The 144,179-nt window shown below is 44.0% G+C and overlaps 1 protein-coding gene and 1 non-coding gene across 2 annotated transcripts; both read right to left on the bottom strand.

The window, feature by feature from the left end:
* Positions 1-795: 795 nt before the first annotated feature.
* On the bottom strand, positions 796-867 carry trnae-uuc (transfer RNA glutamic acid (anticodon UUC)). Its single transcript has one exon. It is a non-coding gene; the product is annotated as a tRNA-Glu (tRNA).
* A 74,911-nt stretch (positions 868-75,778) lies between these two features.
* LOC137300274 (probable G-protein coupled receptor 139) lies at positions 75,779-138,292 on the bottom strand. Its single transcript, XM_067969398.1, has 6 exons — positions 138,208-138,292; positions 114,806-114,900; positions 107,739-107,860; positions 102,448-102,494; positions 101,428-101,592; positions 75,779-76,689 (listed from the first exon to the last, which is right to left on the bottom strand). Exons 1-6 carry the CDS (start codon positions 138,290-138,292, stop codon positions 75,779-75,781), a joined length of 1,425 nt encoding a protein of 474 aa, XP_067825499.1.
* Positions 138,293-144,179: the final 5,887 nt, after the last annotated feature.

Below are 144,179 nucleotides of genomic sequence, written 5' to 3'. Positions count from 1 at the left end.
TTCGATCCAAAAAAAAGCTGCTCGCCCAAAATGGCATTTTCTTTTAGTACATCGGAACATAGAAGATTCACGGCACAGAGGGAAGCCATTCGGCCCATCGTGTTTGTGACAGTCATCGAACAACATAAAACACTGGTTCAGACAATGACAGCACCAAGTTCGGGTAGGCATGCACACAAAATGGATGAAAGATGATGGACTTTGAGAGACGATGGGTTTTGCAGATGCCAGGATAAATAAACTGAAAGAGCTCATCAGCCTGCTTCTTTCAGATACTGAATGTCTTTATGCTCAAGAGATGTTCTCACTGCCTCAGGCCCATTATCTCCAGTCGCACACTCCTTCCAATCTTGCACACCTCCCTTCGCTTTGAAACCGTGCATTTTTTTTTACACTGGGCCTCATTTTGAAGAAAGCGGTGCTGTGATCAGCTGGTGTTGTTAAGGAGATGTAGTGGCAGAAGAGACATAAAAGTCTTATATAACAGAGACTGTTCTGACACTGTGAGCTATAGTTAAAGGTTGGCGACAATTAGAGTGTCAGGCAGCAGATCTTTTCCAAATCTGTTAGAAATGGCAACAAAAACCTTCCCACAAACTTTGATCAGCATCACGACTCTTTTAAAATAAATACTGGCATTTTACAGAAGGCAAGAAAGTACATTGTGTGTCACTCTAATGGGTTGTGAGATAAAGGAATGATGGGCAGCCCCTTGTTGCAACCACAGCAGTGTAAAACTGATAGCGATCAGGAGCAATCACTGGCATCAGAACGAACATCACTTCGCAAATAACTTTCCCTGACCGGGAATCGAACCCGGGCCGCGGCGGTGAAAGCGCCGAATCCTAACCACTAAACCACCAGGGAAGCGCATGGCACCATGTTGCAGGCCATCGGTCCAAGCCTCTTTTTCCTATTTGTCTCTGCAATTCACGTCCCTTTCTCCCCAGACAAGCTGCTCGGCCAAAATGGCATTTTCCTTTAGTACATCGAAACACAGAAAATGGGAACAACACCACCTGCATATTCCCCTCCAATTGACACACCATCCCGACTTGGAAATATATCGCCGTTCCTTCATCATCGCTGGGTCAAAATCCTGGAACTCCCTACCTAACAGCATTGTGGGAGAACCTTCACCAATGGACTGCAGCGGTGCAAGAAGGCGACTCACCACCACCTTCTCAAAGGCAATGAGAGATGGGCAGTAAATGCTGGACTCGCCAGCGACGCCCACATCCCATGAAGGAATAAAAAAAATTCCTGGTGTTATAAGCCCTGTACGTTTTTAACCAAGTCCTAAAATACCGTCTGAAAAATGAGAACGGATGTCAATTTAACACAAGCGAAACGTGTTCAAGTTTTGACAGTCACTCGTTAACTATTTCCTTCAGTCTGGAACAGAAAGTTCTCGATTGATTGATATTAGAGCAATTATTGATCCTTTTCACAGAGGTTAATGAGTTTTGCGTCATTAATGCAGTAATTAATTCGCCAAGCAGGAATCAAACCGAACCCGTCTCCCGCGCTGAAAGCCTTTGAAGGCCGTCAAATGCCATCTCTTCTGAATTGTTCCTATTACATTTTACAGAGTAGAGTTTCCGGAGTGTGTTGGTCATCACATTCGCCCAACACGTGCACAGTCCCCGGATGTAAATTGGGCGGAAGCATTATCATAGGGAATCTTGTGATACTGGGGATGCTAACTGCTCCCATAGGGAGGAAAGATGGGACATTCAAAGCTAGAGCTCCCTGCATGTCAAAGGTAATAGAGGTTATAATAAAACAGGAAAAGGAGGTTTATGACATATGTTAGGTAAAGATACCAGTCGAAAACCAGGCAGAATGCAGAGAGAGTGCAGGGGGAAATTAAAAAAGGATAAAGGAAGGGCCAGTAGAGAGTATGAGAAAATATCAGCGGGTAACACAATAGGGAACCCAAAAATCTTTTAGAAACATAAGAAAGTAAAAGGAAGGTTAAAGGAATGGTGGGGCCGATTAGGGGCAAAAAATGCAATCTTCTTGTGGAGGCAGAGGGCATGACTGGGGTACGGAATGAATACATTGCAGCTGTCTTCACAAAAGAAGACGTGATGTTAATGTCACAGCAAAAGAGGGGAGAGTTGAAATATTGGATTGATAAAAACAGGTAGAAAGGAGGTGCTAAATAGGTTGGCATCATTCAAAGTTAACAAGTCACCCAGTCCAGATCAGATGAATTCTAGATTGCTGAGAGCAACTAGGGTGCTGATAGCAGAAGCTCTGACCACAATCTTTCAATCCTCCTTGGATAGGGTGGTGGGGCCAGAGGACTGGAGGATTGCAAATGTTGCCCCCCTGTTCAAAAAAGGGGAGTGGAACAAACCTGCTAACTACAGGCCAGTTAGTCTGACGTCAGTGTTGGGAAAACTACGAGAGAACATTGTCAAGGACAAAATTAATTCTCACTTGGAGAAGCATGGGTTAATAAGGGACAGCCAGCAAGGACTTATTAAAGGCAAATCGTGTCTGACTAACCTGATTGAGTTATTTGAAGAAGTAACGGAGAGGGTCGATGAAGGTAGCGCAGTACATCTCCTTCAGATAAATATAGGGAAGACACAAGTCATTGTCTTTGGTCCCTGCCACAAACTCCCTTCCCGAGCGACTGACTCCATCCGTCTCCCTGGCCACATTCTGAGACTGAGTCAGACCAATCGCAACCTTTTCATCCTACTTAAGTCAGAGATGAGCTTCCGACCACATATCCGCTACGTCACCAAGACCGCCTACTTCCACCCCTGTAACATCGCCTATCTCCACCCCTGCCTCACCTCATCTGCTGCGGAAATCCTCAAGCATGCCTTTGATAGCTGTAGACTGGAGAATGTAGAGGGAGCTTTAATCTGTATCTAACCCATGCCGTACCTGCCATGGGAGTGTTTGGCGGGACAGTGTAGAGAGAGCTTTACTTGGATTCTAACCCGTAGTTGACTTGCCCTGGGAGTGTTTGTTGGGACAGTGTAGAGGGAGCTTTACTCTGTATCTAACCCGTGCTGTACCTGCCCTGGGAGTGTTTGATGGGACAGTGTAGAGGGAGCTTTACTCTGTATCTAACCCGTGCTGTACCTGCCCTGGGAGTGTTTGATGGGACAGTGTAGAGGGAGCTTTACTCTGTATCTAACCCTGTACCTGCCCTGGGAGTGTTTGATGGGACAGTGTAGTGAGAGCTTTACTCTGTATCTAACCCGTGCTGTACCTACCCTGGGAGTGTTTGATGGGACAGTGTGGAGAGAGCTTTACTCTGTAATTAACCCGTGCTGTACCTACCCTGGGAGTGTTTGATGGGACAGTGTAGTGAGAGCTTTACTCTGTAATTAACCCTTGCTTTACCTGCCTTGGGAGTGTTTGATGAGACAGTGTAGAGGGAGCTTTACTCTGTATCTAACCCGTGCTGTACCTGCCCTGGGAGTGTTTGATGGGACAGTGTAGAGAGAGCTTTACTCTGTATCTAACCCGTGCTGTACCTGCCCTGGGAGTGTTTGACGGGACAGTGTAGGTGGATCTTTACTCTGTATTTAACCCATGATGTACCTTCCCTGGGAGTATTTGATGAGACAGTGTAGAGAGAGCTTTACTCTGTATCTAACCCGTGCTTCACCTGTCCTGGGAGTGTTTGATGTGAGAGGTCTACTCTGTATGTAACCCATGCTGTCCCTCAGCGACATCATCCAAAAACACAACGTCAGGTTCCACATGTACGCTGATGACACCCAGCGCTACCTCACCACCACCTTTCTTGACCCCTCCACTCTGAACAATTTATCACACTGCTTGTCAGACATCCAATATTGCATGTGCAGAAATTTCCTCCAAATAAATATTGGGAAGACTGATGCCATTTTCTTCGGTCCCCGCCACAAACCCCGTTTCCCAGCCAGCGACTCCATCCCTCTCCTTGGCCACTATCATTCGATGTTTGTCATGAAATATACACATGTGAAGTACATCTCCCTGTATTGTGTGTGTGTAAGATGTTTTCTACGAAAATCCGTTCATGTGGCTAACACTGTGTCGCCATAGCTACACCTGCGGCTAGTCAGCGATTCCTAATGGACAATACTGACAACGAGCATGGCCGAGTGGTTTCAGCCCGGCCATTGATGCTCCAGGATTGTCAGATTGCAATTCAATTTTTATCGCTAACAAGCTTTCCATAGTCACGGAGTGATTGGTGGCAGCTCTTGCATAAATATCACAGCCAAGCAAAGGCAATCACACTTTGTATATACACACTTGACGTTACGCAATATTAGGGGTCACTAGTTAAGGGCTTTATTTGAGAAGCACTAGCTGGGGTTCGATGATAGAGTTGGAGCACTAATTACCCTTGTGTGTTGGTGAGGTGGGGAATTTAGAAAAGGCAGCATCGGATTCCTGATGTCAGAAGCCCTGAAAATTTTCAACCAAGTTCTAAAATTCTGTCTGGAAAATGAGAACGGATGACAATTCAACACAAGCAAAACACAAGAAACTTCTTAAAGTTTTGACTGTCACTCGGTAACCATATTGAGATTTCCTTCAGTCTGAAACAGAAAGTTATCGGTTGATTAATGGCAATTGGAACAATTATTCATCCTTTTTATAGAGTTTAGTGAGTTTTGCGTAATTAATACAATAAACAGTATAATAAAAGTTAATTGGCTAAAGGGGAATCGAACCTTTTTCCTGCGCTGAAAGCCTTTGTGGGCCTCAGCGAGTTGCTGCAGTGCATCCTGTGGATGATCCACACTGCAGCCACTGTGCGCTGGTGATGAAGGGAATGAACGTTTAGGGTGGTGAATGGAGTGCCAATCAAGCGGGTGCTTTGTCCTGGAGCTTTTTGAGTGTTGCTGGAGCTGCACTCATCCAGGCAAGTAGAGAGTATTCCATCACACTCCTGGCGTGTGCTTTGTAGATGGTGGAAAGGCTTTGGGGAGTCAGGAAGTGAGTCACTAGTCGCAGAATACCCAGCCTCTGACCTGCTCTTGTAGCCACAGTATTTATGTGGCTGGTTCAGTTTAAGTTTCTGGTCAATGGTGACTCCCAGGATGTTGATGGTGGGGGATTCGGCGATGGTAATGCCGTTGAATGTCAAGGAGAGATGGTTAGACTCTCTCTTTTTGGAGATGGTTATTGCCTGGCATGTGAGCGCGCGAATGTTACTTGCCAGTTATCAGCCCAAGCCTGGATGTTGTCCAGGACTTGCTGCATGTGAGCACGGACTGCTTCTAACCTGTCGTTTACAGGGAGCATTTGATGGACTGTTTAGAGGGAGCTCTAACCTTTGTCTGACCGGTGCTGCATCTGTCCTGGGGGTTTTTGATATGAAACGTGCACTCGATATCTCGCCCATGCTGCCCCTCGGCGACATCATCCGAAAAAACGTCAGGTTCCACATGTACGCTGATGAAAACCAGCTCTACCTCACCACCACCTTTCTTTAAGCCTCCATTGTGTCCAATTTGTCATACGGATTGTTGGACATCCAGTATGGGATGTGCAGAAATGTCCTCCAAATAAATATTGGAAGGATTGATGCCATTTTCCTCGGTCTCCACCAAAAACTCCATTTCCCAGCCAGGACTCCATCCCTCTGATTGGCCACTGTTGTTAGATGTGTTATGAAATACAAAGTTGTGAATTAGATCTCCCTGTATTGTGTGTCTGTAAAATGTTTTCTACTAAAGTTCGGCCATGTGGCTGAAACAGTGTCGCCATAGCTACACCTGCGGCTAGTCAGCAATTTCTATTGAGCAACACTGGCGTAGAGCATGGTCGAGTGGGCTGAGTCCCGACACTAATGCTCCCGTATTGTTAGTGCGCAATTCGATTTTCGTCGCTAATAAGCTTTTCATGGACACGGAGTGATTGGCAGCTACTGTTGCATAAACATTACAGTCAAACAAACGCAATCACACTTTCCAGAGACACGCTTGAGGTTGTACAATAGTGAAGGGGGGTGGGGGCGGGCACTAATTAAGTTTCTTTAATTGAGGCGGCATTAGTTGGTGTTGTATGATTGAGTGGAGCAGTAGTTGCCCTTGTGTGTTAGTGATTGGGGAATTTAACAAAGGCTGCGCCAGAGTTCAGGTATCATAAGCCCTGAAGAATTTTTGACCAAGTCCTAATATACCGTCCGTAAAATGAGAACGGATGACAATTCAACACAAGCACAACACAAAAAACCTATTACGGTTTTGACTGTCACTCGGTAACTATGTCAGGATATCCTTCAGTCTGAACAAAAAGTTATCTGTTGATTAATGGCGATTAGAAAAACCATTCATCTTTTTACAGAGTGTAATGAGTTTATTGTAATTAATAGAGTGAACTGTTTTGTAAACGTTAATTCGCTGAATGGGAATTAAACCTTTCTCCTGCTTTTATGGACTGCAAATGCGGTCTGTTCAGATTTGTTCCGATAAGAGCTGGCCGAGTCGAGTCTTTGCAGTGTCCTGGTTATCATATGCACCTCACACGCGAAAGGACCCCAATTTGAAACTGGATGGGAATATTTTCTTGGGGAACTTTGCGATACGGGGGATCCAACTGGATCTTTTCTCTTAACAAGCAATTATGATATTAAGACAAACGTTCCGGAGACAGACTCGATTTCAGCGGGGTGACACTGCCGGGAATTCAGAGTAGGATTCGCCCGTCAAAGCAGCATAGAACTTTCCGATACGGAGGAAAGTCTAGAGCTCCCGGCATGAGTTTGGTAAGTGTGGGATTTCCGTGAAGTGGGGGAAGGAGGTGCTGTTTTGCCTTGATTTTCCTAACTTTTCCTGCAGAGCGGCAGTGGACCTGAACAGCAGAAGACTGAGATTGGGGAATAAAAGCAGCAGCAGACCTGCAACAAGAGACAAATACTGTGCGACGTCACAGGTGAGGCAGGAGAGTCCGAGAGGTGAGCACAGTATAACAGGAGATGATGTGGAGATGCCGGTGATGGACTGGGGTTGACAATTGTAAACAATTTTACAACACCAAGTTATATATATATTTCCGCATCGTTCACCTGAGGAAGGAGGTAGCCTCCGAAAGCTTGTGAATTTAAAATAAAATTGCTGGACTATAACTTGGTGTTGTAAAATTGTTTATAACAGGAGAGACCGAGAGCGGGAGGAGAGTCTGAGAGTCTAAGGCAAGGCATGGAAGCAGAGCTTGCACCCGTGATATGCTCCTCCTGCACTATGTGGGAAGTCATGGACACTACCAGTGTCCCTGGCGACCATGTGTGCAGGAAGTGTGTCCAGCTACAGCTACTGGCTAACCGTATTTCGGAGCTGGAGCTGCGGGTGGATTCACCGTGGTACATCCGCGATGCTGAGACTATCGTGGATAGCACGTTCAGTGAGGTGGTCGCACCGCAGGTAAAGATTACACAGGCAGAAAGGAAATGGGTGACCGCCAGGCAAAGTAAAAGGACTAGGCAGGTAGAGCAGGAGTCCCCTGGGGCCATCTCCCTCTCAAACAGACATTCTGCTTTGGATACTGTTGAGATGTGGAGATGCCAGTGATGGACTGGGGTTGACAATTGCAAACAATTTTACAACACCAAGTTATAGTCCAGCAATTTTATTTTAAATTCACAAGCTTTCGGAGGCTTCCTCCTTCGTCAGGTGAACGATGTGAAAATGAAATCCTCGAAATGAAATCGCATTTATAATTCACAGAACAATGCTTGGTGAGTACAGACAGTTTTTTCAACTGCCCGTTGCCAAGGCAATCAGTGTGCAGACAGACAGGTGTTACCTGCCAGGTCTCACAGAATATACAAATCACCAAAAAAAAACAACAAACAAAAAAAAACAGAGATAGAGAGGTAGAAACATAGAAAAGACAGCAACTGACCCGTTATATTAAAAACAGATAACATTTGTTCGCTGGTGGAGTAACGTGTAGCGTGACATGAACCCAAGATCCCAGTTGAGGCCGTCCTCATGGGTGCGGAACTTGGCTATCAATTTCTGCTCGACGATTTTGCGTTGTCGTGTGTCTCGAAGGCCGCCTTGGAGTACGCTTACCCGAAGGTCGGTGGATGAATGTCCATGACTGCTGAAGTGTTCCCCGACTGGGAGGGAACCCTCCTGTTTGGCGATTGTTGTGCGGTGTCCGTTCATCCGTTGTCGCAGCGTCTGCAGGAAAGGATGCCCCAGAGCATGGTACATTGGCGAGACCATGCAGACGCTGCGACAACGGATGAACGGACACCGCGCAACAATCGCCAAACAGGAGGGTTCCCTCCCAGTCGGGGAACACTTCAGCAGTCATGGACATTCATCCACCGACCTTCGGGTAAGCGTACTCCAAGGCGGCCTTCGAGACACACGACAACGCAAAATCGTTGAGCAGAAATTGATAGCCAAGTTCCGCACCCATGAGGACGGCCTCAACCGGGATCTTGGGTTCATGTCACGCGACACGTTACCCCACCAGCGAACAAATGTTATCTGTTTTTAATATAACGGGTCAGTTGCTGTCTTTTCTATGTTTCTACCTCTCTATCTCTGTTTTTTTTTGTTTGTTGTTTTTTTTTTGGTGATTTGTATATTCTGTGAGACCTGGCAGGTAACACCTGTCTGTCTGCACACTGATTGCCTTGGCAACGGGCAGTTGAAAAAACTGTCTGTACTCACCAAGCATTGTTCTGTGAATTATAAATGCGATTTCATTTCGAGGATTTCATTTTCACATCGTTCACCTGACGAAGGAGGAAGCCTCCGAAAGCTTGTGAATTTAAAATAAAATTGCTGGACTATAACTTGGTGTTGTAAAATTGTTTACAATTGGATACTGTTGGGGGCGATGGCTTATCAGGGGAAAGCAGCAAGAGCCAAGTTTGGGGCACCACGGGTGGCTCTGCTGCACAGGAGGGGACAAAAAATAGTGGCAGGGCTATAGTGATGGAGGATTCAATTGTAAGGGGAACAGATAGGCATTTCTGTGGCCGCAAACGTGACTCCAGGATGGTATGTTGCCTCCCTGGTGCTAGGGTCAAGGATGTCACGGAGCGGCTGCAGGGCATTCTGGAGGGGGAGGGTGAACAGCCAGTAGTCGTGGCCCATATTGGTATCAACAACATAGGTAAAAAAAAGGGATGAGTTCCTGCAAGGTGAATTCAAGGAGTCAGGAGATAAATTAAAAAAGCAGGACTTCAAAGGTAGTGATCTCAGAATTACTACCGGTGCCACGTGCTAGTGAGTATAGGAACAGGAGAATAGACAGGATGAATGCGTGGCTGCAGGGATGGTGTAGGAGGGAGGAATTTAGATTCCTGGGATATTGGGACCGGTTCTGGGGAAGGTGGGACCTGTACAAGCGGGACGGGTTACACCCGAGCAGGGCCGGGACCAATGTCCTCGCGGGGGTGTTTGCTAGTGCTGTTGGGGAAGGTTTAAACTGGAATGGCAGGGGGTTGGGAGCCTGAGCGGGGAGTCAGAAGGGAGTGAAGTTGAGAGCAGCAAGAGAGGGGAAGACCCAGGGGAAATTTACAATACAAATAGTAGGAACAGTTGCTCAAGAACAAGTGAAAGGGAAAAGCGTAGAGCAGCGGAAAGAAAGTGTACTTTAGGCACGACAGATAAAGTAAAAACTAGAAGGCGTAAGGCAATTAATCCAGCCTCCAAGCTGAAGGTCAGGCTAGGGTGTGTGGCCCAACTAAGAGTTCTATATGCAAATGCACGGAGTATAAGGAATAAATTAAATGAACTACACGTTCAAATTCAAATTGGAGGGTATGACATGATAGCTATTACGGAGACATGGCTGCAGGATGGTCAGGATTGGGAACTAAATATACCGGGTTATAAGGTCTACGGGAGAGAAAGGGAAAATGGAAGAGGGGGAGGAGTAGCTTTAATGATTAGAGATGAAATCACTTCAATGATAAAGTGGAATATAACGAGAGGTATGCAACCAACAGAGACCTTATGGGTTGAATTGAGAAATAGGAAAGGATCTAAGACTATAGTGGGAGTTGTGTATCGGAGCCCTGGCAGCAGCTCTGAAGTGCTAGATTGTATAAATGCAGAGATTAGACAAACATGTAGCAAAGGCATAGTGGTCTTAATGGGAGACTTTAAGCTTCACATAGATTGGGAAAAGGAGACTAGCAACTTTTAAAAAATTCGTTAACGGGATGTGGGCGTCGCTGGCAAGGCCAGCATTTATTGCCCATTCCTAATTGCCCTTGAGAAGGTCGTGGTGAGCCGCCTTCTTGAACCGCTGCAGTCCGTGTGGTGACGGTTCTCCCACAGTGCTGTTAGGAAGGGAGTTCCAGGATTTTGACCCAGCGACGATGAAGGAACGGCGATATATTTCCAAGTCGGGATGGTGTGTGACTTGGACGGGAACGTGCAGGTGGTGTTGTTCCCATGTGCCTGCTGCTCTTGTCCTTCTAGGTGGTAGAGGTCGTGGGTTTGGGAGGTGCTGTCGAAGAAGCCTTGGCGAGTTGCTGCAGTGCATCCTGTGGATGGTACACACTGCAGCCACAGTGCGCCGGTGGTGAAGGGAGTGAATGTTTAGTGTGGTGGCTGGGGTGCCAATCAAGCGGGCTGCTTTATCTTGGATGGTGTGGAGCTTCTTGAGTTTTGTTGGAGCTGCACTCATCCAAGCAAGTGGAGAGTATTCCATCACACTCCTGACTTGTGCCTTGTAGATGGTGGAAAGGCTTTGGGGAGTCAGGAGGTGAGTCACTCGCCGCAGAATACCCAGCCTCTGACCTGCTCTCATAGCCACAGTATTTATATGGCTGGTCCAGTTAAGTTTCTGGTCAATGGTGACCCCCAGGATGTTGACGGTGGGGGATTCGGTGATGGTAATGTCGTTGAATGTCAGGGGGAGGTGGTTAGACTCTCTCTTGTTGGAGATGTTCATTGCCTGGCACTTGTCTGGCGTGAATGTTACTTGCCACTTATGAGCCCAAGCCTGGATGTTGTCCAGGTCTTGCTGCATGCGGGCTCGGACTGCTTCATTATTTGAGGGGTTGCGAATGGAACTGAACACTGTGCAGTCATCAGCGAACATCCCCATTTCTGACCTTATGATGGAGGGAAGGTCATAGATGAAGCAGCTGAAGATGGTTGGGCCTAGGACACTGCCCTGAGGGACTCCTGCAGCAATGTCCTGGGGCTGAGATGATTGGCCTCCAACAACCACTACCATCTTCCTTTGTGCCAGGTATGACTCCAGCCACTGGAGAGTTTTCCCCCTGATTCCCATTGACTTCAATTTTACTCGGGCTCCTTGGTGCCACACTCGGTAAAATGCTGCCTTGATGTCAAGGGCAGTCACTCTCACCTCACCTCTGGAATTCAGCTCTTTTGTCCATGTTTGGACCAATGCTGTAATGAGGTCTGGAGCCGAGTGGTCCTGGCGGAACCCAAACTGAGCATCGGTGAGCAGGTTATTGGTGAGTAAGTGCCGCTTGATAGCACTGCTGATGATTGAGAGTAGACTGATGGGGCGGTAATTGGCCGGATTGGATTTGTCCTGCTTTTTGTGGACAGGACATACCTGGGCAATTTTCCACATTGTCGGGTAAATGCCAGTGTTGTAGCTGTACTGGAACAGCTTGGCTGGAGGCGCATCTAGTTCTGGAGCACAAGTCTTCAGCACTACAGCTGGGATGTTGTCGGGGCCCATAGCCTTTGCTGTATCCAGTGCACTCAGCCGTTTCTTGATATCACGTGGAGTGAATCGAATTGGCCGAAGACTGGCTTCTGTGATGGTGGGGATATCGGGAGGAGGCCGAGATGGATCATCCACTCGGCACTTCTGGCTGAAGATGGTTGCAAACGCTTCAGCCTTGTCTTTTGCACTCACGTGCTGGACTCCGCCATCATTGAGCATGGGGATGTTTGCAGAGCCTCCTCCTCCCGTTCGTTGTTTAATTGTCCACCACCATTCACGACTGGATGTGGCAGGACTGCAGAGCTTTGATCTGATCCGTTGGTTGTGGAATCACTTAGCTCTGCCTATAGCATGTTGCTTCCGCTGTTTAGCATGCATATAGTCCTGAGTTGTAGCTTCACCAGGTTGGCACCTCATTTTCAGGTACGCCTGGTGCTGCTCCTGGCATGCTCTTCTGCACTCCTCATTGAACCAGGGTTGATCCCCTGGCTTGTTGGTAATGGTAGAGTGAGGAATATGCCGGGCCATGAGGTTACAGATTGTGCTGGAATACAATTCTGCTGCTGCTGATGGCCCACAGCGCCTCATGGATGCCCAGTTTTGAGCTGCTAGATCTGTTCTGAATCTATCCCATTTAGCACGGTGATAGTGCCACACAACACGTTGGATGGTGTCCTCAGTGCGAAGACGGGACTTCATCTCCACGAGGACTGTGCGGTGGTCACTCCTACCAATACTGTCATGGACAGATGCATTTGCGACAGGTAGATTGGTGAGGATGAGTTCAAGTAAGTTTTTCCCTCGTGTTGGTTCGCTCACCACCTGCCGCAGGCCCAGTCTAGCAGCTATGTCCTTCAGGACTCGGCCAGCTCGGTCAGTAGTGGTGCTACCGAGCCACTCTTGGTGATGGACATTAAAGTCCCCCACCCAGAGTACATTCTGTGCCCTTGCTACCCTCAGTGCTTCCTCCAAGTGGTGCTCAACATGGAGGAGGACTGATTCATCAGCTGAGCGAGGACGGTAGGTAGTAATCAGCAGGAGGTTTCCTTGCCCATGTTTGACCTGATGCCATGAGATTTCATGAGGTCCAGAGTCAATGTTGAGGACTCCCAGGGCTACTCCCTCCTGACTGTATATCAATGTACCGCCACCTCTGGTGGGTCTGTCCTGCCGGTGGGACAGGACATACCCAGTGATGGTGATGGAAGAGTCTGGGACGTTGGCTGAAAGGTATGATTCAGTGAGTATGACTATGTCAGGCTGTTGCTTGACTATTCTGTGGGACAGCTCTCCCAATTTTGGCACAAGTCCCCAGATGTTAGTAAGGAGGACCTTGCAGGGTCGACTGGGCTTGGTGTTTTGCCGTTGTCGTGTCCGGTGCCTAGTGGTCCGATGCCGGGTGGTCCGTCCGGTTTTATTCTTATTATGACTTTTTGTAGCGAGATTTTACAACTGAGTGGCTTGCTCGGCCATTTCAGAGGGCAATTAAGAATCAACCACATTGCTGTGGGTCTGGAGTAACATATAGGCCAGACGGGGTAAGGACGGCAGGTTTCCTTCCCTGAAGGACATTAGTGAACCAGATGGGTTTTTACAACAATCCGGTAGTTTCATGGCCATCATTACTGATACTAGTATTTTAATTCCAGATTTTTATTTAATTAATTGAATTTAATTAATTAATTGAATTTAAATTCACCAGCTGCCGTGGCGGGATGTCAGAAAGGTAGCGAATTTCTTGAGTGTGTCTGGGATAGTTTTCGACAGCAGTATGTCCGAGAGGCAACAAGGGAGCAAGCCATACAGATTTAGTTTTGAGTGATGAACCAGTTTTAGTTAATGGCTTAAATGTGCGTGAACATCTATCCAATAGTGATCATAACATGATCGAGTTCAATGTAGTGTTTGAAAGGGATAAAAGTGAATCAGCTGCTCAGATTCTGGACTTGGGCAAGGCCGACTTCAATGGGATGAGACAGAGACTGTCCACAGTAAACTGGGCAAATCTGTTAATGGGTAAAACGACTGATGATCAGTTGGAAATGTTTAAAGAAATATTGAACGAGATACAGAATCGGTTTATACTTGCCCAAAAAACAGCCATGGACAACTAAAGAGGTAAGGTACAGTATAAGTCATAAGGAAAGGGCATACAAAAAGGCAAAAAAAATGGCACAGATCCTGGCGAATGGGAAAGATACAAAGATCAACAAAGGGTCACAAAAGAGATAGTAAGAGCTACAAAAAGAGAGTATGAAAAGAAACTCGCAAGGGATATCAAAACCAATACGAAGAACTTTTATAGTTATATTAGGAAAAAGAGGGTGGTCAGGAGCAGTGTTGGCCCCTTAAAAACTGAAAGTGGGGATATTGCCATTGACAATGGGGAAATGGCGGACATGTTGAACAATTACTTTGCGTCAGTATTTACAGTCGAAAAAGAGGACAGCATGCCGGAAATCACAAGAAAACTTATATTGAATCGGGGACAGGGACTCGATAAAATTAACATAGGTAAAGCAACAGTAATGAAGAAAATAATAGCACTAAAGAGGGACAAATCCCAGGACCAGATGGTTTCCATCCCAGGGTTTTAAAGAAAGTAGGTGAGCACATTGCAGATGCCCTAACTATAATCTTTCGAAGTTCTCTAGATTCAGGAACTGTCCCTCTAGATTGGAAAATTGCACATGTCACTCCGCTTTTTAAGAAAGGAGAGAAAGGGAAACTGGGGAATTATAGACCAGTTAGCCTATCATCTGTTGTGGGGAAAATGCTGGAATCTATCATTAAGGATAGGGTGACTGAACACCTCGAGAATTTTCAGTTAATCAGAGAGAGCCAGCATGGATTTGTGAAAGGTAGGTCGTGCCTGACAAACCTGATTACATTTTTCGAAGAGGTGACTAAAGTAGTGGAGAGGGGAATATCAATGGATGTTATTTATATTGGCTTCCAGAAGGCATTTGATAAGGTCCCACATAAGAGACTGTTAGCTAAGATAGGAGCCCATGGAATCGAGGGGAAAGTACGGACTTGGTTAGGATGTTGGCTGAGCGAAAGGCGACAGAGAGCAGGGATAATGGGTAGGTACTCACATTGGCAGGATGTGACTAGTGGAGTCCCGCAGGAATCGGTCTTGGGGCCTCAATTATTCATAGTATTTATTAACGACTTAGATGAAGGCATAGAAAGTGTCATATCTAAGTTTGCCGATGACACAAAGATTGGTGGCATTGTAAGCAGTGTAGATGAAAACATAAAATTACAAAGCGATATTGATAGATTAGGTGAATGGGCAAAACGGTGGCAAATGGAATTCAATGTAGACAAATGTGAGGTCATCCACTTTGGATCAAGAAAGGATAGAACAGTGTACTTTCTAAATGGTAAAAAATTAAAAACAGTGGATGTCCAAAGGGACTTCGGGGTTCACTTACATAGATAATTGAAGTGTCATGAACAGGTGCAGAACATAATCAAGAAGGCTGATGGAATGCTGGCCTTTATATCTAGAGGACTAGAGTACAAGGGAGCAGAAGCTATGCTGTAGCCATACAAAACCCTGGTTAGACCGAATCTCGAGTAATGTGAGCAGTTCTGGGCACCGCACCTTCGGAAGGACATATTGGCCTTGGAGGGAGTGCAGCATAGGTTTACTAGAATGATACCCGGACTTCAAGGGTTAAGTTACGAGGAGAGATTACACAAATTGGGGTTGTATTCTCTGGAGTTTAGAAGGTTAAGGGGTGATCTGATCGAAGTTTAGAAGATATTGAGGGGAACAGATAGGGTGGATAGAGAGAAACTATTTCCGCTGGTTGGGGATTTTAGGAGTAGGGGGCACAGTCTAAAAATTAGAGCCAGAACTTTCAGGAGCGAGATTAAAACACATTTCTACACGCAAAGTGTTGTAGAAGTTTGGAACTCACTTCCGCAAACGGCAATTGGTACTAGCTCAATTGCTAAATTTAAATCTGAGATAGATAGCTTTTTGGCAACCAAAGGTATCAAGGGATATGGGCCTAAGGCAGGTATATGGAGTTAGATCACAGATCAGCCATGATCTTATCAAATGGCGTAGCAGGCACGAGGGGCTGAATGGCCTACTCCTGTTCCTATGTTCCTATGTCAAAAGAAATAGAGTTTATAGTAAAACAGAAAAAAGATGTTTATGACAACTGTTAGGTAAAGATAACAGTCGAAAACCAGGCAGAATACAGAGAGTGTCGGGGGAAATTGGAAAAGGATATATCCAGGGCCCGGAGAGAGTATTAGAAAATATTAGCAGGTAACAAACGGGAACCCAAAAATCGTTCATAAACCTAAACATGTAAGTGGAAGATTAAAGGAATGGTGGGGCCGATTCGGGACCAAAAAGGCAATCTTCTTGTGGAGGCAGAGGGCAAGATTGGGGTACTAAATGAACACTTTGTCGCTGTCTTCACAGAAAGAGGTGATATTAATGACACAGTAGAGTAGGGGGTGTAGAGATATTGGATAGGATAAAAGCAGATAGAAAGGATGTACTAAATAAGCTGTCATTACTCAAAGTTAACAAGTCGCCCGGTCCACATCGGTGAAAGTCTAGGTTGCTGAGGGAAGCTAGTGTGCTGATAGCAGAAGCTCTGACCACAATCTTTCAATCCTCCTTGGATATGGGAGTGGTGCCAGAGGACTAGAGGATTGCAAATGTTGCCCCCCTGTTCAAAAAAGGGGAGAGGAACAAACCTGGTAACTACAGGCCAATCAGTCTATCGTCATTGGTGGGAAAGCTACTGGAGACCATTATCAGGGACAACATTAATTCTCACTTAGAGAAACCTGCGTTAATAAGGGACAGCCAGTACGGATTGTTAAAGGTAAATCATGTCTAACTAATCTGATTGAGTTATTTGACGAAGTAACAGAAAGGGTCGATGTTGGTAGTGCAGTGGATCTGTTCCAATTAATATTGGGAAGACCGAAGTCATTGTCTTTGGTCCTGCCACAAACTCCGTTACCGAGCCACTGATTCGATCCTTCTCCCTGGCCACTGTTTGAGGCTGATCCAGACCGATCGCAACCTTAGTGTCTTATTTGACCCTGAGATGAGCTTCTGATCACATATCCATTCCAACATAACTCTGTAACATAGCACATTCTCTAATTATCAATCTTTAATTACCCAGCGTTTCTTATTCCACACTATCTGATCTCATTACCTGATGTTTGATTCTCTAAATCCTCAGCTTTTCTTATTCCCCACCGTCTGATTCATCATTACCTGATTTTTCATTCTCTAATTACCCAACTTTCTTATTCCCTACGGTCTGATTCCTGATTTCTATTTTCTAATTACCTTGTTTTTCTTATTCCCCAATTTCTGATTCCTAAATTACATGATTTTTCATTCCCTAATTACCCAACTTTCTTCTTCCCTACGGTCTGATTCCTGATTTCTATTTTCTAATTACCTTGTTTTTCTTATTCCCCAATTTCTGATTCCTAAATTACATGATTTTTTAATTCTCTAATTACCCAGCTTTTCTTATTCCCCACTCTCTGATTCCCCACTGATTTTTCAATCTCTGGTCACTCATCTTTTCTTAATCCCCACTTTCTCATTCCTCGTTACCTTATTTTTCTCCTCTAATTACCCAGCTTTTCTTATTACCCACCGTGTGAATCCTCATTACAGCTACAGGTGAGGTGCCTGAAGATTGGAGGGTAGCAAATGTTGTGCCTTTGTTTAAGAAGGGCGGCAGGGAAAAGCCTGGGAACTACAGACCGGTGAGCCTGACATCTGTAGTGGGTAAGTTGTGAGAGGGTATTCTGAGAGACAGGATCTACAGGCATTTGGAGAGGCCGGGACTGATTAGGAACAGTCAGCATGGTTTTGTGAGAGGAAAATCATGTCTCACGAATTTGATTGAGTTTTTTGAAGTGGTAACCAAGAAGATAGATGAGGGCTGCGCAGTCGACGTGGTCTACATGGAATTTAGCAAAGCCTTTGACAAGGTACCGCATGGTAGGTTGTTACGTAAGGTTAAATCTCACGGGATCCAAGGTGAGGTAGCCAATTGGATACAAAATTGGCTTGAAGATAGAGGGTGGTTGTAGAGGGTTGTTTTTCAGACTGGAGGCCTGTGACCAGCGGTGTGCCTCAGGGATCGGTGCTGGGTCTGCTGTTATTTGTTATTTATATTAGGAGGAATGGTTAGTAAGTTTGCAGATGACACCAAGATTGGTGGCATTGTGGACAGTGAAGAAGGTTATCTAGGACTGCAACGGGATCTTGATAAATTGGGCCAGTGGGCCGATGAATGGCAGATGGAGTTTAATTTAGATAAATGTGAGGTGATGCATTTTGGTAGATCGAATCGGGCCAGGACCTATTCCGTTAATGGTAGGGCGTTGGGGAGAGTTATAGAACAAAGAGATCCAGGAGTACAGGTTCATAGCTCCTTGAAAGTGGAGTCACAGGTGGATAGGGTGGTGAAGAAGGCATTCAGCATGCTTGGTTTCATTGGTCAGAACATTGAATACAGGAGTTGGGATGTTTTGTTGAAGTTGTACAAGACATTAGTAAGGCCACACTTGGAATACTGTGTACAGTTCTGGTCAGCCTATTATAGAAAGGATATTATTAAACTAGAAAGAGTGCAGAAAAGATTTACTAGGATGCTACCGGGACTTGATGGTTTGACTGAAAGGGAGAGGTTGGATAGACTGGGACTTTTTTCCCTGGAGAGTAGGAGGTTTTGGGGTGATCTTATTGAAGTCTATAAAATAATGAGGGGCATAGATAAGGTCGATAGTCAAAATCTTTTCCCAAAGGTAGGGGAGCCTATAACGAGGGGGCATAGATTTAAGGTGAGAGGGGAGAGATACAAAAGGGTCCAGAGGGGCAATTTTTTCACTCAAAGGGTGGTGAGTGTCTGGAACGAGCTGCCAGAGGCAGTAGTGGAGGCGGGTACAATTTTGTCTTTTAAAAAGCATTTGGACAGTTACATGGGTAAGATGGGTATAGAGGGATATGGGCCAAGTGCAGGCAATTGGGACTAGCTTAGTGGTATAAACTGGGCGACATGGACATGTTGGGCCGAAGGGCCTGTTTCCATGTTGTAAACTTCTATGATTCTATGATTACATGATTTTTATTCTCTAATTACCCACCTCATCATATTCCCCAAGGTCTGATTTTTATCACCAATTGATAACCTAAGTACCCAGCTTTTTTTAATCCCCACCCTCTGATTCCTAAATACCTGATTACCCACAGTCTGATTCGTCCTTACCCGACTTTTATTCTCGAATCCTCCAGTTTTTCTTATTCCCCACTAACTGATGCCTCATTAACTAATATCTAGTTGCTAATTGACCAGTTTTTTAAAATCCCCACTGTCTGATTCCTCATTACCTGATTTTGTCTCTAATTAACCAGCTTTTATTAAACCACACCCTTTGATTCCTCATTATCTCATTGTCCATTTTCTTTGTTTTTATTACCCATTTATTTTTATTACCCACTCTCTGATACCTCAATAACTGATTTTTAATTCTCTAATTACCCAGCTCTACTTCATCTCCACTCTGATTCCTAAATACATAATTTTTCTGCTCTAATTCCCCAGCTTTTCTTATTTCCCACTGTCTAATTCCTCGTTACCTGATTTTCAGTAACTAGTGTGGTGCCGCAAGGATCGGTGCTTGGGCCTCAGATATTTACAATCTATAATAACGACTTAGATGAAAGGACCGAGTGTAATGTATCCAAGTTTGCTGACGATACAAAGCTAGGTGGCAAAGCAAGCTGTGAGGAGGGCACAGAAAGTCTGCAAAGGGATATAGACAGGTTAAGTGAGTGGGCAGGAAGGTGGCAGATGGAGTGTAATGTGGGGAAATGTGAAGTTATTCACTTTGGTAAGAAGAATAGAAAAACAGTATATTGTTTAAATGGTGAGAAACTATTAAATGTTGGTGTTCAGAGAGACTTGGGTGTCCTCGTACAGGATGCACACAATTTAGTATTCTGGTACAGCAGGCAATTAGGAAAGCAAATGGCATTTTGGCCTTTATTGCAAGGGGGTTGGAGTACAAGAGTAACAAATTCTTACTACAGTTGTACAGGGCTTTAGTGAGACCTCACCTGGAGTACTGTGTACAGTTTTGGTCTCCTTATCTAAGGAAGGATATGCTTGCCTTGGAGACGGTGCAGCGAAGGTTTACTAGATTAATTCCTGGGACGAGAGGGTTTTGCTACGAAGATAGGTTGAGTAGAATGGGCCTATACTCTCTGGAGTTTAGAAAAATATAAGATTATGAGGGGGCTTGACAGGGTAGATGCTGAGAGATTGTTTCCCCTGGCTAGAGAGTCTGGAACTAGGGGGCATAATGGCAGGATAAGTGGTCCGCCATTTAAGACTGAGATGAGGAGGATTTTTTTCACTCAGAGGGTTGTGAATCTTTGGAACTCTCTATCCCAGAGGGCTGTGGATGTTCAGTCATTGAATATGTTCAAGGCTGAGATTGACAATGATCTGATTGAATGGCGGAGCAGGCTCGAGGGGCTGTAAGGCCTACTCCTGCTCCTATTTTTTATGTTCTTATTTTTCATTCTCTAATTACCCAGCTTTTCTTCATCTCCACCGACTGATTCCTAATTACCTGATTATTATTCTCAAATTCCCCAGCTTTTCATATTCTCCACTGTCTGATTCCTCATTACCTGATTTTCAATCTGATTATCCATTTTTCTGAATAGTCACAGTCTGTTTCCACATTACCGATTCCTATGCCCTAAATCCCCAGCTTTTCTTCATCCCCACTGCCTGATTCCTCATTAGCTGGTTTTAATCCTCTAATTCCCCATCTTTTCTTAATCCCCACTGCCTGATTCCTCATTTTCTGATATTTATCTCTAATTCCCCATCTTTTCTTATTCCCCACTGTCTAATTCCTCCTAAACTAACATTTCATTTTCTAACCATCCCGAGTTTTTATTCCCTAAATTCTTATTCCACATGACCTGATTTTTATTCTCTAATTACCCAGTTGTTCTCAATCCCTACCCTCTGATACCTCAATACCATATTTTTATTCTGTAACTCTTTTCATTTTCTAACCATCCATAGTATTTATTTCCCACATTCTTATTCCACATGGCCTGATTTTTCGTTCTCTAATTACCCAGTTTTTCTTATTCCCTGCTGTCTGATTCCTTATTACCTAATTTTTCATTCTCTGCTTTCCCAACTTTTATTATTTCCCACCCTCTGATTCCTCATCACCTGAATTTAATTCTCTAATTACCCAGCTTTTCTTACTCCCCAGTGTCTGATTCCTCCTTACCTGGTTTTCCATCCTCGAATTATCCAGTTTTTCTTAATCCCCATTGTTTGATGCGTCATTAGCTAACATTTATTCTCTAATTCACCAGCTTTTCTATTCCCCACTGTATGATTCCTCATTAACTGACTTTTAATTTTCTAACCATTCAGAGTTTTTATTCCCCACGCTCTGATTCCACATGAACTGATTTTTATTCTTTAATTATACAGCTTTTCTTTGTCCCACGTTCTGATTCCTTCTTAACTGATTTTTCGTTCGCTAATTGCCCAGCCGTTCTTATTCCCCACAGTGTGATTTCTAATTACCTGATTTTTATTCTCTGATTACCCAGCTTTTCTTATTCCCCACAGTGTGACTCCTAATTACATGATTTTTATTCTCTGATTACACAGCTTTTCTTACTCCCCACGGTGTGAATCCTCAGTGCCTGATTTTTAGAATCATAGAATTATAGAATCATTGAAAGGTTACAGCACGAAAGGTGGCCATTTGGCCCTTCCAGAGCACACCTGCTCTATGCAAGAGCAATCCAGCTGGCCCATTCTCCCGCCCGATCCCCATAGCCCTGCATTTTTTTTCCATTCAAGTACTTATCCGTTTCCCTTTTGAAGGCCGTGATTGAATCTGCCTCCACCATCCCCTCGGGCGATGCATTCCAGGTCCTAACCACTCGCTGTGTAAAATAGATTTTCCTCATGTCGCCTTTGGTTCTTTTGCCAATCACCTTAAATCTATGTCGTCTGGCTCTTGACCCTTCCGCCAATGGGAACAGTTTCTCTCTATCTACTCTGTCTAGACCCTTCATGATATTGAATACCTCTATCAAATCTCCTCGCAACTGTCTCTGTTCCAAGGAGAACTGCCCCAGATTTTCCCGTCTATCCAAGTAGCTAAAGTCCTTCATCCCTGGAATCATTCTAGTAAATTTCTTCTGTACCCTCTCTAAGGCCTTCACATCTTTCCTAAAGTGCAGTACCCAGAACTGGACACAATACTCCAGTTGTGGCAGAACCAGTGTTTTATAAAGGTTCATCATGACTTCCATAATTTTGTACTCTATGCCTCTTTTTATAAAGCCCAGGATCCCTAATGCTTTTTTAACCGCTTTCTCAACCTGCCCTGCCACCTTGATCGATTTGTGCACATATACCCCCAGATTTCTCTGTTCCTGTACCCCTTTTAGAGTTGGCCCCTTCATTTTATATTGATTCCCCTCGTTCTTCCTACCAAAATGAATCACTTTGCATTTTTCTGTGTTCAATTTCATCTGCCACGTGTCTTGAAGACTATCACTATCCTCCTCTCTGTTTACCACCCTTCCAAGTTTTGTGTTATCAGCAAATTTTGAAATTGTGCCCTGTACACTCAAATCCAAGTCATCAATATATATCAAGAAAAGCAGTGGTCCCAGCACTGACCCCTGGGGAACACCGCTGTACACCTCCTCCAGTCTGAAAAACAACCGTTAGCCTCTACTCTCTGTTTCTTGTCCCTCAGCCAATTCTGTATCCAAGTTACTACTTCCCCCTTTATTCCATGGGCCGCAACTTTGTTGATAAGCCTGCCATATGGCACTTTATCAAACGACGTTCGAAAGTCCATATACACCACATCAACTGCATTGCCCTTATCTACCCTCTCTATTACCTCATCAAAAAACTCTATCAGGTTAGCTAAACACGATTTGCCTTTATCAAATCCGTTCTGGCTTTCCCTAATCAATCCATACTCGTCCAAGTGACTGTTAATTCTGCCCTAGACTATCGTTTCTAAAAGTTTCCGAACCACTGAGGTTAAAGTAACTGGCCGATAGTTGTTGGGTTTATCTTTACATCCTTTTATGAACAAAGGTGTAACTTTTCAATTCTCCAGTTCGCTGGCACCACACCCGTAGTTAAAGATGTTTGGAAGAATAAGGCCAGTACCTCCATGATTTCCATCCTTACTTCCCTCAGCAACCGAGGATGCATTCCATCCAGACCGGGTGACTGATCTAGTTTAAGTACAGCGAACCTTTCTGGTGCCACTTCTTTATCAATTTTTAGCCCATCCAGTATCTCAACTATACCTTCCTTTACTGAGACTCTGGCAGCATCTTCTTCCTTGGTAAAGACAGATGCAAAGTCCTCATTCAGTACCTCGGCCATCCCCTCTCCCTCCATTAGTAGATCTCCTTTATGATCCCTATTGAGCCCCACCTCCCCATTAACTACTCGTGTACTGTTTAAATGCCTATAGAATTCTTTGATTGCCCAGCTTTCCTTATTCCCCACTGTCTGATTCCTCATTACCTGATTTTTCATTCTCTAATTATCCTGGTTTACTTTTTGCCCAAGGTCTGATTCCTCTTTAATTGGTTTTATTCTCTAATTATCAGGCTTTTCTTAATCACCACCCTTTGATTCCTCAATACCTGATTGTTCATTCTCTAATTACCCAGCTTTTCTTAATCCCCACTGTTTGTTTCCTCATTAACTGACTTTTCATTTTCTGATCATTCAGAATTTTTATTCCCCACATTCAGATTCCACATGACCTGATTTTTATTCTCTAATTATGCAGCTTTTCTTAATCCTCAACTTCTGAATCCTTGTTACCTGATATTTATTCTCTAATTACCAAGATTTTCTTAATCCCCACCCTCTGATTCCTCCTTACCTGATTTTTCATTTGCTAATTACCCAGCTTTTCTTATTACCCACTGTCTGATTCCTCATTACCTGATTTATCTTCTCTAATTCCCCAACCATTTTTATTCCCAACTGTCTGATTTCTCAGAACCAGAATTTTCCATCTCTAATTACCCTCCTTTTCTTATTCCCCAAGTTATAATTGCTCATTACCTGATTTTAATCTCTAAGTACTAGTCTTTTCTTAATCACCACCCTTTGATTCACCTCATTACTTGATTTTTTTTCTCTAATTCCCCAACTTTTCTTATTCCCCACTACCTGACTTTTCATTTTCTAACCATCCAGAGTTTTTATTGCCCATGTTCTGATTCCACCTGATTTGATTTTTATTCTCTAATTACGCAGCTTTTCTCAATCCCCACATTCTGATTCCTCCTTACCTGATTTTTCATTCGCTAATTTCCCACCTTTTCTTATTCCCCACTGTCTAATTTCTCATAACCTGATTTGTCATTCTCTAATTACGCAGCTTTTCTTATTCAGCACTCTCTGATTCCTCATTACCTGATTTTATTCTCGAATTTCCCAGCATTTCTTTATCCTCACCGTCTGATTCCTCATTACCCTACTTTAAAGCCTCTACTTACCCAGCTTTTATTATTCCCCACTGTCTGATTCCTCATTACCTGATTTTTATTCTCTAATTACCCAGATTTTCTTATTCGCCACTGTTTGATTCTTCATTACTTTGTTTTCATTCATTAATTCCCCTGTTTTGCTCAATCATCGCTGCCTGATTCCTCATTACCAGGCTTCCATTTTACAATCCCCCCGCAGTTCTTAATCCCCACTCTCTGATACCTCATTACCTTGCTTTCATTTTCTTCAGTTTTCCTTACTCCCCACGGTCTCGGTCCTCATTGCCTAAATTTTATTCTCTAATTCCCCTCCTTTTCCAATTCCGCAAAGTCTGATTCCTCATAAACTGATTGTTAATCTTTAATTCCCGTGATTTCTTCTTCCCCACTGCTGATTCCTCATTACCTGATTTTTATTCTCTAATTCCCCAACTTTTCTTCATCTCCACTGTCTGATTCCATGTTGCCTATTTTTTATTCTCTGAAACTCCAGTTTTCCTTAATCCCCAACCTCTGATGTCTCAATACGTGATTTTTCATTCTCTAATTTCCCAGCTTTTCTTAATCAGCACTCTCTGATTCCTCATTACCTGACTTTCATTTTCTAATTAACCAACTTTTATTATTCCCCACTGCCTGACTCCTCATTAATTAACTTTTCGTTCCCTAACGATCAAGAGTTTATATTCCTCACATTGATTCCTCCTTACCTGATTTACAATCTCTAATTACCCAGCTTTTCTTATTGCTCACTGCGTGATTCCTCAAAACCTGATCTATAACCCCTAATTATCCAGCTTTTCTTATTCCCCGAGGTCTGATTCCTCATTACCTTTTCTAATTTCCCACCAATCTCAATCCCCACCCTGGGATTCCCCATTACCTTGTTTTCATTCTCTAATTATCCAGTTTTTCTTAATCCCCACGTTCTCATTCCTCATTACACAAGTTTTAGTCTCTAATTCCCCAGCTTTTCTTTCTCCCCACTCTCTGATTCATCATTATCTGATTTTTATTCTCTAATTATCCTGTTATTCTTAATCCTCACAGTCTGATTCCTCATTATCTGATTTTTTTTCTCTAATTCCCCAAATTCTCTTTAACTCCACTGTCTGCTTCCTCATTACCTATTTTTTATTCTCTAATACACCAGCTTTTCTTATTAACCACTGTCTGATTCCTCATCAGCTGATTTTTATTCCCTAATTCCCCAGCTTTTCTTATTCCCCACTGTCTGATTCCTGACTACCTAATTTTTCATTCTCTAATTACCCAGTTTTTTCTTATTCTCAACTCTCTGATTCCTCTTTATCTGATTTTAATTCTCAAATTACCCATCTTTTCTTAATCCCCACTGACTGATTCTCATTTCCTGATTTTCAATTCTCTAATTAATCAGCTTCTCTTATTCCCCACAGTCTGAGTCTTCGTTACCTGATTTTTATTCTATAATTACCCAGTTTTTCTTATTCTTTCGCTCTCGTACCTCAATAACTGATTTTTAATTTTCTAATTACCCAGCTGTTCTTTTTCCCCACTGTCTCATTCCGCCTAACCTGATTTTCATTCACTAATTATCCAGTTTTTTTTATTCCCACTGCCTAACTCCTCATTAACTGATTTTATTCTCTAATGCCCCAGCATTTCTTATTCCCTTTTATCTGATTGCTCATTACCTGATTTTTTATTCTCGAATTACCCACCTTTCGTTAATACCCAACCTCTGATGCCTCAGTATCTGATTTTCATTCTCTAATTAACCAGCTTTTCTTATTCCCCACTCTGATACCTCAATTCCTAATTTTTTATTCTCTAATTATGCAACTTTTCTTAATCCCCACCCTCTGATGCCACAATATCTGATTTTTCATTCTCTGATTACCCAGTTTTTCCTAGGGCCCACTGTGATTCCTCATTACCTAACTTTCATTTTCTAATTCCCCCGCTGTTCTTAATCCCCACTGCCTGATACCTCATTACCTTGTTTGCATTCTCTAATTATCCAGTTTTTCCTGATCCCCACGTTCTCGTTCCTCATTACCAAATTTTTATTCTCTAATTCTTCAGCTTTTCTTGCTCCCCACTCTCTGCTTCCTCATTAACTGATATTTATTCTCTAATTGCTCAGGTTCTCTTCTTCCGTACTGCCTGATTCGTCAATACGTGATTTTTATTCGCTAATTCCCCAGGTTTTCTTATTTCCCACCGTCTGATTCCTCGTTACCTGATTTTCATTCTCTAATTCCCCAAATTTTCTTCATCCCCATTATCTGATTCCTCATTACCTACTTATTATTCTCTAATACACCAGCTTTTATTATATCTCACTGTCTGATTTCTCAGTACCTGATTTTTTTCCCTAATTACCCCCTTTTCTTAATCCCCAAGGTCTGATTGCTCATTACCTGATTTTTATTGTCTAATTCCCAAGCTTTTCTCGCTCCCCACCCTCTGATTCCTCATTAACTGATATTTAGTCTCTAATTCCCCAGCTCTTCTTCTTCCCAACTAACTGATTCCTGATTACCTGATTTTTCATTCTCTAATTACCCAGCAATTCGTATTCCCCACTGTCTGATTCCTCATTAACTGATTTATATTCTCTAATCCCCAACTTTTCTTATTCCTCACTGTCTGATTCCTCACGAAACAATTTTATTCTGATTACCCAGCAATTCGTATTCCCCACTGTCTGATTCCTCATTAACTGATTTTTCATTCAATTGCCGAGCTTTTCTTTTTCTCCACTGCCTGATTCTTCGTAAACTGATTTTCATTTTCTAACTATCCAGAGTTTTAAGAACATAAGAACATAAGAAATAGGAGCAGGAGTAGGCCAATCGGCCCCTCGAGCCTGCTCCGCCATTCAATAAGATCATGGCTGATCTGATCCGAACCTCAAATCTAAATTCATGTCCAATTTCCTGCCTGCTCCCCGTAACCCCTAATTCCCTTGACTGCTAGGAAACTGTCTATTTCTGTTTTAAATTTATTTAATGATGTAGCTTCCACAGCTTCCCGGGGCAGCAAATTCCACAGACCTACTACCCTCTGAGTGAAGAGGTTTCTCCTTATCTCAGTTTTGAAAGAGCAGCCCCTTATTCTAAGATTATGCCCCCTCGTTCTAGTTTCACCCATCCTTTGGAACATCCTTACCACATCCACCCGATCAAGCCCCTTCACAATCTTATAAGTTTCAATAAGATCGCCTCTCATTCTTCTGAACTCCAATGAGTAGAGTCCCAATCTACTCAACCTCTCCTCATATGTCCACCCCCTCATCCCCGAGAGTAACCGAGTGAACCTTCTTTGTACTGCCTCGAGAGCAAGTATGTCTTTTCTTAAGTATGGACACCAAAACTGTATGCAGTATTCCAGGTGTGGTATCACCAATACCTTATATAACTGCAGCAATACCTCCCTGTTTTTATATTCTAACCCCCTAGCAATAAAAGCCAGCATTCCGTTGGCCTTCTTGATCACCTGCTGCACCTGCATACTAACTTTTTGATTTTCTTGCACAAGGACCCCCAGATCCCTTTGTGCTGCAGTACTTTCCAGTTTCTCGCCATGAAGGTAATAACTTGCTCTCTGATTTTTCCTGCCAAAGTGCATAACCTCACATTTTCCAATATTGTATTGCATCTGCCAAATTTCCACCCACTCACCCAGCCTGTCTATATCCCCTTGTAGGTTTGTTATGTCCTCCTCACTCTCTACTTTCCCTCCCACCTTTGTATCATCTGCAAACTTTGATATGTTACACTCGGTCCCCTCCTCCAAATCGTTAATATAGATTGTAAAGAGTTGGGGACCCAGCACCGACCCCTGCGGAACACCACTGGCCACTGGTTGCCAGTCCGAGAATGAACCATTTATCCCAACTCTCTGCTCCCTGTTAGATAACCAATCCTCCACCCATGCCAGGATATTACCCCCAATCCAGTGATTCTTTATCTTGAGCAATAATATTTTATGTGGCACCTTGTCGAATGCCTTCTGGAAGTCTAAATACACTATGTCCACTGGTTCCCCTTTATCCACCCTGTACGTTATGTCCTCAAAGAACTCAAGCAAATTTGTCAGACATGACTTCCCCTTCATAAAGCCATGCTGACTTTGTCCTATTAAATTATGTTTATCCAAATGTTCCGCTGCTGTCTCCTTAATAATAGACTCCAAAATTTTACCCACCACAGATGTTAGGCTAACTGGTCTATAATTTCCAGCCTTCTGCCTACTACCCTTTTTAAATCAGGGTGTTACATTAGCAGTTTTCCAGTCTGCCAGGACCTTTGCCGAGTCCAGAGAATTTTGTAAAATTATTACCAAAGCATCCACAATCCCGACTGCCACTTCCCTCAAGACCCTGGGATGTAAGCCATCAGGTCCAGGTGATTTTTCTGCCTTGAGTCCCATTAATTTACTGAGTACCAATTCCTTAGTGATTTTAATCGTATTTAGCTCCTCCCCACTAGAGCCCCCTGTTTGTCCAGTGTTGGGATATTCTTAGTGTCCTCTACCGTAAAGACTGAAAAAAATATTTGTTCAGCATTTTTGCCATCTCCATTTTTCCCACCATTAATTTCCCGGTCTCATCCTCTAAGGAACCTACGTTTGCCTTAGTCACCATTTTTCTTTTTATATAACTATAGAAACTCCTGCTACCTGTTTTTATATTTTTTACTAATTTATTTTCATAATCTAACTTCCCTTTCTTAATCAATCCTTTCGTTACTTTTTGCTGTCTTTTGAAGACTTCCCAATCTTCTATCCTCCCACTAAGTTTGGCTACCTGAAATGTCCTTGTTTTTAGTCGGATACTATCCTTAATTTCTTTACTTAGCCACGGATGGCTGTCATTTCTTTTACATACTTTTATCCTCAGTGGAATATATATTTTTTGAAAGTTGTAAAATAACTCCTTAAATGAACACCACTGCTCATGTACCGTCTTAAACTTTAATCTATTTTCCCAGTCCACTTTAATCAATTCCGCTCTCATACCATCATAGTCTCCTTTATTCAAGATCAGTACGCTTGTTTGAGAACCAACCTTCTCACCCTCGAATTGGATATGGAATTTAACCATGTTATGGTCACTCATTCCAAGGGGATCTTTAACTAGGACATTATTAATTAATCCTGGCTCATTACACAGGACCAGGTCCAAGGTTGCCTGCCCCCTTGTAGGATCAGTTATATACTGCTCAAGAAATCCATCCCTAATACACTCAATAAACTCTTCCTCAAGGCTGCCCTGCCCAATTTGATTTGTCCAGTTAATATGATAGTTAAAATCCCCCATAATTCTAGCTGTTCCCTTATTACATGCCCCGACTATTTCCTGATTAATACTTCTTCCAGCAGAGTTGCAACTATTAGGAGGCCTATATACTACGCCCACTAGTGTTTTTCCCCCTTATTATTCCTTATTTCTATCCAAAAGGTTTCATTATCCTGATCCTTTGTCCCAATATCATTTCTCAGTATTACAGTGATTCCTTCCTTTATTAACATAGCCACCCCACCTCCCCTTCCTTCCTGCCTGTCCTTCCTGATTGTTAAATACCCTGGCATATTTAATTCCCAGTCGTTGTCACCCTGCAGCCATGTTTCTGTAATGGCCACCAGATCATGCCCATACGTAGTTATTTGTGTCGTTAACTCGTCCATTTTGTTACGAATGCTACGTGCATTCAGATGAAGAACTTTTAAATATGTTTTGTGACACTTAGTTCCTGCTTTTTCCTTTTTTAACACTTTACCTTTTACTCCATACCTTCTGTCCCTTCCTGACACGCTTTCTTCTGTCTCCCTGCTCAGGTTCCCAACCCCCTGCCACAGCTTTGATGCTGGGTTAATCGCCTTACACCTTCTAGTTTTTTATTTTATCTGTCGTGCCTAAAGAACACTTTCTTTCCGCTGCTCTACGCTTTTCCCTTTCACCTGTTCTTGAACAACTGTTTGTAATATTTGTATTGTTGATTTCCCCTGGGTCTTCCCCGCTCTTGCTGCTCTCAATTTTATTCCCTTCTGAATCCCCGCTCAGGTTCCCAACCCCCGCTCAGGTTCCCACTTTCTGATTCCACAAGACCTGATTTTTATTTTCCAATTACCCAGCATTTCTTGAACCGATCATTCAGATTCCTCATTCCCTGATTTTTCAGTCTCTAATTTCCCATCTTTTCTCAGTCCCCACTGTCTGATTCCTCATTACCTGATTTTTTCATTCTCTAATTATGCAGCTTTTCTTATTCCCCACTCTGATACTTTATGACCTGATTTTTCATTCTCTAATTCCCCAGCTTTTCTTACTCCTCACTATCTGATTCCTCATTAACTGATGTTTTTTATTATCTAATTACCCATCTTTTCTTACTCCCCAAGGTTTGATTCCTCACTACCTGATCATTATTGTCTAATTACTCAGCTTTTCTTGCTCCCCGCCCTCTGATTCCTCATTCAGAATTTCCATTCTCTAATCACTCAGCTTTTCTTATTCCCCACTGTCTGATTCCGCATTACCTGATTTTTAATTCTCTAATTATCCGCTTTTCTTATTTCCCAATGTCTGATTCCACATTACCTGATTTTGCTTTCTCTAATTACGCAGCTATTCTTATTCCCCATAATCTGATTCCTCATTACCTGAATTTTATTCTCTAATTGCCCAGTTTTTCTTTTTCCCCACCGGCTGATTCCTCATTCCCTCAATTTTATTCTCTAATTCCGCAGCTTTTCTTATTTCCCACTGCCTGATTCCTTATTAACTGATTTTTCATTTTCATTTTATTTTATTTTTATTCCTCACGTTCTGATACAACACGACCTGATTTTTATTCCTAATTACTCAGCTTTTCTTAATACCCACTCTCTCATTCCTCATGACCTTATTTTTTCAATTTCTAAGCTATTCGTATTACCTACAGTCAGATTCGTCATTACCTGCATTTTATTCTCTAATTATCCAGTTTTTCGTAATCTCCGCTCGAATTCCTCATTACCAGAATTTGATTCTCCAATTACCCAGCTTTTCTTTTTCCCCACTCTGATACTTCATTAGGTGATTTTTGTCTAATTGTCCTGATTTTCTTATCCCGCCATCTGCCTGATTCCTCATTACCTAATTTTTCAGTCTCTAATTACCCAACTTAACTTATTCCCCAGTCTCTGTTTCCTCATGACCTGATTTTCCATTTACTAATTCTGCTGATTTCCTTTTCCCCCACTACCTGATTCCTAATTACTTGCTTATCATTCTCTAATCATCCAGGTTTTTTTAAATCCCACTGTCTGATTCCTTATTGCCTGATTTTTATTCTCTAATCCCCCAGTTTTTCTTAATCTCGACTGTCTGATTCCTGAATATCTGATTTTTGGTTCTCTAAGTACCCAGCTTTCCTTATTCCCCACTGTCTGATTCCTCATTACCTGATTTTTATTCTCCAGTTACCCACCTTTTCTTATTCCGCCTTCTGACTGATTCCTCATTAACTGACTTTTCATTTTCTAATCTTCCAGGGTTTTTATTTCCCACTTTCTGATTCCTCATTCCCCGATTTTTCCGTCTCTAAATACCTAGCTTTTCATAACATCCCACTGTCTGATTCCTCATTACCAGGTTTTTATTCTCTAATTACCTAGCTTCCATTTTCTCCGCTGTCCGATTCCTCATTACCTGACTTTTAATTTTCTACTTATCCAGCTTTTCTTAATTTCCTTGTGTGATTCCTTTTTACCTGATTTTTCAAACTCTAATTATCCAGTGTTTCTTATTCCCCACTCTCTTTCCTCATTACCTGAATTTTCATTCTGTAATTATACAGCTTTTCTTATTCCTCTTGTCTGATTCCTCATTACCTGATTTTTCATTCTCTAATTACTCAGCTTTGCTTATTCCCCACTGTCTGATTCCCCATTAACTGACTTTTCATTTTCTAACCATCCAAAGTTTTTATTCTCGACGTTCTGATTCCACATGGCCTGATTTTTATTTTCCAGTTACTAACTTTTTATTCCCGATTTTCTCAATCCTCATTGCCTGATTGCTATTCTCTAATAACCATCTTTTTCTTATTCCCCCTTTCTGATTCCTCATTATCTGGTTTTAATTATCTAATTAGACAGCGTTCCTCATTCCCCGCTGTCTGATTTCTCATTACCTGATTTGTCATTTTCTAATTACCCAGCTATTCTTATTCCCTCCTGACAGATTCGTCATTACCTGAATTTTATTCTCCAATTACCCAGCTTTCTTATTCCCCACTGACTGATTCCTCATTAACTGACTTTTCATTTTCTAACCATCCAGAGTTTATATTTCCCACGTCCTTTCCACATGTCCTGATTTTTATTCTCCAATTACCCAGCTTTTCTTATTCCCCACTCTCTTATTCCTCATTATCTGATTATTATTCTATATTGTACCAACTTTTCTTATTCCCCGCTGTTTGATTTTTCATTACCTGATTTTTCATTGTCTTTAACCCAGCTTTTATTATTCCCCACTCTCTGATTCCTCACTAACTGACTTTTCATTTTCTAACCATCCAGAATTTTTATTGCCCAGATTCAGATTCTACACGACCTGATATTTATTCTCCTATTACTCAGATTCTCTTAATCCCCACATTCGGATTCCTCATTACCTGATTTTCCATTTTCTAATTACTCAGCTTTTCTTATTCCCCACTCTCTGATTCGTCATTACCCGATATTTCATTCTCTACTTATCCAGTATTTCTTATTCCCCACTGCCTCTTTCCTCATTGCCTAATTTTTATTCTATAATCACCCAGTTTTTCTTATTCCCCACTGTCTGATTCCTCATAAACTGATTTTTATTCTCTATAGGATCAACTTTTCCTATTCTCCACTGTTTGATTCTTCATTACCCGATTTTTATTCTCTAATTACCCAGTTTTTCTTATTCTCCACTGTCCGTTTCCTCATTGCCTGATTTTCCATTCTCTAATTACCCAGTTTTTCTTAATCCCCACTCTCTATTTCCTCATTACCTGATTTTTCATTCTCCAATTCCCGAGTTTCTCTTATTCCCCTCTGTCTGATTCCTCATTACCTGAATTTTATTCTCTAGTTCCCCAGCTTCTCGTATTCTCCAATGGCTGATTCCTCATGTCGTGATATTTATTCCCTAATTCCCCAACTTTTCTTATTCCACCATCTGCATAATTCCTCATTACCGAATTTATCATTCTCTAATTACCCAACTTTTCTTATTCCCGACTCTAATGTCCCTCATGACCTGATTTTTATTCTCTTATTACCCTGCTTCTCTTAATCCCCATGTTCTGATTCCTCATTATCTGATTTTTCATTCTCTAATCACGCAGCTTTTCTTATTCCCCAATGCCTCCATCCTCATTCCCTGATTTTTCATTCCCTAATTATGCACCTTTTCTTATTCCCACTGGCTGATTCCTCATTACAATATTTTATTCTCTATTTAGCTACCTTTACTTATTCCCTACTCTCTGATTCCTCATTACTTGATTTTTTCATTCTCTAATTACCCAGCATTACTTCTCAACACACACTGATTCCTCATTACCTGATTTCTCGTTCTCTAATTACCCAGTTTTTCTTATTCCCATTCTATGATTCCACATTCCCTGATTTTTATTCACTATTTCTGCAGCTTTACTTATTCCCCACTGTGTGATTCCTCATTACATGATTGCTATTCTCTATTTTAGCAACTTTTCTCACTCCCCAGGATCTGATTGCCGACTCTGTTTCCGCATTGCCCGATTTTTCATGAAGTAATTAGCCAGATTTTTGATTGATTCATCATTAAGTGATTTGTCATTCTCTACTTACCCAGCTTGTCTTTATCCCTACTCTCTTATTCCTCATTACCAGATTTTTATTCTCTATTGTCCCAACTTTTCTTATTCCTCACTGTCTGATTCCTCATTACCTGATGTTTATTATCTGATGGACCAAATTTTCTTATTCCCCACTGCTTGATCCTTCATTACTGATTTTTATTCTCTAATTACCCTGCTTGTCTTACTCCCAAGGTCTGATTCCTCATTACCTGATTTTTCATTCTCACCCTGCTTTTCTTATTCCCCACTGCCTGATTCCTCATTACCTGACTTTTCGTTTTCTAACCATCCAGAGTTTATATTTCCCACATTCTGATCCACACGATCTGATATTTATTCTCCTATTACCCTGGTTTTCTTAATCCCTACGTTCGGATTCCCCATGACCTGATTTTCCATTCTCTAATTACCCAGCTTTTCTTAATCCTGACTGTTTGGTACCTCATTCCTTATTTTTCATTCTCTAATTACTAAGCCTTCCTTATTCCTCACTGCCTGATTCCTCATTCCCTGATTTTTCATTCTCTAATTACCCTGCTTATATTATTCACACTGTCAGACTTCACATTACCTGATCTTTCATTCCCTTATTATGCACCTATTCTTATTCACCACTCTCTAAATCCTAATTACCTTATTTGACATTGTCTAATTACCCAGTTTTTCTTAGTCCCCACTGTCTGATTCTACATTACCTGATTTTTCATCTCGTAATCATCCAGTTTTTCTTATTCCCCATTGTTTGATTCCTCATTAACTGATTTTTATTTTCCAATCCCCCAGTTTTTCTTGTTCCCCACTATCTGATTCCTCATTACTTGGTTTTTATTGTCTAATTCCCCAGCTTCACTTAATCCCCACCCTCTGATTTCTCATTACCTGATATTTCAATCTCGAATTACCCAACTTTTCTCATTCCACACTGTCTGATTCCTCATTAACTGATTTGTATTCTCTAATTACACAGCTTTTCTTATTCGCCAAAGGTTTGATTTCTCATTACCTCATTTTTTATTCCCTAATTAGCCAGTTTTATTTTTCCCCAAGGCCTAATTCCTCATTACTTGATCTTTATTGTCAAAATAACCAGCATTTCTTATTCCCCACTGCCTGATTACTCATTACCTGAAATTCCATTTTCCAAATACCCAGCTTTTCTAATTCCCCCTGCTCCGAGCCCTCGTTCCCTGATTATTCATTCTCTAATTACACTGCTTTTCTTAATCCCCACCCATTGATTCCTCATTACCTGATTATTCATTCACGAATTACCCAGATTTTATTAACTCCCATGCTCTGATTCGTCCTGACCTGATTTCCATTCTCCAGTTCTGTTGCTTTTCTTACTCCCCGTTTTCTGATTCGTCATTACCTAATTTTTGTTCTGTAATTCTCCAGATTTCTTACTCCCGACTCCCTGATTCCTCATTAACCGATATCTATTCTCTACTTACCCAGCTTCACTATACCCCACTGTCTGATTCCTCATTACCGGATTTTTGTTCTCAAATTCCCCAGCATTTCTTATTTCCCACTATCTGATTCCTCATTACCTGATTATTATTGTCGAATTCTCCAGTTTTCTTACACCTCACTCTCTAATTCATAATTACCCGACTTTTATTCTTTAATTATCAAGCTTTTCTTAATGCCCACCCTCTGATTCCTCATTACTTGACTTTTCATTGCCCACCTAGCACATACCTAACACAAAAGAAGATTATAGTGGTTGTTGGAGGCCAATCATCTCAGCCCCAGGACATTGCTGCAGGAGTTCCTCAGGGCAGTGTCCTCGGCCCAACCATCTTCAGCTGCTTCATCAATGACCTTCCCTCCATCATAAGGTCAGAAATGGGGATGTTCGCTGATGATTGCACAGTGTTCAGTTCCATTCGCAACCCCTCAAATAATGAAGCAATCCGGGCCCGCATGCAACAAGACCTGGACAACATCCAGGCTTGGGCTCATAAGTGGCAAGTAACATTCGCACCACATAAGTGCCAGGCAATGACCATCTCCAACAAGAGAGAGTTTAACCACCTCCCCTTGACATTCAACGGCATTATCATCGCCGAATCCCCCACCATCAACATCCTGGGGGTCACCATTGACCAGAAACTTAACTGGACCAGCCATATAAATACTGTGGCTACAAGAGCAGGTCAGAGGCTGGGTATTCTGCGGTGAGTGACTCACCTCCTCACTCCCCAAAGCCTTTCCACCATCTAGAAAGCACAAGTCAGGAGTGTGATGGAATACTCTCCACTTGCCTGGATGACTGCAGCTCCAACAACACTCAAGAAGCTCGACACCATCCGGGACAAAACAGCCCGCTTGATTGGCACTCCATCCACCACCCTAAACATTCACTCCCTTCACCACCAGTGCACCGTGGCTGCAGTGTGTACCATCTACAGGATGCACTGCAGCAACTCGCCAAGACTTCTTCGACAGCCCCTCCAAAACCTGCGACCTCTAACACCAAGAAGGATAAAGGCATCAGGCACATGGGAACAACACCACCTGCACGTTCCCCTCCAAGTCACACACCATCCCGACTTGGAAATATATCGCCATTCCTTCATTGTCGCTGGGTCAAAATCCTGGAACTCCCTTCCTAACAGCACTGTGGGAGAACATTCACCACACGGACTGCAGCGGTTCAAGAAGGCGGCTCACCACCACCTCCTCAAGGGCAATTAGGGATGGGCAATAAATGCAGGCCTTGCCAGCGATGCCCACATCCCACGAACGATTAATACAAAAAGCTTACACAACTTTTCTTGGTCCCTACTCTCTGATTTCTCATTAACTTGTTTATCATTCTCTAAATACGCAGCTTTTCTTATTCCTCACTGTCTGATTCCTAATTACCCGACGTCTATTTTCTTATTACCCAGCTTTTCTTAATATTCACCCTCTGATTCCTCATTACCTGATTTTTCTTACTCTAATTACCCAGATTTTATTAATCCCCATGTTCTGATTCGTAATTACCTAATTTCCATTCTCTAATTTTGATGCTTTTCTTATTCCCCACTATCTGATTGATCATTACTTGATTCTCCATTCTGCAATTTCCCAACTTTTCTCATTTCCCACTGTTTGCTTCTTCATTACCTGATTTTTTTTCTCTAATTACCTAGATTTTATTAATCCCCATACCCTGATTCGTCATTACCTGGTTTTCATTCTCTAGTTCTGTTGCTTTTCTTATTCCCCACTCTCTGATTCCTCATTATCTGATATTTATTCTCAACTATCCAGCTTTACTTATTCCCCACTGATTTTATATTCTCTTATTAGCCAGTTTTTCTTATTCCCCTATTCGCCTGTACGCTTCATCATTCCCTGTTTCTTCATTCTCTAATTGCCCAGCTTTTCTTAATCCCCAAGCTCTGATTCGTCATCATCTGATTTTTTTCATTCTCTAATTACCAAGCTTTTCTTATTTCCCCTGACTGATTGTTCATTACCTCATTGTTATTCTTTAATTCCGCAGCTTTTATTATTCCCCATTGTCTGATTCCTCATTACCTGATTTTTGTTTTCTAATTCCGCATCTTTTCTTAATCTCCACTGTCTGATTCCCCATTCCCTGATTTTCATTCTCCAATTACCCAGCTTTCCTTTTTGCTCGCTGTTTGATTCCTCACTACCTGATTCTTCATTCTCTAATTCACTGTTTTTCAAACTTTTTTTCTTTTGACCCTGGGAAAGAAATACATTTCCCCAGGGACACAAAAGAAAGATCTCTTCATAAAATCAAAATAAAGGGCATACATACTATAATCATTTCACTTTACTTCAAGTAATAACTAAAATTACACATCGATGTTACTTTAAAACATTTTAAATACAGTATAAATACACTCAAAAGATCAGATTGTGTTTTGTTTCCTTAATATGACGGGTGGCCCTGTCTGTTGTTCAGGATCTGGTTCCAATCTGGATCGCATGATGAAAGCGCTCCACGGATATCAGGTGTGCTGTTGAGTTTACATCTATCTCTTGTTTTTAACCTCGTCAAAGTGGAAAATCCCAGTTCACACATGTTGGTTGTTGTGAACGGCAGCAATAACAGAACACTAATATTACTTAACAGTGGATGTTCTTTGAAAGCACTGATCCAAAAAGATGACAAAGTGGATGCCTTGAGGCGTGTTTTCAGTCTGCTATCACAGGTGAGTTGCACCAGCTCGTTTTATTGCTCAGGCATCAAGTTTAGCCTCATTATTGATTCAGGATTTTCAAAAGCAAAAGGATCTCTCACCCAACGCTTTTCCTTCAAATTTTCAAACCCCTCTGCAGGGAAGTAGCGACTAAAATTATCAGACAGAGGAGCGAGATGTAACTGTATGACACATTTCATTTCATTCACTTTGGCTTCATTGATGCTGTTCTCCTCAATGTGTTGTAACAGTGTTGGGAACATGGAATAGTTCAGGCCATTACTTTTCAGTCATGCTTGCCACAGTTGTAATGACTTTTGGAATGCTTGTATCTGTTCACAATGTCGAAACAAATCATTGCCTCTTCCCTCATTGCTTAAAATTGAGAAAATATCAGCTGGATATGACAACATCATTATCCAACTGTCATCGTGAAATAAATTAGCCAAGTTAGACTGTTCCTCTACTATCAGAAAAAAATGTATATCTCTTTGTTGAAGTCGTACACCCTTGTAAACACCCTGCCCCGTGGACAGTCATCGTACTTCAGTGTGAAACAGTCAATCAGTATGCTCTGCTCCCATTTCTGAACATAACACTTCAAAAAGCCTAGAGTTCAGTGAGCTTCCTTTAATAAAATTAACAATTTTCACTACTTCCTTCAGTACTGCCATAAGATCAGGAGGAATACCAATGGACGCAAAAGCTTCCTGGTGAATGAAACAGTGATTCCAAACAAAATCATTACCAACTGCCTCAGATATTCTTCTCAAAACCCCGTTATTTCTACCTGTCATATTTGCTGTGCCATCACTTGGAATTCCTTTGCAATTAGCCCAGTCCAATTTGTATTTTCCAACTATGCAGTTGAGAATCCCTACGTGGTCAGTTTTCAGTAAAATATTAAAATGCCTACGTGGCAAAGAAGCAGAATGCAAAATGGTTAGAAAGGGTTAATTAGTTAGTAACTGAGATTGGTACAGGTGGCCTGGCCTCCTGCTGGGCCATATGTTTGCTTAGTCAGCAGGCCTGCATTGTCTTATCAATGATAGGTCTTTGATGTGAGTCAAGGACTGGTCTGAATGTCTCCATGTTTATGGCAGATCAATATAGGTAACGAGCTTAGCCAAAGTTGAAAGACATTCCAGTTTGGGAGATAAGGAACAGAAGGTACAGGGAAGAACATTCCAAGTTGGAAGGTGAGGAAGTATCCCCTTTGATGTCTAACAGCAGCATGATCAGCACATGGACGATTTATGATTGGCCGGAAATAATGTAACCTCGCATGGCAACCTGTGCCCGGCTTATGATTGGTGTTGACCCTCGTTAAGTATGTTCCAACCCTATTGATTTGTATAAAAACGTGTGGATTTCTGTATGTTTCTTGTTCTTGCTCTGCCAGCATAGAGGGACTCTATCAGGAGTCCAAATCAATGCTGCAGACTAAGAACCCTGCTATTAAAGATGTGTTGAACTTTAAAATGTATTCGACTTCAGTTTTTACTGAACCAGACTGAGGGGAAAGAATCCGGATAGTCACAGTCATGCTCCTGTATTTGTTGGTAAAGTTAGACAACACAGCAAATCTTCCATAAAGCCATCTTGCCCGACATATCTCACAGAAACTAACAGTGTTGCACAATTTGAAATATCAGTACTCTCGTCAAGTTGGATAGCAAAATCCACGGCTGATTGTAACCGAGCAACAAGCTTGGCTTCTAAATGCTCTGTAACAGAACATATTCACCGAGACATTGTGTTATCACTGAGAGGAATGCTTCTCAATTTTTCATCAGACTTTTTGTTGAAGATTGTCCGCACCATATCCAGAGATGCTGGAAGAATAAGTTTTTAACAACTGTATGGGCCATTTCCTCTTTTGTCAGTCAGTAGGCATCCAAATATGATGGCGGTTGTGCCTTATCATTCCGAGTAGTTGGCTTTCATCTTAATAGGTGGTTCAGACCAGATCGACATGGCAGAAGTTTGTCCGTCATTACTTGAACTTTCTGTTGCAGATGACGTATATGCACATGTTTTATTTTTCATTTTGATGTCGACAGTTGTGATAACTGTGTTTCAGAACCTTTTCTTATTACAAAATGATCAATTTTTGAGGATTAAAGTTTGATGAGTAAGCGATCCCTGATTTAACTCTGCATTTAACACATGCTGTACGTGCCCTGGGAGCGTTTGATCATAGAATCATAGAATGTTAACAACACGGAAGGAGGCCATTCGGACCCTCGAGTCTCTGCAAGTGCAATCCAGCTAGTCCCACACACCCGCCCTATCACCATAATCCTGCAATTCTTTTCCCTTCAAGTACTTATCCAATTCACTTATAAAAGCCACGATTGAATCTACCTCCACCACCACCACAGGCAGGGCATTCTAGATCATAGCCACTCATTGTGTAAAAAAGTTTTTCCTCATGTCGCCTTTGGTTCTTTTGCCAATCACCTTAAATCTATGTCCTCTTTCTTAACCCTTCCACAATGGGAAGAGTTTCTCTCTACCTACACTGTGTAGACCCTTCATGATTTTGAATACCTCTATCAAATCTCCGCTTAACCTTTTCTGCTTTAAGGAGAACAGCCCCAGCTTCTCCAGTCTACCCACACAACTAAAGTTCCTCATCCCTGGAATCATTCTAGTAAATCTTTTCTGCTCTCTCTCAACGGCCTTCACATCCTTCCGAAAGTGTGGTAACCAGAACTGGACCCAATACTCCAGTTGTGGTCGAACCAGTGTTTTATATTAATAATATTTCATCACAACTTCCTTGCATTTGTACTCTATGCCTCTATTTATAAAGCCCAGGATCCTGTATGCTTTCTCACACGGCCCTGCCACCTCCAACTATTTGCACACATATGTCACCAGACTCCTCTGTTCCTGCAGCCCTTTTAGAATTGTACCCTTTATTTCTGATTGTCTCTCATCGTTCTTCCTTCCGAAGAGTATCAGTTCACATTTTTCTGCGTTAAATTTCATCTGCCACATGTCCACCCATTCTACCAGCCTGATTATGTCCTCTTGAAGTCTATCACTATCCTCCTCACTGTTCAAAACGCTTCCAAGTTTTGTATCATCTGCAAATGGGAGTGTAGAGGGAGCTTTATTCTGCATCTAACCCGTGCCGTTCCTGCCCTGGAATTGTTTATGGAACAGTGCTGAGGGAGATGTATTATATATCTAAGCGGTGATGTACTTGGCTCTGAGTGCTTGATGGGGCAGTGTAGAGGAAGCATTACACTGTGCTTAAACCTTGTTGTACCAACATTCAGTACCTCTCCTTTATCAATTTTTAGCCCATTCAGCATCTCAACTACCTCTTCACTTTCTGTGACTTTGGCAGTATCTTATTCCTTGGTAAAGACAGATGCAAAGTACTCATTTGGTACCTCAGCCATGCCCTCTGCCTCCGTGCGTAGGTCTCCTTTTTGGACCCTAATCGGTCCCACCCCTCCTCTCACTACATGTTTACAGTTTACATGCCACAGAAGACTTCTAGATTCCCTTTTATGTTAGCTACCAGTCTATTCTTATACTCTCTTTGCTCCTCTTATTCCCTTTTTAGCTTCCCCTCTGAACTTTCTATATGTTGGTTCTCACTTGTATTATTAACCTGACATCTGTCATATGCCCCTTTTTTTCTGCTTCATCTTGCTCTCTACCTCTTTTGTCATCCAGGGAGCTCTGGTTTTAGTTCCCCTATCGTGGGAATGCACCTAGACTGTACCGGAACCATCTCCTCTTTAAAGGCCGCTCATTCTTCAATTACAGTTTTGCCTGCCAATCTTTCATTCCAATTTACCCAGGCCACGTCTATTCTCATCCCATTGACATTGGCCCTCCTCCCATTGAATATTTTTACTTTAGAGTGGTTGTGTCCTTTTCCATAGCTATTCAAGACCTTATTATACTATGATCCCTGTTCCCTAAAATTCCCCCAATGACACTTGCTCCACTTGGCCCACCTCATTTCCCAGAGCCAGATCCAGCAATGCCTCCTTCCTTGTTAGGCCAGAAACTTACTGGTCAAGAAATTTATCCTGAACACACTTCAAAAATTCCTCCCCCTTTTAAAAACAGAAATTGCTGGAAATACTCAGCAAGTCAGGCAGCATCTGTGGAGAAAGAAACTGAGGGCGCTAAATTGAGCCCTGTCTCGCCCATTGTTTGGGCGCTGCACGGCCTCTCCCACATCCAAGATGGTGTCTTGGATGCGCACGCACGTTTTCTGCATGACGTGAACCAGACGCCATCTGGATATAGGAGTTTGCGCAGGTGCAGATAACGAACGCTGGAATCATGTAAAGTAGGCAGAAAATGGCTTCAATCAGCGTGCAACGCTAATTTAGAGTGATAGACACCATTTTGGGACCTAATGCTCAACTCAATGCACAGTCTTAACCCCGACCATCTGAACATGTCTTAGAGTGCCTGGAGGACCCCCCACCCCCCACCCCCACACCTTCAACAGTGCTATTTAAAGGGACCATACAGGATTTACAGATTAGTGGCTGGATTATTGCCTCTCGGTGCCGAGACATTTGTAACTGTTTTTGGAGGTCTCCTAGACTTCAATACTAGGACACGGGGACATAGCCCAACATTTAGAGCCAGGACGTGCAGGAGTAAAGTTAGGAAATGCTTCTACATGCAAACTGTGGGCGACATTGAGACCTCTCTTCTACAGACGGCAGTTGTTGCTAGCTCACTTGTGAATGTTAAATCTGAGATTGATAGATTTATGTGAACCAAGGGTATTAAGGGATATAGGGCTAAGGTGGGTATATGGAGTTAGGTCACAGGTCCACCCTGATCTCACTGAATGGTGGAACAGGCTCGTGGGGCTGCTTCTTGATATGCACCACCTTCTCCTGCAAGAAAGCGAGGCATGTGCCTGAGTGATGTGCCTGTCAAGTATGAATAGCTGTCAGTATATGTGGCCTGTGAGTTGTGGGTGGGCGGCTTGAATCAGTGGTAATGTGTAAAGACGAGAGGAAGCATCTGGTTGGAAGAGTTGAGCACTGATGGAAAGAGTTTGTTGGTATGTGGGGGATGGGAAGTGTAGTGCTTGGTGCAGTTGGTAGGAGACGCCACTTGACAGTTGACCTTAGTCACCTTGACCACTCATGTCAAAGCATTGAACTTCTTCCTGCACTGCATCCATGTTCATGATGCTGTATGCCTGACATTGACTTCGTCCCCCACTGCCTCCCACTGTCTTTTGAATATAAGTCTGGAGGGCCCTCCATCTGCCCACTTCTTGCACTCAAGGTCTCTAGTGCATCAGCAGAGAACCTTGGTGAATGCGGTCTCAGATCGTACCAACTCAGACCGGCAGATCGGTGAGGTCTGGTGAGCAGATTGGAGGATGTGGGATTTAGTTATGAGCAACCTTTATTCAATGTTTTAACATAAGTGATCTCTGTGTAAACATAGCGATGGGATCTGTATCTGTGTTTTACGTGTGCAATGTTTGATCTCTGTTCAGACTCCGTGCAGACAGTAGACTAATATTTTCAGCAAATAATAGAAACATCCTCCATTCAAGAGATGGTGCTCCCTCTGGTGGTGGAAAATGCAAATTGCATTGATTCCAGGTGCAAGGCCTGGAAAGGAACGCCGATTGCAGGTGAGTGCTGCCTTGGGTCCAAACTTGCGTTTTGCCTGCCCAGGGTCCGTCGAGCACGGGGTGTTCGCGCATCGCGCTAACACCGCCCAGAACGGACCTTTAACCAATTTTCCCCCTGAGTTAACGTTTCAGGTTGATGACCCTTTATCAGACCTTCATTGGCCTGAAACGTTATCTCTGCTTCTTTCTCCACAGATGTTGCCTGACTTGCTGAGTATTTCTATTTTTATTTCAGATTTCCAGCATCCACAGTATTTTTGATTTTGACGAGTTTCTGGTACTGGTTCTGCTGTTACCATTAACACTCCTCTGGACCCATCTTTTGTTTCTTTCTTTGTCCCATTACCACCCTCCTGGCCTCGCACCATCATTCCTTTTGTCATTTAATCACTAATGCCCTCCACCCTATCACAGACTTTCCCTTTTGTTCTTTCCTCCTCCCTCTTTCCCTGGCTCTGTAGTTCTTTCAACTGTTAAATCTCTAACTTCTAGTTTTCATGAAAGGTCATCGACCTGAAACATTAACTCTTTCTCTCTCCACAGATGCTGCCTGACCTGCGGAGTGTTTCCAGCATTTTCTGTTTTTATTTCACCCTTCTATTGCCCAATTTTTGCCATTATTTACATCCTGATGAAGTGAAATGACACTTGGAACGAACCCTGGGAGTGTCCTGATCCTTATCTGGATTCTTTCATCACTATTATTTTTGAAAATATGTTTCCCAGCGAATGAGCGGACTTGGCTTTTCTCAAGTAATTAAAAATCTGCTCTGAAGTGCTGGCCACGTTCATCTAAGATAGTCTCAAATAAGGGAATCCTTACAAGGTGCTTCACACAGATTGATTAAAATTATGTTGATGGAGTTACTTTGAGAATTAAAGGTAAAAAAGATGGTGTATTTGACCATAAAATGAGAGAGAGAAAGCAGAGAGAAGAAAGATAGAAGGTTTCTGAGGACAAGAACAGTTACAGGAGTTCAAAGACACTTATGAACTCTATTATCCAGTGATTGGTAAATAATTCAGCGCCTCACTTGTATGCAAGAGATAAGTTCCTGATAACAGAATCAAGGTAAGTGCAATAAAGGGCGAACAGACATCGGGAGAAGATCGAACTATTATGCTAGCTCTATCTATTCGATGTGATTTTTCTACACTTTATTCACATGCGTGACCCAGCGAGGACAGCACTGCTTTGGGTCATGTTTGTTCCAGAGGTTCACTATCTGAGGCCAATAAGAACCTAGGCAGAGAAACAGAACGTGTCAATCGTAAGGGACTATACAACCCCGGGAGGGTAATATAATCAGGGATAGCCAATGGGAAGGGGAGAAAGTACTAACAATCTCACTGAGACAAGCAGGAATCATTTCTTGACACGACCACCGAAGAAGCCACTATAGCAGAATCTCTATTGGATTTAGAATTCAGCAGAACTAGATTCACACTGATAATCCTGAGTCCACAGTACAGGAGGTGCTGAGCTCCAATAGTGATAACCCTGAATCCACAGCACATTATATGCTAAGCACCGTCAACTATAATCCTGAGTCCACAGTTTAGGAGGTTTTGAGCATAGAAACCGATAAACCTCAGTCCCCAACTACCGGAGTTGCTGAGCACCGTCACTGACAAACCTGTCTCCAAGGTACAGAATCTGCAGAGCTCCATCACTGAAAACCATGAGTCCACAGAGCATGAGATGTTGAGCTCCATCACTGATAAGCTTGATTCCACAGTACCAGGAGTGCTGAGCACCATCACTGATAGCCTGAGTCCACATTACTGGAGGTGCTGTGCACTGTCATTGATAACTCTGTATCTACAGTACAGGAGGTGCTGAGCATGTCACTGGTAACCCCGAGTCTACAGTACAGGGGGAACTGAGCACCGTCACTGATAACCCAGTATCTACAGTACTGGAGGTGTTGATCACCATCACCGATAAACATGAGGCCACAGTACAGGAGATGCTGTGCACGATCACTGATAACAATGAGTGCACAGTGCAGGAGGTGTTGAGCAGCATCACAGATAACACTGAGGCACAGTACAGGAGGTCCTGAACACCATCACTAATAACCGTTAGTACACAGTACAAGAGCTGCTGAGCTCCATCACTGATAACCATGAGGCCACAATACAGTAGATGCTGAGCATGATCACTGATAACAACGAGTGCACAGTACAGGAGGCCCTGAACACAATCACTGATATCCCCGAGTAGAGTAGAGGAGGTGCTGAAATGTTTCACTGATAACGCTGAGTTCAGTCTGAAGGAGGTGCTGAGCACCATCATTGACAACTCAGAGTCCACAGTACAAGACGTTCTGATCACCATCGCTGAAAACCATGAGTCCACAGTACAATAGGTTCTGAGCACATTCATTAATAACCCTGAGTCCACAGTACAGGAGGCACAGAGCACCATTACTGATAACCCTGAGTTCACTGTACAGGATGTGCTGAGCTCCATCACTGATTGCCATGAATCCACAGTACAGGAGATGCTGAACAGCATCACAGATAACACTGAGGCACAGTACAGGAGGTCCTGAACATCATCACCAATAACCCTTAGCCCAGAGTACAGGAGGTGCTGAGCAGCATCACTGACATCCCTGAATCCACAGGACAGGAGGTGCTGAACTCCATCACAGAAAACCCTGAGTCCACAGTACAGGAGGCACAGAGCACCATTACTGATAACCCTGAGTCCAGAAACAGGAAGTGCTGAGCACCATCAATAATAACCCTAAGTGCATAGTACAGGTGGTGCTGAGTTCGATCACTGCTAATCCTCAGTCCACAATAGACACCGAGCAGATCACCATCACCGATAACCCTGAGTCCACTCTACAGAATGTGCGGAGAAACATCACTGATAACCCTGAGTCCACTCTACAGAATGTGCGGAGAAACATCGCTGATAACCCTGAGTCCACAGCACAGGATGTGCTGAGAACCGTCACTGATTAACCTGAGTTCACAGTACAGTAGATGCTGAGAACCGTCACTGACAACCTTGTGCCACAGTACAGTAGGTGCTGAGCATTAGCACTGAAAATGCTGTGTCCATCACTGATATAACTGAGTCCACAGTAAAGGAGGTGCTGAGCATCATCATCGATAATCCAGAGTCCACAGTACAGGAGGTGCTGAGCATCAACACGGGTTACCCTGAGTCCACAGTACATGTGGTGCTGAGAACCATCATTGATAATCCTGCGAACACATTACAGGTGGTGCTGAGCACATTCTTTGATCACCTCAGTCCAGAGTACAGGAGGTTCTGAGCACCATTAGAGATAATCCTGAGCGCACAGTACAGAACATGCTGAGAACCATAAATGATAACCCTGAGTGCACAATACTGGAGGAGCTGAACATCATCATTGATAACGCTGAGCCCACTGTGCAGGAGGTGCTGAGAAATATCACCGATAACCCGCAGTCCACTGTGCAGTCCTCAGATAATGAAGAAGTCCGAGCCCGCATGCAGCAAGACCTGAACAACATCCAGACTTGGGCTGATAAGTTGCAAGTACAATTCGCGTCAGACAAGTGCCAGGCAATGATCATTTCTAACAAGAGAGAGTCTAACCACCTCCCCTTGACATTCAACGGCATTACCATCGCTGAATCCCCCACCATCAACATCCTGGGGGTCACCATTGATCAGAAAATTAACTGGACCAGACACATAAATACTGTGGCTACAAGAGCAGGTCAGAGGCTGGGTATTCTGCTGCGAGTGACTCACCTCCTGACTCCCCAAAGCCTTTCCACCATCTACAAGGCACAAGTCAAGATTGTGATGGAATACTCTCCACTTGCCTGGATGAGTGCAGCTCCAACAACACTCAAGAAGCTCGACACCATCCAGGACAAAGCAGCTCGCTTGATTGGCACCCCATCCACCACCCTAAACATTCACTCCCTTTACCTGCGGCGCACCGTGGCTGCAGTGTGCACCATCCACAGGATGCACTGCAGCAACTCACCAAGGCTTCTTCGACAGCACCTCCCAAACCCGCGACCTCTACCACCTAGAAGATCAAGGGCAGCAGGCAAATGGGAACAACACCACCTGCACGTTCCCCTCCAAATCACACACCATCCCGACTTGGAAATATATCGCCGTTCCTTCGTCGTTGCTGTGTCAAAATCCTGGAACTCCCTACGTAAGAGCACTGTGGGAGAACCTTCACAACATTGACTGCAGCGGTTCAAGAAGGCGGCTCACCACCACCTTCTCAAGGGCAATTAGGGATGGGCAATAAATGCAGGCCTTGCCAGCGTCGCCCACATCACATGAACGAATAACAAAAAGAGGTGATGAGCACTGTCACTGAAAACCCTGATTCCACAGTACAGGAGGTGCTGAGCATCGTCACGGAAAACCCTGAGTCCCAACCATAGGAGGTGCTGCGCACGGTCACTGATAACCTCAGTTCAGAATACAGGATGTACTGAGCACCATCACAGACAAACCTGAGCCCACAGTACAGAAAGTGCTGAGAACCATCGCTATTAATCCGGAGTCCACCGTACAGGAGGTTCTGAGCATCGTCACCGACAGCCCTAAGTCCAAAGTACAGGAGGTGCTGAGCGCCATCACTGATAACCCTGAGTCCACAGTACAGGAGGTGCTGAGAACCATCGCTATTAATCCTGAGTCCACCGTACAGGAGGTTCCGAGCATCGTCACAGATAGCCCTAAGTCCACAGCATAGGAGGTGCTGAGCGCCATCACTGATAATCCTGTGTCCACAGTACAGGAGTTGCTGAGCACTACCACTGATAACACGGAGTCTACAGTACAGGAGGTGCTCTGAACTATGATTGATAAGCCTGAGAGCAATTGCACGAGGTGCTGAGCACGTTTTCTGATTACCTCAGTCCAGAGTACAGTAGGTTCTGAGCACCATCACTGCTAACCCAGAGCCCAGAGTACAGGACGTGCTGAGAACGATCACTGATAACCCTGAGTGCATAGTAGAGGAGGTGCTGAGCACCATCACTGATAACTATGAGTCCACAGTATGTGAGGTGCTGAACACCATCACTGATAACACTGTTTCCAGAGCACAGGACGCGCTGGGCACCAACACTGATAACCCTGAGTGCACAGTACAGGATGTGCTGAGCACCATCACTGATAATCCTGATTATACAGTACAGTAGCTGCTGAGCACCGTCACGAATAATCCTGAGTCCACTGTGCAGGAGGTGTTGAGCACCATCACTGATGAATATGAATCCACAGCACAGGAGGTGGTGAGCACGATCACCGATAATCCCGAGTCCACGTTCGAGGAGGTGCTGAGAACCATCGCTGATAACCGTGAGTCCACAGCACAGGATGTGCTGAGAACCGTCACTGATTAACCTGAGTTCACAGTACAGTAGATGCTGAGAACCGTCACTGACAACCTTGTGCCACAGTACAGTAGGTGCTGAGCATTAGCACTGAAAATGCTGTGTCCATCACTGATATAACTGAGTCCACAGTAAAGGAGGTGCTGAGCATCATCATCGATAATCCAGAGTCCACAGTACAGGAGGTGCTGAGCATCAACACGGGTTACCCTGAGTCCACAGTACATGTGGTGCTGAGAACCATCATTGATAATCCTGCGAACACATTACAGGTGGTGCTGAGCACATTCTTTGATCACCTCAGTCCAGAGTACAGGAGGTTCTGAGCACCATTAGAGATAATCCTGAGCGCACAGTACAGAACATGCTGAGAACCATAAATGATAACCCTGAGTGCACAATACTGGAGGAGCTGAACATCATCATTGATAACGCTGAGCCCACTGTGCAGGAGGTGCTGAGAAATATCACCGATAACCCGCAGTCCACTGTGCAGGAGGTGCTGATCACCGTCACTGATAACCCTGAGACCACAGTGCAGGAGGTGCTAAGAACCATCACTGATCAACCTTTGTGCACAGTACAGGAGGTACTGGGACCGGTCACTGATAACACTAAGTCCACCATACAAAGTTCAAAGCTCTGCAGTCCTGCCACATCCAGTCATGAATGGTGGTGGACAACGTAACAACGAACGGGCGGAGGAGGAGGCTCCTTGAACATCCCCATCCACAATGATGGGAGAGTCCAGAACGTCAGTGCAAAATACAAGGCTGATGCCTTTGCCAACATTTCAGCCAGAAGTGCCGAGTGGATGATCTATCTCGGTCTCCTCCCGATATCCCCACCATCACAGAAGCCAGTCTTCAACCAATTCGATTCACCACACGTTTTATGAAGAAACGACTGAGTGCACTGGATATAACAAAGGCTATGGGCCCGACAACATCTTGCTGTAGTGCTGAAGACTTGTGCTCGAGAACTAACTGCGCCTCCAGCCAAGCTGTTCGAGTACAGCTAGAAGACTGGCATCTACCCGACAATGTGGAAAATTGCCAAGTATGTCCTGTCCACAAAAAGCAGGACAAATCCGGCCAATTACCACCCCATCAGTCTCCTCTCAATCATCAGCAAAGTGATGGAAGGTGTCATCGACAGTGCTTTCAAATGACTCTTAATTAACAATAATCTGCTCACCGATGCTCAGTTTGGATTCTGCCAGGACCACTCGGCTCCAGACCTCATTACAGCCTTGCTACAAACATGGACCAAAGAGCTGAATTCCAGAGGTGAGGTGAGAGTGACTGCCCTTGACATCAAGGCAGCATTTGACCGAGTGTGGCACCCAGGAGCCCTAGTAAAAATTGAAGTCAATGGGAATCAAGGGGAAAACTCTCCAGTGGCTGGAGTCATACCAAGCACAAAGGAAGTGGTTGTTGGAGGCCAATCATCTTAGACACAGGACATTCCTGCAGGAGTTACACAGGGCAGTGTCCTAGGCCCAACCATCTTCAGCTGCTTCATCAATGACCTTCCCTCCATCATAACGTCAGAGATGGGGATGCTCGCTGATGATTGCACAGTGTTCAGTTCCATTCGCAACCCCTCAGATAATGAAGAAGTCCGAGCCCGCATGCAGCAAGACCTGAACAACATCCAGACTTGGGCTGATAAGTTGCAAGTACAATTCGCGCCAGACAAGTGCCAGGCAATGATCATTTCTAACAAGAGAGAGTCTAACCACCTCCCCTTGACATTCAACGGCATTACCATCGCTGAATCCCCCACCATCAACATCCTGGGGGTCACCATTGATCAGAAAATTAACTGGACCAGACACATAAATACTGTGGCTACAAGAGCAGGTCAGAGGCTGGGTATTCTGCTGCGAGTGACTCACCTCCTGACTCCCCAAAGCCTTTCCACCATCTACAAGGCACAAGTCAGGAGTGTGATGGAATACTCTCCACTTGCCTGGATGAGTGCAGCTCCAACAACACTCAAGAAGCTCGACACCATCCAGGACAAAGCAGCTCGCTTGATTGGCAGCCTATCCACCACCCTAAACATTCACTCCCTTTACCTGCGGCGCACCGTGGCTGCAGTGTGCACCATCCACAGGATGCACTGCAGCAACTCACCAAGGCTTCTTCGACAGCACCTCCCAAACCCGCGACCTCTACCACCTAGAAGATCAAGGGCAGCAGGCAAATGGGAACAACACCACCTGCACGTTCCCCTCCAAATCACACACCATCCCGACTTGGAAATATATCGCCGTTCCTTCGTCGTTGCTGTGTCAAAATCCTGGAACTCCCTACGTAAGAGCACTGTGGGAGAACCTTCACAACATTGACTGCAGCGGTTCAAGAAGGCGGCTCACCACCACCTTCTCAAGGGCAATTAGGGATGGGCAATAAATGCAGGCCTTGCCAGCGTCGCCCACATCACATGAACGAATAACAAAAAGAGGTGATGAGCTCTGTCACTGAAAACCCTGATTCCACAGTACAGGAGGTGCTGAGCATCGTCACGGAAAACCCTGAGTCCCAACCATAGGAGGTGCTGCGCACGGTCACTGATAACCTCAGTTCAGAATACAGGATGTACTGAGCACCATCACAGACAAACCTGAGCCCACAGTACAGAAAGTGCTGAGAACCATCGCTATTAATCCGGAGTCCACCGTACAGGAGGTTCTGAGCATCGTCACCGACAGCCCTAAGTCCAAAGTACAGGAGGTGCTGAGCGCCTTCACTGATAACCCTGAGTCCACAGTACAGGAGGTGCTGAGAACCATCGCTATTAATCCTGAGTCCACCGTACAGGAGGTTCCGAGCATCGTCACAGATAGCCCTAAGTCCACAGCATAGGAGGTGCTGAGCGCCATCACTGATAATCCTGTGTCCACAGTACAGGAGTTGCTGAGCACTACCACTGATAACACGGAGTCTACAGTACAGGAGGTGCTCTGAACTATGATTGATAAGCCTGAGAGCAATTGCACGAGGTGCTGAGCACGTTTTCTGATTACCTCAGTCCAGAGTACAGTAGGTTCTGAGCACCATCACTGCTAACCCAGAGCCCAGAGTACAGGACGTGCTGAGAACGATCACTGATAACCCTGAGTGCATAGTAGAGGAGGTGCTGAGCACCATCACTGATAACTATGAGTCCACAGTATGTGAGGTGCTGAACACCATCACTGATAACACTGTTTCCAGAGCACAGGACGCGCTGGGCACCAACACTGATAACCCTGAGTGCACAGTACAGGATGTGCTGAGCACCATCACTGATAATCCTGATTATACAGTACAGTAGCTGCTGAGCACCGTCACGAATAATCCTGAGTCCACTGTGCAGGAGGTGTTGAGCACCATCACTGATGAATATGAATCCACAGCACAGGAGGTGGTGAGCACGATCACCGATAATCCCGAGTCCACGTTCGAGGAGGTGCTGAGAACCATCGCTGATAACCGTGAGTCCACAGCACAGGATGTGCTGAGAACCGTCACTGATTAACCTGAGTTCACAGTACAGTAGATGCTGAGAACCGTCACTGACAACCTTGTGCCACAGTACAGTAGGTGCTGAGCATTAGCACTGAAAATGCTGTGTCCATCACTGATATAACTGAGTCCACAGTAAAGGAGGTGCTGAGCATCATCATCGATAATCCAGAGTCCACAGTACAGGAGGTGCTGAGCATCAACACGGGTTACCCTGAGTCCACAGTACATGTGGTGCTGAGAACCATCATTGATAATCCTGCGAACACATTACAGGTGGTGCTGAGCACATTCTTTGATCACCTCAGTCCAGAGTACAGGAGGTTCTGAGCACCATTAGAGATAATCCTGAGCGCACAGTACAGAACATGCTGAGAACCATAAATGATAACCCTGAGTGCACAATACTGGAGGAGCTGAACATCATCATTGATAACGCTGAGCCCACTGTGCAGGAGGTGCTGAGAAATATCACCGATAACCCGCAGTCCACTGTGCAGGAGGTGCTGATCACCGTCACTGATAACCCTGAGACCACAGTGCAGGAGGTGCTAAGAACCATCACTGATCAACCTTTGTGCACAGTACAGGAGGTACTGGGACCGGTCACTGATAACACTAAGTCCACCATACAAAGTTCAAAGCTCTGCAGTCCTGCCACATCCAGTCATGAATGGTGGTGGACAACGTAACAACGAACGGGCGGAGGAGGAGGCTCCTTGAACATCCCCATCCACAATGATGGGAGAGTCCAGAACGTCAGTGCAAAATACAAGGCTGATGCCTTTGCCAACATTTCAGCCAGAAGTGCCGAGTGGATGATCTATCTCGGTCTCCTCCCGATATCCCCACCATCACAGAAGCCAGTCTTCAACCAATTCGATTCACCACACGTTTTATGAAGAAACGACTGAGTGCACTGGATATAACAAAGGCTATGGGCCCGACAACATCTTGCTGTAGTGCTGAAGACTTGTGCTCGAGAACTAACTGCGCCTCCAGCCAAGCTGTTCGAGTACAGCTAGAAGACTGGCATCTACCCGACAATGTGGAAAATTGCCAAGTATGTCCTGTCCACAAAAAGCAGGACAAATCCGGCCAATTACCACCCCATCAGTCTCCTCTCAATCATCAGCAAAGTGATGGAAGGTGTCATCGACAGTGCTTTCAAATGACTCTTAATTAACAATAATCTGCTCACCGATGCTCAGTTTGGATTCTGCCAGGACCACTCGGCTCCAGACCTCATTACAGCCTTGCTACAAACATGGACCAAAGAGCTGAATTCCAGAGGTGAGGTGAGAGTGACTGCCCTTGACATCAAGGCAGCATTTGACCGAGTGTGGCACCCAGGAGCCCTAGTAAAAATTGAAGTCAATGGGAATCAAGGGGAAAACTCTCCAGTGGCTGGAGTCATACCAAGCACAAAGGAAGTGGTTGTTGGAGGCCAATCATCTTAGACACAGGACATTCCTGCAGGAGTTACACAGGGCAGTGTCCTAGGCCCAACCATCTTCAGCTGCTTCATCAATGACCTTCCCTCCATCATAACGTCAGAGATGGGGATGCTCGCTGATGATTGCACAGTGTTCAGTTCCATTCGCAACCCCTCAGATAATGAAGAAGTCCGAGCCCGCATGCAGCAAGACCTGAACAACATCCAGACTTGGGCTGATAAGTTGCAAGTACAATTCGCGCCAGACAAGTGCCAGGCAATGATCATTTCTAACAAGAGAGAGTCTAACCACCTCCCCTTGACATTCAACGGCATTACCATCGCTGAATCCCCCACCATCAACATCCTGGGGGTCACCATTGATCAGAAAATTAACTGGACCAGACACATAAATACTGTGGCTACAAGAGCAGGTCAGAGGCTGGGTATTCTGCTGCGAGTGACTCACCTCCTGACTCCCCAAAGCCTTTCCACCATCTACAAGGCACAAGTCAGGAGTGTGATGGAATACTCTCCACTTGCCTGGATGAGTGCAGCTCCAACAACACTCAAGAAGCTCGACACCATCCAGGACAAAGCAGCTCGCTTGATTGGCAGCCTATCCACCACCCTAAACATTCACTCCCTTTACCTGCGGCGCACCGTGGCTGCAGTGTGCACCATCCACAGGATGCACTGCAGCAACTCACCAAGGCTTCTTCGACAGCACCTCCCAAACCCGCGACCTCTACCACCTAGAAGATCAAGGGCAGCAGGCAAATGGGAACAACACCACCTGCACGTTCCCCTCCAAATCACACACCATCCCGACTTGGAAATATATCGCCGTTCCTTCGTCGTTGCTGTGTCAAAATCCTGGAACTCCCTACGTAAGAGCACTGTGGGAGAACCTTCACAACATTGACTGCAGCGGTTCAAGAAGGCGGCTCACCACCACCTTCTCAAGGGCAATTAGGGATGGGCAATAAATGCAGGCCTTGCCAGCGTCGCCCACATCACATGAACGAATAACAAAAAGAGGTGATGAGCACTGTCACTGAAAACCCTGATTCCACAGTACAGGAGGTGCTGAGCATCGTCACGGAAAACCCTGAGTCCCAACCATAGGAGGTGCTGCGCACGGTCACTGATAACCTCAGTTCAGAATACAGGATGTACTGAGCACCATCACAGACAAACCTGAGCCCACAGTACAGAAAGTGCTGAGAACCATCGCTATTAATCCGGAGTCCACCGTACAGGAGGTTCTGAGCATCGTCACCGACAGCCCTAAGTCCAAAGTACAGGAGGTGCTGAGCGCCATCACTGATAACCCTGAGTCCACAGTACAGGAGGTGCTGAGAACCATCGCTATTAATCCTGAGTCCACCGTACAGGAGGTTCCGAGCATCGTCACAGATAGCCCTAAGTCCACAGCATAGGAGGTGCTGAGCGCCATCACTGATAATCCTGTGTCCACAGTACAGGAGTTGCTGAGCACTACCACTGATAACACGGAGTCTACAGTACAGGAGGTGCTCTGAACTATGATTGATAAGCCTGAGAGCAATTGCACGAGGTGCTGAGCACGTTTTCTGATTACCTCAGTCCAGAGTACAGTAGGTTCTGAGCACCATCACTGCTAACCCAGAGCCCAGAGTACAGGACGTGCTGAGAACGATCACTGATAACCCTGAGTGCATAGTAGAGGAGGTGCTGAGCACCATCACTGATAACTATGAGTCCACAGTATGTGAGGTGCTGAACACCATCACTGATAACACTGTTTCCAGAGCACAGGACGCGCTGGGCACCAACACTGATAACCCTGAGTGCACAGTACAGGATGTGCTGAGCACCATCACTGATAATCCTGATTATACAGTACAGTAGCTGCTGAGCACCGTCACGAATAATCCTGAGTCCACTGTGCAGGAGGTGTTGAGCACCATCACTGATGAATATGAATCCACAGCACAGGAGGTGGTGAGCACGATCACCGATAATCCCGAGTCCACGTTCGAGGAGGTGCTGAGAACCATCGCTGATAACCGTGAGTCCACAGCACAGGATGTGCTGAGAACCGTCACTGATTAACCTGAGTTCACAGTACAGTAGATGCTGAGAACCGTCACTGACAACCTTGTGCCACAGTACAGTAGGTGCTGAGCATTAGCACTGAAAATGCTGTGTCCATCACTGATATAACTGAGTCCACAGTAAAGGAGGTGCTGAGCATCATCATCGATAATCCAGAGTCCACAGTACAGGAGGTGCTGAGCATCAACACGGGTTACCCTGAGTCCACAGTACATGTGGTGCTGAGAACCATCATTGATAATCCTGCGAACACATTACAGGTGGTGCTGAGCACATTCTTTGATCACCTCAGTCCAGAGTACAGGAGGTTCTGAGCACCATTAGAGATAATCCTGAGCGCACAGTACAGAACATGCTGAGAACCATAAATGATAACCCTGAGTGCACAATACTGGAGGAGCTGAACATCATCATTGATAACGCTGAGCCCACTGTGCAGGAGGTGCTGAGAAATATCACCGATAACCCGCAGTCCACTGTGCAGGAGGTGCTGATCACCGTCACTGATAACCCTGAGACCACAGTGCAGGAGGTGCTAAGAACCATCACTGATCAACCTTTGTGCACAGTACAGGAGGTACTGGGACCGGTCACTGATAACACTAAGTCCACCATACAAAGTTCAAAGCTCTGCAGTCCTGCCACATCCAGTCATGAATGGTGGTGGACAACGTAACAACGAACGGGCGGAGGAGGAGGCTCCTTGAACATCCCCATCCACAATGATGGGAGAGTCCAGAACGTCAGTGCAAAATACAAGGCTGATGCCTTTGCCAACATTTCAGCCAGAAGTGCCGAGTGGATGATCTATCTCGGTCTCCTCCCGATATCCCCACCATCACAGAAGCCAGTCTTCAACCAATTCGATTCACCACACGTTTTATGAAGAAACGACTGAGTGCACTGGATATAACAAAGGCTATGGGCCCGACAACATCTTGCTGTAGTGCTGAAGACTTGTGCTCGAGAACTAACTGCGCCTCCAGCCAAGCTGTTCGAGTACAGCTAGAAGACTGGCATCTACCCGACAATGTGGAAAATTGCCAAGTATGTCCTGTCCACAAAAAGCAGGACAAATCCGGCCAATTACCACCCCATCAGTCTCCTCTCAATCATCAGCAAAGTGATGGAAGGTGTCATCGACAGTGCTTTCAAATGACTCTTAATTAACAATAATCTGCTCACCGATGCTCAGTTTGGATTCTGCCAGGACCACTCGGCTCCAGACCTCATTACAGCCTTGCTACAAACATGGACCAAAGAGCTGAATTCCAGAGGTGAGGTGAGAGTGACTGCCCTTGACATCAAGGCAGCATTTGACCGAGTGTGGCACCCAGGAGCCCTAGTAAAAATTGAAGTCAATGGGAATCAAGGGGAAAACTCTCCAGTGGCTGGAGTCATACCAAGCACAAAGGAAGTGGTTGTTGGAGGCCAATCATCTTAGACACAGGACATTCCTGCAGGAGTTACACAGGGCAGTGTCCTAGGCCCAACCATCTTCAGCTGCTTCATCAATGACCTTCCCTCCATCATAACGTCAGAGATGGGGATGCTCGCTGATGATTGCACAGTGTTCAGTTCCATTCGCAACCCCTCAGATAATGAAGAAGTCCGAGCCCGCATGCAGCAAGACCTGAACAACATCCAGACTTGGGCTGATAAGTTGCAAGTACAATTCGCGCCAGACAAGTGCCAGGCAATGATCATTTCTAACAAGAGAGAGTCTAACCACCTCCCCTTGACATTCAACGGCATTACCATCGCTGAATCCCCCACCATCAACATCCTGGGGGTCACCATTGATCAGAAAATTAACTGGACCAGACACATAAATACTGTGGCTACAAGAGCAGGTCAGAGGCTGGGTATTCTGCTGCGAGTGACTCACCTCCTGACTCCCCAAAGCCTTTCCACCATCTACAAGGCACAAGTCAGGAGTGTGATGGAATACTCTCCACTTGCCTGGATGAGTGCAGCTCCAACAACACTCAAGAAGCTCGACACCATCCAGGACAAAGCAGCTCGCTTGATTGGCAGCCTATCCACCACCCTAAACATTCACTCCCTTTACCTGCGGCGCACCGTGGCTGCAGTGTGCACCATCCACAGGATGCACTGCAGCAACTCACCAAGGCTTCTTCGACAGCACCTCCCAAACCCGCGACCTCTACCACCTAGAAGATCAAGGGCAGCAGGCAAATGGGAACAACACCACCTGCACGTTCCCCTCCAAATCACACACCATCCCGACTTGGAAATATATCGCCGTTCCTTCGTCGTTGCTGTGTCAAAATCCTGGAACTCCCTACGTAAGAGCACTGTGGGAGAACCTTCACAACATTGACTGCAGCGGTTCAAGAAGGCGGCTCACCACCACCTTCTCAAGGGCAATTAGGGATGGGCAATAAATGCAGGCCTTGCCAGCGTCGCCCACATCACATGAACGAATAACAAAAAGAGGTGATGAGCACTGTCACTGAAAACCCTGATTCCACAGTACAGGAGGTGCTGAGCATCGTCACGGAAAACCCTGAGTCCCAACCATAGGAGGTGCTGCGCACGGTCACTGATAACCTCAGTTCAGAATACAGGATGTACTGAGCACCATCACAGACAAACCTGAGCCCACAGTACAGAAAGTGCTGAGAACCATCGCTATTAATCCGGAGTCCACCGTACAGGAGGTTCTGAGCATCGTCACCGACAGCCCTAAGTCCAAAGTACAGGAGGTGCTGAGCGCCATCACTGATAACCCTGAGTCCACAGTACAGGAGGTGCTGAGAACCATCGCTATTAATCCTGAGTCCACCGTACAGGAGGTTCCGAGCATCGTCACAGATAGCCCTAAGTCCACAGCATAGGAGGTGCTGAGCGCCATCACTGATAATCCTGTGTCCACAGTACAGGAGTTGCTGAGCACTACCACTGATAACACGGAGTCTACAGTACAGGAGGTGCTCTGAACTATGATTGATAAGCCTGAGAGCAATTGCACGAGGTGCTGAGCACGTTTTCTGATTACCTCAGTCCAGAGTACAGTAGGTTCTGAGCACCATCACTGCTAACCCAGAGCCCAGAGTACAGGACGTGCTGAGAACGATCACTGATAACCCTGAGTGCATAGTAGAGGAGGTGCTGAGCACCATCACTGATAACTATGAGTCCACAGTATGTGAGGTGCTGAACACCATCACTGATAACACTGTTTCCAGAGCACAGGACGCGCTGGGCACCAACACTGATAACCCTGAGTGCACAGTACAGGATGTGCTGAGCACCATCACTGATAATCCTGATTATACAGTACAGTAGCTGCTGAGCACCGTCACGAATAATCCTGAGTCCACTGTGCAGGAGGTGTTGAGCACCATCACTGATGAATATGAATCCACAGCACAGGAGGTGGTGAGCACGATCACCGATAATCCCGAGTACACGTTCGAGGAGGTGCTGAGAACCATCGCTGATAACCGTGAGTCCACAGCACAGGATGTGCTGAGAACCGTCGCTGATAACCGTGAGTGACAGTACAGGAGGTGCTGAGCACGTCACTGATAATCCTGAGCCCTCTGTACAGGTGGTGCTGAGCACCATCACCGATAACCCTGAGTGCATAGTACAATAGGCATGATGTGGAGATGCCGCTAATGGACTGAGGTGGACAAATATAAGGAGTCTTACAATACCAGTTTTTAGTCCAACAGCTTTATTTAAAATCACAAGGTTTCGGAGGTTTCCTCCTTCGTCAGGTGAGTGTGGGATTCCATGAAAGGTACCGTATATATAGTCAGAGAACAATGCCAGGTGATTACAGATAATCTTTCCAACTGCCCGTTTTCAAGGCAATCAAAGGAGTTGAATAGTGTTCAGACAGAGAGACATTACATACAAGACTACTGAATATACAAACAGTCAGAACACAAGGACAGAGAGAGAGAGAGAGAAACATCCGAACGGAAGAGAGAGAGAATGACCAGTTGTATTAAAAACAGATAACTTTTTTTCGCTGGTGGGGTTACGTGTAGTGTGACATGAACCCAAGATCCCGGTTGAGGCCATCCTCATGGGTGCGGAACTTAGCTATCAATTTCTGCTCGACGATTTTGCGTTGTCGTGTGTCTCGAAGGCCGCCTTGGAGAATGCTTACCCGAAGATCGGTAGCTGAATGTCCTTGACTGCAGAAGTGTTCCGCAACTGGGAGGGAACCCTCCTGTCTGGCGATTGTTGTGCGGTGTCCGTTCATCCGTTGTCGCAGCGTCTGCATGGTCTCGCCGATGTACCATGCTCCGGGGCATCCTTTCCTGCAATGTATGAGGTAGACAACGTTGGCCGAGTCGCAGGAGTTTGAACCATTTACCTGGTGGGTGGTGTCCTCTCGTGTGATGGTGGTATCTGTGTTGATGATCTGACATGTCTTGCAGAGGTTACCGTGGCAGGGTTGTGTAGTGTCGTGGACGCTGTTCTCCTGAAAGCTGGGTAATTTGCTGCGAACGATGGTCTGTTTGAGGTTGGGTGGCTGTTTGAAGGCGAGTAGTGGGAGACTGCTAATGCCTCCCAAAGATACACAAATCCAACACACCCGGACGTCCTATCGTATCAGGCAACGGAACCCTGTGTGAGAACCTCTCTGGATACATCGAGGGCATCCTGAAACCCATCGTACAGGGAACTCCCAGCTTCTGTCGCGACACTACAGACTTCCTACAAAAACTCAGTACCCACGGACCAGTTGAACCAGGAACACTTCTCACCACGATGGACGTCTCGGCACTATACACCAGTATCCCCCACGATGACGGCATCACTGCGACAGCCTCAGTACTCAACACCAACAACAGCCAATCTCCGGACGCCATCCTACAACTCATCCGCTTCATCCTGGATCACAATGTCTTCACCTTCGACAACCAGTTCGTTACCCAAACACATGGAACAGCCATGGGGACCAAATTCGCACCCCAATACGCCAACATTTTCATGCACAAGTTCGAGCAGGACTTCTTCACTGCACAAGACCTCCAACCAACGCTATACACCAGATACATCGACGACATTTTCTTCCTATGGACCCACGGCGAAGAATCACTGAAGAGACTACACGATAAAATCAACAAGAAACCATCCCACCATCAAACTCACCATGGACTACGCCTCAGATTCGGTTTCATTCCTGGACACACGAATATCCATCAAAGACGAGCACCTCAGCACCTCACTCCACCGCAAGCCCACGGACAACCTCACGATGCTCCACTTTTCCAGCTTCCACCCTAACCACGTCAAAGAGGCCATCCCCTATGGACAGGCCCTGTGAATACACAGGATTTGCTCAGACGAGGAGGAACGCGATGGACACCTACAGACGCAGAAAGACGCCCTCGTAAGAACGGGATATGACGCTCGACTTGTCGATCGACAGTTCCGACGGGCCACAGCGAAAAATCGCATAGACCTCCTCAGAAGACAAACACGGGACGCAACCAACAGAGTAACCCTCGTCGTCCAGTACTTCCCCGGAGCGGAGAAACTACGCCATGTTCTTCGCAGCCTTCAACATGTCATCGGTGATGATGAACACCTCACTATGGCCATCCCCATGCCTCCACTCCTCGCCTTCAAACAGCCACCCAACCTCAAACAAACCATCGTTCGCAGCAAATTACCCAGCTTTCAGGAGAACAGCGTCCACGACACCACACAACCCTGTCACGGTAACCTCTGCAAGACTTGCCAGATCATCGACACAGATACCACCATCACACGAGAGGACACCACCCTCCAGGTACATGGTTCATACTCCTGTGACTCGGCCAACGTTGTCTACCTCATACGTTGCAGGAAAGGATGCCCCGGAGCATGGTACATCGGCGAGGCCATGCAGACACTGCGACAACGGATGAACGGACACTGCACAACAATCGCCAGGCAGGCGAGTTCCCTCCCAGTTGGGGAACACTTCAGCAGTCAAGGACATTCAGCCACCGATCTTCGGGTGAGCGTTCTCCAAGGCGGCCTTCGAGACACACGACAACGCAAAATCATCGAGCAGAAATTGATAGCCAAGTTCCGCACCCATGAGGACGGCCTCAACTGGGATCTTGGGTTCATGTCACGCTACACATAACCCCACCAGCGAAAAAAAGTTATCTGTTTTTAATACAACTGGTCATTCTCTCTCTTTCTCTTCCTTTCGGATGTTTCTCTCTCTCTCTCTCTCTGTCCTTGTGTTCTGACCGTTTGTATATTCAGTAGTCTTATATGTAATGTCTCTCTGTCTGAACACTATTCAACTCCTTTGATTGCCTTGATAACGGGCAGTTGGAAAGATTACCTGTAATCATCTGGCATTGTTCTCTGACTATATATGCTATACCTTTCATGGAATCCCACACTCACCTAACGAAGGAGGAAACCTCTGAAAGCTTGTGATTTTAAATAAAGCTGTTGGATTATAACCTGGTGTTGTAAGACTCCTTACATTAGTTCAATAGGTGTTGAGCACCGTTACTGATAAGGCTGAGTCCACTGTACAGAAGCTGCTGAGCACCATGCCTTCTGGAAATCCATTTAAACAACATCCTTTGTCATTCCCCTGTCCACTACTTTAGTCACATCCTCAAAAAATTCAGTCAGGTTTGTCAGGAATCACTTACCCTTTCCAAATCCATACTGGCTCTCTCTGATCAGCTGAAAATTTTCAAATTGTTCATTCACTCTGTCCTTAATTATAGACTCTAATAATTTCCCACAACAAATGTTAGGCTAACTGGTCTATAATTCCCTTGTTTCGCTCTCGTCTTTCTTAAATAGAGGAGTGTCATGTGCACTATTCCAATCTAAATGTTTGTCCGTGTTTCATTCTGTCTGTTTGCTGTTGATATCGTTTATCCATGTTTATTTTCTGTCTCTTTTTCTATCTTGTTATTTCCACTTCTACTTTAATTTCTGTCACACTTCCGCTGTTTATGTCTCTCTTTTTGCATCTGTTAGGCTTTGATTATTTTCTATGCGCCTCCCTCTCTCCCTGTCTCTCTCTCTCTGTCTGTGTGTCTAAGCCTGTCTTCTCTCTCTGTCATTTTTTCCACCTGCCTCTCAGTCCCTCTCACTCGTTGTCTCCCTCTCTCTCTGACTTCATTCGTTTTTTTTATCTTTCCGCCTCTGTGTCCCTATCCTTCTCTCTGTCTATCTCTGTCTTTGTTTCTCTCTGTGGATGTACTTTTCACATTTCTTTCTCTCTATCAGCCTCTTCCTCCTTAATTTTCCATCTGTCTTTGTTCCATTCGGTTTGTTTCTCACTTTCTCTAGGTCTGCTTCTGTCGACTTCTTTCTCTACGTTTGTAATTGACTTTTTGATCTCTTTCCATCTGTTTCTATATTTCATTCTATTCCTTTCAATCTCTTCTATAATCTTTGTATTTCTCCCCCCTCTCCTGTTTTCTATTTTCTCCTTGCTTTCTATTCCTATACAACTACTGCAACAATAACTTGTACATATATTTGTATATATAATATATATTTCACATATAATGTACAGCTCAGAAACAGGCCATTCGGCCCATCTAGGAAAGTATGTTTCGACTGAATTCCCTATTGAATTTATTAGCAACTATTTTATATTTTTATTACTACAAGAACAACAACAGCTACAACAAGCTCTCATAAGGGCTGTGGGGAAAGATTAGTGGGGAAATTGAGTCTAACTGGATAGCTCTTTCAAAGAGCTGGCACAGGCACGATGGGCCGAATGGCCTCCTCCTCTGCTGTAACTACTATGATACCATAAACGACAACTATGATAATATAAACAATAACATTGAGCCTGAAAAAAAAATGGCCATCAATAGGGCAGCCATCTTACTGAGGGGCAAGGTGGGCAGCTTAAACTAAATGGTCACCAGTGACCCAGTGATCACACAATGCTCCCAGTGGTCCCACAGTGTCCCAGTAGTCCCATAGTGTCCCAGTGATCCGACAGTGTCCCTGTGATCCCACAGTATCCCAGTGATCCAGTGATCCCACAGTAACCCAGGCACAACACACATGAACCCCATTGGATGCAGCCTGTGGTGAAGGCCTCTGACAGTCCCCTCTGGAGAGAAAGCTTCTTGTCCAAGGATTCCTCCTCCTCCCAAAATGTCTCTTTCCACATCTTCATGTTACAGCATTTCAACAAAAATTTCCACTGGACAGAGAGAAAAAAGGAATTGATTAAAAACAAAGCAAGGGATCAAAAGGCACAGCAAGAGCCCAGAGATCCCTCACACTCACTCACTAACTCATTCTGTTACACAGGCAATCTCTCAATTCATTTATTTGTCAATCCTATACCTGGGATCACTGGGTCACTGGTGACCACTTTGTTTAAGATGCCCACATTGCCCTTCAGTAAGATGGCTCCCCAGTTACAAAGCAGAGAATCTAAACAGAAGAGAGAAAAGTTGAGAGAGAGAGAGACAGAAAGACACTCAGGGCAGACTGAACAGCACATGTTACTTTTTTCTCTCTCTCTCTCTCTAATACAAGTTTGCAGGGTTTTCTTTCCTGCTTTGCCAAGTGATTACTCTCTCTAAAAGGTAACGGTCTGCTCCTGTCTGTCTGTCCTGGTCAGTGTTTGCTGCAGGGTCCAAACTGCCCATGTTTTCATTTTCTCTTCTGCTCCTGGAGCGGGGACAAAAAGCCTGGGCATTTCTTACTACTTCACTCCTTTTTGTTGCAATTTGCAAAGGGGAACGAGCTTTCGCTTTGCTCTTTTCTCTTGTTTTAATTAGCAGTGGACATAAAACCTGTAGTTTTTGGTCAGCTTACAGTTTGTAGGTTTCTCCAATTAGCCAATTAATTTAATAAAATTCATGACATTTAGAAAAGCCAAAGCAAATAATTAAAAAAATATATATAATGCACAGCAAGGTCCCTCACTCAGTTACAGGGACAACCTCTTACCAACATTCATTTACACAGAAACAAAGTCCAGTTGATAAAGGAGAATAACCTAAAGAGTAAAAGATTGAGAGACCATCTTTATCGACAACAACAACTTGTATTTATATATTACAGCAACTACTACAACAAGTTGAGGTTGAAGATCAGCCATGATCTGATTGAATGGCATAGCAGGCTCGAAGGGCCGTATGGCCTACACCTGCTCCTATTTCTTATGTTCTTATGTTCTTAACAACTTATATATGTATATATATATATATATTAACATATTGCAACTACTACTACAAAGGGCTGTGGGGAAAGAGCAGAGAAGGAAATGGAGCTCATGGGATAGCACCTTCAAAGAGCCGGTACAGGCACAGTGGGCTGAATGGCCAACTCTTGTGCCATACCTACTACTAACTATGAACAACTAATTCAACGCCATGATCCGGAATCAAAACGACCACCAGTAAGGCAGCCATCATACTGAAGGGCAAGCTGGACATCTTACTGAGGGGCAAGGCAGTCATCTTACTGAGGGCAAGTCGACCAACTTACTGGGGGTCAAGATGGTCATGTTAAAAAAACTGGTCGCCATCAAGCTTAAACAAAATGACCGCCCTGAACCTGCAACAAAATGGCCACCCATATGGCAGCCACCTTACTGAAGGGTAGTGTGGTCTTCTTACTGAGGGGCAAGGCTGCCATGAAGTAAACGTTGGTCCCCTAGAGGCTGACACAGGTGAAATTGTAATGGGGAATAAGGAAATGACAGAGACGCTTAACAAACGTTTTGTATCTGTCTGTAGAAGACACAAAAAGCACACCAGAAATAATAGGGAACCAAGGGGCTAATGAGAGTGAGGAACTCCAAATAATTAATATCAGTAGAGGAAAAGTACTGGAGAAGCTAATGGGAGTAAAAGCCGACAAATCCCCTGGACCTGATAGCCTACATCCTAGGGTTTTAAAAGAAGTGGCTGCAGAGATAATGGATGGATTGTTTCTGATGTTCCAAAATTCCTTAGATTCTAGAACGTTCCTCGTGGATTGGAAGGTAGCAAATGTAACCCCGCTATTCAAGAAAGGAGGGAGAGAGAAACAGGAAACTACAGGTCAGTTAGCCTGACATCAGTTGTCGGGAAAAGGCTGAAATCCATTATTAAGGAAATAGTAACAGGGCACTTAGAAAATCAAAATATGATTAAGCAAAGTCAACATGGTTTTATGAAAGGAAAATCGTGTTTAACAAATTTATTAGAGTTCTTTAAGGATGTAACTATCAGGGTAGATACATGGGAACCTTTAATATATGTAATATATTAAGATTTCCAAAAGGGATTCGATAAGCTGCCACATAGAATCATAGAATCATACATATGTTAGAACATGGAAGGGGGACATTCGGCCCATCGAGCCCGCGCCGGCTCTGTGCAAGAGCAATCCAGCTAGTCCTGCTCCTCACATAAAAGTTTGTTACGCAAGAAAAGGGCTCATGGGGTTGCACATGTTATATTAGCATGGATAGAGGATTGGTTAAAGGAAAGAAAACTGAGAGTAGCAATAAACGGGTCATTATCAGGTTGGCAGACTGTAACTGGTGGGATGCCGCAAAGATCAGTTCTTGGGCCTCATCTATCTACAATCTATATTAATGACTTAGGTGAAGGGACCGAGCGTAATGTATCCAGGTTTGCTGATGGTACAAAGCTAGGTTGGAAAGTAAGCTGTGAGGTGGACACAAAGAGTCTGCAAAGGGATATAGACAGGTTAAGTGAGTGGGCAAGAAGGTAGCAGATGGAGTATAATGTGGGGAAATGTGAGATTATTCATTTTGGTAGGAAGGATAGAAAAGCAGAATATTTTTAAATGGTGAGAAACTATTAAATATTGGTGTTCAGAGAGATCTGGGTGTCCTCGTACAAGAAACACAGAAATTTAGCATTCAGGTACAGCAAGCATTTGGGAAGGCAAACTGCATGTTGGTCTTTACTACAAGGGGTTTGAAGTACAAGAGTAAGGAAGTCTTGCTACAATTATACAGGGCTTTGGTGAAACGTCATCTGGAATACAATGTACAGTTTTGTTCTCATAATCTAAGGAAAGATATATTTGCCTTAGAGGCGGTACAACGATGGTGCAATGATGATAGCACTGTCGACGACATCTTCCATCACTTTGCTGATGATTGAGAGTAGATTGATGTGTTGGTAATTGGCTGGATTGGATTTGTCCTGCTTTTTGTGGACAGGACATACCTGGGCAATTTTTCACATTGTCGCGTAGATGCCAGTGTTGTAGCTGTACTGGAACAGCTTGGGTAGAGGCGCAGCTAGTTCAGGAGCACAAGTCTTCAGCACTGCAGCCGGGATGTTGTGGGGGCCCATATGCTTGAACACATGACTCGGTGCGGCGATCAGACATTGAACACAGGACTCGGTACAAGGATCAGAAATTGAACACAGGATTCGGTACAGGGATCAGACATTGCATACACGACTCGGTACAGGGAACAGACATTGAACACAGGACTCGGTGCATGGAATCAACATTGAACACAGGACTCCGTTCAGGTATCAGATATTGAACACAGGTCATAGTACAAAGATCAGACATTGAACACAGGACACGGTACAGTGATCAGACTTTGAACGCTGGACTCTGTGCAGGGATCAGATATTGAACACAGGACTAGGTACAAGGATGAAAACATGGAACACAGGACTCGGTACAGCGATCAGACATTGAACAGAGGACACGGTACAATGATCAGATATTGTGTTCAATGTCTGATCCCTGTACCGAGTCCTCTGTTCAATGTCTGATCATTGTACCGAATCCTGTGTTTAATGTCTGTTCCCTGTATCGAGTGTTGTGTTCAACATCTGTTCCCTGTACCCAGGCCTGTGGCCGATGTCTGTTCCCTATACCTAGTCCTGTGTTCAATGTTTTTTTTCCTTGTAACTAGTCCTGTGTTCAATGTAAGATCACTGAACCGTGTACTGTTTTCAATATTTGTTCCCTCTACCGAGTCCTGTGTTCAATGTCTGTTCTATGTACGGAGTCCTGTGTTCAATGTTTGTTCCCTGTACAGAGTCCTGTATTCAATGTGTGTTCCCTGTACCGAGCTCTGTGTTCAATGTCTGATCACTGAGCCGAGTTATGTGTTCAATGTCTGTTCACTGTAACGAGTCCTGTCTTCAATACCTGTTCCCTGTACCGAATCGTGTATTCAATTTCTGATCCCTGTACCGAATCGTGTATTTAATTTCTGATCCCTGTACCGAGTCCTGTGTTCACTGTCTGATCCCTGTGCCGAGTCCTGTGTTCAATGTCCAATCATTGTACCATATCCTGTGTTGAACTTCTGATCCCTCCACCGAGTCCTGTGTTCAATGTCTAATCCCTGCACTCATTCTTGTGTTTAATATCTGAACCCTGCAAGGAGTCCTGTGTTAAATGTCTGATCCCTGCATGAAGTCCTGTGCTCAATGTCTGACCCCTGAAGGGAGTCCTGTGTTCAATGTCTGATTCCTGTACCTAGTACTGTGTTCAATGTCTGATTCCTGTACCTAGTACTGTGTTCAATGCCTGAACCCTGCACTAAGTCTTGTGCTCAATGTCTGATCGTTGTACCGAGTCCTGTGTTCAATGTCTGATCATTGTACCGAGTCCTGTGTTCAATGTCTGATCATTGTACCGAGTCCTGTGTTCAATGCCTGATCCGTGTGTCGAATCCTGTGTTTAATTTCTGATCCCTGTACCGAGTCCTGTGTTCAATGTCTGATCCCTGTACCGAATCCTATGTTCAATGACTGTTCCCTGTGCAAGTCCTCTATTCAATTTCTGATTCCTGTGCCGAGTCCTGCGTTCAATCTCTGTTCTCTGTACCGAGTCCCATGTTCAATATTTGTTCCCTGAACCGAGTCCTGTGTTCAATGTCGGTTCCCTGTACCGAGCCCTGTGTTCAATGTCAGTTCACTGAACCGAGTCCTGTGTTCAATGTTTATTCCATGTTCTGAGTGGTGTTTTCAATGTCTGATGCCTGTACTGAGTCCTGTGTTCAATGTTTGTTCCATGTACGGAGTCCTGTATTCAATGCCTGATGCCTGTACCGAGTCCTGTATTCAATGTTTTACATTGTACTGAGTCCTGTGTTGAATATCTGATCATTGTACCGAGGCCTGTGTTCAATGTCTGTTCCCTGTACCGAATCGTGTATTCAATGTCTGATGCCTGTACCGAATTCTGTGTTCAATTTCTGATCATTTTACCGAGCCCTGTGCTCAGTGTCCAATCCCTGTAGTGAGCCCTGGGTTTAATGTCTGATCATTGTACCGAGCCCTGTGTTCAATGCCTGATCCGTGTGTCGAGTCCTGTGTTTAATTTCTGATCCCTGTATCGAGTCTTGTGTTCAATGTACGATCCCTGTCGAGAGTCCTGGGATTGATATCTGATCATTGTACCGAGTCCTGTGTTCAATATCTGATCATTGTACCGAGTCCTGTGTTCAATATCTGATCCGTGTACCGAGTCCTGTGTTCAATTTCTGATCATTGTACCGAGTCCTGTGTTCAATATCTGATCATTGTACCGAGTCCTGTGTTCAATTTCTGATCATTGTACCGAGTCCTGTGTTCAATATCTGATCCGTGTACCGAGTCCTGTGTTCAATTTCTGATCATTGTACCGAGTCCTGTGTTGAATGTCTGTTCCCTGTACCGAGCCCTGTGTTCAATGTTTAATCATTGTACTGAGTCTTGTGTTGAATGTCTGATCATTGTACCGAGTCCTGTGTTCAAGTCCGATCTGTGATTCGAATCCTGTGTTTAATGTCTGATCCCTGTACCGAGTCCTGTTTTCAATTTCCGATCCCTGTAGTGAGTCTTCGGTTTAATTTCTGATCATTGTACCGACCCCTGCGTTCAGTGTCCGCTCCCGGTACAGAGTCCTGGTTTCAATGGTTCATCATTGCACCGAGACCTGTGTTCAAAGCCTGACCCGTGTATCGAGACCTGTGTTTAATGTTTGGTCAATGTTCCGAGTCCTGTTTTCAATGTCCGATCCCTACAGTGAGTCCTGGGTTTAATGTCTGATCCCTGTACCGAGTCCTGCGTTCAATATTTGCTCACTGTACCGAGTCCTGTATTCAATGTTTTTATTTCATTGTACCGAGTCCTCTGTTCAATATCTGATCCCTGTACCGAGTCTTGTGTTCAATGTTTGATCATTGTACTGCGTTCTGTGTTGAATGTCTGATCATTGTACCGAGGCCAATGACCAATAGCTGATCATTGTACCGAGTCCTGTGTTCACTGTCTGATCTGTGTATCGAATTCTGTGTTTAAAGTCTGATCCCTCTACCGAGTCCTGTGCTCAATGTCCGACCCCTGTAGTGAGCCCTGGGTTTAATGTCTGATCATTGTACCGAGCCCTGTGTTCAATGTCCGATCGCAGTACTGAGTCCTGGTTTCAATGGCTGATCATTTTGCCGAGTCATGTGTTCAATGTCCGATCCCTACAGTGAGTCCTGTGTTCAATGTCTGATCCCTGTACCGAGTCCTGTGTTTAATGTCTGATCCCTGTACCGAGTCCTGTGTTCAATGTCTGATCCCTGTACCGAGTCCTCCGTTCAATATCTGATCATTGTACCGAGTCCTGTGTTTAATGTCTGATCCCTGTACCGAGTCCTGTGTTCAATGTCTGATCCCTGTACCGAGTCCTGTGTTTAATGTCTGATCCCTGTACCGAGTCCTGTATTCAATGTCTGATCCCTGTACCGAGTCCTGTGTTCAATGTCTGATTCCTGCACCGAGTCCTGTATTCAATGTCTGATCCCTGTACCGAGTCCTGTGTTCAATGTCTGATCCCTGTACCGAGTCCTGTGTTTAATGTCTGATCCCTGTACCGAGTCCTGTGTTCAATGTCTGATCCCTGTACTGAGTCCTGTATTCAATGTCTGATCCCTGTACCGAGTCCTGTGTTCAATGTCTGATCCCTGCACCGAGTCCTGTATTCAATGTCTGATCCCTGTACCGAGTCCTGTGTTCAATGTCTGATCCCTGCACCGAGTCCTATGTTCAATGTCTGATCCCTGTACCGAGTCCTGTGTTCAATATCTGATCCCTCTACAGGGTCCTGTGTGCAATGTCTAATCTCTGCACTCATTCTTGTGTTCAATATCTGAACCCTGCAAGGAGTCCTGTGCTGAATGTCTAATCCCTGAACCGAGTCCTGTGTTCCATGTCTGTTCCTCGTACCGAGTCCCGTGTTCAATGTCTGATCCCTGTACCGAGTCCTGTGTTCATTGTTTTTTTCCTGGTTCCGAGTCCTGTGTTCAATGTCAGATCCCTGTACCGAGTCCTGTGTTCATTGTTTTTTTCCTGGTTCCGAGTCCTGTGTTCAATGTCAGATCACTGAACCGAGTCCTGTGTTCAATCTCTGTTCTTTGTACTGAGTCCTATGTTCAATATTTGTTCCCTGTACCGAGTCCTGTGTTCAATCTCTGTTCTTTGTACTGAGTCCTATGTTCAATATTTGTTCCCTGTACCGAGTCCTGTTTTCAATGTTTATTCCATGTTCTGAGTCGTGTATTAAATATCTGTTCCCTGTACTGAGTCCTGTGTTCAATGTTTGTTCCATGTATGGAGTCCTGTGTTCAATGCCTGATACCTGTACCGAGTCCGGTATTCAATCTTTGATCATTGTACCGAGTCCTGTGTTGAATGTCTGATCTGTGTATCGAATCCTGTGTTTAAAGTCTGATCCCTCTACCGAGTCCTGTGCTCAATGTCCGATCCATGTAGTGAGCCCTGGGTTTAATGTCTGATCATTGTACCGAGACCTGTGTTCAAGGCCCAGTCGCAGTACTGAGTCCTGGTTTCAATGGCTGATCATTTTACCGAGTCATGTGTTCTATTCCTGATCCATGTATCGAGTCCTGTGTTTAATGTCTGATCCCTGTATCGAGTCTTGTGTTCAATGTTTGTTCCATGTTCGGAGTCCTGTATTCAATGTCTGTTCCTTGTACCGAGCCCTGTGTTCAATGTTTAATCATTGTACTGAGTCTTGTGTTGAATGTCTGATCATTGTACCGAATCCTGTGTTCAATGTCCGATCTCTGATTCGAATCCTGTGTTTAATGTCTGATCCCTGTACCGAGTCCTGTGTTCAATGTTTTTTTTCCCTTGTACCGAGTCCTCTGTTCAATATCTGATCATTGTAACGAGCCCTCTGTTCAAGTTTTTTTTCCTAGTACTGAGTCCTGTGTTCAATGTCTGTTCCCTGTAACGAGTCTTGTGTTCAATATCTGATCCCTGTAACGAGTCTTGTGTTCAATATCTGATCCCTGTACTGAGTCCTGTATTCAATGTCTGTTCCCTGTACCGAGTATTGTGTTCAATGTCTGATCCCTGTACCGAGTCCTCTGTTCAAGGTCTTATCCTTGTACAGAGTCTTGTCTTCTTTTTATTCGTTCCTGGGATATGGGCGTCGCTGGCAAGGCCAGCATTTATTGCCCATCCCTAATTGCCCTTGAGAAGGTGGTGGTGAGCCGCCTTCTTCAACCGCTGCAGTCCGTGTGCTGAAGGTTCTCCCACAGTGCTGTTATGTAGGGAATTCCAGGATTTTGGCCCAGTGACGATGAAGGAATGGCGATATATTTCCAAGTCGGGATGATGTGTAACTTGGAGGGGAACGTGCAGGTAGTGTTGTTCCCATGTGCCTGCTGCCCTTGTCCACCTAAGTAGTAAAAGTCGTGGGTTTGAGAGGTGCTGTCGAAGAAGCCTTGGCGAGTTGCTGCAGTGCATCCTGTGGATGGTGCTCACTGCAACCACGGTCCGCTAGTTGGGAAGCAGTGAATATTTATTGTGGTGGATGAGGTGCCAATTAAGCGGGCTGCTCTGTCCTGGATGGTGTCGAGCTTCTTGAGTGTTGTTGGAGCTGCACTCATCCAGGCAAGTAGAGAATATTGCATCAAACTTCTGACCTGTGCCTTGCAGATGGTGGAACGGCTTTGGGGAGTCAGGAGGTGAGTCACTTGCCGCAGAATATCTAGCCACTGACCTGCACTTGTAGCCACAGTATTTATGTGGCTTGTCCAGTTAAGTTTCTGGTCAATGGTGACCCCCAGGATGTTGATAGTAGGGGATTCAGCGAGGTTAATGCCGTTGAATGTCAGGGTGAGGTGATTAGACTCTCTCTTATTGGAGATGGTCATTGCCTTGCATTTGTCTGGCGCGAATATTACTTGCCACTTATCAGCCCAAGTCTGGATGCTGTCTTGTGTTCAATGTCTGTTCCCTGTACCGAATCGTGTATTCAATGTCTGATCCCTGTACCGAGTTCTGTGTTCAATGTCTGATCATTGTACCGTGTCCTGTGTTGAATGTCTGATCATTGCATCGAGGCCTATGTTCAATGTCTGATCACTGAACCGAGTCCTGTGTTCAATGTCTATTATCTATAACTAATTTTGCGTTCAATTTTTTCCCCTGTACTGAGTCCTGTGTTCAATATTTGTACCCTGTTTTGCGTCCAGTGTGTAATGTCTGTTCCCCGTACCGAGCCCTGTGTTCAATTTTGTTCCCTATATGGAGTCGTATGTTCAATATCTTTTCCCTGTACCGAGTCCTGTGTTCAATTTTGTTCCCTATATGGAGTCGTATGTTCAATATCTTTTCCCTGTACCGAGCCCTGTGTTCAATTTTGTTCCCTATATGGAGTCGTATGTTCAATATCTTTTCCCCGTACCGAGCCCTGTGTTCAATTTTGTTCCCTATATGGAGTCCTGTGTTCAATATCTTTTCCCTGTACCGAGTCCTGTAATACTGAGTGAAGCTTGCAGCTCGTGTGGAAATCAACAGCAACATACAGAAGTTCTGAGGATCAATGGACCAGGCTCTGAATTTATTACAGTGATTGGGGGAGCTGATTGTCTCATTTTTATTTCCTCTCTTTTTATTTTATCTGCCTTTCCCTTTTCTGTCTCAGACTTCGTTTCATCCCCTTTCTCATAATTCCTCATCTCTTCGTCCTTTTTAAATGTTTTCTCGCTCCCTTGAGCTCGATCCCCGGGTTCCTGTCACTTCTTTCTCTTTCATTCTTTCTTTATTTAGAGTGACGTTCTTCTTCCTCTTTCCTCTTTCTTCTGTGTTTGCCCTCTTTTTCTTCTTTTTTCTTCTACTCTTTCTCCATATTCCATTTCTGTTCTCTTTCACGTTATGACTCTAATCCATCTCTCTTTCTCACGCATTTTTCGATTACTCTTCCTTGTTGTGTTAAACTCCCCTCGATTCATTATTATTTCCGTATTTATTCTCTCTCTCTGTTTCTGATTTCATCCTCAGCAGAAGGTGAAGATGATGGAAGTCAGGGAAAACAGAGGAGAAGAAGTGCAACAAGGGGGAAGACGGAAGAATGAGAAGGAGCGATGGAGAGGAGAGGTCAGAGAAACAGAGAGGGAATGTGGTAGAGTAAAACAAAAGCACACCGAGAAACACTGAGAGAAAAGGTAAGTGACACAAGAGAACGAGGGAAATATATGAAGTGAAAAGGAAAATAGAACAGGTAAAACAGAATGAGTGAGAAACAGGGACAAAGAGGCGGGCATGCAGGAAGACATAGCAAGGCAGAGAGCGAGAGAACTATGACAAAAATCAGCAAAGAGAATGGGAGTGGAAGACAGAAAGGGAATACTGAAAGCAAGTCAATGAGAAATAGATAAGAAAGAACGGAATTAAGAAACAAGAGAACAAAAGGCGGAGAACGAAGGAAAAACAGACAGATCAACGATACAAAAATATCAAACGAAACACCGAGAGAAAAAACTAAGAGGCAAGCGGCCCTTTAGTTAAAACAAATAATAACTTCAACAATCTTTGAGAAAACCAGAACTATCAATAATCAGTTGATAAGTAAGGAGAATTACTGTGCAATAAATCTTCATCTTTTGGTTCAAATTCCAAATTCCCAAATTCATCAGTGGGAGGCATGTGTTTCTATTATTGATATTTTTTAACTGATGTTTTGTTTCAAATGTTACAGAAACATTTACCCAAACAACATCCCACATTCCCTCGACTACAGCTCAGCTCTGTCTGACTCTCTTTGAAGAAGGTCTCACTCTGGAAGCTGCAAATGGATTGCTCCACTGAATTATGGAAGTGACTGTACAAGAGCTCAGAAAGGAAACAACAAAATAGTCAATCAAAATGGTGACGTCACCCTAAACGGAGTGGCGGATCTCGCAATCAAAGTAGTGACGTAACCCTAAACAGAATGGCGGACCTGTCAATCAAAATAGTGTCGTCCTCTAAACAGAAGGGTGGACCTGTCAATCAATATCGTGACGTCTCCTAAACAGGATGGTTACCTCACCCCGGATTGTATTGTCAGGTCGAGAGCGAATCCTGCTGCAATTCAGGTCGGGAAGTCTGGGGCTAAATATGAGATGAATAAACTGGAAACACACGTCCTCTCCTCTGGGCTGGGCTCAGTTGTTTTTATTATTCATTAATTTAATAATTAAAGTAACCGGATATTTCGCTGTGCTTTTGAACTGCTCCCTGAACTTGGGCTGAGTCACCCCATAAATAAATGTGTTTGTGCAGGAACTTAAATTCTGCAGCATCAATCCGACTTGTTCAATGACATATAAAAAATGATTGTCGTCTGTCGGATCTTTTTCTACAATGTTATAAAATAAGAAAATCGCAACATACAAAAGCCACAGAAGTACGAAGCTGCCGGATATGGTGAAGAGTAAAATCACAGACTTCCTTCTGCTCTCCATCTCTGGGTCACTGCGATTCTCTCCCTTCCTCTGACCTCTCAGTCTCTTACGGACCCGACTGGCCACTAAAATATACCTGACTGTCAGAGAATTAAGCAACAAAATTAAGGCGAATGGGAGCAATGGGGTTAAAATCGTATTAAACCAGTCAAATCCTATCCATACCGGCTCAGTGTAATAACTTGGTTTTGTATAACAATCCCACGGTACATTGTCGATTATCTCAGCAGGTTTATATGTAAAGTAGAATGGAACGTCTTTCAAACAGAGCAGAATGCAGGTTGTTGCTAGAATTACAGCCGCAGTTTCCTCGGTGCAATATTTAGTTTTCAGCTTCTGGCAACAAATCGAGACAAACCGGTCAATGGAGAAAGTGATTGTGAACCAGACCGAACAGTCTATGGCTGCACGAGTCAGGACAGCGATAACACTACACACAGGGGTGATGTCCAGGAAAGATCCCGGGAAATAATAATAACTGATCCGCCACAGTATGACCTCAGTGATAATGACCAGTAGATCCGCCGCTGCCATCGCCACCAGGTAACGAGTGGTGCAGGTGGAGAGGCCGCACTTTCCCCGGGACAGGATCACAATCGCCATCAAATTTACTGTAAGAAAGAGAAGGGAAAAGAGATTCGAAATTACTCGTCAAACTCAACGAACCGTGTCTGAGCCCAATCTGTAAGTATGTGAGTGTGGGGATATCCCGGTGTTCTCCTGGGTCCAGACAGTGAGTATGTGAGTGTGGGGATATCCCGGTGTTCCCCTGGGCCCAGACAGTGAGTATGTGAGTGTGGGGATATCCCGGTGTTCTCCTGGGTCCAGACAGTGAGTATGTGAGTGTGGGGATATCCCGGTGTTCTCCTGGGTCCAGACAGTAAGTATGTGAGTGTGGGGATATCCCGGTGTTCTCCTGGGCCCAGACAGTAAGTATGTGAGTGTGGGGATATCCCGGTGTTCACCTGGGTCCAGACAGTGAGTATGTGAGTGTGGGGATATCCCGGTGTTCTCCTGGGTCCAGACAGTAAGTATGTGAGTGTGGGGATATCCCGGTGTTCTCCTGGGTCCAGACAGTGAGTATGTGAGTGTGGGGATATCCCAGTGTTCTCCTGGGTCCAGACAGTAAGTATGTGAGTGTGGGGATATCCCGGTGTTCTCCTGGGTCCAGACAGTGAGTATGTGAGTGTGGGGATATCCCAGTGTTCCCCTGGGCCCAGACAGTGAGTATGTGAGTGTGGGGATATCCCGGTGTTCACCTGGGCCCAGACAGTAAGTATGTGAGTGTGGGGATATCCCGGTGTTCTCCTGGGTCCAGACTGTGAGTATGTGAGTGTGGGGATATCCCGGTGTTCACCTGGGCCCAGACAGTAAGTATGTGAGTGTGGGGATATCCCGGTGTTCTCCTGGGTCCAGACAGTGAGTATGTGAGTGTGGGGATATCCCGGTGTTCACCTGGGTCCAGACAGTGAGTATGTGAGTGTGGGGATATCCCAGTGTTCCCCTGGGTCCAGACAGTAAGTATGTGAGTGTGGGGATATCCCGGTGTTCTCCTGGGTCCAGACAGTGAGTATGTGAGTGTGGGGATATCCCGGTGTTCTCCTGGGTCCAGACAGTGAGTATGTGAGTGTGGGGATATCCCGGTGTTCCCCTGGGTCCAGACAGTGAGTATGTGAGTGTGGGGATATCCCGGTGTTCACCTGGGCCCAGACAGTAAGTATGTGAGTGTGGGGATATCCCGGTGTTCCCCTGGGCCCAGACAGTAAGTATGTGAGTGTGGGGATATCCCGGTGTTCTCCTGGGTCCAGACAGTGAGTATGTGAGTGTGGGGATATCCCGGTGTTCTCCTGGGTCCAGACAGTGAGTATGTGAGTGTGGGGATATCCCGGTGTTCTCCTGGGTCCAGACTGTGAGTATGTGAGTGTGGGGATATCCCGGTGTTCCCCTGGGCCCAGACAGTAAGTATGTGAGTGTGGGGATATCCCGATGTTCACCTGGGCCCAGACAGTAAGTATGTGAGTGTGGGGATATCCCGGTGTTCACCTGGGCCCAGACAGTAAGTATGTGAGTGTGGGGATATCCCGGTGTTCCCCTGGGCCCAGACAGTAAGTATGTGAGTGTGGGGATATCCCGGTGTTCCCCTGGGCCCAGACAGTAAGTATGTGAGTGTGGGGATATCCCGGTGTTCACCTGGGCCCAGACAGTAAGTATGTGAGTGTGGGGATATCCCGGTGTTCTCCTGGGTCCAGACAGTAAGTATGTGAGTGTGGGGATATCCCGGTGTTCACCTGGGTCCAGACAGTGAGTATGTGAGTGTGGGGATATCCCGGTGTTCTCCTGGGTCCAGACAGTAAGTATGTGAGTGTGGGGATATCCCGGTGTTCCCCTGGGTCCAGACAGTAAGTATGTGAGTGTGGGGATATCCCGGTGTTCACCTGGGCCCAGACAGTAAGTATGTGAGTGTGGGGATATCCCGGTGTTCACCTGGGCCCAGACAGTAAGTATGTGAGTGTGGGGATATCCCTGTGTTCACCTGGGCCCAGACAGTAAGTATGTGAGTGTGGGGATATCCCGGTGTTCACCTGGGCCCAGACAGTAAGTATGTGAGCATGGGAATATCCCGGTTTTCTCCTGGGTCCAGACTGTGAGTATATGAGTGTGGGGATATCCCTGTGTACTCCTGGGTCCAGACAGTAAGTACGTGAGTGTGGGTATATCCCTGTGTACTCCTGGGTCCAGACAGTAGGTATATCCCTGTGTACTCCTGGGTCCAGACTGTGAGTATATGAGTGTGGGGATATCCCTGTGTACTCCTGGGTCCAGACAGTAAGTACGTGAGTGTGGGGATATCCCTGTGTACTCCTGGGTCCAGACAGTAAGTACGTGAGTGTGGGTATATCCCTGTGTACTCCTGGGTCCAGACAGTAGGTATATCCCTGTGTACTCCTGGGTCCAGACTGTGAGTATATGAGTGTGGGGATATCCCTGTGTACTCCTGGGTCCAGACAGTAAGTACGTGAGTGTGGGTATATCCCTGTGTACTCCTGGGTCCAGACAGTAGGTATATCCCTGTGTACTCCTGGGTCCAGATTGTGAGTATATAAGTGTGGGGATAGCCCAGTGTTCTTACCCGAGGTCCATACACCTTTACTTTGCAGCAGGGTCACCGCACAGCGATCAGGAGCAGAAACCTGGTTGGGCGGGGAGGGGGGGGGGGCTTTTTATTTCCAGCCGAGAGCTGAGGAATTTAGTGTCCTATCCCTGGACCCTGCCCAAAGTGGGGATTATTTTTGTTACATATAAAAGCAAGGTCTTGGAATCCCATTGTAAAAAGCAGCAACTGATCGTGCATTGGTTGAAGAAATAAAACCAAATGAAATGACATAACACATAATGAGTGAGCGTGGAGTTCCAGTGGAACAGTGAATGAAGGGAAATCAACCCATAAACTAAAAGCGAGGTTTCACATGTGCCAGCGGTGGAACGGTGGAGGGAAAGTTGCCGGGCAATGCCTTCCTCTTGTCTGGCAGGTGAGATCCCATCCGCTGTGCGTTTGAGAGTCGCACGAGTTTACTGAACTTTGGACCAGACATGGGCAGAAATATAAATGAACATCTGGAGCCAAGCAGTGTCCTCAGAATAGGGAAGTCCCATGTGTTCTGGGATAATTGGGCAGAACGAGCTAATGGATGGAGATTCAGAGCCAGGAGAAGGGAAAGAGATCTGAGACGTGAGGAACTGAACACTCTCAAATAATACTTGATTACATTCATTAAACAATATGAGTATTAGTTAGTCACAATCACCATTCTTTCATAATATTGTAGATATTGAAGGCGTTTATTTATTGAAGCAGTTCACTAATTATTTCATTATTAAGAGTTTACTAATGTTACTATTTACTGCCATGATGTGGAGATGCCGGTGATGGACTGGGGTTGACAATTGTAAACAATTTTACAACACCAAGTTATAGTCCAACAAATTTACTTTAAATTCCACAAGCTTTCGGAGGCTTCCTACTTCCTCAGGTGAACGGTGTGGAAATCTATTTACTGCGCCCGAGAAGTTCGCGCTATAATCGAAACCCGATGTGTATGTGCTTCAGTTATACGTGTCTCTCCTCGCAGGGACATCCCTCACCCAGCTAACTGAAGAGATTGGTGTACGTTGCTTGTGTAGAGACTCTGAATCAAGTATAAGAACTGATTCATCAAACCGTAGTCAGTTACAGAAGTGGACGAATTAATTACCACAGCCCAATATTCATCCTGTGGAATAGCAAGATCATAAAATTCAACGCACATGAAGCAGAAATTCTCAGGATCGTGTTGATGGAAGGGGATTAAACAGCACCAAAACAGCTAAAATGTTTACAGTAACTATACATTGAGCAAGAATAAGTCGTTATACACAGGATTTGAATAACGTAAAATGCTGCCTTGCAGTTTATCTGTCAGTAAACAGTTAAAATCTGTTTCTGTTGGTGCAGTTCAATACATTAATTAAACAACATCATTCACTCTGAAGAACAGTAGGAAATAAAATAAAGGCAGCGAATTAATCCCAGCCAGAGAGAATACTGGAGGTCCTGTTATGATTAGAGGAAAATGTATGAGAATGATAAATGAATCTGCCAGAAGTTAGACAAAATCTAATTCAGAATATTCCGTTGAACTCAGAGTGGAAAACAGCCAGAATTGCACACAAACAATTCAGGCTCAAAATCAGACATCTGACATGCGACCTTGTGCACCATAAAAGATAATTCTGGGGATAAAGAAAGTAAAGCCCGTACGAAACTTACAGATACGCCAATCCTGCAAGACTAGAAGACACAGATTTAGGGGCATTAATGGGTAACTTTAGGACAGAAGCCAGAAAGTAGTTCTTCGCACCGACAGGGATAAACAGATACCAGACAATCCCAGCAACATGTGGCCACTGGTGTCAGGTGTTCCAATTCTGTGAGTGACCCAAGCTCAGTACAATTCCATAGTAACAGATGCTTCTAGTAATACATGGCCACTGTAGTTAGGTATTGCACTCCGGTTAGTGACCCACACTCTATACAACACTACAGTTACAGACACTCCCATTATTACACTGGAATCAGATGCACCTTCTGGTTACTGATTCATAATCTATAGAGTTCTACAGTGAAAGATACTCCCCTTAATACATGGCCACTGGGATCAGGTTTTCCACCTCGGTTAGTGACTCGCACTCTATAAGATTATACAGAGAAAGATTCACCCAGTAATACATGGACACTGGGACAGGCGTTCCAATCCGGTTAGTGACCCGCACTCAGCAGATAAGAACATAAAAACATAAGAAATAAGGGCCGGGTTAGGCCATACAGCCCCACGAGCCGGTCCAAAACTGTACACAGTACTCCAGGTGTGGCCCCAACAGAGCCCTATGTCCTTACTCTTATACTGCAAACCCCTTGCAATGAAGGATAACATATCATTTGCCTTTCTAATTGCTTGCTGCAACTGCAGTTAACATTCTGTGATTCGTGTACAAGGACAATCAAATCACTCTGAATACCAACATTTCTTCGTCTCTCAGTGTGACACTCCGGTTAGTGACCCACACTTCGTACAGTTCTACAGTAAAAGACACTGCCAGTAATACATGGCCACTACGGTCAGTTGTTCAAAACCGCTTAGTGACCCACAGTCTATGTAATTCTACAGTGACAGACACTCCCAGTAATGCGTGGCCACTGAGATCAGGTGGTCCACATCGGTTAGTGAACAACACTCGGAACATAAGAATATAAAAGCATACGAAATAAGGGCTGGAGTAGCCCATTCAGTCCCTCGAGCCTGTCCAAAGCTCCAGTACTCCAGTGTGATCCCAACAGAGTCCCACATAATTGGTAAGGTAGATGACTTAATGTCACAAATAGAAGTGAATGGGTAATGATCTAATTGTCGTTACAGCAGGGTGGTCAAGGCTGGTGACTGAATATTCAAGGATATTCAAAGATATTCGACATTTAGGAAGGACAGGCAAAAAGGAAAAGGAGGTGGGGTAGCGCTGTAACTAAAGGGTGAGATCAGTACAATAATGAGACAGGATCTTGGCTCAGAAGATCAAGATGTAGAATCAGTTTGGGTGGAGCTAAAAAATAGCATGAGGCAGAAAACATTTGTGGGAGTTGTTCATAGGCCATCAAACAGTAGTGGTAATGTAGGGCACGGTATAAAGCAGGAAATTAGAAGCGCTGTAACAAGGGTAATACAGTAATAACGGGGGTCTTTAATCTACATATAGACTGGGCAAACCAAATTAGCACTAATGCTGTGGAGGACGAATTCCTGGAATGTATGCTAGATGGTTTTCTAGATCAATATGTTGAAGAACCAAGTAGCGAACAGGCTATTTTTGATCTAGTATTGTGCAATAAGAAAGGATTAATTCATAAACTTGTTGTAAAGGAGCCATTAGGGAAGAGTGACCATAATATTGTAGAATTCTTCATTAAGTTTGAAAGTGATGTAGTTCAATCCGAAACTAGGGTCTTAAATCTAAACAAAGGAAACTATGAAGGTATGAGGCGCAAGTTGGCTGTGGTTGATTGGGAAACTACAATAAAAGGTATGACAGTAGACAGTCAATGGCTAGCATTAAAAGATTTAATACATTATTTGCAACAAATATATATTCCTTTAAGGCACAAACGCCCAACAAGAAAATTGGTCCAACCGTGTCTAACAAGAGAAATTAAAAATAGCATTAAATCAAAGGAAGAGGCAAATACAATTGCCAGAAAAAAACAGCAAGCCTGATGATTGGGAGCATTTTAGAATTCAGCAAAGCAGGACCATGAAACTGATAATGAAATGGAAAATAGGATATGAGAGTAAACTAGCAAGAAACATAAAAACGGAAGGTAAAAGCTTCTATAGATATGCAATAAGGAAAAGACTGGCTAAGGCAAACGTGGGTCCTTTACAGACAGAGGCGGGAGAATTTATAATGGGGAATAAGGAAATGGCAGAGAAATTAAACAAATACTTTCTGTTTGTCTTCACGGAATAAGGCACAAAAAAACCTCCCAGAAATATCAGAGAACCAAGGGTCTGGCGAGGATTAGGAAATGAAAGAGATTAGTATGAGCAAAAAAATTAGTATTAGAGAAATTAATGGGACTGAAAGTCGATAATTCCCAAGGACCTGATGATCTACATCCCAGGGTTTGAAAGAGGTGGCTATAGAGATAGTTAGTTGCATTGGTTATCATCTTCCAAAATTCTATAGATTCTGAAACGGTTCCTGCAGATTGGAGGGTAGCAAATGTAACTCCACTATTTAAGAAAGGAGGGAGAGAGAAAACAGGGAACTATAGACCTCTTAGCCTGACAGCAGAAGGAGGGAACATTCTAGAATCTATTATAAAGGATGTGATAACAGGACACTTAGAAAATTATAATAAGATTTGGCAGAGTCAGCATGGAATTATGAAAGGGAAATCATGTTGGACAAACCTATTGGAGCTCTTTGAGGATATAACTAGTAGAATAGATAGGGGGGAATCAGTGGATGTGGTGCATTTGGATTTGAGAAGGTTTTCGATAAGGTCCCACACAGGAGGTTGGTGAACAAAGTTAGAGCACAAGTAATTCGGGGTAATATACTGGCAAGGATTGAGAATTGGTTAACAGACAGAAAACAGAGAATAGGAATAAACGGGTCTTTTTCAGATTGGCAGACTGTGATTAGTGGGGTACCACAAGGATCGGTGCTTGAGACCCAGCTATTTACAATCTATATCAATGATTTGAATGAGGGGACCAAATGTAATATTTCCAATTTTGCTGATGACACAAAATTGGGTGGGAGTGGGAGTTGTGAGTGGGATGCAAAGAGGCTTCAAGGGGATATGAACAGGCTAAGTGAGTGGGCAAGTACATGGCAGATGGAAAGTAATGTGGAAAAATAACGTGAAGTTATCCACATTGGTAGGAAAAACAGAAATGCAGAGTATTTTTTAAATGGTACGGTATTGGAAAATGTTGATGTTCAAAGGGACCTGGGTGTCCTTGTACACGAGTCACTGAAAGCTAACATGCAGGTGCAGCAAGCAATTAGGAAGGCAAATGGATGTTGGCCTTTATTACAAGAGGATTTGAGTACAGGAGTAAAGATGTCTTACTGCAATTATAAAGGGCCTTGGTGATTTTTAAAAATTATTCGTTCATGGGATGTGGGCGTCGCTGGCAAGGCCGGCATTTATTGTCCATCCCTAATTGCCCCTGAGAAGGTGGTGGCGAGCAGCCATCTTGAACCGCTGCAGTCCGTGTGGTGACGGTTCTCCCACAGTGCTGTTAGGAAGGGAGTTCCAGGATTTTGACCCAGTGACGATGAAGGAACGGCGATATATTTCCAAGTCGGGATGGTGTGTGACTTGGAGGAGAACGTGCAGGTGGTGTTGTTCCCATGTACCTGCTGCTCTTGTCCTTCGAGGTGGTAGAGATCGCGGGTTTGGGAGGCGCCTGGAGTATTGTGTACAATTTTGGTCTCCTTACCTAAGAAAGAACATACTTGCCATAGAGGGAGTGCAACATAGTTTCACCAGACTGATTCCTGGGATGGTGAGATTGTCCTTTGAGGAGAGATTTAGTAGACTAGGCCTGTATTCTCGAGAGTTTAGAAGAATGAGAGCTGATCTCATTGAAACATGCAAAATTCTTACAGGGCTCGTCAGGATAGATGCAAGGAGGATGTTTCCCCTGGCAAGGGAGTCTAGAACCAAGGGTCACAGTCTCAGAATAAGGGGTAGGCCTTGTAGGTCTGAGATGAAGAGAAATTTCTTCACTCAGAGGATGGCGAATCTTTGGAATTGTCTACCCCAGAGGGCTGTGGAGGCTCAGTCATTGAATACATTCAAAACAGAGATCGATAGATTTCTAGATATTAAAGGCATCAAAGGATATGGAGATGCTGCAGGAAAATGGGCGTTGAGGTAGGAGATCAGCCATGATCTTGTTGAATGGCGAAACAGGCTCGAGCGGCTGGATGACCTACTCCTACTCCTTTTACTTTTGTTCTTATGTTCTTAATTGCAGCAAATCTCCTTACTCTTATACACCAATGCCTTTTGCTTCCTGATTGTTTACTGTAACTGCATGTTAACATTCTCTGATTCGTGTACGAGGACATCGAAATCCCTCTGAATACCAGTATTTCTTAGTCCCTCAGTGATCCACTCCGGTTAGTGACCTTGACTCAGTATAATTCTACTCTGACTGACACTCTGAGTAATACATAGCCACTCTGGTTAGGTGTTCCACTCCGGTTTGTGACACATAGTCTATACAATTATACAGTGAAAGATGCTCCGAGTAATACATGGGCATTGGTGTCAGGTTTCCACTCCGGTTTGTGACCCACACTCAGCACAATTCTACTCTGACTGACACTCCCAGTAATACGTGGCCACTGTGGCCGTGTGTTCCACTCCAGTTAATGACCCACACTCGCTACAAACCTACAGTGACAGAAGACACCCAATAATACATGGCTACTGGGATCACATGTTCCACTCAGAATCGTCGCCCACACTCAGATTTCTACAGCGACAGATACTCCCAATAATACATGGCCATTGGGATCAGTTGCTCCTCCTCGATTAGTGACCTACACTCAGTCCAATTCTACAGTGAAAGATACTCCCATTAATACATGGCAACTGGGATCAGGTTTTCTTCCTCTGTTAGTGACCCACACTTTATAAGATTATACAGAGAAAAATGCTCCTAGTAATACATGGTCATTGAGGTCGGGTGTTCCATTTCGCATAGTGATCCACACTCAGTGAAATTCTACAGTGACAGGCACTCCCAGTAATAAGATGGCCATTGGGATTAGTTGTTCAAAACTGGTTAGTGATCCACAGTCTACATAATTCTACAGTGACAGACACTCCCAGTCATAGATGGCCACTGCGATCAGTTGTTCAAAACTGGTTAGTGATCCACAGTCTACATAATTCTACAGTGACAGACACTTACAGTAATACATGGCCACTGACATCAGTTCTTCAAAACTAGTTAGTGGCCCACAGTCGATGTAATTCTACAGAGACAGACACTCACAGTCATACATGGCCACTGACATCAGTTCTTCAAAACTGGTTAGTGACCCACAGTCGATGTAATTCTACAGTGACAGACACTCCCAGTCATAGATGGCCACTGCGATCAGTTGTTCAAAACTGGTTAGTGACCCACAGTCTACGTAATTCTACAGTGACAGACACTCACAGTAATGCATGGCCACTGAGATCAGGTGGTCCATTTCGGTTAGTGACCCACACTCAGAATATAAGAACATAAAAGCATAAGAAATAGGGGCAGGAGTAGGCCATAAAGCCCCTCAAGACTGTCCAAAACTGCACACAGTACTCCAGGTCTGGTACCACCAGAGCCCTATATAATTGCAGCAAGACCTCCATACTCTTATACTGCAACCCCCTTGCAATGAAGGATAACATACCACTTGTCTCCTGATTGCTTGCTGTAACTGCATGTTAACATTCTGTGATACAAGGACACCCAAATCGCTCTGACTACGAACATTTCTTAGACACTCAGTGTACCATTCCAGTTAATGACCCACACTCAGTACAATTGTACAATGACAGACACTCACCGTAATACATGGCCACTGGTATCAGGTGCCCCACTCCGCTTGGTGACCCACACTCAGTACAATTCTATAATAACAGTCACTCCAAACAATAAATGGCCACTGGGACCAGGTGGTCCATTCCGGTAACTAATACACACTCAGTACATAGGAACATACAACAAAGGAAATAGGACCAGGAGTAGGCCATGCAGCCCCACGAGCCTTTCCAAAACTCTGCACAGTACTCCAGGTGTGGTCCCACCAGAGTCCTATACAATTGCAGCAAGACCTCCTTACTATTTTACTCCAACCCCCTTGCAATGAAGGATAACATACTATTTGCCTTCCTAATTGCTTGCTGTATCTGCATGATAACATTCTGTGATTCGTGTACGAAGACTCCAAAATCCATCTGACTACCAACATTTCTTAGTCTCTCAGTGTACCACTCCGGTTAGTGACCCACACTTAGTACAGTTCTACAGTGAAAGCCATTCCCAGTAATACATGGCCACTGCGGTCAGTTGTTCAAAACTGGTTAGTGACCCACAGTCTACATAATTCTACAGTGACAGACACTCCCAGTAATACATGGCCAATGAGATCAGGTCGTCCACTCCGGTTAGTGACCCACACTTAGTACAATTCTACAGTGACAGACACTCCCAGTAATACATGGCGACTACGGTCAGCTGGTCCACTTCAGTTAGTGACCCACACTCAGTAGATAAGAACATAAAAACAGAAGAAATAAGGGCCGGGTTAGGTCATACAGCCGCACGAACCGGTCCAAAACTGTACACAGTACTCCAGGTCTGGTCCCACCATGGCCCGAGACAATTGCAGCAAGACCGCCTTACTCTTATACTTCAAACTCCTTGCAATGAAGGATAATATACCATTTCCCTTCTTGATTGTTTGCTGTAACTGCATGTTAACATTCTGTGATTCAAGTACAAGGAGCCACAAATCCCTCTGACTACGAACTTTTCTTAGTCTCGCAATGTACCATTCCAGTTAGTGACCCACATTCAGTCGAATTCTACATTGACAGACACTCCCAGTAATACATGGCCACCGGGGTAAGGTATCCCACTCCGGTTAGTGACCCACACGGTTACAGTTCTAGTCGACACGCATTCCCAGTAATACATGGCCACATATGATCGTTAACAATTATGACATCCTATTTATTGAAATTATATCACTAATCCGCTGACTGTATAATAGTCACTGGTCGACCAGAATGTAACATTATCGGTCATAGAGCAAAACCATAGACCCGCTCTCACACAGATTTATACAACTTCAATGGTTGCAGTCACTCACCAGGAAAACCAATGACGGCGAGGATCAGGTAGTATATTTTCCTGATACTGAAAAATGTTGCAAGCATTTCTTGTTTGCGTATCGATCTGTCCCTTCGTGCTGCAAGCAATCGCTCTGAATTACACTATGAGGCAATACATTCCCAGATCCTTTAATTTGTACCCTGTGGGGTCTCCACGGGGACATTGCGGTTACAGCATCGTTCAAATTCGTTCTATTTGTTCGAACAACAGATTACGACAGCCTATTTCAGTCTTTCTGTGATGGAATATATTTCGTGCTTAGACTGAATTGTAAAATCCTTAACACTGCAGAATTATGATGACATTAATCAACTAATGGAAATTGGATGTAGTATTCTCCCAGTAATGGTGTTGTTCCTTCAACCAAAGTCAGGCCCATTTATACATCTTATATTGTTTTTGTGATGTCCTTCACTCTGCTGTGTTCATTCAGTAATTAAATTATAGTTCAAGACTCCCTCCCAGGGTTGCTCCATCGCTCTGGGATGAGGCTCCCGTCTTTAGCTATAGCCATTTAGTTTGCTAACTAAAGTGTGGAATTTGAGGCTGTGTAACGGATAATTAGACTCTCTTGCTTTTTCACACACAATTGGGCTGTTCAAGTTAGGGTGTTATTTAAAAACATTCTTCTTATACAAAGTAGGTCTGTTAAAAAAAAATCTTTATAGAGACTGAGCATTGCAACTAATTGCACACATGGCATAAAAATACTTGAAATGAAGCACTTCAAGCTAATTCCGCACCTCAATCTATTACAGCACCTCAAACTCATACAGCATCTCAAACTAATACAGGATCTCAATCCAATAAAGCACCTCAAACTAATAATATCATAGAATCATAGATGCTGTATTAGTCAAATACGAGTTTGCTTTAACCAATTCGTGCTGACTTTCATTTATTAGCCCATAGTTTTCCAAGTGCCAATTAATTTTGATTATTATCTCTAAAAGTTTCCAACAACCGATCTTAGGCGCACTGGCCTGCAATTGCCGGGATTATCCCTATTCCCTTTTTTGAGCAGGAGTGTAACATTTGCAATCCTCCAGTCGTCTGGCACCATCCCCATATCTAAGTTGGATTCGATGATTGTTGCACTTCAAACTAATGCAACGCCTCAAACTAATAAAGCACCTCAAACTAATACAGCAATTCAAACTAATTACAGAACTTCAAACCATTAAAGCACCTCAAACTAATACAGCACCTCAAACTAATCATAGAATCATAGAAAGCTACAGCTTAGAAGGAGGCCATTCAGCCCATCGTGTCCGTGTCTACCGACTAATACACTACGTAAAACTAATAGAAGACTTTAAACTAATACAGTACCTCAAATTAATAAAATACCTCAACTAATACAGTACCTGAAACTGATAAAGCAATTTAAACTAATACAGCATTTAAAACAAATGAAACACCTCAAACTAATACAAAACCTCAAACTAATGCAAACCTTCAAACTAATACACTGCAAACTAATACAGCACATCAAACTAATAGATCACCTCAAACAAATACAAAACCTCAAACAAATGCAACACGTCAAACTAATACAGAATCTCAAACTAATACAGAGCCTCAAACTAATACAGCGCCTCAAACCAATGCAGCACATGATTTTGCAGTGATTCTTGAATATGGATAATGGTCAAGCAAAGAAAGTCACACTCACAGTAGCTTCGTTAATCAAAAGTAATTATTTAATGATACATGAAGCAACATCAAACTATACGTATGACTTTACTCTACTCGTTATACAATTTATCATTCGCAACATTATTATTTAATAATTTAACAACTTATATGAACTTCAGGCAAATCTCGTAATACATGTACAACCTTAAACCAAGGGTTTTGCTCATCAAGGCATGAAGTGGTCAGTTTTTTGGCACTTGAGATTATTTGAATTTGTTTCGGACATCCTTGTTGTAAGCAAAGTTTTCTTTTAAGCTCGCTCCTTTGACTACAGAGAGAGAGAGACAGAGAGGTTTGTTTCACCGCAAAGTCTTCTTTTTATATTATTTTGGACCAAGAAGACGTAGGATTGGAAGAAAATGTCATTATTTTTGTGCAGTCCCCCATTTGTTATTAGGACTAGGTTTCTTTGATATACTTAGGCGCATGTGTTCAAATCATGGAATGTGGGAGACCACTTTATTATCTTTGTTTATGACCTTTCATGCATAGATCGGAATGTGCGGCTCCTTTTTATCCATACTAGGTTAATGGTTTTGATGTCTCCAATTCTAGTTGCTTCAACGGTTTCAAATCGGTCTCTTATACGATTTCCTTTTATAGTTTATAATATGCTGGATGTTACACTCTAATGTTTTAAGAATTCTAATTCTTTGAATAGAATACCAGAAAAGAATGAGAGGCACATGGCTTTATTGTAATCAAACTTTGATGCATGTTTTTTAGCAACATGTTGCCTTTTATATTTCAGCAATCTCCTTCTCTTACATTACCCCCAGCTGTGATGAAAAGCTTGTGTTTTCAAAATGTAACAACGCTTTAAGCTCTATATTACGCATCTAGCTGTTTGTTCTAATAATCTCATCCTCTCCATTGTAATCAGCGACAATGAGGGGAAAGAATAGGATTTGCGAGAACAGATTTTAAACCAATTCTGTCTACATCACTGCGTTTGCAGCTTTTCAGATATAATGTTTAAAATGGGCAAAGCTAAACCTTTCTTTCAAATGTAACATTGTTCAATTAAAGGGGTTTTTAATCCCACAGGCTCTCCTCAAGTGGGTCTATCTGATCTTCTGACTGATCCACTTTATACCTTGAGCATTGGCCTTGGTTATTAGGTTTTTATCATTGAGTCCTCTTTAAGAAAGGTTTGCCGTGACATTCACAAAAAGAATATTTCCTTTCCATGTTTTCTAACTAAATGTCACATTACATATAAGCAAATTATCATAATAAACACCAGTACACATTGCGTACTTATTAAAGTCATGCTAATTATCCTGATCCATGGATGTTGTCCCACATGAGACATAGTTTCTCACCATTCATGGTCTCCTAGCTTTTGTACTTTTTATTCTATAAACGCGTTGGATTGTTTCATTTTAACCAGGTGTTGAAGTGAGGCATGTGACCATGCCAGTATGAACTTAAGAATTAATGATATCGGAGGAATAGAGTGGCCAAAGAGTATAACGGCTTTTAAAGTCTCCTGCTATAGGGTGAAATTAACATGAGTGTCCATCACATTGTATGGTCACATTGGTATGAGAGTATGTTCCCCAACCTGACAAACTTCTGTGGAGATGAGAAAGAAAGATGAATAAGTGATAGGACAGATAATGGTGCCATGGATGAATGCAATGTCACTGGTGATTTTACAACACCGACCTCGGGTTTGATAAGACACGTGGGTACTAACCCACCGATTGATAACTTTCACCAGGCGTTCAGGGTCCTCATCCCCTAGGTGTACTCACAGGTAGACATATTTCGCTGAGTATGCCACATTGGCAAATCCAGGTCCCTGACACCACTCTATAGCAAGACAGGTCCAACCTATTGCATTCTCCTCCGTGTTCCCTTATCAGATGTTTGGGAAAGGTGGTGAATTCTTGAAAGGTATCACCCTCAAGCGTAACCACTGAGTGTAGACTGAATACTTCCCTTGGTTTGTCCCGTATCTGAGGCACAGCAATCAAAAGTGAGGGAACTATTTTTACCGTTGTGGTATTACATGAACCAGATTTACTGTTCCACATCTTCAAGCCTTACATGGGTCATAGTCTGTTTTATACCATTGCCATAAATATTTATCAGTAACCCATTTTGGGATCTTGTTATTCTCTACATCGTTCAACCCTTATTGGATCTGATTTTATACAAAACTCTCGTACATGCAAAATGTGATGGCTTTGGATTTTTTCTGTTCCTGAAGCTCCCGATTACTTCCATTTCTTCCGTCATTTACACCTACTATTATTTGTTCCTTTTTTTTTATTTTGGCTGTCGATACCATACCCTGTTGAGTTTCATGTATAAGATCTCTATCCCCTTTATTCATGCTTGTAAAATACCCATCTGTTGTTTACGTATCGATTCATCATGTTCCCACATAGATTCAATATCTAATCTATTACATGTTGAAGTGCCTGCAGTACCCCCCATAACTCTCCGCTCGGCTACACCGTTTTTATGAATTTTATGGCCTGGTTTGTGAGGTTGTGGGTCCCATGCTTGGTCTAAATCTCGACCTGCAATTCGTTGGTGGGAGGCATGTACTATCTCCTGAAACATTGCATAAGGTAAGAACATATGAAATTGGAGCAGCAGTGGACCATGGATTCCAGCATTTTCCCGACGACTGATGTCGGGCTAACTGGCCTGTAGTTCCCTGTTTTCTCTCTCCTTCCTTTCTTGAAAAGCGCTTTATAATTTACTGTGGGCCTGATGACACAACCCTGATGGAAAGGCTATCTCTGATAGGGACATCAACACTGGTACCAACTCATAACGCAGATTATTATGAACCCCTTGCCGAATCCAGTTAATGACTATTCTGTTAGTCGGCCCTCGCTCTGTTTCTGAGCCATTCCAGTCTAAGACTTTCCGCCTTAGGCTTTTCACTATCTTCAGCAATGAGTTTTATAGAACATTCCTTACACATCACTTTTGTTGAAGGTAACCTGACTGGCCCAATACTTCCCCAGAAATAAGAAAACCATAAGATAGCCGTGGCCACTGTTAAATTGTTGGCCTGGGATTCTGCAATTACATAAGGTATACTAATAGGTGCCATGGGGCACCATTTTTAATGAAAGGCGGACCCCCGGTAATTAGGGGAATATCACTTTTATATCTACTGGTCAATCCAACAGATTTACGGGGCGAAACTCTAGCTTCTATCTGCGACTTGTTAAAATTATTCTCTCGTGATGCGCTGATACTATGGAGTACAGTCCAATTGTATGGGTTGATTACCACTGTCAAAAGTAGTGACCCCAAAATGGTAACCTTCCTACTGTCATGTAACTCTTGGACCTGCAGCTGATAGAATCCAGCATCCTCCATTTTAGCTTTTCTGATGTGCAAACTCAAGACTTGTGCGTTGAATGAAACAAAGCCTTTATAGACGGTCCCTCCGTAATTATTGGTCTCATATGATAACCAGGCCGTTGAGGAAACATGACTGTTTGGCAGTTCCTGGAATATTAAAGTCACTGTTTGTACAATCCATTTGGGCAAAGGCTATCAATGCATCCATCACGCCTTGTTTCCTCTGCAGCTTCCTTGCGCCACGACAGATATCTTTCCCATATGGATGGAGTAGGTGTTATTGAGATCACGATGTCATTCCATACTTTCACGACCAATGGCCCACAGGGTAAGGTAAGAGTGTTCTTTGACCCAACCAAGTTGGTGTGATAGGCATTCACTCCCGCAGATCCATTCGTTATCAATCCGATCCACCTTGCCATAGTATTTAACATCTCGTATCCCTTCTTACTCATAACTAGGATTCAAGCATTTCACCTGGATTAACTATCATTTGCATAATATTTGATCTTTGCAAATATCTTATTGTTTTTTTCACGATTCTCTCTATATCGTAGCCATCTTGTATTTGTTCTCATTTGATTCGCGCTCCACACAATTGAGGGATCACCCATCCACGGTGGGCGAGGCCATGGCCTCGGCCTTAATTGCCATGGGCCACTATTTCTCTGACCTGCCACAGGGGTGTAATATCATGTCGTCCTTTTCATCCCACATCATGGGTGAAACTAGAGGAATTGTTTCCTCCAGTTGATCGACCACAACAAGTATATTTCCCTTATACTCTTTTAACTGATTGACATGGAACCATTTTTCTTTTCCTATTTCAAGACTACTTTGTACACTGATAGACTGGCTTTATCCATGATGGGGCATTGTCCAGAAAAAGGAGCTACAAATGTCCCTTTCTGTCGGTATGTTTTTACCATCACCTTCTGTCCCACGTCCCATTCTACTGCCTTACTTTGGTGTCTAAATATAACTCTATGGCCTTTTTAGATTATCCAATATTAGCGGCTGTAAAGGCCATTGTCTGTTGCAATTGATCACGTAATTGGTTAACGTACCATTCCTGAGCCAAGATGATACTGAGGCTCAGACATATCCTGATACATTAAATGTTCAGGCGTTCTCATCACCCTCCCTGTCATTAACTCATGGGGTGAAACCTTGGTGGTACATGACTCAGCAGATCTCATAGCCATTAATGCTAAGATGAACAACTGGTCCCAAGTTTTTCGGGATTCTCCAATTAATTTATTTAGCATTGTTTTTAATGTTTGGCTCAATCGCTCCACTATGCCTGATGTGGTAGGATTATGGGAGATATGGAATCTTGCTTTGATTCCTATCAGCTAAATAAAAGTTTGCAGTGCCCCCTCTTAAGTGACTTCCATGGTCCGAGTCGATGGACATCGGGAGTCCCCATCTGGCAACTATGTGGTTCACCAATATTTTAGTAGCGGCTTGTGCGGTTGCATTGTGGGTTGGAAATGCATCTACCCACTTTGAGAATGAGTCTACTAACAACCAATACATATCGATTACCTCGAGTTGACTGGGGAAAATATAATCTATCTGAGGATCTGTCGAAGGGCCCGCTGTCACCCGAGTGTGGCGCAACAGTGTCTTCCTGGTAAGCGCACCCGGGTATTTGGACACTAATTAAACAGTTTTGACAGTAATGCTCCACCTAGGCTTTCATTCCTGGTCACCATGCTTACTTACTGGAGCGTTTCTAACGTTCCCCGTTGACCAGGGTGCCGTGAAGTGGCTGCATCATTGGCTTGGTAAAGAAAAGCATTTCGCTCATTCTGTGGCACCACCCACTTTTGATGTACAACCAGATCCCACCTTTCATCTTTAATTTGGGCTATTACCATACTCTCCCCTTGGGCTTTCTTTCTTTTCTAGCATTAACAAGACTGCCTTTATTTCAGGATCCCTGTCTTGTAGTTGTTTTAAATCAATTCGGTCAGGTATTTATCGGCTTCCATTGGAGGAAACATTTCCACTGGCTCCCAATCCGTTCCTTCCTCACCTCCTTTCCTAACCAATTCATCTGCTTCCAGATTTCCCTACCATAGAGTCTCATTTATAGTATGTGCTGGACTTATGAACTTCTATTTCTCAGGGCACTTCCTGTGCTCTGTTGGAAAAAATTCCTGCAAATTAGGAGCGGAGGGTAATGTCTTCCCATCAGCTGATATAAAGCCTCTCTTTTCCCAGATCGGAAGGTACTCTATCAAAGACTTACAAACGTATATGGAGTCTGAATGTATGGCAAAGGGAGTTGGGAACTCAACTGGATGTGTGACCACATACGGTGCAGTTGCCAATTCGGTTGCCTGTGCAGACATCCATGCAGTCAGTTTAATAGATAATTCCATTGATTTGTCCGGGCCATATATTCCACATGCTGTCTCTACCTACTGGAGCCATCTACATATATATTTCGTGTCTGGAAATGATCCCGCCTTTATTGGACCTTTTTGGTAGTGTTGATTGGCCAACTTACACTGATGCTTCTCTCCCTGATACACCAGGTTTCCTGCCAAGCGAGGCGGCTCTGGGAGGTGATGGACCTTAATATCTCTGCCCTGCAACAATAGGGTCCACCGGGCCGAACGGACCTTAGATTCTGAACCATCCTTTAATCTCACGTCTAACAACAATTCCGGTGGCAAGGCAGTATTTGACCGAGTGTGGCACCAAGGAGCCCAACTAAAATTAAAGTCAAAGGGAATCAGGGGGAAAATCTCCAGTGGCTGGAGTCATACCTAGCACAAAGGAAGATGGTCGTGGTTGTTGGAGGCCAATCATCTCAGCCCCAGGACATTGCTGAAGGAGTACCTCAGGGCAGTGTCTTAGGCCCAACCATCTTCAGCTGCTTCATCAATGACCTTCCCTCCATCACAAGGTCAGAAATGGGGATGTTTGCTGATGATTGCACAGTGTTCAGTTCCATTCGCAACCCCTCAGATAATGAAGCAGTCCGTGCCCGCATGCAGCAAGACCTGGACAACATCCAGGCTTGGGCTCATAAGTGGCAAGTAACGTTCACGCCAGAAAAGTACCAGGCAATGACCATCTCCAACAAGAGAGAGTCTAACCACCTCCCCTTGACATTCAACGGCATTACCATCGCTGAATCCCACACAATCAACATCCTGGGGGTCACCATTGACCAGAAACTTAACTGGACCAGCCAAATAAATACTGTGCCTACAAGAGCAGGTCAGAGGCTGGGTATTCTGCGGTGAGTGACTCACCTCCTGACTCTCTAAAGCCTTTCCATCATCTACAAGGCACAAGTCAGGAGTTTCATGGAATACGCCCCACTTGCCTGGATGAATGCAGCTCCAACAACAGTCAAGAAGCTCGACACCATCCAGGACAAAGCAGCCCGCTTGATTGGCACCCCATCCACCACCCTGAACATTCACTCCCTTCACCACTGGCGCACTGTGGCTGCAGTGTGGACCATCCACAGGATGCACTGCAGCAACTCGCCAAGGCTTCTTCGACAGCACCTCCCAAACCCGCGACCTCTACCACCTAGAAGGACAACAGCAGCAGGCACATGGGAACAACACCACCTGCATGATCCCCTCCAAGTCACACACCTACCCGACTTGGAAATATATCGCCGTTCCTTCATCGTCGCTGGGTCAAAATCCAGGAACTCCCTTCCTAACAGCACTGTGGGAGAACCTTCACCACACGGACTGCAGCGGTTCAAGATGGCGGCTCACCACCACCTTCTCAAGGGCAATTAGGGATGGGCAATAAATGCTGGCCTTGCCTGCGACGCCCACATCCCATGAACGAATTGAAAAAAATACAATGTGCTCTCTCTCTTTTACTCTTTCTCACTCTCGTTCTCTTGCGCTCTCACTCTCTCCCTTTATCTCAAGAGGGCTGGAATACAAAAGGATGCAAGTTATGTTACAGCTGTACAGAGCTCTGGTGAGACCACATCTGGAATACTGCATTCAGTTCTGAGCCCTACACCTCGGGAAGGATATAATGAATAACACAATAATTCAAGTATAGAGACACTAATGTATCAGAATGTGTGAGGGGAAAACATTTTTTGTTTAAGGTCCTGATTTCAGTATTTGACTGAACTCAGTCTCCCAGCTCAGTGCAGTCCAGTCCCGACAACGTGGCATTTTCTGTGAGAACATGAAAGACTTGTTCAGACCATGACAGAACCGACTGTGGGTGAAATGGAAAGTGAACTGCTGATGTCTCTGTTTCCATTTACAAAACGCAGGCACGCACGGGCCGAATCGATGCAGCTCCTGGGAAATCTGCGAGGCGACGCCGGGCTGCCGTGGATCATTTGAAGAAACTGGCACACACAAGATTCTGCCCGTTTCACGTGGCATCTCCTGTTTCTCAATTTTACTTCCCTCCAGCTTGCTCTGTTCCTCCAGCTGCCAGTGAATTAGATGCTCGATGCAAACACGGCGAATTCATGAAACCCAACCTGACACGGACAGCAGGGAGAGAGAGGGAAAGAACGGTGCTAGCCATTGAGTTGGGATGGATTTTGCAAATGCCTAGATAAATAGACACAAAGATCTCATCTCCCTGCTTCTTTTCTGTGCGGAATATCTTAAAGTTCAGGAGCTGATCTCACTTCCCCCCAGGAACATGGTCCCCACTCGCACTCTCCTTCCAATCTCACACACCTTGATTAGGTTTGAAATCGTCTATGTTTTCACACTGAAATTCAACTTGAAGAAAGCGGTGCGGTGATAACCGAGGGCTTTTGATGAGATGCAGTGCAAGAACTTGCATAAAAGGCTAATGATAAGTGACTGTTCTGACACTGTGAGCTACAGTTAAATGCTGGCAATATGTATGATGTGGAGATGCCGGTGATGGACTGGGGTGTACAAATGTAAGGAATCTTACAACACCGTTCTGGCCGTTTGTATATTCAGTAGTCTGGTATCTAATATTTCTCTGTCTGAACACTATTCAATTCATTTGATGGCCTTGATAACGGGCAGTTGGAAAGATTATCTGTAATCACCAGGCATTGTTCTATGGCTATATGTGCGGTAATTTTCAAGGAATCCGACACTCACCTGACGAAGGAGAAAGCCTCCGAAAGCTTGTGATTTTCAAATAAAACTGTTGGACTATAACCTGGTGTTGTAAGACTCCTTACATTGGCAATATGTAAAGTGTCATGCAGCAGATCTGGGTCCAAATCTTTCACGGAGCATCTCCTTCTGCTTCTGTCACTTCTTTTCCTCCACGCAGGGTGGATTTGGAATTCCTGTGCGGCTGCTCTGCGCATTTTCTAAACCTGCTTCGAGCGCAATTCGCTTCAGTTCATGAGTTGCAGATATTAGTTTCATCAAGGGGACAGGACACGTTTTCGCACGAAAGGGCCTCGTACCCTAAGTTTTCTGCCAGCAGAGTGAGTCAGATGATCAAAGGAACCGGATTTGGTCAATCGCATTTGCTGCTCTGTGGTGGTCTGGTGCTTAGGATTTGGCGCACTCACCACCGGGTTTGATTCTCGGTCAGGGAGTTAACTTTACAAAGCTGTTGTCAGCCTATTTAATTAATTACATCTAACTAATTAAACGCTATAAAAGAGGAACAATTTTTGTAATCAACCTATAATTTTCTGTTGCAGACTGAAAGAAACGTTACCGAGTGATAGTCAACATTTTGTGTTTTGTTTGTGAAACACTTTGCAATTTTGTATGAGGAGTCTGGTTAAAAATGCTGAGTGTTTATGACACCAGGGATCTGGTGCAGCCGTTGTTAAATTTAATAGGAACAGCCGATTAACGTTCCCTTCACACAGGAGAAGGAACTCGCCCCTGGAGGTTCATCTGCAGCAAGTTCCAATATAATGAAAGATTTCTACCTGAGGTCGAATCGCGATCGCACGCGTTTTAAACAAATGTGAGAATCGCTACACTACGGGAAGCACAGCACTTAAAGTGTTTGTAAAAATGTTCAATGTTCATTAAACCAGGAATCTGGTGCAAACATTGTTCAATTTAACAGGACCGATGCTTTGTATCAAACAGCAGTTAGCAGCAGAAAGTGAAAGTAATGGGAGTAGTGGGACTGAGAAATACATAAACAGCCTGCACCCTGTCAAACAGAGCTCCAAGTATCAATTCAAATGAAGCCCTGAACTGACAGCGAGGAGGGCAGATGAGGATTGAATTAAATCCTGAACTGAATCTAAATAACGTTTAAAGAAGTGAATCTGTCAGGAGTGAGATTTCTGAGCCTATGTCTGAGCTGCACCTGGATCGGTCCCGTTCAGTAAAGAGAGACCGGCAGGACTAGAGAGCAGCGACCCTGCGCTGTTGTTGAGTTGGTTTGGCTGCTGCTGCTACTTCTCACACTCCAAGAGCTCTAGCGGCGGTCCATACCTCTCTCCCTCCTATAGATCCATCTGCACTCGCTTGCTGGGGCACCTGATTGCGCAACATTGGTGTCTGATTCCACATCAGAAGTGTTCGAGTTACAATGGGGTCAAAACGCGTCTTTTTTTTCATTGCTAATTGTTCATCTTGATCCGTTTGCTTCATTTTTTCCTCAATCATTTCTGAATAATTTTCTATCTGTTAACGTTCTTAAATATTTGATTTGATTGTTCCCTTCCTCTTGACTTATGATTTGTTGACCTTCAGGTAAAAGTCTGAAACAGAAATGCGTGACTCTGAAGTGTGAGACCGAGAGGTGATGCCGGATGTGTGACCGAGAGAACACCTGCAAGAGGCAGGACTGTCCGTAACCTAATATACCCGCTGTCGCATTGCTCATGATAGGTCGGATGACAAGGTTTTGTATTAACAGAACGGCTATTTGTATAACACACAGCGGATTTTACTGCTACTTTAAATCCAGAAAGTAGAATCACCACAAATGACAAAAGTCTCCGATTAGTTAGAATTGAATTGCTGTTGGTGAAGGGAGTTTGTACATTGGAAGGAGTTTCTACATTTACAGCTCCAGGTAAACCTGCAAACCTCTCTCACCTGTAGGTGATGTCACCATGAGGTGTCTCCCTTTCTCTGCGTTTCTGGATTTCTGAAGTGTGATTAAACCGTGCCGAAAGTTTCCTATAATTAGTGAGGGAGGAAGGTATCAATTTACTATCAGATATACACACGGATGTTTCACGGGTACCATGGGAACCAGATACACCGCTCATTCCAGTTAATTGTCCAGCAGGAAACAGAAATCATTCTCTTCAACTGTACGCTCCCGAAGGAAAAGGAACAAACTAACGGGCTCGGTCCTTTGTTCCGGCTTCTTCTGCTGGTTTACATCCACTCACCAAGAAAATGACGGAGAGAGGGGCTGAGAGATTGGATTGGCTTTTTCACTTTGTAATCGATTATCCTTTGTACTTATTGTAAGAGGCGGTTCCATCCCAACTGTCCTGAGCCTGACATTCTCAATGATACTAAGATGTGCTTCAAATGATTTTCTACTAATTGCACATTGCGGACAAAAGCTGAACACCGAAAACTGCTCTGAAACCGCTTCGCTTCGCAACCTTTAGTGGAGATCGGTTGCTGGTTGTAAGTAAAGACGTTTATAAAATTTGCTCTCGAGAGCAGTATCCTCCAAACGTGTTTCGGACACATTGTATGAGAGTTCCGTCAGTACAATGAAGGAGCACTTCTGTATTGCAATTCTGGAATCCTTTCCTTGTTGATTCCGGAACTAATACAAATGCCACCCTGTGATATTTTGTTGTTTAATTCACAAATGAGGTAAATTTCACACAGACAAAAAAGGCACCACTGGGAATCGCATCCATGATCTCCTGTTTACTTTGACCAGCTAAGCCACGGAGTCAAATCAAGCTGTAATTGCACCATGTCCTCTCACTGATACCTGTCAGCTACCTGTCACTGTCCGTCAATGTTTGTACTTTTTTATTTCTATTACTCTGTGTTTACAGATAATGTCTGTATCGCTCGATGTGTTTATCGATAATGTCTGTATCTCTCGCTGTGTTTACCGACACTATCTCTCGCTGTGATTATCTCTCCGTGTCAATCTATGGGCTGATTCTGAATGAACAATGAAATAAATGAGGGGATCAGACAATTCACCCTCTGACACTGAGGAACTAATGAGCCAAACTTTATAATAAGTTATTGTTTATTGTGATGCAGCAAAGAAAACATTCCATCTTGAATGATTTAGGTTCAATTTTGTACAATAAGAAACTGTGACCACAACGTGTTTCCAACACGCCGCCTTTTAAGTTGATGTCAGACCCGCTAACGTTGCAGCACGAGGTGTACGCACCGCGCCGATGACCTTCATGTGTATACGGGCATTTCAGACATTTTATGTGACACAAGAGCTTTCCAATCCCCGCCAGCTCCTGGACACCGAGACATCCGGCAGAAGCAGCATTCACCGCCAGGACCGATATCGCGCTCCCTTTGCCGGACTGCAGGAAATTCAATGCTGAAAATACAAAGCAGGACGGACAGTATCTGGAAAACAGGGTTCAGACTTTGGTGAGAACTATAAATAAGACTTTGGGTAGATATAAACTAGGTGTGTATGTATGAGTGCGCTGTTTTATAAACTGTAGCTCTGTATATATGACGGCGATGTTTCTACGTGAAATACGAAATGAACAGTAGGGGCAATTCCCGGCGTTATATTTTCTTCCCAGACAATGACACAAAGTTTACTTCGCTGTGGGAGAGCTTTGGACTGAAGCTTTGAAGGTCCCGGGTTTCGGCAGTTTTTGGTTATTTAGTTTCGTCTTCTTTATCACATTTATTTACAGTGAAATGTTATACCCGCCACTGAATGATTGGGGATGGAACAGAGAGACATCAAGGATGAGAAATATTTCGACCGCATTCATTGAGCTTTTATTACTCGATTGCCTTATGTCTTTTTCTCTGTTTTTGTCTCTCTCGGTTGATGCATTTGTCTTAAACTGATACCTTTTCTACATTTCGAGTTGGTCAGGCAGGCTCTGTCTGTCTATTGCTGTTTGTGACCATTAAACGGGAAAAGGCCGCGAGTTAAACGTTTATCTGCAAATCGGAAAAAGACAAATAAAAAGAAAGATCTGTTTCTCCGCTCCAGAGGCAAAGATGTAACGGATGCTACACAAAAAAAAATCCCCGTGACTTTGTGTGTGGATTTATTCCTAAAGCTTGAAGTTTAAGAGTTACAAAAAATCGAAACAAATTAAGTAATCTTGCGATGGCCCGTGCGCTGTTCGGACCCACAACTTTGGCTAACTGTCCGTATAATAAGGATAGATGACAATCCAACACAGGCAAAACACAAAAAACATACCAACGTTTCGACTGCCACTCGCTAACCATATCAGGATTTCCATCAGTCTGAAAGAGAATGTTATCGTTTGATTATGTAAAGTGAAAGATGCGCCTAGGAGTGATGCGCTGTGTTGAGGTCGCGTGGCGGTGTGGGTTCGCAATCCCACTCCTCACGATCAGTACTGAAACATAGACAGAACAATTATTTGTCTATTCGGCTGGAGGAGATTTTTCAGCCCAGTTGATTTGTTCCTTCCAGAAAACCACCTCGAACTGCATCCGCGGCAGGTTTGTTTTTATTGGTTGTAAGAATGTATAGAGTTAGGGTTCAGCCGAACAGTCCCAGTGGAATCAATTTATTGTGGCCTGGACCAGTGATGTCCAATACAGTAGCCACTGGCGCGTGTGGCTAATTGGATACCGGTATGGATCATTTCAACTGTGAATGTAATTTTAAAAAGATACATTAATAGGCATAGTCTTTGAGCAAGTGATCTCAATTCTCATATTCGGTTGACGTATGCATGTGGACTTTAACATTTTTGTGTTTTTGTGTGTTGTTGGTAAAATGATAAGATGGAAAGCAGAGTATGCGAGTGCTTTTGCTCATTGTGAGTATTTTACTTCCTTGGTTACTGAATGGTGGTAGATGATTGCAACGAAATATACATGTAAAGTGCATTTACCTCCACTGTGTGTGTGTGTTAGTTGCGCTAGGAGCTGTGCCCTTGAGGCAAGTTTCTTGTTGTCAGGAAAAGTGAAAGAGCAAAATTAAAAACAGAAACTACTGGAAACACTCAGTTCCTAAAGTTCCTCATCCCTGGAATCACTCCAGCAAATCTTTCCATCAAAAGCTGTTCTCTGACAGACTGTCTACACAATCGCGGGGTGTCCTATCGCACACTATCTCACCCGATCAATTACAGAATGCAATGCTCTGAAAAACAACTAGGGGTGAAATTGGTCTTCGGCAGTAGCGCAAAATGAGCGAGAGTGCAAAATGAGCGATAGTGCAAAATGAGCGATAGCGCATTAGCAGCCCGTTTTGTTGTTGGCCCGTTTTTCCGAACAATTGACTTCAATGGATAAGGAAATCGGGCGGATTGTAAAAGGGGTTGCTGATTCTTTAACACCTGTTTTACTCGACTGCCCGAGACCAATTTATACCCTAAAGTTCACAAAGCTTTCTACAGCTCATGCCTGGGTCTGCCCGAGACCAATTTATACCCTAATGTTCACAGAGTTTTCCACAGCTCATGTCTGGGTCTGCTGTAGACTCATTGGGGTAGATTGGGACTTTGTGTGATGGTGTAACACGGGTGAGAGCGAATCCACAGCCGGTTTTACATTTCTCCCCATTTTTATTCCTATTAACTTCAATCAAATAAAAATTGGAGGGATGTAAAAGGGACTGTCGATTCACTCAAACAATTTGGAATATCGCAATATGTCACAATCCACACCATAGATTGAGATCGATTTCTATAATTAATCACCAACTCCATTATCATTGTATCGAAATAGATGGACTTGGATCATTTTTTATCCAGCAATTCTTTTGTGCGTAATTTCTCCCTTCTGTGGTGATATTTATATATATTTCTCATTTTATCTCAAATTTCACTCCCCTACACCCAGATATTCCACAATCTGCTCCCTGAGGTGATTTTTATATTTAAGTCCTTGTTTATTCCCAGTATTTGTCCCTTTCTTCATGTTTCCCTCTCTCCCTCTAATCGTGATTTTGATCATTAAATCTGTATTCCCACTTTAAAACCCTATCTCCGTGATTTCCTTGTGTCCCTCTAGAATTTATAAATCTTTGCTGATTCCTAATATCAGATCCTTCTACTAATTTATTCGCTCTCTTCTTCCTGACGTGATTTTCATACTTAATCTCTGTTTATTCCTAATTGCATTCTCTCTCTGCATGTTATTTCCTTTTTTCCTTCAGTTCGTGATTTATGTCGTTGAATTTATATCTGCTCCTCAGTTTCAAACCGTTTCTCGGTCTTTTCTCCCTCCTTCCTGAGGAGATCTACCTTACATTTAAATCTCTGTACCCATGTACAGAATAATGTATAGTATATCAAGAAAGTTAGGTTAAGCATATAAAAGTCAGTATTAATATATTATGAGAATGTATTCTGTGTGATGGAGGCTACACATGGTTTAGTTCAGGTCGTTAGGATTCCACAGGGGGAGCACTTGTTCCGTAGCCTCGTAGGTCAAGGCACCTCAGGTGCACATCCAGGTACTTTTTAAATAGGATGAGGGTTTCTGTCTTTACCACCCTTTCAGGCAGTGAGCTCCCCTCTGGGTGATTTTTTATCCCTCAGCTCCCCTCTAACCCTTCTACCAATCACTTCAAATCTATGCCCCCTGGTTATTGACCTCTCTGCTAAGGGAAATATGCCCTTCCTATCCACTCTATCTATGCCTTTCATAATTGTGTACACCTCAATTAAATCACCCCTCAGCCTCCTCTGTTCCAAACAAAACAACCCCAGCCTATCCAATCTTTCCTCATAACTAATATTAACCAGTCCTGGCAACACCCTCGTAAATCTCCACTGCACCCTCTCCAGTGGAATTGCATCATTCCTCTAATGTGGTGACCAGAACTGTACACATTACTCAAGCTGTGGCCTAACCAGTATTTTATACATTTCCAGTATAATCTCCCTGTTCTTATATTCTATGCCTCGGCTAATAAAGGAAAGTATTCCATATACCTTCTTAACCACCTTATCTAGCTGCCCTGATACGTTCAGGGATCTGTGGACATGGACTCAAAGGTCCCTCACTTCCTCTATACCTGACAGTATTGTCCCATTTATTTATTTATTTATTTTCGATTGTGTCCTCCCTTGCCTTGTTTGCCCTCCTCAAATGCATTAGCTCACACTTTTCCGGATTGAATTCCATTTGCCACTTCCTGCCCACCTGACCAGTCCATTGATATCTTCCTGCAGTCGACAGCTTTTCTCCTCACTATCAAATACACGGCCAATTTCTGTATCATCTGCAAACTTATTAATCATGCTCCCTACTTTTAAGTCCAAATCTTTAATATTTATCACAAAAAGTAAGGGTCCTTGTACTGAGCCCTGCGGAACCCCACTGGAAACTGTCTTCCAGTCACAAAAACAGCCGTCGGGCATTACCCTTTGCTTCCTGCCACTGAGCCAATTTTGGATCCAACTTGAACTCTCGCTTGGATCCCATGGGCTCGTACTTTTTTGGCCAGTCTGCCATGTGGGACCTTGTCAAAAGCCTTGCTAATATCCATGTAAACTATATCAAATGCGCTACTCTCACCGACCCTCCTTGTTATCTCCTCAAAAAATTCAATCAAGTTAGTCAGACTCGACTTTCCTTAACAAATCCATGCTGACTGTCCTCGATTACTCTATGCATTTGTAAGTGACGGTTTATCCTGTCCTTCAGAATTGATACCAATAATGTTCCCACACCGAGGTTAGACTGACTAGCCTGTAATTACTCGGCCTATCCCTCGTTCCCTTTTTAAACAATGGTACAACGTTAGCAGCCCTCCAAACCTCCGGCACCAGGCCTGTATCCAGTAAGGATTGGAAAATGATGGTCCGAGCTTCCGTTATTTCCTCCCTTGCTTCGTTTAACAGCCTGGAATACAATTCATCCGGTCTTGGTGATTTATCTACTTTCAAAGATGTAAATCCCCTTAATGCTTGCTCTCTCACTAAGTTTATCCCATTTAATATTTCACACTCCTCCTCCTTATCTGCAATATCTGCATCGTCCCCCTCTTTTGTGAAGACAGATGCAAAGTATTCATTAAGAAACATAAAAACATCTTCTGCCTCCACACGTAGGTCTCTAACAGGCCCTACTCTTTCCTTAGTTATCCTCTTGTTCTTCATGTATTTATAAAACATCTTTGGGTTTTCCTTCATTTTACTTGACAATATTCTTTCATGTCGTCTCTTTGCTTTCCTAATTTTCTTTTTTAATTTCACCCCTGCACTTTTTTTCCTCTAGGCTTTCTGTAGCATTGAGTTCTCGACGTCTGAGATAGGCTTTCCTTTTCTGCCTTATCTTACCCTATATGCTCCTTCACATCCAGGGGGCTCTCGATTTGGAAACCCCACCCCTTTTCTTTTTGGGAAAATGTTTACTCTGCACCTTTGGAATCTTCCCCTTGAATGCCTCCCGCTTGGTTTTCCTGTTAACTCACTGTTGCACTACAGTTGAAGTTACAAACTGATTGAGGATGGCATTTATTGGTTTTTAACACAAAGACTTGGATGCTGTGAAGTAATTAAGCACCAAACGTGAACTTCTGCGAAAAGAATGGATTATCATTTGATTAATTCGATGTAATGCTTACGGATAAGGAGAAACCAGACATTCGGAGGAAAGGTCAAAATAGTCATTTTGTGCAAAGAATGTAATTCTAGCTTCTGTTAAATAAATCAGACTAAAATTGGACTCAATCTGAATGTAGTTCTGATTTGGGATTTGGTTTATTTCTCCATTATTCATATTTTATTTAATCTGAAAGAATAACACTATTTGTAACAGTAACCTAGCAGGAGAGTGCTCCGGGACCCTGTCCAGTTTAGTAACACGGCAGAAGGGTTAAGAGCACATTGTGATTTATTACAGAATACAGCAGGCCACTGGGGAAGTTACACATGGTGCAGATTTAGGAGAAAAGAGGTGCTTAGTGACTTCACACTTTAATTTGGGGCAATGCTTTTTTTATCTCCAAAAGTTTTAATTTTACATTTAACTTAATGGGCTCTTTTTCCTGAAGAAACTTCAGGCAAAACCATGGATTTATAAAGAAAAATATAATTTATTATTAATACACTAGAAAAATTGACATTAGAGTTTAAACAACATCTTAGGTTTGTACCCGATTTAGAATTGCATTAACAACAATAAAACACACGTATTGGATACCCAAATGTATAACCGTTTGCGAATCAAATGTGTATCTTACTCAAACGCCATAACGAAAGTACCGGTGGTTGGCTCAAGCTTGCCTGGAAGATAAGAACATAAGAACATAAGAAATTGGAGCAGGAGTAGGCCAATCGGCCCCTCGAGCCTGCTCCGCCATTCAATAAGATCATGGCTGATCTGATCCCAACCACAAATCTAAAGAACACAAGAAGTCGGAGCAGGACCCGGCCACATAGCCCCTGGGCCCTCTCCGCCACCCACAGGGCATTGACCGATCCGAACTCAGCTTCATGTCCAATTTCCTGCCCGCTCCCCATAACCCCTAATTCCCTTTACTTCAGGTGTTTTGATGGATACCCATGTTGTAGTGTAGCGTTGCTTTCTCTTGTAACCAGGTCATCTGCTTCACAGGCAATCTGTAAACCTGCATCGAAGCTGGGAGGTGGCGAGCAGTCATAAACATTCCAGGTGAGGTGGTGCTGCCAGGAAGCGAAAGGCGAGGTTGTAGCAATCGTGGTGGATCTGTGAATCTCCCCACTCAACTTCTGCCCAGCTTTTAAACACCTTTTTAACACAGAATCACACCTCGGGGGACGGTGGCTTTTCAACAACAGCTTCCTACAGATACAACCCACGATTGATTGACACTTCACTTGTTTTCTCTCAGTGTCCACAAAGTAACCAAATTACGTCGGCAGGTGTTCAAACGAACTCTAGCCCTCCTGGAATCGTTGCTTTGGATCTATTTTCTGCTGTATGATCTTTTATAATGTGCTGTTAACAATCCTTTTAATAGTCCTTCCAGAAAAACAGTTTTACATTTGCAACATTTTAAAAATCAAATATACTGTCTTATTTGCTGCTTTTATTGTGATCACCAATTTTGATGTAAAATTGCAAAGCCATATATTTTTATATACTGTACTCAATGTAATGTACCACTTTGATTTTTTGCCACTCTTCACCACATCTCCTGATTCGCTGCTGGCAACGATCCACCTGATATATATTTTTTCCTTAGCTTGCCCCATAAGTGCACGTCCAGCCAGCTAAGCACAAAAGACCCCTTTTTCTTCAGATATGCTGAAGCCGATTTATACTCAGGCTTTGGTTCATCAGATGAATCTTTACTACACAGAGCAGCTGGGAAACTCCTGTGGTAAGTAATGGCCAGGGTCAGATACACAAAACTGAATGATTTCATTGTGCAGCCTCCAGACGTCACTTATAGAACAGTCAAAAATAAATCTAAAAGAGTATTACCCCAGAACAAACATGAATTCGTCTGCTTCATCTGCTGATGGTCTGAGAGTCAGAACTCACACACATTCCAAGCTGATTGCACAGTTTGTTTGGTTAACTAATGCTTTCTGAGTTCTTTTTTCTCTCCTGTCTCCATCCTCCTGTCGCTCTATATGTTTGTCCATCTTTCATGTGTCTGTTCTCCATTTATATCCTTTATCTCCGTTTATTTTCTGTGTATTTTTCTATCTTGCTATTTCCACTCCTACTTTCATTTCTGACTCTCTGCCCGTGTTTAAGTCTCTTCACTTTTTTTTTCAATGCGTCTCTCTCTCTGTCTGTATGTCGCTGCCTGCCTTCTCTCTCTGCCTTCTCTGACTTATTTTACATCTGCCTCCCTGTCCCTCTCACTCGGTCTCTCTCTCTCCGAATTCATCCGTCTTTTTATCTTTCCACCTCTGCATCTGTATCCTTCTCTATCTGTTTGCCTCTGTCTATCTCTGTCTTTGTTACTCTGTGTATCTACTTTTCCCTTTTATTTTTCTCAACTGTTGCTTCCTCCTTCCTTTTTCATCTGTCCTTGTTTCATTCTGTTTGTTTTTTACTCTTTCCTGCTCTGCTTCTGTCTATTTCTTTCTTTCTAGTTGAATTTTATGTCTCTTCTTTGCATCTGTTTCTGTATTTCATCCCATTTCTTTCAATCTATGTTTTAATCTTTGTATTTCTCCCCCTCGCTCCTATATTTTTAAAATGTCTTCTCCCTGCTTTCTCGTTCTCTTTCTCGCTTTCTCGTACTGTCTTTTTAGCTCTGAAACTCTCCTGCTCTGCCTCTCTCTCAGTCTCTAGTAATTTTGAATTGATATCTTCTGTCTATTTGCCTCTCCGCTTCTATCACTTTGTAATGCTTTGTCAGTGTCTCTCTCTCATTCTTTCCATGTCTGCATTCTATCGCTCTCTCTCTATATATATATAAATAACTGCTTTGTTTCTCACTTTATTTTTTCTCTTGTCTTAATAACTCTGTTTGTCTCCTAGTAACTTTGTATCTGCCCCTTTTTGTTCCTATCTCTCCCTTACACCCACACTCCCTCCCCTTTATGTGAATCTGTCTCAATTTTCTGTTCCTGTTCAATTGTTTCATTCCTTTTGTCCTTCTGTTCGCTCTCCTTGTCTTCGTATTCTTATTTTTGTCACTCTCCATATCACTTCTTTTCTCTAACCTACTTTCTACCTTCTCTCTGTCTCCTCACTTCTTTGTTTTCCATTTTTCTTTTTTCTGACAATCTGCTTGTTTCTCCGCCTATATCTCTAGCTATCTTTATGTCTTTCTAATTATCGCCCATGTTTTTTCTCTATGTTTACCTTTCCCCTCACCAGTCCTTGTCTATTATTTTGCATTTCCCTCCTCTTCCTTTCTATCTCTCTCTTCCCTGATCTCTCGCTTTCTATCTCTATATCTGTTTCTGAATTTAACTCTGCCATTCTCTCACTCTCCCTTTCAGTTCTAATTTAATTAGTATGCTTGTCTCCCTGTGTAACCGTGTCTCCACATTTCCATGCCTCTCTCCAACTCTATTTTCTTTCTCTTTCCCTCTCGCTCACACAGACAAACACATACACAAACACACACACAAGCACAGATATACATACTCACTCTCTACAAGCATCAGCGAATACCTAAGGGGGCAATTCTACACAATGTAGTTGCACGATAGTAGCAGACTCCAGGAGGACATAGACAGACTGGTGAAATGGGCAGACATATGGCAGATGAAATTTAACCCAGAGAAATGTGAAGTGATGCTTTTTGTATGTTAGAAAGAGGAGAGGCAATATAAACCAAATGGTACAATTTTAAAGAGTGTGCAGGAACAGAGAGACCTGGGGTTGTAAGTTCTCAAATCTTTGAAGTTGGCGGGAATAATTGATAAGACTCATAAAAAAGCATACGGGTTCCCTGGCTTGATAAATAGAGACAAAGTGTGCAAAAGCAAGGAATTGAAGCTAAACATTTACAAATCATTGATTATGCCTCAGCTGGTGTATTGTGCCCAATTCTGGGCACCATAGTTTAGGAAGGATGTCAAAGCCTTGGAAAGGGTGCACAGGAGATTTACTGGAATGGTGCCAGGGATGAGGGACTTCATTCATGTGAAGAGACTAGAGAAACTGTGAATGTTCTCTGTAAAGCAGAGAAGGTTAAGTGGAGGTTTAACAGAACTGTTCAAAATTATCTCCACTCTCAGTCCCCTACTCCATGTTATTCCACGTCTGCTCCCTCAGGTAATTTTTATCTTTAAGTCCTTGTTTATTCCCAGTATTTGTCCCTTTCTTCACGTTTTCCCTCATGCCCTGCTATCGTGATGTTGCTGTTTAAATCTGTATCCCGAATTTCAGACCCAATCGCCGTGTTTTTCCTTGTGTCCCTCTAGAAGCCATTTTTAGATTTAAATCTTTGCTGATTCACAGTATAAGATCCTTCTATTAATTTATTTGGTTTATTTTTCCTGAGTGAATCTCATACTTAATCTCTGTTCAATCCTAATTTCATTCCCAGTCTCGCTCTTAAAGTGTCCGTGACCAGTTTCAGGCCCTCTCCGTATGTTAGTTCCTTTTTTACTTCCTTTGGTGATTTATGAGTACATTGTCTATTTTCTCCCTGCTTTCAATTCCACTTTCTCTCTTTCTCTTACTGTCCTCTTATTGCCTGTCACTCTCCTGCTCTACTTTTCTCACAGTCGCTAGTTATTTTGAATTGATTGCTTTTATCTATTTACCTCTCCGCTTCCATCACTTTGTAATTATTTGCCAATGTTTCTCTCTCGTTCCATTCATGTCTGCGTTCTCTCTGTCTCTCTCTCTCTGTATATATACATATATATATATATATAGCGAGAGAAAAATAAAGAATATATATTATTTCTCCATTTGTTTTTCTCTCCTGTCTTAATAACTCTCTTTATTCTCTCTGTCTCCGAGTAACTCTGTCTCTCCCCCTCTTTGTTTTTATCTCTCCCTCACACACACTCCCTCCCTTTAATGTGAATGTGTCTTAATTTTCTGCGCTTTTTTTAATCGTTACGTTTGTTTTGTCCTTTGTTTTCTCTCCGTGCATTTCTTGCAATTTTTAGTTTTGTCTTTCTCCATATTACTTCTCTTCTCTTGCCCACTTTCTGCCTTCTGTCTGTCTCTTCACTTCTTCCCTTTCCCTTTCTGTCTTTTCTTCTCACTGTCTCTGTTTGTTTCTCTGTTTATAACTCTATCGGTTTTGATGAATTTCAAGTGGTGCCTTCTGTTTGTTCCCTATCTTTACATTTCTCGTCCTCGGTCATTGTCCATTATTTTGCATTTTCCAAACTCTTCGTTTCTATCTCTCTCTTCCCTGATCTCTCTCTCCATCTATCTATATCACCTCTCTCTATCCCTATATCTATTTCTGTCATTCTCTCATTTTCCCTTTCTGTCTGCCTGTATTGCTTTGTTTCCTTGTGTAACTGTGTCTCCTCCTTTCCATCCCTCTCTCCCTATCTTTCTTTCTCAGTCTCCCTCCCTCCCTCTCACACACACAAGCATAGACACGTACTCTCCAGAAGCAGCAGTGTATATCCTACAGGTATAGTTCTGCAAAATGTAGTTTCAGGATAGGAGCAGACTTCAGGAGGACATAAATAGACTGGTGAAATGGGCAGAACAATGGCAGATGAAATTTAATGCAGAGTAGTGTGAAGTGACACAATTTAATGGGAAGAACGAGGAGAGGCAATAAAAACGAAATGGTACAATTTTAAAGCGTGTGCAGGAACAGAACGACCTGGGGGTTTAGGTACACAAATCTATGAAGGTGGCAGGACAGATTGATAAGGCTTATAAAAAGCATACGGAATCCTTGGCTTGATAAGTAGTAACATAACGTATAAAAGCAAGGAATTTAAGGTAAACCTTCATAAATCACTGGGTAGGCCTCAGCTGGAGCATTGTGTCCAGTTCTGGGCACCACACTTTAGGAAGGATGTCAAGGCCTTTGAGAGGGTGCCGAGGATATTTACTAGCACGATTCCAGGGATGAGGGACTTCAGTTATGTGGAGAGAGTAGAGTTGCTGGGATTATTCTCCTTTGAGCAAAGGAGCCTAAGGGGAGATTTAGTACAGCTGTTCAAAATTATGAGGTGTTTTGATATACCAAACAAGAAGAAACTCTTTCCACTGGCAGGATGGTCAGTAACCAGAGGACAGAGATTTAAGATTATTTTCAAAAGGATCGGAGGGGGGATGAGGAAATATTTCTTAATGCAGCGAATTGAAATGATCTGGAGTGCACTGCCTGAACGGGCGGTGGAAGCAGATTCAATAGTAACTTTCAAAAGGGAATTGGATAAACACTTGAAGGAGAGAACAATGCAGGGCTATGGGGAAAGGGCAGAGGGGGAAAGGGACTAATTGGAAAGCTCTTTCAAAGATCCGGCACAGGAATGATGGGCCAAATGGCCTCTTTCTGTGCTGTAAAATGTTATGATTCGATGTTTGTGATTACCATGGGAGTAATGTTCGACAGCAGGAGATCAGGAACGTTCAATTCCATAAGGCAAGTGAATGATTTAGTCACGGGAAATTTAGAGCTAGAGTTAAAGAAGTGGAATTCTATATCGGGGGAATGTAACAGTGATTATACTTGGAAGAGTATGCACAACCTGCAACTCTCCATTTCTCTTTTAGTCTCCGTCTACGCCCTTCTGATTTTCTCTCTCTCTCTTTCTCGTACTTTGTTTTCCTCTCTCGGTTTACATCTTTCTGTCTATCCCACCTCTCCCACTATCTCTCTGTTTATCGCTCTTTCTCTCGCTCTCATTCTGGATCTCTTTGCCTCTGCTTTTCTCTTTTTGTTTCACTGTCGCTTTCTCTCTCTATTTCCTTCCATTTCTCTCGGTATATATGTGTGTGTCTGATTCTCTCACTGCTCTCTCTGTCTCTCTCTCCCCCTCCGTGCCTCGCTCTCTTCTCTCTCTCTCTCTCTCCCTATGTCTATCTATCTGTCACTTTCTCACTCCCCCGTCTCTCTCTCTTTCCCCGTCTCCCTCTCTCTGTCTCACTGTCCCTCTGGCTATCTGTCTGTCTCTCTCCCTCTTTCTGTCTTTCTCTCTCCATCTGTTTATATATTTATCCGTCTGTCTCCGTGTGTCTGACTTTCTCTCTCTTTCTCTTCCTCTGCCTGTCTGTCTGTCTCTCCCTCTGTCTGTCTGTTTCTCTTTCTCTCCCTCTTGCTCTCTCCCTGTCTCTCTCTCTCCACTTATGCAAAGTGCATCCATTCTGATCAGGCCCACAGCAGCTACCTTCATTGGCAGTTTTGCCCAATTTTCATGGCGACCATTTAGTTGAAGTCCAGCTGAGCTCTTTGTTGCTTTTTGAGCAACAATTCAGGTGTGGTTTGCGGAGAAAATCCCGCCTCAATAGTTCAGATTATCAATAAAATTTAATATCAGAATCCGATTTAAGATCATTTCCTGGCTCAGTGCTGCGAATATAAAATGTACTTTCCGTCTCCTGGGAAGTGTAGGGGATGGAGGATGAAATGAGATTTAGTTCCAGTGCTTCAAACCCTTCAGCTCTTTCTATGATTTCACTAATTTAGCGACTAGATTGATTGGGTATTTCACCGCGTTCTTCAGCTCCTCTCTGAATTTAGACTGGGTCAGGACATAAATACACGTGTTTGTGCAGGAACTGAGAAGCTGCAGTATCTTTGATGTGTGTTCTGTGATATAAACAGGGTCAGTGTAGGAGTAATAATACCGAGTGTCTGCAATTCGCACATAAATGTAAAATACAACCTGTGTCATCCATAACAGTATAAAACTGCCCGATATACTAAAGAGTAAAGTGATGGATTTCTTTCGGTTTTCTATCTCTGGGTCCTTGTGATTCTCTCCATTGCTGCGGCCCCGGAGTCCCCTGCGGACTCGACTGGCCACTAAAATACGTCTGACCGTCAGAACATTGAGCAGCAAAATCAGGAAGAATGGGATAAAAGGGGTTAAAATGAGATGAAACATGTCAAATGAGGACCATACGGAGGAAGTACGGAAGCTCGATTTAATCTCACAATACCAGGGAACATTACCAATTATATATTGAGGTTCATATACAAAGTACCAAGGGACACTCACTGAACAGCCCAGCAAACTCACTGTTCCCAGAACCACAACCGCCATTTTCTCGGTGCAATATTTAGTTTTCAGCTTCTCACAACAAATGGCCACAAATCGATCAAAGGTGAAAGCGACTGTGAACCAGACAGAAACCACAGCGGTTGCAGCACTCAAGAAGATAATAAAACTACAGACAGAAGTAATATCCAGGAAAGAAGGTGGGAAATAAATCGGACCAAACCCCCTCAATATCACATCAGTGGTAACAACCAGGAGATCAGTCACTGCCATTCCCACCAGGTAGCGACTGATACATTTGGAGAGACCGCACTTTCCTCGGGACAGGATCACAATCGCCACCAAGTTAACTGTAAGAGAGAGAAAAGGAAGCAGAGAATTTACAGATCAGACCTGGAGCCAGAGCAGCAGTTTGAGAGGATCTGGGATGAAATTTCCAGCTTTGTCACTGCACCGAATGATGGAAAGTGATTCATTGACTTGGGCAGCGCTTTCAGGCAGAGAGATATTTTTAAACACAATGATCAATAATAAATTGGGAGATCGATACAGAAAGTGAATGAAGTGAGCCCCGGATCCACTGGAAGGGATGAGTATGGCCGCACTGCCGGTGGGGAAAGGAGAATGGATTTTACCGTGGTGGAATATAGCGGAATAAAGCTGTGTTTGGTCTCCAGACGGACGGGAAATAGAACGAAGGATCGGGCAAATGAGGGGACAGAGGGAGGTGCAGCTGCTTTGTTGCTCTCTGTTAATAGAGCCGACAGTGGTTGGCACTGAACCTGGAGAGGCAGCTGGAGACTGAACCGGTGAGTGAGATTGGGAGGCAGACAAGGAAAAGGAAAAGGACATGTAGGAGCTGGAGAGGAGTAGAAGGTTTGTGAAAGTGGATCAACCGAAACAAGGGATGAGGAGACAGAGGATTCAATGCAGTGGGAGGAGGCGCTGGGATTCACAGGGAGAGACTGCAGCAGAGTGTTAGAGGGAATCTAATCTATAGGTTCCACTAACAGAATCCAACTAATACAATCAACAGTTCATTTCTGTGGTCATTGGTGTCACGGAACCTGTGTTGGGTATAAAGTGTGTTCAATAAATTTACATTGTACATTCAATTAAAATTAAACTGTAAAGTGTTAATTAATGCAACCTCGTGGTTTATTGAATCCAGCCGAGCTTTAAAACACAATCGCCGAATAATTCATTACGATCAAGAAATTACCGTTTCTATTCTTTAAGTAAACATTAATTATGTTTAGCTTTAAGTTGGAAAACAAGGAACATTCATAAAAACAGACTGAGGACCTGACAGAGATATAAACACGAGGAGCGAGTCCCACAATAACAACTCACCCAATTTGACGACATCATAATAACTCCTTCAAGTCAAATTTTCTATTTTTAATTGTACTGCAACTTTTAGCAGTTCAATCTGATGAATTATTCTCACTATACCTCTCGCTTTCCCTCATAGTCACCCTCTCTATCACTCACTCTACTCTCTTTCTCAAGTGCATTTTCATATCTGATTAAATCCTGTCATCCTGTGCCTGCATTCTGTTCACCAGCCCCGTGTTCCACCGATTCTATTCTCAGCGTCAGTTTGTTAAATAGTGAAGCATCTGTGGAATAGTTTAATATTTCTACAGATCATTCACGTCTCTACCTGTTCACTGACACTGCTCATTTCATCTACAAATCATGGAATAAACAGAATTAAATGCCTCTTGCAGACAGATCTCACAATAATTGAGATTCCTTCTCCTGTAATTATAAAGTAAAGCGATAGATGGCGGGATTGTTGAATTAACAAAACACCAACATTATCCTTATAATCTACACATAAATAGAAGGGCTCCTGCTTACAACAGATGCTGTGCAAGCTGATTCAACATAACATCAAAATATTTTATTTTACAATGAAGTCCAGCGACAGTCAGTGAATTCATTCACAGTGAAGCAGAGAAAGAGATGTGAAAGAGTCAGCAGAAAACTCAGTTCAGTTGCCTGATATCTGAAGCAGCGTCAGATACACACACAATGAATGAATATTTCATAACAGTGATAACCAATAAAGCATTGAATTCCAAGTTAAACTGAAGCATATGATTGCGGAGGGAGAACATTGCGCTGCCTTCTTGTAATACTGAGACCGTGAGCTGCCTCATTATCAATCACTTTGATGAAAGCAAATGACAGGACATTTTTAGTTGCACAACATGTAACTGTTATCAGTATCTGATGGTGTGATGGCAGTTCATAGCCCAGACACCTGCATCCAATATATTCAGTGCAGTGAATAATCCAGTAACAATGCCAGGTTTGGATCTACAAAGGTCACTCCAGATAAAATGTAAATCCTACGATACTTAACGTTTAGAAGCTAAAGAGATACCATTATTCAACAACACAATAAGTGCAGAGAACAATCCACTAACAATGCCAGGGTTGAAACTACAAAGGTCAGTACAGATATAATGTAACTCCTACAAGACTGAAAGCTTAGAAGTTAAGGAGATACCATTATTCAACAGTATATTGAGTAGAGAGTATAATCCAGGAACATTGTCAGGGTTGGGTATACATAGTCATTACAAGGCTTCTACAAGATCGAAAGAGCAGAGACTTAACACATTCCATCATTCAACCGATAGTTCGGAACAGGTGACTGTGTAAAAGAAGCAGGGAGGAAAAATAATTTCCCACGTACAGCAGCATAGTTAACATTGATTTATATTAACAGCTGGAGATAACGGCTTACCCAAAACTCCAACGGCGGCAAGAGCAGGATAGTAAATGCGTTGTATCTGATAGATTACTGAATAATACATTTCTGTGAGAAGCACTGACTTCTGTTGGCCTGGAAAACACAGCTTCGGTAGGGGATCTGAGCTGCTCCATTCCAACTAGCCATGATTTATACAGGGGTAATTCTCCACTGACACGGTTATGCTCCTGATCATTGCTGTTAGTTTCAGTCACTTGAACAAACACATTACATCAGCAGCTTTTACTCCATTGGAAAAAATGTGGTCCATAAAACACAAACATCTCAAAGTCAGATCTCTCTCGGGAATAAAGTTAAAATCTGCACTCATACAGGACTGAACCAACAATAATGAACTGCTTCATATACAGTTACCATGTCATTGTATTGACCATGTTCACTCCTGGTGATTCATTTATAATTTATACCGATTTCTCCGCAGTGTAGAATGAATCCAGGGACACCAACAGACCCGTTTCACTCTGTTTCTGCAGTTTCAAAATTAAAATATGAATTTTGAGTCTCTGACACGAGGGCAGTTAAAGGGCAGGGTGAGGATTCAAGCCTAGAAGTGACAGTTGGTGATATTAGGGAACGAACATTGAACGTTCCACATTGACAGTCCTCTCTCCGCTATTTTACTGCAGTTATTTACCGGTTTATTCTACATTGGTTAATGGCTCCAGTAAAATTGGTCCTGTGTAAAACGGAGTTGACCTCATGACCCCATTTGACCTCTATCACAAAGGCCCGGTGATTAGACCACCCGCCTCCATTCCCTCTTCAGCCGATTGCCATTGAAACCCTTATCAATGCCTCTGCCCCCTCCAGACTCGATTCCTTCAATGCACTCCTGGCCGGCTACCCAGCCATAAACGTGATCTTGTCCAAAACCCTGTTGTCTGGGTCCAAACAATACTAGGTTCTGCTCGGCTTTACTGACCGCATTTCCAAGTTTCGTAACACTTAAATTTAGAATTTTCATCCTTGGGTTTAAATCCCTGTCAAGGGCAGTCACTCTCACCTCACCTCTGGAATTCAGCTCTTTTGTCCATGTTTGGACCAAGGCTGTAATGAGGTCTGGCGCTGAGTGGTCCTGGCGGAACTCAAACTGAGCATCGGTGAACAGGTTATTGGTGAGTAAGTGCCGGTTGATAGCACTGTCGACGACACCTTCCATCACTTTGCTGATGATTGAGAGTAGACTGATGGGACGGTAATTGGCCGGATTGGATTTGTCCTGCTTTTTGAGGACGGGACATACCTGGGCAATTTTTCACATTGTCAGGTAGATGCCAGTGTTGCAGCTGTACTGGAACAGCTAGGCTAGAGGCGCAGCTAGTTCTGGAGCACAAGTCTTCAGCACTACAGCTGGGATGTTGTCGGGGCCCATAGCCTTTGCTGTATCCAGTGCACTCAGCCATTTCTTGATATCACTTGGAGTGAATCGAATTGGCTGATGACTGGCTTCTGTGATGGTGGGGATATCGGGAGGAGGCCGAGATGGCTCATCCACTTGCCAATTCTGGCTGCAGATGGTTGCAAACGCTTCAGCCTTGTCTTTTGAACTCACGTGCTGGACTCTGGCACAATTGAGGATGGGGTTGTTTGCAGAGCCTCCTCTTCCCGTTAATTGTTTAATTGTCCACCACCATTCACGACTGGATGTGGCAGGACTGCATAGAACATAAAAACATAAGAACATAAGAAATTGGAGCAGGAGTAGGCCAATCGGCCCCTCGAGCCTGCTCCGCCATTCAATAAGATCATGGCTGATCTGATCCCAACCACAAATCTAAAGAACACAAGAAGTCGGAGCAGGACCCGGCCACATAGCCCCTGGGCCCTCTCCGCCACCCACAGGGCATTGACCGATCCGAACTCAGCTTCATGTCCAATTTCCTGCCCGCTCCCCATAACCCCTAATTCCCTTTACTTCTAGGAAACTGTCTATTTCTGTTTTAAATTTATTTAATGATGTAGCTTCCACAGCTTCCTGGGGCAGCAAATTCCACAGACCTACCACCCTCTGAGTGAAGAAGTTTCTCCTCATCTCAGTTTTGAAAGAGCAGCCCCTTATTCTAAGATTATGCCCCCTAGTTCTAGTTTCACCCATCTTTGGGAACATCCTTACTGCATCCACCCGATCAAGACCCTTCACAATCTTATATGTTTCAATAAGATCGCCTCTCATTCTTCTGAACTCCAATGAGTAGAGTCCCAATCTACTCAACCTCTCCTCATATGTCCGCCCCCTCATCCCCGGGATTAACCGAGTGAACCTTCTTTGTACTGCCTCGAGAGCAAGTATGTCTTTTCTTAAGTATGGAGACCAAAACTGTATGCAGTATTCCAGGTGCGGTCTCACCAATACCTTATATAACTGCAGCAATACCTCCTTGTTTTTATATTCTATCCCCCTAGCAATAAAAGCCAACATTCCGTTGGCTTTCTTGATCACCTGCTGCACCTGCATACCAACTTTTTGATTTTCTTGCACTAGGACCCCCAGATCCCTTTGATCTGATCCGTTGGTTGTGGAATCGCTTAGCTCTGTCTATTGCTTGTTGCTTCCGCTGTTTAGCATGCATGTAGCTTTATCAGTTTGGCACCTCATTTTTAGGATTGCCTTGTGTTGGTCCTGGCATGCTCTTCTACACAACTCATTGAACCAGGGTTGATCCCCTGATTTGTTGGTAATGGTAGAGTGAGGAATATGTCAGGCCATAATGTTACAGATTGTGCTGGAATACAATTCTGCTGCTGCTGATGGCCCACAGTGCCTCATGGATGCGCAGTCTTGAGCTGCTGTATCTGTTCTGAATCTATCCCATTTACCACGGTGGTAGTGCCACACAACACGTTGGATGGTGTCCTCAGTGCGAAGACGGAACTTCGTCTCCACGAGGACTGTGCGGTGGTCACTCCTGCCAATACTGTTATGGACAGATGCATTTGCGACAGGTAGATTGGTGAGGACGAGGTCAAGTAAGTTTTTCGCTCGTGTTGATTTGCTCAGCACCTGCCGCAGGGCCCATTCTAGCAGCTATGTCCTTCAGGAATGGCCAGCTTGGTCAGTAGTGTTTCTACCGAGTCACTCTTGGTGATGGACATTGAAGACTCCCACCCAGAGTACATTATGTGCCCTTAGCTACCATCAGAGCTTCCTCCAAGTGGTGTTCAACATGGAGGAGGACTGATTCATCAGCTAAGGGAGGGCGGTAGGTGGTAATCAGCAGGAGGTTTCCTTGCCCATGTTTGACCTGCTGCCATGAGATTTCATGGGGTCCAGAGTCAATGTTGAGGACTCCCAGGGCCACTCTCTCCTGATTGTATATCACTGTACCACCACCTATGGTGGGTCTGTCCTGCGGGTGGGACAGGACATAGCCAGGGATGGTGATGGAAGTGTCTGTGACGTTGGCTGAAGGGTATGATTCTGTAAGTATGGCTATGTCAGGCTGCTGCTTGACTAGTCTGTGGGACAGCTCTCCCAATATTGGTACAAATCTCCAGATGTTCGTGAGGAGGACTTTGCAGGGTCGACTGGGCTTGGTTTGCCTTTGTCGTGTCTGGTGCCTAGTTGTCCGTCCGGTTTTATTATTATTGTGACTTTTTTAGCGAGATTTTACAACTGAGTGGCTTGTTTGGCCAATTCAGAAGGCGATTAAGAATCAACCACATTGCTGTGGGTCTGGAGTCACATATAGGCCAGACCAGGTGAGGACCACAGGTTTCCTTCCCGAAAGGGCATTAGTGAACCAGATGGGTTTTTACAACAAACCGGTAGTTTCATGGCCACCATTACTGACACCATTATTTTAATTCCAGATTTTATTTAATTAATTGAATTTAATTAATTGAATTTAAATTCCCCAGCTGCCGTGGTGGGATTTGAACTCAAAACTCCGGATTATTAGTCCAGGCCTCTGGATTATTATTGCCAGTAACATAACCACTATGCTGCCGTACCCCTACTGTATCGTTTGATTCTACCTCTGTTGTTATTATATTTAACCTTCCTCCGCTCTCAATCCCACCACTGGTAAATATTGCTTCAGACAACTAAAACTCCCTCTCCTCCTTTGACACCCTCCTTAAACCCACTCTTTGACCAAGGATTTCTCCAGTCATCCTGATATCTTCCTTTTCCTTTTGCGCTCATTTTTCATCAATACTCCATGAACCCCCTTGGGAATGTTTATTACATTAAAGGTGGTCTGTGAATGCGAGTTGCTGTTGACTTTCATTGGAATGTGTTCACTGTTTGAGGAAAGGTAATTTCTGGGCGAATATTCTTGTAACAGAAATAAATTTATATCACAGACAGATTTGTTCAGACAAATTATTATTGGCAACTTCTCGTGGGCACCGTATTATTAGAACAATGTAACACATTACATCCATAGACATCTCATTGAAATCGGTTTGTACAACTGTGAGGCAGTCGGTAAGGAGCCCTGTATCTAAACGGAGGCCAGCAACAGTGAGTAGGATATAGATTTATTAGTTATATGTCTTTTCACTCTTTGGTTATACTCCGTTTTACTGCTCTCTGGGACTGATGACGAGGATGAAGCTTTATGAGTGATCCTATTTGGTTACAGCCCGTCGTTGCAGAGCATAGTGTGTAGTTTTGGTGCCCCATTATAGGAACATCATTAACGCCTTAGAAAGAGCAGAGTGTAGATCCACTCGAATGAGGCCAATGACGGGAAATTTATTATGAATGATTTGAAATGCCGAGATTACTTCAACAGAAACAGAAATAGAGAAGAGAAGATTTAAATTTTAAATTGTGAGGGTGTGTGATAAAAAAAAAACACGAGAATTACTGTATCCTCTGGTTGTGAGGATCGGTGATAGAGTATTAGAGAATTTCTGTATCCTCTGGGTGTGAGGGTCAGTGATAGAGTGATAGAGAATCACTGTATCCTCTGGGTGTGAGGGTCAGTGATAGAGTGATAGAGAATCACTGTATCCTCTGGGTGTGAGGGTCAGTGATAGAGTAATAGAGAATTACTGTATCCTCTGTTTGTGATTATCGGTGGTAGTGTAATCGAGAATTACTGTATCCTCTGACTGTGAGGGGTCATCAATTTCAGCTCATAATGAAAGAATTTAAGTGTGAGTTCTTCACGCAGAGGTTTTTTGGAACATGGAATGTTTTACCACAGGGAATGGATAAAACAGAGAAGTGACAATTGCATCTTTTACCATTGCATCGTTTAAGAGACAACTGAATAAATATTTTAAATTGATGAAGATAAAGGGCATTTAGAAGAAAGTTTGCCATGACATATGTTTTGAATAGCTTTAATCATGAACTGTCACAGACATGAGGGAACTGACCAATATCTAATAATATGAGAGTGTAACCCACGGATGCAACAATTAGTTCCACATTATTATCTCACAATACGATATTGTAGCCGAGGGATGTAACAATAAATCCCCCTCATAATCTGAACTGTATAATCTTGTTTCTGCACTGCCCCAATATCGAACAATACGATATTATAACCCAAGAATGAAACAATAGTTCCCCTTAAAATCTGAATTGGATATTCATGATTCTGCACAGTCTAATATCTAACAATACGACAATGTACCCAGGGAGGTAACAATACATAGATTTTACATCAATTATACAGCACATAATTTACAACACAGAAACAGGCTATTCAGTCCAACTGGCCTGTTTCGGTATTTAAGCGCCACACAAGATTCCTCTCACCCCATCTTATCTAACCTTATAGACCCCCAAATTGTCAACGGGAAATTGAGGAGAAAATATGTAAGGAGATTACAGACAGCTGCAAGAAAAATAGGGTGGTAATAGTAGGGGACTTTAACTTTCCCAACATTGACTGGGACAGACATAGCGTTAGGGGCTTGGATGGAGAGAAATTTGTTGAGTGTATTCAGGAGGAATTTTTCATTCAGTATGTGGATGGCCCGACTAGAGAGGGGGCAAAACTTGACCTCCTCTTGGGAAATAAGGAAGGGCAGGTGACAGAAGTGTTAGTGAGGGATCACTTTGGGACCAGTGATCATAATTCCATTAGTTTTAAGATAGCTATGGAGAAGGATAGGTCTGGCCCAAAAGTTAAAATTCTAAATTGGGGAAAGGCCAATTTTGATGGTATTAGACAGGAACTTTCAGAAGTTGATTGGGAGAGTCTGTTGGCAGGCAAAGGGACGTCTGGTAAGTGGGAGGTTTTCAAAAGTGTGTTAACCAGGGTTCAGGGTAAGCACATTCCTTATAAAGTGAAGGGCAAGGCTGGTAGAAGTAGGGAACCTTGGATGACTCGGGAGATTGAGGCCCTAGTCAAAAAGAAGAAGGAGGCATATGACATGCATAGGCAGCTGGGATCAAGTGGATCCCTTGAAGAGTATAGAGATTGCCGGAGTAGAGTTAAGAGAGAAATCAGGAGGGCAAAAAGGGGACATGAGATTGATTTGGCAGATAAGACAAACGAGAATCCAAAGAGCTTCTACAAATACATAAAGTGCAAAAGAGTAACTAGGGAGAGAGTAGGGCCTCTTAAGGATCAACAAGGTCATCTATGTGCGGAACCACAAGAGATGGGTGAGATCCTAAATGAATATTTCACATCGGTATTTACGGTTGAGAAAGGCATGGATGTTAGGGAACTTGGGGAAATAAATAGTGATGTCTTGAGGAGTGTACATATTACAGAGAGGGAGGTGCTGGAAGTCTTAACGCGCATCAATGTAGATAAATCTCCGGGACCTGATGAAATGTATCCCAGGACGTTATGGGATGTTAGGGAGGAAATTGCGGGTCCCCTAGCAGAGATATTTGAATCATCGACAGCTACAGGTGAGGTGCCTGAAGATTGGAGGGTAGCAAATGTTGTGCCTTTGTTTAAGAAGGGCGGCAGGGAAAAGCCTGAGAACTAAAGACCGGTGAGCCTGACATCTGTAGTGGGTAAGTTGTTAGAGGGTATTCTGAGGGACAGGATCTACAGGCATTTGGAGAGGCAGGGACTGAATAGGAACAGTCAGCATGGTTTTGTGAGAGGAAAATCATGTCTCACGAATTTGATTGAGTTTTTTGAAGGGGTAACCAAGAAGATAGATGAGGGCTGTGCAGTTGACGTGGTCTACATGGACTTCAGCAAAGCCTTTGACAAGCGACCGCATGGTAGGTTGTTACATAAGGTTAAATCTCACGGGATCCAAGGTGAGGTAGCCAATTGGATACAAAATTGGCTTCACGACAGAAGACGGAGGGTGGTTGTGGAGGGTTGTTTTTCAAACTGGAGGCCTGTGACCAGCGGTGTGACTCAGGGATCGGTGCTGGGTCCGCTGTTACTTGTTATTTATATTAATGATTTGGATGAGAATTTAGGAGGCATGGTTAGTAAGTTTGCAGATAACACCAAGATTAGTGGCATTGTGGAGAGTGAAGAAGGTTATCTCGGATTGCAACGGGATCTTGATAAATTGGGCCAGTGGGCCGATGAATGGCAGATGGAGTTTAATTTACATAAATGTGAGGTGATGCATTTTGGTAGATCGAATCGGGCCAGGACCTAGTCCGTTAATGGTAGGGCGTTGGGGAGAGTTATAGAACAAAGAGATCTAGGAGTACAGGTTCATAGCTCCTTGAAAGTGGAGTCACAGGTGGATAGGGTGGTGAAGAAGGCATTCAGCATGCTTGGTTTCATTGGACAGAAAATTGAATACAGGAGTTGGGATGTCTTGTTGAAGTTGTACAAGACATTAGTAAGGCCACACTTGGAATACTGTGTACAGTTCTGGTCACCCTATTATAGAAAGGATATTATTAAACTAGAAAAAGTGCAGAAAAGATTTACTAGGATGCTACCGGGACTTGATGGTTTGACTTATAGGGAGAGGTTGGATAGGCTGAGACTTTTTTCCCTGGAGAGTAGGAGGTTTAGGGGTGATCTTATAGAAGTCTATAAAATAATGAGGGGCATAGATAAGGTAGATAGTCAAAATATTTTCCCAAAGGTAGGGGAGTCTATAACGAGGGGGCATAGATTTAAGGTGAGAGGGGAGAGATACAAAAGGGTCCAGAGGGGCAATTTTTTCACTCAAAGGGTGGTGAGTGTCTGGAACGAGCTGCCAGAGGCAGTAGTAGAGGCGGGTACAATTTTGTCTTTTAAAAAGCATTTGGACAGTTACATGGGTAAGATGGGTATAGAGGGATATGGGCCAAGTGCAGGCAATTGGGACTAGCTTAGTGGTATTAACTGGGCGACATGGACATGTTGGGCCGAAGGGCCTGTTTCCATGTTGTAAACTTCTATGATTCTTATCAGCATATCTTTTTATTCATTTCTCCCTCATGTACTCACCTAGGTTCCCCATAGGTGCATCAATGCTTTTCGCCTCAACCACTCCATGTGGTAGCAAGTTCCACATTCTAACCACTCTCTGGGTAAAGACGTTTCTCCTGAATTCCGTCTTGAATGTATTAGTAACTATTTCATTTTGATGACCCGAGGATTTGGACTCCACGCAAGTGAAAACATCTTTACTATCGCCACTCTATTAAACCGCTTTATAATTGAAAAGACTTATATCAGGTCATCCCTCAGCCTTCACTCTTCTGGAGAAAAATGACCCAAATTGTTCAGTGTTTACTGATAGTTCTCACCTCTCAGAACGGGTATCATCCTATTTTGCACCTTCTCCAGTGCTTCTATGTACTTTTTATAATATGGTGAACCAGAACTGTGCAGACTAAAACGTTATCTCTGTTTCGCTCTCTCCACAGATGCTACCTGGCCTGCTGAGTATTTGCAGCATTTTCTGTTTTTATTATAGTATTCAATGTCTGGTCTATCCAAGGTTCTCTAAAAGTTTAACATAACTTCTCTGCTTTCAGTTCTATTCCCGTAGAAATGAGCCCCGGAGCTTTGCTTGTATATTAATGGCCTTGTTAACCTGCGTTGCTGCTTTTAATGATTTGTGAATCTGCACCCCACGATCCTTCTGCTCCTTTACCCCTTTTACACTATTACTTTCCAGAGTACGTGGCCTCCTTATGTCGAATAGCAAAATGTACCACCTCACACGTACCTATATTGAATTTCAGATACCATTTACATGCCCATTCTGCAAGTTTGTTAACGTCTTCTTGTGTTGCAATCCTCCTCAGTATTATCGTTACCCCTCAATTCGGTGTCATCAGCAAATTTTGAAATTGTACTTGCGATTACCGAATCCAATAGTTTCCCTTTAAGATCTGAATTGGAAATTCGTGTTTCTGCATTGCCCCATATCGAACTATAAGATAGTGTAACCCAGGAATTTAAGAATAGTTCCCCATTATAATCTGAACTGTATATTCGAATTTCTGCACGGTTCAATATCTAACAATAAAATAGTGTAACCCAGGGATGTAACATTAGTTCCCGTTATAACCTGAACAGTATATTCGAGTTCCTGCAATGTCCAATATCTAACAATACAATAATGGAACCCAGGAATGTAACAATAGTGCCCCTTATAATCTGAATCGGATGTTTGTGTTTCTGCAATGTCCAATATCTAACAATACGACCGTATAACCCAGTAATGCCACAACGGTTCCCCTTATAATCTGAACTGGATATTCATGTTACTGCACTGTCCCATATCTCACTGGCAGCATGTTCCAGATGTCCACTGTTTTCTGGGAAAGGAACCACCTCCTGATATCTAACCTAAATCTGACCTTGTGCAACTTAAAGTTGTGACCCGTGGTTCTCCGTAACATGTTTAGTTGGCAATAACTGCCTACTCGAACACAAACTATTCTTTTCATCATCTTATGCATGTCGATCAAACATTCCTAAGTCTACGTGTCTCTAAAGTGTGGACTCACAGCTCTTATAACCTATCTTGACGACAAAGATTCTTCAAACTGGGAATTAATCTAATGGTCCTCCTCTGCACCTTTTCCAAAGACTCAATATTTCAGAGAATTAAACAGGCCATTTTGCCCAATAGGTCCATACCGGTGCTTGTGCTCCATACGAGCCTTCTCCCTCCCTACTTCATCTAAACGTATCAGCATATCCTTCTATTCCTTTCTCCCTCATGTGTTTACCTAGCTTCTCCTTATATGCGTCTACGCCAGTCGCCTCCACTACTCCATGTGTAGCAATTTCTACTTTCTAAACACACTCTGGATAAAGATTTTTCTCCTGAATTCCCGATTTGATTTATTAGTGACTATCTTATATTTATGGCCCTTAGTTCTGGTCTCCCCCGCAAGTGGAAACATTTTCTGTACATCGTCCCTGTCAAACTTCTTCAAAATCTTAAAAGCCTCCATCATTTCACCCCTCAACCTTCTCCTTTCTAGAGAAAAGAGCCCCAGCCTGTTCAATCTATCCTGATAGTTATAACCTCTCAGTTTTGCTCTCATTCTTGTGAATGTATTTTGGACCTTCCCCATTACCCCTCTATCCCTTTAATAATCTGGAGGCCAGAACTGTGCACAATACTCCAAGTGTGGTCTAACCAAAGTTCTATACAAGTGTAACATAACTTTCCTGCTTTTCCATTATATCCCTCTAAAAATGCTTTGTTTGCTTTTTATGGCCTTATTAACCTGGGTCGCTACTTCTGGTGATTTGTGTATCTGTAGTCCTAGATCCCTCTGCTCCTCTACCCCATTTAGATTCGTATTTTCCATGGAGTATGTGGCCTTCTTATTCTTCTAACCAATATGTACCAAGTCACTCGTATCTATATTAGAAATTAATTTGCCAATTACACACCAATTCTGCAAGTTTAGCAATGTCCTCTTTCATTTTGATGCATTTTTCCTTTGTATTGACTACATTCCCCCAAATTGGTGTTGTCCGCAAATTTTGAAATTGTACTTCCGATTCCCGAGTCCTAATAGTTTATGTAAATTATGAACAACAGTGCTCCTTGTGGAATATCACTTCCTATCTTTTGTCCGCCTGAGTAACTACCTTTAACCCCAACTCTGTGATTTCTGTTTTGTAGCCACCTTCAATCATAGAATCATGGAATCAAAGAAAGGTTACAGCACGGAAGGACGCCATTCGGGCCATCGAATCTGCACCGGTTCTATGTAAGAACAATCCAGCTAGTCCCACTCCCCTGTCTTATCCCCGGAGCACTGCATTTTTTTTCTTTTCAGTACTTATCCAGTTCCCTTTTGAAGGCCATGATTGAATCTGCCTCCACCGCCACCTCGGGCAGTGCATTCCAGGTCCTAATCACTCACTGTTTAAAAACGTTTTTGCTCATGTCACCTTTGGTTCTTTTGCCAATCAACGTCCTCTGCTTCTTGACCCTTCCACCAACGGGAACAATTTATCTCTAACTACTATGTCTGGACGCTTCATGATTTTGAATACCTCTATCAAATCTCGTTGTAATAGTCTCTAATCCAAGGAGAACAACCCCAGCTTCTACAGTCTATCCAGGTAACTAAAGCCGCTCATCCCTAGAATCTGCACCCTCTCTAAGGCCTTCACATCTTTCCTGAAGTGCGGTGCCCAAAACTGGACACGATACTCCAGTTGTGCCGAAACAGTGTTTTATGAAGGTTCATCATGAATTCCATACTTTTGTACTCTATGCCTCTATTTATAAAGCCCAGGATCACGTATGCTTTTTAACCGATTTCTCACCCTGCCCTGCTACATTCAACAAATTGTGCACATATACCCACAGGCCTCTGTGTTCTTGTATCCCTTTTAGAGTTGTGCCCTCTAGCTTATATAGGGTGCTATTCATTCTGCTACTTGTCCCCTGATTCCACTAGCTCTGACCTTAGTCATGAGTCTAATATGCGGTATCTTATTAGAGGCCTTTTTAAAATCCAAATATATTACGCCTACTGCATGACCCTTCTGCATACTTTATGTTACATCTACAAAGAATTCAATAAGGTTATTCAAGTATGAACTTCCCTTTTGAAATCCATGCTGATAATTCTTTAATATATTTTCGGTTTCGAGATGTTTTTCTATTACATCTTCGAGTAAGGATTCCATTATCTTTCCTACCACCGACATTAAGCTAATTGTTATTTAGTTCCCTGAACCTGTTCTATCTCGCTTTTTAAATATAGGAATCACATTAGCTGCCCACCAGTTCTCTGCCACTATTCCATTTTGTAATTAATTTTTATAAATATGTAATATTGCCTCTGCTTTCTCTTCCCTAACTTATTTTAAAATGCACGGATACAATCCAACTGGATCTACTTCTCTCTGTCCCCATCTTTCTGTCCCCCTCTCTACGTTTGCTTAGTTTATATATTATCACCCCCTTTCTATCTGAAATGTCCTCATATCTTTTTGATCTCTTCTTCTAATATCATGCCCACCATGATAGTCTCTCTGGTAAATACTGAGACTAAGTAATCATTCCATATTTCCGTCATTTCGCTGTCATTACCTGTGAGTTAATCTTGAGCATCCCTTAGTGGCCCTATCCTGTTTCTCTTTTGTTATTTATGTGTCTGTAGAATGTTTTACTATTTCTTTTTATATTCGTTGAAAATTTAATTTTGCAGTTTTTCTTTGGATTCCGAATTTTTTTTTACTTCTTTCTTAACCTTTCCTTGTTCCCATGGTACATGCCTTTGCCTTTAGTTTAAATTTTGCGCCCTTATTTCTTTATTGATCCACGGTGTGCCATTATTGGCTCTGTTTCTCTGTCTGTTTCTCTCTCTCTCAATCTCTCTATAACTTTCTCTCTTTTTCTCTGTCTCTCTCTTTCTCACCCTCTCTCTCCGTTCCCCTCTCTGTCTCTCTCTGTCTCTGCCTCACCCTATCTCTCTCTCTCTATTCTTCTCTCTGTCACTTTCTCTATCTGCTGCTCTCTATCCCCATCTTTCTGTCCCCCTCTCTGTCTCTCTCTGTCCCTTTTTCTGTCTGTCTATATCTTTCTCTCTCTCTCTCAATATCTCTCTCTCTGTCTCTCTATCCTTTCTGTCTCTCTCTATCTTTCTCTGCCTCTCCCGTTGTCTCTCTCTCTGTTTGTTTCTCTACTTTTCTGCTTCATTACCTCTCTGTCTCTCTTTCTGTCTTTCTATCTCCCTCTATCTGTCTCACTATCTCCTCCGTCTCTCTGTGTCTCTCTCTCTGTGTCTCTCTCTCCATTTGCCTCTCTCTCCCGTCTCTCACCCTTCTCTCTATCTGTATCGCTCAGTTTGTCTCTCTCTATCGCTTCCTCTGTCTCTCTCTCTCTCTCTCTCGGCCTTCTCTCTATCTCTATGTTTATCTATCTCCTTGTCTCTCTCCCTCTCTCTCTCTCCCTGTTTGTGTCTTTCTGTCTTCCTCTCTCTGTCTTGCTGTCTCTGTTGCTATATCTCCCTCTGAGTCTCTTTCTGTTCCCAGCTCTCTGTCCCCCCCTCCATCTCTCTCTCTGTCCCTCTTTCGTCCCTCTCTCTCTGTCTCTCTCTCTCTCTCTCTCAATATCTCTCACTCTCTCTTCCTCTCTATCATTTCTGCCTCTCTCTGTCTCTCTCTGTCTCCACCTCTGTCTCTCTCTGTTTGCTTGTCTACCTCTCTGTTTCTCTATCTCTCTGTCTCTCTTTCTGTCTTTCTATCTCTCTCTATCTGTCTCTCTATCCCCTTTGTCTCTCTCTCTCTGTGTCTCTCTCCGTGTCTCTCTTCACTTGCCTCTCTCCCCCTGTTTCTCACTCTGTCTCTCTCTATCTATCGCTCTAAGTGTCTCTCTCAATCGCTCCCTCTGTCTCTTTCTCTCCGTTTTTCTCTCTGTCGTTCTCTCTCAGCCTGTCTCTCTATCTCGCTGTCTCTCTATCTCTCTATATCTCTCTCTGTCTTTCTGTGTTCCTCCTTCTGTCTCTGTCTCTATCTTTTCGACTCTTTCACTCTCTCTCTCCATTTGTGTATTTCTGTCTTTCTCTCTCTGTCTCGCTCTCTGTCTGTCGCTATCTCTCCCTCTGTGTAGCTCCCTGTCTTTCCATCTCTCTCTCTCTCTGTCTATCTCTCTCTGTCTCCCCTCTCTGTATCTCTCTATCTCTTTCTCTGCATTCGAGATAGTTTCCTAGAACCAGGGAAGTGTCTATTTTAGATCTTGTCTTGTGTTACGAGACAGGATTAATTAGTAATCTCATAGTAAGTGATCCTCTGGGGAAGAGTGATCATAATATGATCGAATTTCACATTGAGTTCGAGAGTAACGTACTTAAGTCAGAAACTAGAGTCTTAAACTTAAATAAAGCCAAATACATAGGTATTAGGGGCGAGTTGGCTAAGGTAGATTCGAAAAATAAGTTAAAATGTATGAGAGTAAAGAAGCAATTGCGAACATTTAAATAAATATTTCATAATTCTCAACAAACATACATTCCCTTGAGAAATACAAACACCAGGGGAAACGTGATACACCCGTGGCTAACTAAGGAAGTTAAAGATAGTATTCGATTAAATGAAGAAGCTTATAATGTTGGCCAGAAGATTAGTAAGCCTGAGGATTGGGAGAGTTTTAGAAACCAGTACAGGATGACCAGAAATTTGAATGCAAGGAGAAAATAGAATATGAGAGTAAACTAACAAGAAATATCAAAACAGATTGTAAAAGCTTCACTATGTATGTGAAAAGGAAAAGCGTAGCAAAAGTAAACATGGGCCCCTTAGAGGCGGGAACAGGAGAAATAATAATGAGGAATCAGAAAATGGCAGAGATAAAAAACAATATTTTTGTATCCATCTTCATAGTAGAAGACAGAAAAGCATATGAGGAGTAATGGGGAACCAAGGGTCAAATGAGAGTGAGGAACTTAAAGTAATGTATATCATTGGAGAAAAAGTACTGGAGAAATTAAAGGGACGAAAAGCCGACAAATCCCCTGGACCTGATGGCCGACATCCGAGGGTTCTAAAAGAGGTTGCTTCAGAGATACTGGATGGATTGGTTATCATCTTCAAAAAATTCCCAAGATTCTGGAACGGTCCCAGTTGATTGGAAGGTAGCAAATGTAACCCCGCTATTCAAGGAGGGAGTGAGAAAACAGGGAACTACAGGCCAGTTAGCCTGACATCAGTCATCAGGAAAAAGCTGGAATCCGTTATTAAGGAAGTAGTCACAGGGCACTTAGAAAATCATAACATGACTAGGCAGAGTCAACATGGTTTTATGAAAGGAAAATCGTCTTTGACAAATCTATTAGGGATTTTTTTAGGCTTTAGCTATCAAGGAAGCAACGTGATAACCTGTGGATGTAATATATTAGGATTTTCAAAAGGCCTTTGATAAGGTGCCACATAAAAGGTTGTTACACAAGATACGGGCTCATAGGGTTGGAGTAATATATCAGAACGGAAGGAGGATGGGTTGATAGACAGAAAACAGACAATAGGAATAAACGGGTCATTTTCAGGTAGTCAGGCTGTAACTAGTGGGGTTCTACAAGGAACTGTGCTAGGGCCTCAGCTATTTGCAATCTATATTAACGACTTAGATTAAGAGACCGAGTGTAATGTATCCAAGTTTGCTAACGATACAAAGCTCGGTAGGAAAGTAAGCTCTGAGGAGGATACAAAGAGTTTGCAAAAGTTTAAGTGAATGGGCAAGAAGGTGGCAGATGGAGTATAGTGTAGGGAAATGTGAGTTTATTCAATTTGGTAGGAAGAACAGAAAAACAGAATATTTTTTAAATGTAAGAAACTATTAGAGTTTTTTGAGGATGTAACGAGGAGCGTAGATAAAGGGGAACCAGTGGATGTAGTATAGTTGGATTTTCAAAAAGCATTCGATTAGGTACCACACAAAAGGTTGTTACACAAGGTAACGTCTCATGGATTTGGAGGTAATAGAGCGAGAGCCATCTCTTTTCGAACCCTGGGATGTCGGCCATCAGGTTCAGGGGATTTATTGGCTTTTCATCCCTTTTCGTGTCTTCTACTGGTTGGTGTTCAGAGAGATCTTGGCATGCTTGTCCACGAAACACAAACAGTTAGCATGCATGTGCAGCAAGCAATTAGGAAGGCAAATAGTATGTTGGCCTTTATTATAGGGGAGTTGATGTACAAGATTAAGGGAGTCTTGCTGCAATTGTACAGGGCTTTGGTGAAATCACACCTGGAGTGCGGTGTACAGGTTTGTTCTCCTTACCAAAGGAAGTATATTCTTGCTTAGAGGTGGTGCAGTGAAGGTTCACTGGATTGATTCCTGGAATGAGAGGGTTGTCCTGTGAGGAGAGACTGAGAAGAATGGGCCGATATTCTATGCAGTTTAGAATAATGAGAGGTGATCTAATTGAAACGTATGTAATTCTTAGAGGGTTTGACAGTGTAAGTGCTGAGAGGTTGTTTCCCTTGGCTGGCGATTCTAGAACTAAAGGGCATAGTGTTAAGATAAGGGGTGAGAAAATTAGGACTGAGATAAAGGGTAATTTCTTCAATCAGAGGATGGTGAATCTTTGGAATTCTGTACCCCAAAGGGCTGTGGATGCTCAGTCGTTGAATACATTCAAGACTTAGATCGATAGATTTGTGGACGCTAAGGAAATCAAAGGATATGGGGATTGAATGGGCGAGGTTCAGCCATGATATTACTAAATGGCAGAGCAGGTTTGAGGGAATGTATGGCCTACTCCTGCTGGTATTTCTTATGATCTTAAGTTCTCTCTCTCTCTCTCTGCCTCTCTCTCTGTCTCTCTCTATCACTATCTTTCATTGTCTTTCTCTATCTCTCTCTGTCTCTCTGTCACTATCGCTCTCTGTCTCTCTCTATCACTATCTCTCTCTGTCTTTCTCTACCTCTCTGTCACTATCGCTCTCTGTCTCTCTCGCTGTCCTTCCATCTCTGTCTCTCTGTCTCTCCCTCTGTCTCTCTCAGTCTCTTTTTCAGTCCCTCTCTTTCATTTAATTCTTTCTGCTCCCGAACGCCTCACTCCTCCCTCTATGTTCCTCAGCCCTCCAGGACAGTCCCGGAGGCAACCAGGAATTAAAGATTAATCTCCTGAACACTGCTGCGAGGAAAAATCGAGGAGAATAATCATAGGAAAGTTAAAATATTCCTTTTAAAATGACTTTGAACACTTTTGTTTATTCGTGATAAAAGTATTGGAGTAAATATGAAGGATCTTTTACCGGGTGAGGGGTGAACCGGACTTGGTTCGCGTTAAGATACGGGCAGCAGGAGTTTCGGATGAGCTCAAGTTTATGGAGGGTGGAAGATCGGAGGCCGGCCAGGAGAGCAGTGGAATATTGGAGTCTGGAGGTGCAAAAGGCACGGATGAGGGTTTCAGCATCAGTTGAGCTGAGACAGGGGCTTAGATGGGCGATGTTAGGGAGGTGAAAATCGACGGTCTTGGTGATGGAGCGGATATGATATGTCTCTCTCTCTCTGTCTCTGTCTCTCTGTCTTTCTCTCGCTCCCTCTGCCCCCTCTCTCTCTGTCTATCCCTCTGTGTCTTTGTCTCTCCCTCTCTCTCTGTCTCTATATCCATGTGCCTTAGTCTCTCTCGATCTCTCCCTGTTTCTCTTTCTCGCTCTGTTTCAGTTTGTTTCTCTCTGTCGATCTCTCTCTGTCTCTTACTCTGTCCCTACCTCTGCCCCTCTCTCTCTTTCCCCCTCTCTGTTTTTTTCTGCCTAGGCCTCTCTCTGTCTCTCTTTCTGTTGTTTTCTCTCTCGCTGTCTCCCTCTCTCTGTAGCTCTCTATCTGTCTCTCTATCCCCGTGTCTCTAACTCTCTTTCCGTGTGTCTTTGTCGCTCTCTCTCTGCCTCTCCCTATCGCTCTCGCTCTCACTCTTTCTGTTTCTCTGTCGCATTCTCTCTCTTTCCCTGTGCCACTCGCTCTGTCCCCTTCTCTGTCTCTTCCTGTCTCTGACTCTGCATCGCTATGTCTCGCCCGCTCTGACCCTCTCTCCTTTCTTTCTCTCTCTGTCTCATTGTCTTTCTCTCTCTCTCTGTCTCTCTTTTTCTCTGTCTTTCTCCCTCTGTCTCTGGCCCTCTCTCTGCCTCTGTCTGTCTGCCTGCCTGTCTCTCTATCCACGGGCCTCTTTCTATCTATTTCTGTCTCTTTGTCTGTCTCTCTTGCTCTTGCTCTTTATTTCTCTCCCTGTCTGTTTCTCCCTTTCACTGTCTCTCTCTGTCTCTTTCTCTGTCCCTCTGTATCTCTGTCTCGGTATCTCTCACTCACTGTCTCTTTCGGTGTCTCTCCCTCTCTGTCTCTGTCTGAGCCCTGCTGTGTGACCTGTGTGCAGGAGCTGACACTGAGACACACACGAGCCGTACAGTAAAGGAAGGAGTGAATCGGTCTCATTTACTCTTGCATAGAATTAGACAGAACGTACAGCACAGAAACAGGCCATTCGGCCCATCAGGTCTGTACCGGTGTTTATGCTCCACAAGAGCCCACTCCCCTACTACTTCATTTAGCCCTATCAGCAAAAACTTCTATTCCTTTCTCCCTCATGTGTTTATCCAACTTCCCCTTCAATGTATCTATACTATTCGCCTCAACTACTCCTTTTGGTAGCGAGTTCCGCATTCTAACCACTCTCTGGGTAAAAAAAGGATTCTCCTATTGCATTTTTTGTGACTGTCTTAAATTTATGGACTCTAGTTCTGGTTAATGAGTGGGCAAGAAGATGGCTGATGGAGTATAATGTGGGCAAATGTGAGATTATTAACTTTGGTAGGAAGAATAGAAAAAAAAACTATTAAATGTTGTTGTCCAGAGAGACTTGGGTGTCCTGGTACAAGAACCACAAAAAGTTAACATGCAGGTACAGCAGGCGATTAGGAAAGCAAATGGCATGTTGTCTTTTATTGCAAGGAGGTTGGAGTACAAGAGTAAGGAAATCTTACTACGATTGTACAGGGCTTTGGAGAGACCTCACCTTGAATAATGAACACAATTTTGGCCTCCTTATCTAAAGAAGGATACTTGCCTTGGAGGCGGTGCAACGATGGTTCACTAGATTAGTTCCTAGCATGAGATGGATGTCCTATGACGCGAGGTTGAGTAGAATGGGCCTTTACCCTGTAGAGCTTAGAAGAATGAAACAAAATGATTATGAAGGGGCTTGACAGGTTACAGGCTGAGAGGTTGTTTCCCCTGTCTGGAGAGTCTACAACTGGGGGTCATAGTTGCAGGATAAGGTTTCGGCCGTTTAGAGGCTGAGATGAGGAGGAATTTCTTCACTCAGAGGGTTGTGAATCTTTGGAAATCTGTACCCGAGACGGCTGTGCATGCTCAATCATTGAATATGTTCCAAGGCTGAGATCGATAAATATTTGGACTCTTGGGGAATCAAGGGATATGGGGATCGGGCAGGAAAGTGGAGTTGAGGTTGAAGATCAGCCATGATCTTATTGAATGGCGGAGCAGGCTCGGGGGGCCGTATGGCCTATCCTGATCCTGTTTCTTATGTTCTTATGTTCTGGTCTTCCACGTAAATGTAAGCAACTCTACGTCTACCCTATCAATCCCTTTCATAACCTTAGAGACCTCGATCAAGTCACCCCTCAGTCTTCTCTTTTCCACAGATACATGTACAGGAGCTGACACTGAGGCACATACGGTACGTGATGTGAGTGATCGTTCTTTTTACACGCTCTCTCCGTCTCTCTCTGTCTCTTTCTCTCTCTCTCATTGTCCCTCTCTCTCTGTCTCTTTCTCTCTGTCTCGCTCGCTCTTTATCATCCCCTCCTCTCTCACTCTCTGTGTCTCACTTCATCTACCCCGTTTCTTTCTCTATCTGTCTTTCTCTGTTTCTCTCTGTCTGTCTCTCTTTCTCTGTCTCTGTCTTTATCTCTTTCTCTATCTCTCCATCTCTCTATCTCCCCCCCTCTCTCTCTGTCTCTCTCCATCTCTCTCTCTCTCAATCCCTCTATCTGCCTCTGTTTCTCTCTCTCTCGCCGTCTCTCTCTCTCTGTCTCTCTTTTAGCCGCTGGCAGTACATATAAAGGAGCTGATACTAAGGCACACACTGGACTTACATTACCAGTTAGGAGTGAATCGTTCCCCTTTACTTTCAGTGTACTGGACATATACATGTACAGATCTTGATCTGGAATGACCGACTGAAATGGTACCAGGACACTGTGGTCCGGTTAAAGCCTTGAAATGGCTGCTGTCCATGAAGAGGCCTGCAGGTGGGATGGTGGCTATGCAATAAAGTGAGACAGTGTCCCACCTCCCCCCGCCCCACGCCGCGTCTTGGGTGCCAATCCGGGAATGCCTGAATGTTCTGCTGGAGATGCTTGTAGCCCTGCAGCAGCTCATCCACTCGCTCCACACACAAGCCCTCAGCATCAAAGGGCAGCTGCAGTAGATGCTGCTGCTGTTCCTGAAGGAATCCCAAAGGTGCACAGACAAGCTAAGTGGCGATGCAAGATCCACTAGAGGATAGATCCACTGGTGGATAGATTCTGCTCCTACATTGAGGCACCCACACAGCCTGCTGCTACAGTGATGTTCTCTGAAGGTGGTCCTCACTCTGTGTCAGGGATTGCTCCCTCAACTCACCTGTAAAGCATTAACCTGCCAATAAGAAAAGCCAGCGTCAGTGGATTTGGTGGCAGGGAACACGGAACACGCAACAAGATCTGGAAGAATGTTCACCAGACCCACATTTCCCACCAATTAGATTCTGGTGGATGGAACAAGAATAGTTTCCTGGACGGTGACCTTCCCCTGATACCTCCACGACTGACGTTCACCAGCTGGATCAGCGAACTGAAAGGTTGAAGCAGGGTGGCGGAGGCACTATGGACACTGTCTGCCATAACCGGAGGGGGCTTCCAGACCGTCCAAACTGCCCTGGAGAGCAAAGATCAGTTCCTGAGATCTTTGCAAGACTCCAAGTTAAGACTCAACACCCAGGTGCACGGACTTCTGGAATGGACAGTTTCAGACACTGGGTCACCCTAGTGTTGAATCCATGAATAAACCTCAGCCACTGGAGGTCGTGATCCGAATCAGGCTCCTAACTGGACTTCCGAAGGTGGGAAGCCTCTGGACAGTTTCTTCGGGCTGAACCGACAGGGACGGTTGATTGGGAGCCCTGTGAACAGGAATAAGGGCGGCTTTATATGCTACCAGCTCATGAATACAAGCACCGATCGAATTAGGACCTCGAGACTTGAGCCCTGCCACTGAGGCCCACGTACCCTCCTTGGGAGTGAGAGCCCTTGGAAACTGGAGCTGAAGGGGACGAGGGGCAGGAGACACAGATCTATTAAAAGCGAACGGAGACCTGCGACTGCCCTCACCAAGGTGGAATTCACCCCCAGCAGAGGTGATCCTGATTGGGTCGAGTCTCCAAGGGTGGTGCCCCCAAATTAGTTGGCAGTAAATCGTTACCAATATCCCGGGGATGGGTTGGTTTCACCAGAGGGCAAGACTGATGACTCTGGTGAAGGACTCACCAACAGTAGCTGGCAGCGATTGGGTGAACCAGCCTGACTATGGCACCAGTGGGCACGGACACCTCAGAGTCGGTTGGTGCCCGAGAAGGCTCTTTCTTTTTATCCCGGTAGATCTCTGTCGAAGTTAGCACCAAGGCTTCACCCAATGTTGTAGACTGGGATGGCAGGAATTGGTTGGCGAGAGGCCTTAATCATCCCGTCCCACCCTCCACCATCGATGCAACAACCACAGCATCCACCCTTGAGACTTACCTGTTCAGCCCCAAGGTGGAGCTCCAGCCGACATCAGTCAAAGATGACGGTATGGACGAGGCCCACTCCAATATCAGTGTGGTTAGTAGGGAGCTGTGCCAAACTCTAGTTGACATTGGTCGGAGATGATTGTATGGACTGGCTCCTAACCAGTGTCAGTACAGTGGCCTATATGTGGCTACAGGCCCACAGCAACGTGGTTGATTCTTAATCATCCTCTAATACGGCCCAGCAAGCCACTCTGCTGTGCAATCTCGCTACAGAAGGTCACAATAAGAAGAAAACCGGATGGACTACCAGGCACCAAAGACGGTAAAGGCAAAACAAGCCCAGTCGACCCTGCAAAGGCTTCCTCACGAACATCTGGGGAGTTATGCCAAAATTGGGAGAGCTGTCCCACAGACTAGTCAAGCAACAGGCTGACATAGCCATACTCACAGAATCATACCTTTCAGCCAATATCCCAGACTCTTACATCACCATCCCTGGGTATGTCCTGTCACCACCGGCAGGACAGACCGTTCAGAGGTGGTGGTACAGTGATATACAGTCAGGAGGGAGTGACCCAGGGAGAAGACAACAACAGTGACTCCAGACCCAATGAAATCCCATGGGATCAGCTCAAACATGGGCAAGGAAACATCCTGCTGATTACCACCTACCGTCCTCCCTCAGCTGATGAATCAGTCCTCCTCCATGTTGAGCACCATTTCGACGAAGAACTGATTGTAGCAAGGGCACAGAATGTACTCTGGGTGGGAGGCTTCAATGTCCATCACCAAGAGTGGCTCAGCAGCGCAACTATAGAACGAGCTGGCTGAGTCCTCATGGATATAAGTGCCAGACTGGGCCTGCGGCAGCTGGTGGGGGATAGACCGACCTCACCTCTTCCTCACCAATCTACCTGTCGCAGATGCAACTATCCATGAGAGTATTGGTAGGAGTTATCACCACACAGTCTTTGTGGAGACAAAGCCCCGTCTTCACACTGATGACACCATCCAACCATATGTTGCACTACTACCGTGCTATGTGGGACAGTTTCAGAACAGATCTCGCAACTCAAACCTGGGCATCAATGAGGAGCTGTGGGCCATCATCAGCAGCAGAATTGTATTCCAGCACAATCTGTAACCTCGTGGCTTAGCATAATCCTCACTATACCATTACTAACAAGCCAGGGTATCAAGCCTGGTTCAATGAGGAGTGTAGAAGAGAATGCCAGGAGCACCACCGGGCATTGCTAAAAATGAGATGCCAACGTGGTGAAGCTACAACACAGGAATTTTGCATGCTAAACAAAGGAAGCAACATGCTATAGACAGAGCTAAGCGATTCCACAATCAACGGATCAGATCAAAGCTCTGAAGTCCTGCCACATCCAGTCATGACTGGTGGTGGACAATTAAACAACTAACGGGAGGAGGAGGCTCAGCAAACATCCCCATCCTCAATGATGGTATAGTCCAGCGCGAGTGCAGAAGACAAGGCTGAAGCGTTTGCAACCATCTTCAGCCAAAAGTTCCGAGTGGATGATTTATCTCGGCCACCTCTCGATATCATCACCATCACAGAAACCAGTCTTCAGCCAATTCGATATACTCAACGCTTTATCAAGAAATGGTTGAGTGCACTTGATATGGCAAAGGCTATGGGACCCGACAACATGACCGGCTGTCGTGCTGAAGACTTGTGCTCCAGAATTAGCCGCGCATCTAGCCAGTACAGCTACAACACTGGCATCTACCCGACAATGTGGAAAATTGCAAAGGTATGTCCTGTCCACAAAAAGCAGGATAAATCCAATCCGGCCAATTGCCGCCCCATCAGTCCACTCTCAATCATCAGCAAAGTGATGGAAGGTGTCGTCGACAGTGCTATCAAGCGGCACTTACTCACCAATAACCTGCTCACCGATGCTCAGTTTGGGTTCTGCCAGGATCACACGGCTTCAGACCTTATTACAGCCTTGGTCCAAACATGGAAAACGAGCTGAATTCCAGAGGTGAGGTGAAAGTGACTGCACTTAACTTCAAGGCGGGATTTGACCGAGTGTGGCACCAAGGAGCCCCAGTAAAATTGAAATCAATGGGCATCAGTGGGAAAACTCTCCAGTGGCTGGAGTCATACCAAGCATAAAGGAAGATGGTAGTGGTTGTTGGAGGTCATTCATCTCAGTCCCAGGATATTGTTGCAGGAGTTCCTCAGGGCAGTGTCCTAGCCCCAACCACCTTCAGCTGCTTCATTAATGACCTCCCCTCCTTCATAAGGCCAGAAATTGGGAACTTCGCTAATGATTTCACAGTGCTCAGTTCAATTCGCAACCTCTACATATAATGAAGCAGTCCATGCCCGCATGCATCAAGACCTGGAAAACATCCAGGATTGTGCTGATAAGTTGCAAGTAACATTCACGCCAGACAAGTGTAAGGCAATGACCTTCTCCAACAAGAGAGAGTCTAACCACCTCCACTTGACATTTAACAGTATGACCATCGCCGAATCCCACACAATCAACATCCTGGGGGTCACAATTGACCAGAAACTTAACTGGACCAGCCATATAAATACTGTGGCTACAAGAGCAGGTCAGAGGCTCAATTCCTGACTCCCCAAAGTTTTACCACCATCTAAAAGGCACAAGTCAGGAGTGTGATGGAATACGCCCCACTTGCCTGGATGAGTGCAGCTCCAACAACACTTCAGAAGCTCGACACAATCCCGGACAAAACAAACTTCTTGATTGGCACCCCATCCACCACCCTAAACTCCCTTCACCATCAGCACATCGTGGCTGCAGTGTGTACCATCCACAGGATGCACTGCAGCAACTCGCCAAGGCTTCTTCGACAACACCTCCCAAACCCGCGACCTCGACCATCTAAAAGACAAGGGCAGCAAGTGCGTGGGAATAACACCAGCTGCACGTTCCCCTCCAAGTCACACACCATGCCGACTTGGAAATATATCGCAGTTCCTTCATCATCGCTGGGTCAAAATCCTGGAACTCGCTTCCTAACTGCACTGTGGGAGAACTTTCACCACACGGACTGCAGCGGTTCAAGAAGGCGGCTCACCACCACCTTCTCAAGGGCAATTAGTGATGGGCAATTAATGCTGGCCTTGCCAGCGACGCCAACATCCCATATACGAATAAAAAAATATCGCGAGCTGTGCTGAATTCTAGCTGACACTGGCCAGATATGACTGTGGGAACTGGGCTCTAAAAACCGTCAGTGGAGTTAATCACGAGCTGTGCTGAACTCCAGCTGACATCAGTCGGAGAAGATTGTATGGACTGATCCATAACCAATATCAGTTTAGTTAAACCCGAGCAATGCCAAACTGAGCCTGGAGTTGGAGCAGGGTTAGTGCTTGATGGCGATGTTGAGACATGGTGTCTGAACTTGTGGGTCTAGTCTGGGGTGCTGGAGATTTTAAATTTAGCAATAGAAATGGATGTCAGAATAATTCAAGGCGGAGCTAAAATGGACGACAGATCCAGTGATCTTTGTGTCCAAACTCCGGCTCACTATAGGTGGCTTTTGTGAGCCCTGCGATCTGGCCAATAAGTGTCTTCCTCTGCTTCAAATATTGATCCAACTTTCCCTTAAAAAAGGCAATGGTCTTTGCCTCAACCACTCCCTGTTGCAAAGCATTCCAGGCTCTAAACAACTCGAACGAAATTTCTCCCAACCTCTCTCCTCATTCAGTGATCATTGAAATTGTTGGCTCTTCAATGACTCCTCAAACAGAGGAAATAGTATTTCTGATTCACTTGATCAAAACCCGACATAATCTAAAAATCTCAATGAAATCTCCTCTTGGCTCCGTTGCGCCAGTTGAAAGAGTCCGAGCACTGAGGGCTGGATGAGATTGGGGGATGGGCCTGTAAATGAGAAACAACCAATCGAGGAAGAGGTGAAGGTTCCCATCGGGCACTTTCTTTGCTTCAATCATCAGAATCAATGAACAAGTTCCTAACGTTTAATTCTGTGATTAGTTCCTCACGCTGACATCTGCTGTATTGTTCATTCTGGTCTTATTTGAATCTGCTCATTTATTTTTGGAATCTACTTTAATCAGTTTATCCTGGGAGATGCACAAAATCCACAAAGTTGGTGTTGGTGACGGGGGCGGGGCGGGGTGATCGTTAAATTTTGCTAAAACTGGGTGAATGGGATGGGAAAGAAAAGTACCAGAAGGAAGAGTGAGTTAGGGGATTGGTTGTTGGCCACCAATTAAAAAACAAATTAAATGTTGTCCGGCCGGATTTTACTGTGAAAATAACGGTGAGACGAACAGCGCTCGCCGTTATTCATGTGCAAATCGAAGAGTAACTTCCGGCACAGTTAAACATGGAAATCTGGAAGCTGGTTAACCAGATACGACGCTCCTCTGTAATCTCCGCGAAAACGGCATCTCATCGTTTGGCTCCCCATTCAAAAGAATGGAATATCGTGAAGTTCCTGTACTGACCTTGTGGATATAGAAACATCTCACCTGATTTTTTTTTTAATTACTTCATGGGATGTGGGAGTCGCTGGCGAGGCCAGCATTTATTGCCCATCACTAATTGCCCTTGAGAAGGTGGTGGTGAGTCGCCTTCTTGAACCGCTGCAATCCGTGTGGTGAAGGTTCTCCCACAGTGCTGTTAGGAAGGGAGTTCCAGGATTTTGACCCAGCGACGATGAAGGAACGGAGACATATTTCCAAGTCGGGATGGTGTGTATCTTGGAGGGGCACTTGCAGATGGTGTTGTTCCCATGTGTCTGCTGCCCTTGCTCTTCTAGGTGATAGAGGTCGCAAGTTTGGGAGGCGCTATCGAAGAAGCCTTTGCGAGATGCTGTAGTGCATCCTGTGGATGGTACACACTGCAGCCACAGTGCGCCGGTGGTGAAGGGAGTGAATGTTTCGGGTGGTGGATGGGGTGCCAATCAAGCGGGCTTCTTGAGTGTTGTTGGAGCTGCACTCATCCAGTCAAGTGGAGAGT

This window comes from Heptranchias perlo, chromosome 2 (genome assembly GCF_035084215.1).
Source record: "Heptranchias perlo isolate sHepPer1 chromosome 2, sHepPer1.hap1, whole genome shotgun sequence".
In the NCBI taxonomy this organism is placed as follows: Eukaryota; Metazoa; Chordata; class Chondrichthyes; order Hexanchiformes; family Hexanchidae; genus Heptranchias; species Heptranchias perlo.
The sequence above is the reverse complement of the archived record's forward strand: the minus strand, read 5'-3'. Positions and strand labels throughout refer to the sequence as shown.

Coding starts and splice junctions, on each gene's coding strand:
- LOC137300274 (XM_067969398.1), bottom strand. CDS start 138,292: ATGGCAGACAGTGTCCATAGTGCCTCCGCCACCCTGCTTCAACCTTTC. Junction 102,495..107,738: donor AACGCTACACTACAACATGG/GTATCCATCAAA, acceptor ATTCTCTTTCAG/ACTGATGGAAATCCTGATAT. Junction 101,593..102,447: donor GAGTGGCAGTCGAAACGTTG/GTATGTTTTTTG, acceptor TTGTATTTTCAG/CATTGAATTTCCTGCAGTCC.